Source organism: Dipteris shenzhenensis, chromosome 16, assembly GCF_047967505.1.
Source record: "Dipteris shenzhenensis isolate YYH24624 ecotype China chromosome 16, Dip_SZ_1.0, whole genome shotgun sequence".
NCBI classification, from domain to species: Eukaryota; Viridiplantae; Streptophyta; class Polypodiopsida; order Gleicheniales; family Dipteridaceae; genus Dipteris; species Dipteris shenzhenensis.
Genome location: NC_141611.1, coordinates 5288323 through 5432501, shown reverse-complemented (window position 1 = coordinate 5432501; position 144179 = coordinate 5288323). Strand labels below are relative to the sequence as shown.

The 144179-nt window shown below is 44.1% G+C and overlaps 2 protein-coding genes across 2 annotated transcripts in view; one reads left to right on the top strand and one right to left on the bottom strand.

Moving 5' to 3' along the window:
• Positions 1–1658, bottom strand: part of LOC147892451 (proline-rich receptor-like protein kinase PERK10) — a 3509-nt gene extending 1851 nt beyond the window's left edge. The window contains exons 1-3 of the mRNA XM_087387779.1: positions 894–1658; positions 554–814; positions 1–445 (exon numbers count right to left, since the gene is read on the bottom strand). The exon at positions 1–445 is cut by the window's left edge and continues 452 nt beyond it. Of these exons, the coding sequence (XP_087243905.1) occupies positions 1–445; positions 554–814; positions 894–1347 (1160 nt within the window). The 5' untranslated portion in view covers positions 1348–1658. The remainder of the gene's footprint in view (positions 446–553; positions 815–893) is intronic.
• A 46720-nt stretch (positions 1659–48378) lies between these two features.
• Positions 48379–125379, top strand: LOC147892450 (putative apyrase 5). Its single transcript, XM_087387116.1, has 8 exons — positions 48379–49523; positions 59779–59891; positions 68301–68408; positions 72375–72429; positions 98592–98789; positions 100490–100587; positions 108114–108310; positions 124916–125379. The coding sequence occupies exons 1-8, from the start codon at positions 48839–48841 to the stop codon at positions 125178–125180; spliced, it is 1719 nt and encodes a 572-aa protein (XP_087243242.1). The 5' UTR covers positions 48379–48838; the 3' UTR covers positions 125181–125379.
• The last annotated feature ends 18800 nt before the right edge of the window (positions 125380–144179 follow it).

Here is a 144179-nt window from a genome sequence, read left to right as displayed (position 1 = left end):
GGATCGTCGTGAACAGGAGATTTCGAGATTTTCAACGCGTCATCCACTCGAAACAGCTTTTCCGCGGGAAATTCTCCGCCGAGTTTTGTCTCACTGACCTCAAATGCGCTACTAATCTTCTGCTTATGTCTCCGGAAAAGCACGAAGATCAACAACCCGATGATAATCCCTCCTACTGCGAAAGCCACAACTCCAGATACGACAGCAACTTGAGCAGTCTTAGAGCCCATTTTTAATTGAACGTGAGGATCCGCAGACTCGGCAGCCGTGGACAAAGAAGAATCTGGACTGATCGGTCCATCTGTTGAATTCGAAGGTCGAGTTCCGAGTGGTTCAGGTCTTTGGACGGGGCCAGAACCATCGCAAGAAGGGAGATTTGCAAACCCTTCTCCACAAAGCATCGTATTATTGCCGCATGCGAAGCCCTGCTGTAAACTTCGCAATGCTGTGAAGCCAAGAAACCGACAAACGGGCTTTCATCAATTGGAAAACAACAAATTTTTCTCTTTTACACCGGCATGTCAAGGGGGAAGCTGCGAGATTTGGAACTCACCAGAGGGAGCAGCACCAGACAATTGATTGTTCGTTATGTCGAACACAGCGAGCTTTGGTAGCATCCCCAAGGAAGCAGGAATGGAGCCATTGATCTGATTGAAACTGAGGTCCAAACGCGTGAGAGCTACGAGGTAGCCCAGAGAAGAGGGGATTTCCCCGCTCAACTTATTGTGCTGAAGTGCAAGAACAGTGAGCTGCTTGAGACCCCCCAGCTCCATAGGAATTTGGCCCTCGAGCGCGTTACAGCAAAGTTGCAGAGCTGCGACCAAAACCGAGAGCTTGAGCGAAGAATGCCGACGGCAGAAATCGAAAAGATGGATATCATTCAGAGAGATTACCTTGCAGGTTGGAAAGCAAGCCCAATTCGGCCGGAATGGTGCCTGAGAGGAGATTGACATTGAGGTAGAGATCAGTCAAAGCGGTGAGCTTGTAGAGCACAGCAGGGACGGGACCTTGGAGCTTGTTGTAGTGGAGGTAGAGGCCAGTGAGGTCACGAAGCTCAGCTATGGCGGTGGGGATGAAGCCACGGAGGCCTCTACCCTGCAGGGATATGTTGGCGACTTTGCCAGCGCCATTGCAAGCCACACCTTCAAATCCTCCTCCTCCATCGCCGCAGGGAGCTCCTCCTTCGACCCAGGACCGGAGAATGCGTCCTTGGGGGTCGAGAGCTCCCTTGATTTGCATCAGGAGGTCTACTTCACTATTACTCCCAGAAGAAAAAGACGCTACGAGAGAGGAGGTGGAAAGGAAGAAGAGCAGTGCGGGCAACCATTGTACCAAAAGGTGCCTCATGGTGTTGAAAAGCAAGCAAGCAGCAAGGAAGCTGAGCCAACAAGATGATGGATGGCGCTCTCTCTCTGTCTCTCTCAGAGGTGAAATGCAGCTCTGATCGCCCTTTTACACTTGCACAGTACAGCTCCCCTCCATCTTTGCTCCTCCTCCTTTCTCCCTCCCCTCCTCGCAGCTCAAGACCTCGAGTGCTGTGGGAGATGCCAACTGCAAAGTTCAACTCCTGATGAGCCGCTGCTGCTCCAGAGCGTACACTATCATTTACAGTGCCACAACAGTTGCTTTTTGAAGCTCGCTCTCTCTCTCTCAGATTCCCGCTTTCACCCCCCCAAAAGCCTTTCCGTGCTCTTTGGCTCTCATCAATTTTCAAACAAGGCTTTCACACTCGTCAGACTTCCGTTTTCGTAGCTCCTCCTTGAAACCTCATCTCTCTCCCAACATTTTGAGTGAGCAGCCCTCGCAAGTGCATTTCAACTTGTTGTGGCCATTCAACTCGTATATCGCCGTGTTGAAATTTGCCCTTGTTTTTGGGAAACATGATTAGTGTACTTTTTTTTACAAACTTACCAATGTTGAAGTATCGTACCATAATGATTTCCATATTTGAACTTCCAAGTTTCGATTTTTGAAGATGTACTTGGTTCATTTAAATAGGTCCCCCACATTGAAAAGAATTCAAAAATATATTAACTACTGAAACAAGGTGAATTACATTCAAAGGGCCTCCCTAGATTGTGGTTTTGGGAGTGTTGTGTAGATGAGTGAATGGTAGGACCACTACATGTCGTTAGTATCATGAACATTTTGTGCTCCGACATTTTTTGGAACCCAAATGTGGTCTAGGGTAGAGTTGTTGATTGTTGTGAGGTTGTTTATTAGTTGCTCCATGTCTTGTTTGAGCTTAGCTAGAGATGGAGATTGGTTTTTGTAGCATATGTTGAAGTCGTCAGTTATGTACGCAAGTGCCGAAGCAGAGATGTGCGCGACAGCATTTGCAAGGACTTGTAACATTGTTCTTGTTGTAGCTTGTGGGGCCTTGTATATGTTGACAATAGCTATTGCACCGGTGTTGAGTAGTAGGCACTCCACACCATCCTTGTAAATGGATTCTTCATGTACGAGGTTAATCTCATTCCTATAGTATGTTGTAAGACCATAACCCTTGTGTGTTTGTGAACAATTGAATCCGGGAATAGAGGCTACCTCATATGATGAGATGTGTAGCTCTTGGAGGCAAAGAAATGTTGCGCCTATTATGCTTTGGGAAGCGTGCATGTCTTGTTTGTGTGCATGGAATGACCTTGCGTTTAGGGGTTGCAATGAGAATGTGTTTGAATAAGCTTCATCAAAATCTGCTTGTGTGGTTGTCCATGTTCGAGTGGTTGAGAGGCGTTCAATTTCTTGTAGGACGGCTGTATCCACCTTAATGTGCTTACACTCCAAAGGTGAAATCAAGTACAAAGATGATGGATCCTGGATCCTTAAGAGGGTGGTGTAAACTAGCCCATGTGCTTTCACGTGTGTTGGGTCAAAGGCAACGGAGTCAATGGATAGACCTTGTGCACGATGGATAGTTCTTGCGGTGGCTGCTATGGTAGAATTAGGAACTAGTGCCTGTAGACGATGTTGAGGTGATTCTTACCTATTTGAAATTCTCGTGCTATACGCATGATATGTGTTAGAGTTGCGAATGGGTGGCCCTCGTTCGTTTCCCTACGTTGATGTTGGTGAACTTCAAGCAAATAATTGGGTATGTCCAAGAGTTCACAACCCATCGGGTATGTCCAAGTTTTGTGAACAAATGTCGACAATACTACCTTCCTTCAAGTGCAAAGGTGTATATAACCCGCTTGTTAGTTTTGCGTCCGCAGGTACTCGAATTGTCTTACTGCATGTGCGATGTCGAATGTCTTGTGCTTTCAGGATGTAGGGTGTTGTCGTGAGCTTGTTACAAACTTTGTGATTGTGCTTGTCTTTCGATGCGTTTGTGTAGAAGAGTTGGGGTGTCAACTCTTGGACAAGCGGCTATTGGTGGTAGGTAATGTTCAAGTGCATGATGTCATCATTTGTCAAGGTATCTGCCCGGATCTAGTTAAGAATTTCTAGAAACAAAGAACTTGTCTGATGCATTGGTGTAGACAACTGATAGTACATAACATTGTCTCTCCATACGGATGGTGTAGACAACTCATAGTACATAACATTGTCTCTCTATACGGATGGGGTGAGAGTAAGTGTTGATGATTTGACGGAGAAAACCCATGCGTCTTTCATTGTACTAGCCTAGCAGAGGTCTCCACAGAAGATCACATCAACGCCACTGAAAGGCTGTGTGATTCGCATGTTGCACGCTATGAATGTGTTAAGTCCCATCAATGATATTTCATCGACGATAATTCGTTCGACTTCTTTGTATGCTTGGGATAGGACTTGCAACATCTCCATTAACAGACTTTTGTACGTGCTTGTCAATAAAGGTAGGTGAAGGGTAGAGTGTATTGTTGTGCTACCAATGTTAAATGCCACTTTACTAGTGTATGCCAAGAGAAGTACCTTCGGCAAGGTTACGTCATCTGACTTGTTGTGAGAATAGTGCCTCAATAGCCCTTAGATGAGGAGCAACAACATGAAAGTTTTACCAATACCACCATGAGAGTGCTCTCAACGAAAGCAAGAACAAAAGAGGGAGAGAGAGAGAGACAGAGAGCCACAAGTTTTGGTGGGTGCAGAACCACCCTAATCTTCTTTTTCATTCATTTATATATGTGTTTGAGTATTGTACATAACCGAGGTAAAGGCACAGTGACCTTTAACCCCCACAATCTCCCACTTAAAGGACAATGTGCCTTTAAGAGAGAACAACTAGTGAGCATACTATCCAATGCCCATCAATACACAACAATACTCAAACCGCTGACTAGGTAGACTCTTCGTCAGCATATCTGTAGGGTTATCATCTATATGAACCTTGACAAGCTCTATGCGCTTGTCCTCAATTACCTCCCTGATGAAATGGTACCTGACCTCAATGTGTTTGGTCTTTGCATGAAATACCGGATTTCGTGCTAGCTGAATAGCACTCATGGAATCACTATGCAATGTCGGTACACCTGTATGAATCCCCAAATCTCGCACTAGCCGATCAAGCCATATAGCCTCCTTGCAACCCTCTGTGGCTGCAACATACTCAGCCTCTGTGGTAGACAAAGCAATGCACTTCTCTGCGCAAGATATCCACGACACTGCACCACCTGCAAAGGTGAACACATAACCAGAAGTGGATCTCCTACTATCCACATGCCCTGCATAGTCTGAATCTGTGTACCCAAGTACACACATGTCTCCTTTACCAAAGCAGATGCACATCTCCTTGGTACCCTTCATGTACCTCATGATGCACTTAACTGCCTCCCAATGCCTCTTTCCTGGATTAGCCATATACCGGCTAACAACTCCCACTGCAAATGCAATGTCTGGTCTAGTAGCTATCATAGCATACATAAGACTCCCAACTGCTGATACATAAGGAACCTTGGCCATCATGGCCCAAAGCCTCATTTGATTTGGGACTATCTGTATGACTCAGTTTCACATATGGAGGCAATGGAGTACTCACTGCCTTCCCCCCCTCCATATTGAAATGCTGCAATACTTTTGTAACATACTCTTTTTGTGAAAGCCAAAGGAGTTTCCTACTCCGATCATGTGTGATGCGCATACCAAGAATATGACCTGCAAATCCCAAATCCTTCATATCAAAGGCCTCATGCAACTTGGCCTTTAATGCATCTAGCTCATAAGTATTCTTGCTAGCCAATAGCATATCATCCACATATAGTGCCAAGATTATCAAGCGATTATCCTTAGCCCTTTTAGTGTAGAGGCAGTGATCAATTTCACTCCTTCTAAAACCCTGGGACCGAATGAAAGCATCAAACTTCTGATACCATTCTCTAGGTGCTTGCTTAAGACCATAGAGACTCTTCTTCAGCTTGCAAACTAAATGCTCTTTCCCTTTTCTTCAAAGCCTTCCGGCTGCACCATGTAAATTTCCTCATGCAAATCCCCATGCAAGAAAGCTGTCTTGACATCCATTTGCATAAGCTCCATATCCTCTGATGCCACTAGTCCAAGCATGCATCTAAGTGTGGTCATCTTCACAACCGGAGAGAATATCTCATCAAAGTCCACACCCTTCTCTTGCTTGAATCCTTTAGCAACCAAATGGCCCTTGTACCTAGGCACATCATCACCTGTGACCTTCATTTTGTAGACCCATTTACATGGCAATGCTTTCTTTCCATGTGGCAAAGAAACCAAGTCCCAAGTCTTATTCTTCATTAGTGAACTCATCTCTGATTGCATAACATACTCCCACTTGCGTTGATCCTCACGCATCATAGCCTCTCTGTAGCAAGAAGGCTCCCTGCAATCAGTAAGCATCCAATAGTCTACCCCTGGAACAAACCTATCAGGCGGTCTAGACACTCTAGATGATCTTCTCAAGGGCATTTCAGCTTGCTGTCCCACTTGCATATCAGCCATATTTGGCTCATCATTTCCACCAATAGATGATCCATCATCTACCCTTGATTGTATACCTATGGGAGTACTTGGTGGTACCATTTCTTGCACATTTGGTGCATGGACAGCTTGCTGTCTATCAACATATGCAGGTGGATTCACATCCTGGAAAGTGATTCTCCTCATTTCCACATCCCTCATGGGTTCCTTATGCATCTTCTTCTCATTGAAGACCACATCATGGCTGCGTATGATCTTCTTTGCTTCTGGATCCCAGAGATGATAGCCCATCTCTCCACTTTCACCATAACCCAGAAAGATGCATTTCCTAGACTTAGGATCTAGCTTCTTTCGAAGCTCTTTTGGCACATGTGCATATGCCTCACACCCAAATATACGCAAATCAGAGTAAGAGGGCTTCTTGCCACTCCATGCATCTTCAGGAATACCACCATCCAAACTCTTACTAGGTGATCTATTGATCACATGCACTGCAGTCTTCATTGCCTCAGCCCAAAAACCACCAGAAATACTTGCATTGGAAAGCATGCATTGCAACCTTTCTTGAATGGTACGGTTCATCTTTTCTGCAACTGGATTTTGCTTTGGAGTATGAGGGGATGTGAGCTCCCTCTTAATCCCACGTGTATCACAGAAATGCTGAAAGTCATGAGAGAGATACTCTCCACCATTATCAGTCCGTAGGCATTTAAGCGTTCTACCTGACTGATTCTCAACCAAGGCCAGCCATTTCCGAAATACCTAGAACACATCACTCTTTCGAGCTATAGCATAAGCCCAGACTTTCCTAGTTGCATCATCAATGAATGTCACATAGTATTCAGCCCTGCCTAATGACCGTGTAGGCATGGGACCACATACGTCTGAATGCACCAAATCAAGCTTTTCAAACTTTCTTTCCCCTTCTTTTATGGGCTGATTTAGTCTGCTTCCCATAGAGACAATGCTCACAAAATTCAAAATCAGAGAAACTCAAATGCGGTACATAACCCAAACGGCATAAGAGTTTCATTCCATTCTGACTCATGTGCCCCAATCTGCAATGCCACAAAGAAGTGCTTGGCTGCTTGGTTATTACAACAACATGATCAAATACCCCTGATACATGTAAGGGATACAAAGTCCCACACTTGGCACCCCTGGCCAAAAGCATAGAGCCCTTCTGAATTTTCCAACTCTGAAAGCCAAAAGTGGTGTTAAAACCAGCATCATCTAGCTGACCCACTGAAATAAGACTCTTGGTCAGCTTAGGCACATGCCTCACATGTTTCAAAACAAATGCAGACCCATTTGCAAAAGAAAACTTTATGTCACCTGCTCCCACTATGTCACATGCATAGTCATTTCCAAGATGCACACAACCTGTCTTTCCACTGTCATAAGTGGAGAACCATTCCCTATGGGGAGTAACATGGAATGAAGCACCAGAATTGAAGAAGCTGACTATACCAGGTGTGATCATAGATGGTGGTTCAGGAGTTAATGTGATTCTACAGGTTCACATGCTACTTCCACGATGTCCAAAATCCAATCCTGGGAATATGCATCATCTGAAGTGGTAAGCAACTCTGCAGATAAACTAGACATGAAGAGAACGTCATTGTCACTATCATGTGTGACTGCATTGATCTCCTCGATCTTCACTTTTCCTTTGTCCTCCCTTGGACTCTCTTCCTTTTGATTTGCACCCCAATTTGCATTCTTTTTCTTATCCTTTTGCTCTCTTTTCAGCTTGTAGCAATCCTTTTTCATATGGCCCTTCTTGCCACAGTGGTAACACTCAATGTTCCGTGCCCTAGATTTGCTACGAGACTTCCCTCTTTCTTGGAACTTCCCCTGAACTGTGATCTGCCCCTTTGCACATTTAAGGCTGCATCCTGCTTCTTGCCATCCATAGTTTTCCGTCTAATCTCCTCGGCCAACAAGCTACCCACAACATCATCAAATTTCAGTACTCCACCAAGTGCAGAGTTACTGACAGCTGTACAAAAGGTATCCCATGAGGATGGGAATGAACATAAGAGAAATATTGCCTTAGTCTCCGCATCAAAATTCATATTCTGAGCCTGAAGCTGGCTGAAAATAATATTGAATTCATTTAAGTGAGAAGCAATGGAGATCCCTTCCTTCATCTGCAGCTCAAACAACCTCTTCATGAGGTAAACTTTATTAGAGGCAGCTTCCTTTTCATAAGTGGCACACAGTTTCTTCCACAAATCTTCCATAGTCTGCTCATTTACTACTGTGAAATAAACTGACTCTACAAGATGAAGTCTAATAGTAGACTTTGCTAATGCATCCAACTCATTCCAATCATCCTTAGACATATTTGCAGGCTTAGCTTCAATCCTTGCCAAGGGTTTAATCTGCTTCTTTTGAATAAGCACATCCCTTATTTGTTCTTTCCACAAAGAAAAGTTTGTCCCATCAAACTTTTTAATGTTGAAAAACTCCTTTTCAGACATGGAAGAGGATGCCATGATGCAAATGAAACAAAATCCCAAATGCTAGTGTCTGCAAGAGAGAATCACACCAAATACCAGACACCCAAATGTGTATGCCACAATAGAGTGAAATATCACCAAAACTCAAAGCTCAAAGCATCAAAAGATGCATCTGACTCATGTGCATATACTATGCATCCATATGAGCAAATCTAGCCCAAAAGAAAATGCCAACTGCAATGGCAATCCAAAATGCCAATAAGTGCCAAATGACTCAAGCATAAACACCGTCCACTGGCATATGCATTAATAATATCTCATCCAAGAGAGCATAGCACTATCAGTGCATCACCTGCAATGTGTCAAAGCTATCCCTCAGCATAAAATAGCATCCATGTGCAAAGCGTCCATAAAAATAGCATCTCACAAGGCAATTTGGGCCTATCAGCGCATCCAATAAGGACTGTAATGCATCCAAAAAGCCTATAAATCATCCACTGCAACCCAATGCACACCATGAATGAGCGCACACTACTCAAACTACAACCAGAGTGATCTGCATAAGGTATGCTCAAGAAATCATAGTCCCATGGTAATGACCGCTACTGAAAATAGAACCTGAGATGCCTCAAAACATGGGCGCCATTGCATAATCAGAATCAGCAAAAAAATCTGCAAATATCTCTCTTCTGCCAGAACTCCAAAATCCCAACCGATGAGTAAGAAATGGGAGTCAATACTTATCCACTGCCATGTGGCATAAATCTAAGGTTTCAGAAACTTAGAATGAAAAATCCATAACAGAGAGACGAAATCGAATACACAGAGATCTATAACTCTGAAAATCCTCCACCGAATTGCACAAGAACTGATAGGTAGGGGTTTTTGGGCATCCGGAATGCAATGGGATAGACGGTTTTGGAAACCGTGGTCTCAATCATTGGGTCCAACACACGGACTGAAAAACTTTTTTGGAAATAGAGCTGTTTGTAAACTCCACCGGAGTGCGAATGATGAGCAACATAGAAGTTTTAGGACCTCCTGAGTCCACCGGAACTAACAGATCTGCAAATGGTTGCTCCAAACTTGAGTTCCAACACCCAAGCAAAAAACGCAGAAACTGACACAGTGAGTCAGAAATCCAATGAAATGATCTTAGATTCAAGAATGAAGGTGTTTCCAAGCTCCTGAAGTGAAGTGGACACCAAAAGCAAGCAATAGTTGCCTCTACAAGTCAATACGGAGTCTCTGTCATCGAACGGAACAGGGAAAAGCTCAAAAAACGACTTTTTTCTTTGAAAACTCTTAACAGGCTCTCAAAACCACTTCGCAAAACCAAAGTGACTTTTTCAAAGGTTCCTCCAAGGTCTCTGCACACTCGAATGCAAGTAAAGTCACCCACAAAGCTTCCCACAGAGCTTCTCCTTTCTTCCACAGAGCTGCATTAAGCATTCACGCACGCTCAGCTAGATCACCTGGGCTCTGATACCAGTTGAGAGTGCTCTCAACGGAAGCAAGAACAGAAGAGGGAGAGAGAGAGACAGAGAGCCACAAGTTTTGGTGGGTGCAGAACCACCCTAATCTTCTTTTTCATTCATTTATATATGTGTTTGAGTATTGTACATAACCGGGGTAAAGGCACAGTGACCTTTAACCCCCACATAGCATTGCCTGCCAAAAAAAGACACAAAGGTGCATGATCTCGCAAGTGTTTTCGTAATAGGATGTACTCAAACAACAAGTGTTGCTCTTTGTTTAACTTGCGTAGTTGTTAGTGATACTCTGTGTTTGGCATGAGCCGATACCTGAAGTGGTGAGGATGACTGGATGATGTATTTTTGTTTGAACTGTTCAGCTCTCTTTAAAGGTCGAACTCTGTGGCAACTAAGGAAGCAATGCTACATGCATGGAGTGATGTGGAGTTGTTTGTTGAAGCATGCATGCGTGGCATAGGCAAAAATTATTTTGTGTACTTGGCCTTGTTCTATTCAATTATGAGTCGATTCAATGTGTACAAGTCATGCCATGTGGGATAGCATCTTTTAGAGAGTGCTCATGTTCATTGAAGGGCAAGTAATGAAAACATAGCTCACAAAAGTGGTTCTCGGGATCCTTTGCCTTACTGTAATTGTTGAAGCGTATGGCCTTGGCTAGTTTGCGTTTTCTAGTGTGCTGCCCCGAGAAGGAGCACTGACTTACATAGTTTGCTAGACATAGGGCAGTCAATCATGGGTTTCGCTTCAAATACCTTGCTAGGATGTCATCGAAGAAAACGTCAGTACTAGCAAGGTCCATTCTTTCGAGCTGTGCACACCTTTTTAGTAAGAGTGTTCGTTCCTCGGATGAGCTAGTGTTGATGTAGCAAAACTCTCTTGTTGTGCTCGTTAAAGGCAACAACAAAGACAAGTACACAGCTTCTTGTGCACTAATGTGCCTTTTCTTGTGATTGTAGTAAGTATAATACTGGATCTATTGTGGCTCCAATTCATGTTGAAGGCTACTTCCCCAGCATATGCTAGCATGAGAGCTTTTGACGAATGTAAGTCAATGTTTTGTAGTCTTTGATTTAAAGCCATAGTGATCCCCCCTCGTTTTGTAGTCCCCATCTTGACCCCCCTCGAAGTCTCAGAAATTAGATACAACCATGTAGGCTCCTTCTCAGAAGAGAGCTTTGTTTGTTTAATACCCACGCCATGAGCTAGACACTAGTGAGTTTGAATGTGCATGGACTATACAACTATGCACGACAGTAGCCATACCACTTGATTCTTTGCCTAGAGCTTCAGAGGGCCATAATTTAGGATATTGATGGGTTTTCTTATGACTCAAGAGCATGTGTTTTCAGCACTAGCAACTGACATTTGCCGGCACCGCCATCTTTTTCCAGGGAGAGGGCCAAACATGTGATCTCTTGTAGTAGTTAGGAGGGGGAGTTTGCATCTCAGCTTTTCACATAGTGTTTATTGATGTTTTTGGCCTAGGAGAGCTAATTGCAGGTAGGGTAGCTTGGATGGGAATCACTATTGAGGACTCCAAGATAGGCATCCTGACTGTCTATGCTCTCGTTGTAGATAGCAACATCTCGCCTTCTAGAGTTAGTTGATGGAGTGTCTCCCAAATGTAGATTCTTGGATTGTTGGAGGTGACTTTAAGAATCTAGAGCATGGGGAGGACAAGCAAGGAGGTGCATCCTTCGTAGAGATGCTGACAAAGAGGAGCAATTAGGACTAGTTTATCTTTATCATGTATGGCAAAGATCCCTGGAGGGAGGCAAAGTTCTCTAGGCTTCCATATCACCTCAGTTTTTCTTTCATTTGGCACAAGCATAATGGTCTCCTTAAGAGACTGGATCATTTCTATGTGGGAGGCTGGGCTCTGCATAGGGGTGGAGCCACTGGTATTCCGGTAGGTACCATGATACAAGTTCATTCTCCAATGATTTTGTAGCTTGAGAAGCCCTAGCAAGGGCTTTTCCAAAAATAGGATCAACATTCCTAACTCACTACTACACAAGCAAGAAGTACAAGAGATAGTATCATAGATTTGGAGGTAGCCAACTTATAGTCCAGAGGGAGGATGGGCTACGTGGGCAACTGATGCAATTTTGAGGAGCAGTGAGGAATTGAAATCTTAGGCCTTGCATCAGTGTTAACTCCTCCAGGCATGGGAGAGGACCTTGAGATGACACCTGGCCTCCATTGAGCATCTCAAAGAGCGGGAATTGAGATCACAGTGGTTGGCATATGAATATGAGTGTGCATCTCTCGACCTCTAGGATACAGAGATACGCCCAGCAGAGTTCTCCTACTCCAGATCCTGCTAGGTGTCACAGGGGGACATGATGACTAGGCATTTATTTCAGAGTATAGGCCCTAAATCCACGATGATGATAAAATTGTGATGATTGAGAGGCTTGGATGGCATTATGCTTTTAGATCCTCAAGATGGCCATTGAGTTTTGCCAAAAACTATTTCAGGCAGAGGAGGAGTCCCCCAAGGAGATTGCTACTAGGGAGACTATTTAGAACCACATCCCATCAATGATGTCACAAAGCATTGCAGGTATTAGAGATGTTGTTTATAGATCAAGAGCCTTTGGAGGCTTTGTAGGCACCTCCGTTGCAAAAGTGCCAAGGAGAGGATGGCTTGACGTTGACCTTCTTTAGGTGCTTTTGGGAGAACATTTGTATCCCTCTCTAGCGTCCTTTTTTGGAGACCTTAACCATGCTTTCTTCCCCAATCCTTGAGCAGGGGGTGGATTTGTTTGATTTCATGAAAGGGGGTGACAAAGCAAACTGACATCAATGGAGGCCAATGACCTTGTCGGACAAAACCTACAATTGTTAGTTAAGTCTTGAGTATGCGTCTGCGGCTGCATTTGGTGGACATCATCCATGGCACTTAGACAGGGTTTGTTCAAGAACGCAGTACCTTGGACAACATTTTCAATTTTTGGGAGGCACTCAATTGGACCTAGGAGGATTCGTAGCCTCTTGCTATCCTACCCTTGGATTTTGAGTCTCTGTATGGTAAGGTCGAGTGGCCCTTCCTAGAGGGCACTATGAAGTGGTTGGGCTTCTCTGTATGGTAAGGTCGAGTGGCCCTTCCTAGAGGGCACTATGAAGTGGTTGGGCTTCTCTGATAGGTGGATCAAAGGGGTCTCGGCCCTTTATGTAGGTAACTCCAGTCAGATGCTAATTGGTGGCCACATAAGCGATGCCTTCTCTCTATTTTTTTCTCAATTCAAGAGGGCTACCCCCTCGTCCCCTTCTTGTTTCTTTTTGTGGTAGAGGCCTTGGGTTATTTTTTGTGCTCATAGGCCAAGGGCCTCATAGGCATGAGACTTCCACTTCAATAAGAGGAGGAGCTGATAAACTCAAAGTTTGCATATGACACAACACTTTATGTGGAGGTCTCTATAGAGAGCCCGTAGACACTTAGGAGGGCTCTAGCTATGTCTTGTATGGATTCGAGTGCTAGGATCAACTAGGCCAAATCAATGGCTTCCTTACATCACTCATGAGAAGATTTAGGAAATTCATGATTGAGGGTGGTCCTTGGTTTCAAATGGATCCCACCGAGGTAGACAGCATAGTATCTTGGGTGCCAAGTGGGCATAGATATCTCAATGGAGTAGAAGATAGCCCAATCTTAGAGAGTGTGTGGTGCAAGCTTCTTTATTGAAGCTTGGCCAAACTCTCTCTAGCAGACACGGCTCTAGTGGTGAACCAAGTACTCCTCGCCCCATAGCTTGATACATGGCCTCTTGCTAGTGCTTTCACATGGGTGGTATGACACAGCTAAGCCACCTGACATGCAATTTCTTTTGGGCAGGTTTGGATGGCACCTGAAATACCCAAGCTAGAGTGGGATGGCAAGTAAACTGCTTAGCAAGGTCTCACTCTAGAGACTTGGAAGATCTTGATGCAACGTGGGCTTCTTAATAGGAACACCCCCTGCACCGCGGTGGTCGGTGGTAGTCATCCTTCAGATGGATATTCTTGCCTATGCTTCTTGCAAGGAAAGGCTCCCCCTAATGAGAAGTGCCAAGCTACTCTGGGTTGAGAGAAATGCATGCAAATGCCATCCACTAGTGTTAATCTAGTGACCCTCAGCTTGTTGCAAGGGTGAATCCAAAAGCAGAAGAAGAGGGAGGGGAGAGGGAAGTGAAGAAGGGAGAGAAGGAGAAGAAGAAGGGAAGAGGAGAGAAGAACATGGAATTCATGAAAGGCACTATGAGGGAACAAGAGGCAACTCCAAAGAGGAGGAGGAGAGCTTGTATTCCAATGTCTGCAAGAAAACCTAGCAAGGCCTTGAACTATTGTTGCCTTGTCCTTTGTGGACCTTGCAATTGGTTCTTGTGTTACTACTCCCTTTTTTGGAGCAGGTTTTTGTGTAGCTACTGCAAGTGTATTCTTTGTTGTTAGTGTTGTAGACTCAATCCTATTAGGTCTCTCCTCTTACTTTTGTGGCTCTATAGGGGTGAAGTTGACTGTGATAAAAGCACGAGAAGGTGGGCTACCATGTTGATGATGCTTAGGGATTCACATTCTCTTTGTGAGATCCTCGAGCTTGCAGTAGTTCCTCCCTAATCCCATCTTTTTGGTGCCTTAGTTAATTACATTCTCTAGCTTGTTCAATTTCATTGTCTCACCATAATAAAGTGATATATGTCCTCTAGAGCAAACATGAATAGGGTCAGAGTGTCTCAAAGATCTTCTGATTTTGTTGAGCCCAAGTTGCTTTTGAGAAAGTTGCCAGTGAAAATAATTCATCATTCTCGTTGGAAGGTTCTTGTGGGACTTCACTATGTCTAGCATGGTTGGTGTGACAAGCTCTTGTGTAGCTGCCATAAAGCTTGTTACCAAATTTCTCACTAAGGAAGGATCTTGTGTAGCTTCCAAAGTAGATTCCATTCTTTTGATAGCAAGTCCTTGTGTTACCATGTCCTCTTTGGAGACAGGTTCTTGTGTAACTGTTGTTTGCCTTGAAGATGATGCAATGAATTCAAAGGCATTTTGTTAGACTAGTGATCATGTAGGTTTTTATGTTACTGTCTCTCTTTTTGAGACAAGCTCTTGTGTAACTACCTAATAGGAGGTAGAGGATGATTTTTGTGTATGATCCTCCTTTATTGGTGCTTTCCCCTTTGTTGAGATATGGTGCCATGAGCACATGAATTAGATGCAAAGGTATGTGGTAAGGAATGTATTAAAGTAGCCACCCTAGGATGTGGACTACATGATGTGGAGTTTTGGATCAAGGATATCCCCACAAGGAGAGATGTGGATCAGAGGATCCCACAAGTGAAGGGCACTCTCTATATAAGAGGCCTATCATGTCTTGTTGAGAGACAAGAAATGCACATACACTCAAGATTTTGTTTATGAGTCCAAGCTAATCTATCTTGGAACCTAATTGACTTGAGGTACATGTCATGAGTACTCTCTTCATCATGTTTGCACTTAGGTTGCATCCTCCTTAAATTAGTGTTTCATTAGGATGTTTTCTCATGACTAAGAGAGCTGGATCCTTACTTTCACATGGTATTAGAGCTTAGGTCTAGCTCTCCTTGATTAGTTGTAGGCACACCTTAGGTACTCATGGTTTCTCTTGACTAAATCTTGAAATTCCATTTAGAGATTTGTGTCCATCATGTTTGAGAGAGAGAGAGCGCCGATCTTTTATATTTTGTTGTTTGACCTCCAATCTAGCAAAAACATCAGCCTAATTCTACACCTCACAAGCCTCTAAAATGACCCAGCTTCGTCCAAATCAACGGCCAAAAGCCCCAGCAATCAAACTCCACACATCCTAGCTTTTCCTACATGCAACCTCAACCGAAATGCAAGCAAAGAGCTCTTGCAACTCTCTCCAAAAATAGCGGGCAATAGATGACTACTAGTAGACACAACGCTCCACCCAAGCTAACATTCAACGCCTAAGCAACAATGAGCTCCTCAGCCAAACTCTGCAACTGCAGCTCGGCTGCATACGACCACCAAAGCATATCCCTTCAGGCGGCTGAATCTCCAACAGCACCTCCAACAACGGTTGCACGTAAAAATGCAGCTCCAATGCCTTAAGCCCTTCTCAAAGGCCAGTGAGCCTGGAAGCACTTCACACAGCCCATGACTCTGCAGCACAACCAAGCCATCTACGCCTCTCCAATGACCAAAGCAGCATCTCCCTCGACTGCTACAATGCTCACGGCCCAACACTGGCCTTCAAGGCAACTCATTCGTTGCAATGAATAGCAGCAAGCGGCTGTCCAGCTTTGGCTCCGAGTCCACATAGCCATGCTCCAGTGCCCTTCAGCGGCCGAAACAACTGCCAACTACCAACGACTGCAAATTGGACTTTGCAGCATAGCCACAACCCGGTTAGAATTGAATCATGCAGACTTCCAAGCAGCGATCCTTCAAGGTGCATCTAGCGGCCTCAAATGAGCAGCGTCCATAGCACGTCTCACCAACTGCTATCGCCAACCACCAACAGAGCTCCAAAAATGCCATACGTTGGCTCAAAGACTCCAAAAACAACGATCTCCAACCGTTCCAGTGCTCTCCATCAACTAGGTGCTTAGGTGCTTCGACGCGGACCTCTCCATCGACTCATGAACTGCATCGACTCATGGACTGCACCCAAGCTCTTGTGGAGCAGACGAAAGCGGAAGCAAAGGGGAGAGCTCGAAGAGCTCAGTCGCACGGACGGGGGAGCAGAAGCAGCTGAGATATGACTGTAGATCAGACCACAAGAAGTGTCGCTATCTCCTTCCATAGAGAGCTCTATCTCTCTCTAAAAATCTCTCTCTAAACCTCCTCTGCCACGTGGTAGATAAGGTTGAATGTTTTTGAACCTTGGTTGAGTTAGTTAACTCACTAGTAAAGTTTTCCACAATAAGCCATGGTTAAGTTTATCTACCCTTGAGTTAGCTCTGTTAGCTCTGTCTGGTTAGAAGACTGCCACATGGCATAGTGCCACCTAAGTACAGTCCCTTTGTAAGCACAGGCCTGCAAGCAGCACATGAATCCCTATGCCACATCTTCAAAAGGCCTCTTCTTCACAAAAACTTCGACAAGGCGTAACTTGCAATCTAGGAGGAATTTGCACGTGCTCCAAAAAGAAAAAGTGATTGTCTTTTTGAGCTCTATATGCTTGTTGGATTAGAATCATTGTATGCAATTACACACTGCCAATATTGAAAGAAATCAATTGATAAGACCTTTGCAACAAATGGAAAAGCGACGCATGAATGCAAAAAGCATACCAAAAGCACAAACCAGGGGAGGTATTGGCATGTAAAAGCCACACTTGACCACCTTAAGTAGCAATGCATACACTAGGGGAGGTGATGGAATGTAAACTCACATCTGACCACCTTGTGGTAGCCAATGGATCATGGCACCAAGGGGAGGTGTTGAAATATGGTGCCATGAGCACATGAATTAGAGGCAAAGATATGTGATAAGGAATGTATTAAAGTAGCCACCCTAGGATGTGGACTACATGATGTGGAGTTGTGGATCAAGGATATCCACAAGGAGAGATGTGGATCAGAGGATCCCACAAGTGTTGACTATTCAAAGGTCACTCTATATAAGAGGCCTATCAGACTTGAGATACATGTCATGAGCACTCTCTTCATTATGTTTGCACTTAGGTTGGATTCTCCTTAGATTAGTGTTTCATTAGGATGTTTTCTCATGACTAAAAGAGCTCGATCCCTTACTTTCACACCCTTGTCCTTTGCGAGTAGACTCTTGTCATTCTACATTTTTCAAAGTAGGTTCTTGTGGTTGTGCTCTTTAAACTTTGCCTTGATTTCTCATGATCTATAGGCTTGAATTTGGCAGTTGCCTCTCATTTGTTAACAATGATGATTTTGGAGACTTGGGACTCCATTCTCTCTTTTGCTTTTTATTGAGCACATTGTCATTGCTGCTTAAAGATGATGCAAGTGATATTGTTGCCCTAATAATATTGTACCTTCCTTGTTGGATGGCATCATTTTGTTCTTCAATGTCGAGGTTTGTTCTTTACACGATGGGGTGGAATTTGATTTCAAGGTCTCATTGGAACCCAAATGTATGACACAAAGTACCCTTGTGCCTCTAGTAGATCCTTTTCGAACCCACGCTTGCATGGTTGCTCTTTGTCTTTGTTTTGTTTGTTGGTGAGGTTCTTGCACAGGTTGAGAAGTGGAAGTGGAAGTGGAAGTGGATGTTGATGTTGATGCTTGAATGTTGGTCCCTTTGGTAGCATCTTGGTGGGTTGATTCATCACCAAACAACCCTTTGTAAATGTCTTGAATCCAACTTTTACCAAGAATTGGGGCTTCGATTATGGTACCTGCAAGGAGTGCAAAAAACTCGCAAGGCACTACATGATTGTCCATGGAAACATTCAGCATTAAAGAACCCACAATGTTAATTGAGGTTCCATAGATTGTGTGTGTGTGCATGCATGCATGCATGCATGATTGTTGTTGTGTGCATGCATGCATGCTACCATCTGGATGCATGCACATGTAAATATAGGAGCAAGGTGATGCTTCCTTTGCAATGGTGGTTATGCAATGTGCAAAAAACTCAATATCAATTGATAGAGCCCCCTAGGTAGATTCGAGGAGGAAAGAGAAGGAGATTATTCAGATAGAGGAGTTTGATGACAAGACACATACCATGAGTGAATGTTAGACACCTAATTCAAAGGAATTTTTCTAGTGGAAGTATGTTGGAATGTTATTATTTTGCTTGTTTTGCCTAATTTCTCAAACAAATAAGACATTTTAGGATTTCAACAAGCTTACCAAGTGAGGAGAATGGTATTCAACCAATAAGCATTCAAAAAAGCTTGAGAAACATGCAAGTAATTCTCTTGTTCTATAAAACAACTTGTCCAACTACAAGCAGACTCAATCTACTATCTTATTGCAAACTTTGGTACAAGTTAGACAATATGTGTGAATCACTCTTATGGATATAGGTCTTCATTACAATTGGAGATATCCAAATAGTTGGTCTTACTTTTGGAAGGACATTGAGCTAGAAACACATCTAAAGACAAAAGATTTATTGTGTTTTCTACAAATTCACTCCCAATTCTCAAAGTAGGTTAGTTCTTAGAGGTGAATCTTGAACATGGGTCACCATTAATGCTTTCACATTATTGACAAAGCATCATTCTTTGCTTAAGGATCATCGAAACTATTATGTGATCCAATAATCATCATATCAAGCTTGAATGTTCTAAAGAAGCTTGCTAAAAAGACTCGCAAAAGTGTAGCTTTGTGTTTCTCAAATTCTTGGTCAAGATCTAGATGCTCCACAACTCACAATTGTGTGAGCTTTATCAAATCCATGGATTGAACTTGCAAGTGTTAAATTATTGGCCTCTATGGGTTTGCAAGAATTAGCATATAGAAGACTCATGTGTTTTAGTATATAGAATATTCATGAATGTTAGTATACAAAAGTTTCATCATTATTGAGTTTTGAGCTTGGGATTTGTGAAATTTTGACATCGGCAATACAAACACGCTTATTGTTTTATATGAGTTGATTTTTTAATTTTGATTTCAAAATAGCCAACTTGTGGCCAAAATGGAACTCGTATGTGAAAGCACCCCTTAAAGTATTCCAATTCAAGTTCAATGTTGTGTTAGTAATACCAATATATATGAAGATTAAGGACTACTTACTAATGAGAACACTAGCTTGTACAAAAGGCAATTTGTAGGCATATTCTTTCTTCATAGGAGGAAATAAGGTAATATGAAATATGGGATGTCATACCACAACCATGAGTTGTAATTTGATCATTAGAATTAAAGAAGGGATAATAAATTATAATAGGCTAGCTTGATATTAAAAGGGAATGCAATGCATTGTGTATTGATGGGAGTTATTCAAGGAGAAAAAATAAGAGAGGTGCAGATTGCAAATTATTTGCTATTATATGATAGACATTTTTTTAAAAGGGTCATATGGCATGGGAATGATCTATACCATTAGAAGTGTGAACCATGATTTCAAACATAAAGACCATCAATGCTTACTTTCATATCGACAAAATAAAAAGAATCAAATATCAGACTTTACTATGAAGAAGCATATTTGCTTTGACAAAAAGCAACAAAGACACAACATTTTATGATTATTATTCTAAATAAAAGAGAAAATTTTGTTTGTGTAGATTTGGTTGATATAATCTTGTGCTTTAATATGTGGGTATATCATGCCATAGCACTCAAATGTTACAATGTATAAAAATAGCACCTTGAAAATAATCTCCCAAAGACTACTAAAATAAGGCTCATCCACAAAACACACGATAAAAGGCTATGAGAAATGTAAATAATGTGATTCCTATTTGTTACTACATCCTAAGAGTAACTCCCACTTTTTAGGCATTCTTATTACATTGTTAGTGCTTGTCCTTACTCTTGGTTTGCTGGCACACCCTTCGTGTAATCAAATCCATAAGGCTTACAAAGTCTCGCTTTCAACTCATGGCCAAGTTGTATCTACTATAATAAGCACATGTACGCTATGAGTTTTCTAAATAGCTACTTAAAATCTAGAGATTTAGAATAAAGATTGCACAAAGGTAAAGTTTTTGAGAGCCTTTACCAACATAGTCATGAGTTTTGTATGCACATTTGGTTAGTTTATATCATACATAACAAGAGACCTTTTTGAAATGCATCCACACTATTCCCTATGCTCCTAGAATGAACATTGGGATAAGGACATGGCATTAAAAGAGTACTCTTTTGGGTCTAAGAGGGGAATATGGTGTGCTCTATTGATTAATAATTACACAACTTAGTAGGGTACCACTTTGAAATCCACAATGTTCTTGTTTAATACAACACTCCTACAACCTAATCTCATCTTGACTAGTTGCTCAAGTCTGCACGCTCCAAATAGGCAACACACCCGCATTCCTCAAGTTCGACAAACATGTTGTAATACTCGATGTGACTCCTCGAGTAGCTCCCTCAAGCATTGTTTTCCAAGAAAGCTTACTCTAAAACCTTAAGATCAACCCCCCCTATCCAATTGCCTCTTCCAACCTCTACCACACCCCCTCGTAACACAAATCATTCCCCAAATAGAAGCCTTATTCTTTCCACAACACTTCTACACATAAAACATAGACTAACTCCCACTTTTTAGGCATTCCCACTCCATTATTAGTGATTGTCGTTACTCTTGGTTCTTTTGTGAGACCATTCATGTGACCAAATCCATCCTTACATAGTCTTGCTTTCAACACCATGGCCATTTTGTCCTTTATCTTGATTCTCTACCACGAGCACATGTACTCTATGAGTTTCTTAAGTAGCCAACATAAAATCTAGAGATTTCGTATAACAATTGCAAAAAGGAAAGGGCTTTGAGAGACTATAGTAACATAGTCATGAGTGTTGTATGCACATTTGTTTAGTATATAACATACACAACGAGAGACACTTTTTGACATGCAACCAGACTGTTCCTTATGGCACTAGAAAGCACATTGGGATGAGGACATGGGCATTAAAAGCATACTCTTTTGGGTTTAAGTGGGAAATACACTTGTTATGTATAATTTATCATGGGTTGATTCTGTTACACTAATTCCCATCCTTTATTTTATTTTGTGGTTCATTGAGCTTGTGGCCTATGTGGTTGTGTCCATGGCTCTATAATATATTTTATGTGGATGCTACCACCCTTTTTTTTTAATAATAACATGGCAGCTTGAATTATAGGCTAGTCAACCCCAAAGAAAACCACCAAAACAAATAAAACCCACAGATGGCCAATTAAAAAATGGCATATTGCCCAATGGCCCATAGCCCTTAAAGAGAAATCGATTGACAGATGTTGAGAAGATTCTTGCTCTCAATTGGCTCCACATTTTGAAACAATCATCAAGTTCTTTTTTAACAATGCCACAATCCTCATACAACAATCCTACAATTGAACCTCATCCTCAAAGTACAACCAATTCCACACACTCCAAACAGCCAACACACCCGCACTGCTCAAGTTTGACAAACATGTTGCAATAGTTAGCACAACTTCTCCCACAGATGATGTTCCAAGAAAACTTACATTGAAACCTCAAGATCGACCCCCCCTAATTTACCACCTCCTCCAACCTCTACCTCCATCCCCTTAACACCAAAATATTTCTAATATAAATACCTTGTGCTTCCCATAGCACTCCTACACATCGATCATCGCAAAAAAATATTAACACATTTAACTAGTCTGCTACTAATGGGGAGCAACTGATGGAGTACTTCCCAAACAAGAAAATTTCACCTTCCCAACACCAACTATTTTTTGTATCTGCTCTAACATACTCATCCACCATTTGGCACCCCACCACAAACAACACCTATCATTTAGTCTAGCGACAATAGATCTACTAGCCATAAAAGGCCTATAGAACACCCTATAGTAAATTACCTTAACACACAACCTCCTCCCACCTACCAATCATTTGCACACCACCAAATACTCACCACAAAGTCAGTCTACCATTCCTCTATCAGATGCACCAAAACCTAACCCAAAACCATCAAATCTCGATGATTTAGGTTACATTGAGCCTGCATAGACTCCAAAGACTTCCAATAGCTCTCCTCTCATTCTGCAACTATCCCTAAATTATCATCCTCTTTTTTAGTAACTTCCTATATTTTGATAGATTCAACAACTCCAGGGCCTTATTGTCTCGTAGAACAACTAGACTCCACCAAAAAATTTCCAACAAGCTCCAATCTCCTCGTAATCCCTTTCTACCTTTCCACCTCAACAACACCCCAACCGTCTTCCACACGGTCACCAAACCTACCACCAAGTCCAACTCCTAGATTTTCATAGGAAAACAAGACATTGGCTTATGATACCAACTCAAATTTCTCCAAGACCCCACTCGCACATTGCAAACTTTAATACAAGGTTAGACAATGGATGTGAATCACTTTTGTGAAAGAAGTTTCATTACAATTGTAGATATCTAAACACTTGGTTCTAATTTTTGGAGCTAGATACACATTGCAAGGCAATGATTTATTGTGTTTTCTACAAATTCACTCTCAATTCTTTAAGTAGGTTTGGTAGGCCCAACGAATGCAATTCACCTGGTTTCACTTGGTGTGTGCATAGGCTCGACACTGTTAGAGCAGGTGCTGTGCATTTTTTGTTTCACAAATTTTGCAGATTCTTACATCCCATGGGATCTTTGTTACTTCCTATCTGCCCCTTTGCACCTCTAGATCATGGGAGCTAGTCCACAGAGAGAGAGAGAGAGAGAGAGAGAGAGAGAGAGAGAGAGAGCGAGGGGGGGGGAGGGAGGGAGGGAGGGAGAGGGAGGGAGATGGAGGGAGGGCGGGAGATGGAGCGACGGGGGGAGAGGGGGAGAGAGAGAGAGAGAGAGAGAGAGAGAGAGAGAGAGAGAGAGAGGGACGGAGAGAGAGAGAGAGAGAGAGAGAGAGAGAGAGAGAGAGAGAGAGAGAGACTCTTGCTCCTTTGATGTCATGTGTGCAAGCCTCAAGAAGACTCAAGGCATGGGAGGATGCCACATGGAGGGTCTCAGAGTGCACCTTGTTAGCATGGCAACCTTTTCCTGTGCTTCTCTTTGTCCACTCCAGCTTCCCTCTCCTTTAATGTGGAAACCTTTTCGAAGTATTAAGTTACCTAATAGATCTAAACTCTCTCTCTCTCTCTCTCTCTCTCTCTCTCTCTCTCTCTCTCTCCACCACCCCACATATCAGCAATGTATTCCTACACACATGCATGCGTGCATGCTTGCATGTACGCATGCACGCACACACACACACACACACTTCCCCTTGGGCTCCCTTGTGATTTTTGGAGGTACATTCTCATCACTTATGATGGTTTAATACTTTGATGTAATGAAACATGCTTCCTAGAAAGTATCAAAGTGCTTTTGGCTTATGTTCCCTTTCTCCCTTAGGACACCATGGGAGCCTGTGTGATCCTTATGATCCTTTGGATTAAGTTATGCATAGATTGATTAATCTTTGCCATGAAAGGAGAAATTATATTTCATGGTTGGACACTAGTAGATATTATTCATTCAGGTAATGGTGGAGGTTTCGTGATGGGATTGAACCACCATGTTTTGGACCACTATATGAAAATGGGAGTATGACTTGGAACCACAATCCCCTAGATTGATGGGAGAATTAAAAAGTGGAGAGAGAGGGGACCATAACCTTGTACTTTATTGAATCGTGGGGTTAATGTGAAGGACCAATATTAAAGGATGGATGTGGCACATGTTGGAGGAGGAACATGGTACAAATATGGCCACGTTGCAACTAATAAACTAGGAGAGAAATTCCTTTAGTACTAGAAATGGTACACTCTCCAAGATGGATACTCGATGGGCTTCCACACTACCCCAAAGAAAGTCTGCAAGTTCACATTTCCCCATACATTATAGAGCTCATGTTTTGAACAGCCTTGAGGCCTAACTCACAGATCAAAGCATGGCTTGACCCACTCAAGGGTGCAACAAGAACACTCAATGACCTAGCACTCCAAAAGAAGAGGTGGATCAGTGCACAACATGAGGCGCATGGCTTGGGTGTCTCCAATAAATCACGCGAACAAATTTGCCTCTGCAAGTAGCCATAATGCGCATGGAGCTTGTACAAGTTTAGAGGGCAGCACTGGAATTCTCCCTTTATTAAGAGCGTGTCATCTCGTTTTACTTTATGGTCAAGATTCTATGCTTGGAAGCTTGATTGACATGGAATATGTAGTTAGCACTCACGAGACTCACAGGTGGTTCCCTCTGCATCTGCAAATTGGCTTTGGTCCGCCCAACATCTCCTCCACCCTGTGTTCTCTTACCTCGGAGTCCCTTACACCTCATGCAAACTGGCACTCATCTTCTTGGAAGACAGCTCTTCATATTTTAGCAGCCTTCCTTACTCATAGAAGGAATTGCAAATGAGGAGGCCAGCAAGGTTAATGCCCATCCCCTTTCTCCCTTGATTCTGCGCATAGGATAGACAAGCCTCCATGCTATTGGTAACCTCAAACCATGTGGCCATACCTCATTCCTAGCTCCTTCATGGTTTAACATTGCTCATATAAACGGTAACAATTTATCTCATCTAGGGTAAACAGAGAGATAGAGATGACGATCGTCCTTAGCTACTTCTATGGCTGAAGTTTTCTTGATATGCTATGTTGACGGCATAAACTAGTCACTGGATTGCACCAATAGGGCAGCGGCCTTGGAATTTTTTGCTTGCTAGAGTCACATAATAATTTGTAAGAGATTCAAGGCCTGAGGCTTGTTTCCATGAATGATATGTGCTCGTCTTTACAATGCATATTAAGTGTGCAACATTTGCCTTTGTAATGTTTGATAGATTTTGGTTACTATTCAATTATATGACCTTTTGGAAAGCTCACAACTGCCAAGCATAGATACTAGCGTTGCTTATATCTTCTCTCTTCATGCTAATAATGCATGGCTTCTTGAATCCATGCATCGGCTTGCTAATTCCATGCAAGTAGTAGACATTGCAATAGATGTCTTACTGTTTACCTAGGATCACTTACAAGCTACCTGGGCCATGCAAATATGAGGAAGCTACCTCTATGATAGCATAATATTTTAATATGACGTCTCTTTAACATTAGTTGAATAAAGATTGATTGTGGTCCATGCTCATTATGTCCCATGTTTCGGATTCAAAGATTGATTTGGGAAGACATTTCCACCACACCCAGTATGTAGATGCAGTTTAGAATCCCCAAGTGGAGTGCACTTATGTGATAGAGAGACATTTCCACCACACCCAGTATATGTAGATGCAGTTTAGAATCCCCAAGTGGAGTGCACTTATGTGATAGAGAGAGACAGAGAGAGAGAGAGAGGAGAGAGAGAGAGAGAGAGAGAGAGAGAGAGAGAGAGAGAGACTCTTGCTCCTTTGATGTCATGTGTGCAAGCCTCAAGCAGGCTCAAGGCATGGGAGGAGGAAGCATGCCACGTGGAGGGCCTTAGAGTGCACCTTGTGTAGCATGGCAGCCTTCTCTTGTGCTTCTCTCTGTCCACTCCAGCTTCCCTCTCCTTCACTGTGGAAACCCTTCTGAAGTAGTAAGATACCTTATATATAATCTAAAGTCTCTCTCTCTCTCTCTCTCTCTCCACCTCCCCATGTATTAGCAGCATATTCCTACACACACACACACACACACACACACATTTAAGACCCTTTAGGATCTATGGGACTTGTAATAACAATTCACTAAGAGTGGTTCTTTTTCATATGAAAAAGCACAAAAGAAATCTTTACAAAGCTTGCTATGTTGTGAGTATTTGCCTAGCTAACTAGTGTGCCACCCCGATGACTTGGTTGCAGTGCCCCAAAACTTCCTTTAGTTAGCCCCCTAGTAGTTTGGCTGCTTGTTCAAAGAGATTGTTAGTGCTACTGCTATTTTTGGCCTAGCCTCTAGGGAAGGCCTTAGTAAAGGAACCCCCCTTGGAAAAATTCATTTTCCCCCTAATTTTTCATCGCTTTGTGGTGATTGGTTGGGACCATGTGATCTCCACCATTTCCTCCTTGTTTTTCTCTTCTTTTTATTTTAGACAGGCCCAGTGAATGCGATTCACCTTGTTTCACTTGATGTGTGCAAAGGCGTAACACCATAGGAGCAGGTGCTACGCATTTTCTATTTCATAGATTTTGTTGATTCTTCCATCCCATGGGAACTTTGGTACTTCCCATCTGCCCCTTTGCACCTCTAAGTCATGGGAGCTAGTTCACAGAGAGAAATTGCTTAGCAAAATGGCAGAAGGCCTAGCCTTGGAAGAAGAAGAATTGTGATACACTTACGTCTCATAATTTGGGAGCATCATTTTCCATGCCAACTCGAAGTCTTAAGAGATATAACAAGCATAATCATGTACATCTTATCTCTCTTGGTGGGACCAAACACAAATACAAGTCAGAGGTGGGCCCTACCTTTGCTTTGCTATCAACCTCGAGTCCACTTCGATTATAGTGCGTGTTCACATCCTCAAGTTTCAGTTGTGTTGATTGCTTCTTTTTTTTTTGTCATCTTTGTTGGCTTTGTCCATCTCTTTCTCAGCTTTTCCCATTTCTTTGGACTAATTTGTGTCCCCTTGGTGCAGGTCTTAGTGCATGATTGGGAGCGAAGCACAGGCTCCCCATGGTGAGAGGTACACCTAGGGCGGGAGGTGCAGGGTAGGGCTGCAGGGCGGAGAGGGGAGCTGTTGAGGCAAAAGGGCAACCAGAGGTGGAGAGGCAACCGGGGGAGTTGAAACAGTGGAGGGGGTGGGGGCTGCCACGTGGAGAGAGAGAGAGAGAGAGAGAGAGAGAGAGAGAGAGAGAGAGGATATATATTTTATATATACATTATTTAATATATATTATAATACTACAATATATATATTTATATATATGTATGTATGTATGTATGTATGTATGTAGGTATGTATGTATGTGTGTGTGTATGAGAGAGAGAGAGTTGACATCGTCTATACAAGCCTCAAGCAGGCTCAAGGCATGGGAGGAGAAAGAATGCCACGTGGAGGGTCTCAAAGCGCACCTCATGTAGCATGGCAACCTTCTCCTACCCTTCTCTCTGTTCACTCCAGCTTCCCTCTCCTCTCTCTCTCTCTCTCTCTCTCTCTCTCTCTCTCTCTCTCTCTCCACCTCCATGCATATCAGTAGCGTTGTCCTACACATACACACACACACACACATACAGAAGATAACCATTTCCATAATACAAATTGTTGTTATCCAGAGCACAAAGCCCTCCAATTATTGCTCGTAGGCTATGCTAACAAAATCATAATCATAATCATAGAAAAAAGAAAGTCAACTACAGCTACAGAGTGGGCCATATCAATCAATCTATCTAGGTGTTGGGACAAAACCGAAGCCTCTAGTACAATGATGGCTCTTTGGTGGGCTGCGAAAATGTCTCATATTTGTGTCTATCGGGCTGTCTCATGTTGTAGTAGGGGGCATGGTCTCCTCCTCTCCGGACTCTATGGGCTATTTCTAGAGTGACCCCTTGTCTCAATTGGTCTCCTCTAAGGAAAGTTGTGATAGGTCAAACCTCAATAAAGTGTACTCTAGGTGCTCTCTATCGCACACATGGCCTCTGCGCCCCTCTCTTGATCATACTGTGCCGGCTACTCATCCAGATTACTCTCATTGTGTCTGAGGGCTCTGACTCAAATGTATAGAAGTTTGTGACCTGTTGCTGTGCCCGGCCACCCTCTATGTCCTATAGTGGTCTGACCATCCCCTGCTGCTCTCTAATCTGTCATAGAAGCATCTCCCTGTGTCGCTGCATCTCCATTAAATAAAGCCCGATATAGACCTAGTCATGGAAATGGATCAGTCTCATGACAAAGGACTGAAGCCACTCTCCTCTAGGTAGAGACAGTAGTAGCGCCCCCAAATCTCGTAGTAGGCTGGGCAAACACAAAGAAAATGCTCCTCTATCTCAACCACCCCCAGCGTGCAGACCTGCTACTCTCTAGGTATACCCGTTGCTATCCCTACCTCGGTCCTTAGCTAATGGGACAAAACCCGCATCTGACCAATGGCAATCCTCAATGCATGAGAGACTCCTCTATCCTTGAGATACTGGGGTTTGATAATGAATTCCTCCTTTGATACTCTCGGAAAGTGGTCACGATAAAACTGGGTCTTGGTGGGGAGCTCCTGGTCCTCCCACCAAGTCCGGGGTGTGTGAAGCTGGAGGAGGTCTAACCGTATGATACGGTTGATTGAGCTCATCTCACAGGATCAACTCAAGAGGTGCATCTATGCTGTACTGAAAGGGGGGAAGCCTGCCCATCTGGATATCATGCCTGGCAAGCCATGTAGATATGCGTGCATATCATTTGTCTACCCCTCTCTCTGCGAGTCATTTGGATGACTCTAGGGCCAACCTCGAAAGTCTCCAATGGGGCAAGTCCCAGACTCTGTGCATGAAAGTCACTGTCTAAACGATGGCATCAACCTGGAGAGGTGTCATGGCGAACTTTGCCTGTACTATCTCATGTGGAACTAAGGGCTTACATCAGATCATCTTGGATCCCATCGTCACCTATAGCACCTGTAGCTGCTCAAAGCTCCTCCAGTTTGTCATTGAAAGATCGCATCCCCAGAAAGGTGTTGCATACATGGCAGTCGGCTGCACTAGTGTGTCAAAAAGCCAACCCTTCATTAGTGGATCCTGGAAGTGCACCTAGAAACACTGTCGCTCTAGTCTAGCCAAAGCACTACGGCCTTGTGTGAGACATGCCTAGGCTGCATGCTTCATCGTGAAGATGGGTCCTATGAAGACTACTCCCAAATATGTGAATGACTGCACTATCTCCACTAGCTCACCACGATAGGTGAAACTAAGTCGGTGAGTCACTACTCGTGAGGTGTTGAAGATCATAACCTTAGTTTTTCCAAGGTTGACCGTTAGATCTCTCTCTCTACAAAACACCTCTAATGCCTCCAAATCTCTCTGCAGCCCCTCCGTTGAAGAGGATATAAGGACTGTATCATCAGCATATAAAAATAGATGTATGAGGAGATCCCCTAGTAATGAGCCCTCGCCACCCAGGCGATCTATGAAAGATGTATCTCCGTCTTCCCAACCCTCCAAGCTACCTCACATGTGAGGTCAACTCCCATCTTTGCAAATAGGGCTTGAGCATCTACCATTGGGGTGTCTCCCACTATGAAACCTCTTACTAGAACTTTCATTGCTTTACTAGCCCATCTCTTCTCTTCCTCTAGTGTCTCAGAAATGTGTTCTTTTTTGGGAGCTATTGATACCTTTTTAATAACTTTTGTGCATTCAAGCATCACTTCTTTCCCCTTGTTGAGCTGTTGTGCAAATTCAGCATGCTTACCATTCATGGTAGTCTGTATGGCCTCCATCTCTTTCTTAATAGCAGCATTTTCTGCTTTGAGCTCATCCATAACTTTGCAGCCACCACTTGATGTTGTTTGTTTGCCCTTCATTTGTTGTAGCTCAGTCCTCAATGTGTATAATTGGTCTTGTAGCTTGGTCTTCTCATTTTCCCATTCTGCTCTCTCCTTCTCCCATTCTTCTTCTTGGCTTTCTCCTTTCTCCATTCCTATTGTACCTTCCCACATTTCGAATCTCAGCCAGTGTTTTGTCCACATGCGTTTTTTCAGCCAATAGGGCCACATTAGTGGCCTCCAAGCTGTCTATTTCTTCTATCAACACAAGGTAGATTTTGTTGAGGCATGTGAGTACTTCTATAGTGCCTTTCTGAGTTGTCCCTATAGAGAGGGTTGCCATGGCTATTTTCAAAGCTAATTTGCCCATGTGTCTTCTATCCCCACTCTTATAGGCATAGTCCTCTATCTCAGCTGGCTCACTACTGTGTAAAAATTGACTTGAGTGTCAGTTTTTCTTGCACGGTCAAGACGGCATCATGAGGGCCTTTTTTCTTGAAGCTATCTTTACTCTCTGCTCCACAGGTTTTTTTTTGTTTTTGCAAGCCCGAGATGATGTGTTGGGTGTGTGGTCTCACTCTCTCTCTCTCTTCTCTCTCTATGTATATATATAATATTATAAATATATATAAGAATATAATATTATATTGTATTATATATTTATCTTTCTTTCTCTGTCTGTATATTATATATATATATTATACATATATGTGTGTGTATACTCCTCTCTCTCTCTCTCTCTCTCTCTCTCTCTCTCTCTCTCTCTCTCTCTCCGTGTGTCAGTAGCGTGGTCATTTTGGTACTCTGGCAAGAAAGACCCACGACATCACCACTCACACTTGACATGGGAATTCATTTTGGCGGGCTCGTACACATGTGACAGATCGATAGAATAGCTCGTGTAGCTCAATTATGTTTGTGGCATAATCTCCAGGAGGAGTTTGCTTGATTAACTGGATATGCCACCGTCCTCCATGACTTTCATGGATGATTCATCGTATTTTAATATGTATTTTAATTTATTCATTTTAATTCAATCCCCAATGGACCATTATTATTCCCACATTTGCGGCTCCGCCTCGCATTTACTACTCGGGCCCCACAGGTCAATGACTGCTTAGATTGAGAGCCTCTAACTGTCTGAGTCCTGTGACTACACTGACACAAAATAGACAGTTGGATCAGCGTGTGCAGTCGTTTGTTGCTGGTTGCACACACGTGTTGCCACGTCATAGTTTCATGTGTGCTACCACGTGGCAATTCGAGCCTCCACTTGCCCGCTGCTCTCACAAAATAGTCTTGCAGTCTGACTGTATCTTGCCACATGGCTTTGTCAAAGCATTCAAGGTAGGCACGGGTCCCCTCTTGCCGCATTGTTAACAAAATTTCTATGTCAGTCTGCTACTACGCCTTGCCATATGCCACCACGTCACATTTGTGGCCTCCATGCTTTTCGTGCTATGGGATACATGGTTGTTTGAGGCTCCCCCTCCTCCCCCTGAACCTCCCTCCTTTCTTCCCAAGCCTCCAAATGAGTGCCACATTGGCAAGTTTGGTAAATTTTGCCATGTGTCTCTCACCATCCTTAATATATTTTTTTGCCACGTGTCAACCTCTTGTGCCTCTCACCATCCTTAATATATAGTAAGATAATAGCATTTGGAAAAAAAATCCCAAAGGCCAAGCCAATATAAGAAGGCTCATCCACAAAATGCACAATATAATGGCTATGAAAAGGATGCAAATATTATAATTCCTATTCGTAGTAAATCCTTTGTTACGGAAATTATATTTCTGATATATCTTGCTTTGGACATTATTATTTTTAATCAAGTGAGACTATGACAAAGTACTCCATAGGAGCGCACCGGACATGGTGGGGGTCCTAGTGGATACTTTGTGTGGTTAGTTGGGGATGCCTAACTAGCTTGTGTTTTGCCATGCTAGATGGTCAGTATTGTGGGTGATTCCATGTTAATACTGATGTCGCTAGTGTTATTGGTGTTGTGCTTGATTATTGTGCTTTGAGTGTGGTTATGTTGGGATCAGTTGATTCAGTGATTCGTTTGATCGATTGTTAATAACTAATGTAATTGGCGGCTTGAGTACAGGTGATGGAACTCACAGCGAGGATTGGAGTTAGTGCGAGGGTACCGATCGAGGTGTCACACAGTGCATTATAAATGGTCATGGGCCAATTTTGTAGTTGTTTTTTTATTGCAAGTTTGAGCAATATATTTTGTTGAGGACATAAACCATTTTGGGCCCTAAGATGGCTATGTAAAGCAAATCCCTCATTTTTGGATGAGGGATAATTTTGGCTCCTTGGTGCTTTTATGAAATATCATAAATACTCTAGATGAGGAAGCGTGAGCCACTCATCTAGGGGGGGAAATTGTACCCATTCTGCTATCGCTTTCATGGTGTGATTGTGTTTCTTCTTCTCCAATTGATTATGTGGTGAATTTGTGTGTTGAAAAGATTACCTTTTGGTTTCAATGGTATCAGAGCCTAGGTCACGCTCTTGTGAAGGAATTAAAGAGAAGCTCCCATGTGCTGTCCACGTCAAGGAGAAGTTCTTGTGAAGGACGAAGAAGAGAAAGCTTATGGAAAGAGAAAAAAAAAATCAACCGATCGCCTCCAGTCTTTCATGATCCATGCCAACTAGCGTTCACTGTATCCCATATGGAGCTTGCTCTAACGGTTTTCTTTAATACTTAATAGAAGTCTCTTTTTGCAAAAAAAATATATATATATATAAACATCGTGTGGAGCAACAACAACTCAGCCGGCTTGGGTATTCACCCACCTATGCTAGCGGCTGCCCGCGTTCAAATCCCTAGGGATGCTCTAAGGCTAGTTGTTGGCCATGGGAGTGTGTGAAAAAAAAAAGGGCTTAGTGCTCCTAGTAAGAGTTGAAGCTAAAGCATGATCAAAGCACCGCAAAGTTGTAGCACATTGCACTCATAATCCTGTCATGGGATTCCTCGGAGTGTGTTCTCCCTTACTTGAATTGGGAAATTGAGTGACTGGCAATGACATAGCTCAGTATATGTCTAGAGACTGTAGGTAGCAGAAGCTATTCTCCCAAGGGCAACGCGATGAAGTCCATGGACTTTAGTTGCAGATTTTTGCGTAAGTCCGCGTGTGGACGGAAGCTCCTGTAATGAATTGAGCGCTGCTGCTGACTGTAGGTCTGTAAGAATGGAGTATAGAGGCAGGCAACGGAGATGAGACTCCCGAAGTACTTCAACAAGGGTCTGCGGACGGGCTTGTGCAGAAGAAGACTCCCAAGTCCCAAAGTTGCTAGTGGATGCTCAACGATGAGCCTCAGTATCAGTACTGCATAACCTGTTTGGAGTGTTTTTGTGTTACGGGTTACTATTTATTTATTTTTAATAACAAATTAATTAAATCTAATCTTATGTAATTTAACCCCACCCCACCCCCTTCCCCCCTCCTCCCCCCTCTTTCCCCCCCTCTCCCTTCTATCACCTAAGCCTTGCCTCAACTTACATACTCCAAGCACTTAAAACAACCCAAATTTTCACACTGGCCCCCTTTCTCCCCCCCTTTTTTTTGTCCCACATTTAAGTTTCAATTATCTTATCTAATGGTTAATTTATTGGTTCACTTATCATATCTAATGGCTAATTTATGTTTTGCAACTATTATTTTTGACACAATGTTGTTTTGGTATTATTTTTCATGCAATTTTGGCAATGGATAATATTGCTAAGTGTGGCATGTGAATGTGGCGTGGAGGTATGGAGTAATTGATCTTCTCTTTTCAAGCATTGTGGCATGGTAAGGCCACCCCAATGGCTTACGTCTTGTCTTCACACTTCCATGCATCCTCTCCTCTCTTAACTCCCTTCTCTTTAATGACTCCTTCCTCTCCTCCCTTCTATCCATTACCTTGTACTTCCTCCTTCACCCCCTTCTTGCACAGCAGATCAGACCCGACATTCTCCAACTACAGGGCTCTCAAGGTCTCTCTTCATAGTTGTCTTTGACGCTTCCCCTCTCGGTGGCTCGACTAATTTCCTCTTCCCGACACTAGGCGAGGCGCTCCCTTTGAATTTCTTCTTAAGTGTCTTGGAGGTATTCGACTTCTAATGCCCTCAGCTCCCTGTGTCTCTTGAACTGCGGGGGCTGCTCTTGTCGGCCTTTTTTTTCCATTGCATCGTCTATTACTTCCCTGTGCCTTTCTACGGATAACTCTTGCATGATCACAACGTAAGTAATTTGGCCGGCTCTGCCGGTGACCTTGTCTTTGTACTCTGCTTCCCTTGTGCTGCATTCGGTACAGACCTCCCTGAGCCTTGGCTGAGCCATTGCTCATAGCGAGTGGGTCGTTGAATATCATTGGAATGATATTGCTCACCTTTTAAGTTTGACGATGCCCTACGGTGGCTGGCTAACTGCAATCCGTTCTCTGTAATAGGTATAGTTAGTATATGCGCACCCGTTCTCTGAATTCCTCATACTCAAATCCCTCGTATTGCTAGCCAATATCTGTTCGCGTGGATGCTTAACGATAAGCCTCAGTATCAGTACTGCATAACCTGTTTGGAGTGTTTTCCTGTTACGGGTACTTACTAGAAGCTTATTAGCTTACCATGTTAGCTACGTCTGGCTCTTACTTACGATGATGGGAGGCTCCAAAGGCTCTTTACGTCGGATTGTTATCTCTTGTTGTGCTTTTTTTCGACGATTATCTCGGCCACTTCTTGTTGTAGCCAATGTCGCACCATTCTCAGTTCACTCATGCAAGGTGGCTCCCTACTCTTCATGCTTGCTTATTGCTCGCGGGTCTTTGCTTTGATTGCTTTGGCTTGCATAGCGATTGATGCAAGCTCCACTTGCTTATGGCGACTTCTCAGGTACGAGGCTTGGTTGGCTCTTTGATTTTCCATGTACTTTCTTATGGCCTCTGGGCTTGATGGCAGTTTCCAACACGATCTTACATTGTACATTTCGTTCTCTGTAATAGGTATCGTTAGTATATGCACACCCGTTCTCTGCATTCCTCATACTCAAATCCCTCGTATTGCTAGCCAATATCTGTTCGCAACGTGCCTTCTTTTAAGGCAGCAGCAATTCGAATCCAGAGGGCAAGATCCAAGGAAGTGAGTGTGATGATTGATCGTTGCCGCCTCTATCGAAGCTCTCCATCATAATCTCCGGATCTCGAGCGTCAATTATTGTAGATAGAAGTACTTAGCAGATCCTATCGCATCGCGCCGCCACTTTTGGGAAAGCAGTCTATGCACAGAAAAGCCGCCAGCCTTGCATCGTTTTATTTTTCTCCCTAACCTTGCATCAAAGGTTCAAAGGCCTTATTTATTTAATTTAAATTTTTAAAAAAAAGAAGAAAGAAGAAGGAAGCGTTCTAAAGGCCAATTCAAGAAGACTCTTTTCCATTTGGCTACCTACAACTCAACTGCTAAGCCGCTTCACCGACCAACAAGGGCGTTGAAAAAAGAAAGGAGGCTCCTATAAGCGATCGGAGCTCGTCAAGACGAAGACCATTACAAAATCTGAGAAGCTCGAATCAAGAAGGCGGTTTGGAACCACGCATCACCGAGCAATTAATTGGAGATCAGTCGAGCGTATAAACGACTTTGAGTGACATCATCGGTCACATATCTCCCACTTTAGTTCTTTCCACCTCCGATCAGAGAACGAGATAAGTGTTTTCTTTTGCTTTATATTTCATACACTTAGTAACTTTCGCCATCCATTGTCTTACCATACACTTTAATCACATCTTTATTTCATCTGCTTAATTCTCATACACTTAATATCTTTATTTTTCCTCCATTCTACTTTATTTATATTTATCGCATTATCATGGTGCATCAGCCACAACCACCCATGCTCCAAGAGCAATTAGATACACTTAAGGCACAGTTAGCCGATGAGCGTGAGCACAGGGAGAGATTGGAAAAGAAAATCAATGGTAAGAAGAGGAAGAGACATTCATATGATGATGAGTCATCCGACGATGATACTATTATCAGGACAGTCAAAGCCACACTGAGAGCACAAAATTCGAGGAAGGAGAGTAAGATAAGTAGAAGAGTTTTCTCATTTCAAAATTTCGATGGAAAGAAAGAAGCACGCACTGTCTTGTCTTGGATTAGTCAGCTAGATGATTATTTTTCAGGGGAGAAATTCTCTGAAAAAGACAAGATTAAATGTGCTGCAAATCATTTAGTAGAGAGTGCTGCACTTTGGTGGAACATCACTAAGCACAGTAAAAGGTGACCAAAATCTTGGAAGTCTTTTAAAAAGCTCATCAAGATAGATTTTCTTCCCTCACACTTCGAAGCAAAAGCTAGACAACAGTGGGATACTTTCAGGCAGTTTGATAAGGAAACGATCTCCACATATACTGATAGATTTTGGCAAGCGTTGATCTAATTATAATCTTTAGAGAAAGTTCATGAGCGAGATCAATGCAGAAAGTATGTGGCAGGTCTAAAGTCTAAGTTGAGAGCCGAGATTAACATGTTTCATCCTCACTCACTGAGCTCTGCAATTTCCCTTGCAATGAATTGTGAAAGGAAGAATGGAATCCCAAAAGAAGGAAAAGATTCAAAACAGCATGTACCCTTCCATAAGAAAAAGAGATTTGATAAAAAAACCTTCTTTAAATCTAAAAATGGTTTTGTACCACAGAAGACAGATTCTTCTTTGAAGCTGAACGGGTGGAATTTTCCAAAGAAAGAAATAAGGTGTTTCAAATGCAACAAGCTAGGGAGTGTCCTGAAAAAAAGAAGACCCTGACAGCGAAAGTGCACATGATTAACGACAAAGCAACCAAGCAAGAGGGAGGTAAGTATAATTGTCATGCTCTTCTAAAGATGAAAGGTTTCATCAATGGCAAAGAGGTTGTTATTTTGCATGACGATGGTAGTACACATGATTTCATTTCGGAAAGAACCTTAGCAAAGCTAAACCTAGAGTCTTTCCCATCTAACTATAAGGTCAAAGCTGATTTTACCAAAACAAAATACAATTGCACTAGAGAAGTCAAGAATCTTGAAATCTCAATCAAACCCTACAAGGATACACGAGACTTTCTAGTGGCACCTCTACAGGGAGTGGACATCATCTTAGGAATGCCATGGAGGCATCAATACAATCCTAAGATAGATTACGATTCACATCACATGTGAATTGAGAAGGACAGACAAGAAATATGTCTGAAAAGCTCAATGAAACTTGAGATTCCTTTACTCAACCACACACAAGCCAAAAGAGCAATCAGAAAACGTGAGAAGACATATCTAATTTTGGTGAATATGGTAACGGCCACTCAGCCAAACACTAAGCCTATGCACCAAAAGTTTCTTTCTTAAATTTCTGATTGTTTCTTAGAGGATTTACTGCCTGGACTACCATGTTCTCGACCTGAAGATCATAGGATAGAAATCGTATCAGGCAATACTCCACCTTGCAAAGCTCCTTATAGAGTTAATCAGCTAGAACAAAAGGAAATTCAAAAGCAAGTGGAGGAACTGATAGAGAGAGGATTGATAAGACCCAGCAGTTCTCCTTATGGAGCACCAGTCTTATTAGTCAAGAGTTAGTCAAAAAGAAAAGTGGAACCTACCGAATGTGCATAGACTATCGTGCACTGAACAAAATCATAGTGAAGAACAAATATCCAGTCCCTAGGATTGATGATCTTTTGGACAAATTGAAAGGGGCTAAGTCTTCAGTAAGATAGATCTCAAATCCAGCTATCATCAAGCTCATATGGTAGAAGAGGATATATACAAGACTGCCTTTAGAACTCAAACGGGACATTATGAGTTCCTAGTTATGCCTTTTGGGCTAACTAATGCTCCAGCTACTTTTCGTAGAATGATGAACCGAATCTTTCTTAAACACCAAGATTGTGTGGTAGTAGTTTTTGATGATATTCTGGTGTTTAGCAAAGATGTTGAGGAGCATAAGGAACATCTGAAGCTAGTCTTTTCACTCTTGAAAGAAAATCAATTGTACATAAATCCTGAAAAGAGCAGTTTCTTTCAAGATTAGATAGAGTATTTGGGTCACATTGTATCCGTTGATGGGATTCGAGTAGATCCAAAGAAGATCGAGTGCATAGTCACATGGCCTAAACCCCGAGATATACATGAATTAAGATCATTCTTGGGATTGTGTAGCTTTTATAGAAAGTTTGTCAAGAATTTCGCATACATTGCACATCCATTGACAGACCTTCTAGGAAAGCTAAGCATTTCTTATGGATTGAGCGTCAAGATAAATCTTTTATAGCTTTGAAAGAAGCTCTTACACAAGCTCCTGTGTTGCGACTACCCGATTTCTCTAGACCATTCTTTGTAGTTGTAACCGATGCTAGTGGATATGGAATTGGAGCCATACTTATGCAAGATGGACATCCAATAGCATATGAGAGCCAAAAATTAAAACCAGTAGAATGCAATTATAGTACATATGATAAAGAATTAACCGTTGTTGTGCATGCCTTATGAATGTGGAAACATTATTTGATGGGAGCTGAGTTTCTTATCAAAACCAATCAGCAAAGTATCAAGCATTTGTTGACTCAGCCACTAATATTCGATAGACACATCAAGTGGGCATCATTTATACAGAGTTTTCAGCCCATGATGAACAGTATCAACCTAGAAAGGAAAATGTATTTGCTAATGCTCTTAGCAGAAAGCCAAGTATAAATCACATTACTACTGTAGAGACTCAGCCTTTCGAAGCTATGAAGAATTCTTATCAAGGGGATCCAGAGTTTTCCGATATATGGAACAAATTAGAGAATAACAATTGGAATCCTATGTTGGACTACTCATGCAATGATGGATACCTTTTTTATCAAAAGAAATTATGCATCACTCCACCCTTTAGACAAATTGTAATGGAGAAAATGCACCAACCACCATATATGGGACATAGGGGAGTGATTGTCACTTTACAAGTGATAGCGAGAGAATTTCATTGGCCTACTATAAGAAAAGATGTGGCTAGGTTTGTAGCCGAACGCATCACTTGTCAGAAGATCAAGAGTTACAAAGGAAAGACCCCAGGATTGCTTATGCCTTTGCCTATTCCTATGCAACCTTGGGAACAAATATCTATGGATTTCATAATAGGTTTATTTGCTACAGCGAATCAAAATGATATGATTTGGATGATAATAGATTGCTTTAGTAAGCAAGCTTATTTCATCCCATGCAAGAAGACCTTAACAGCTCAGCAAGTTGCACATTTATTCATCAAGCATATCTTTGTTCATCATGGCTTGCTAAAGATTATAGTGTCTGGAAGTTTTGCAGTAATTTTTGGACTGCATTATTTCATAATCTAGGCACTAAGTTAGACTTCTCATCAGCTTTTCATCTAGAATCGAACGGACAAACTGAGGTTACAAATAGTACTATTCTGGATATGATAAAAGCTTATGTGGGAAGTCAACCAAAGACTTGGGACAGGTACATTCATCTCTTATAGTTTGCTTATAATAATACTCCTCATTCTGCAACTGGAAGAGCACCCTTTGAGATTATCTATGGGAAGGTTTTACCTATTCCTATCACACGATTGACCCATAGAGTGGAAGCAGCAGATGCATTTACCCATGACTATCAAAATATTCTCAAAGACATTTGTGAAGCCATTGCAATAGCTCAAGAGAAGTACACAAAACAAGCTAATAAGAAATGGAAACACATGCTTTTTAAAGAAGGCGATTATGTACTTCTTCAAATTGAGAAAAGAAGATTGAAGAGTGTTGAGAAATGGCCAGTAATCAAGATGTCCCCACATTTTTATGGACCATTCAAGGTGATTCAGAAAATCAATGATCTAGCTTATAGGCTTGAATTACCTGATAATTGGAAAATATGTAATGCTTTCCATATCAGCGTCTTAAAGCCCTTCAAAGGACTTTACCTATTCATCCTATCTATGAAGAGGCCCCATTGATTGTTGAAAAATAAGAAATTCTAGAATGCGAATGCATTGTTAATCATCAACAGACCTCGACCCGAAAAGGAAATGTCTATACTAAATACTTGCTCAAATTTAAGAACCATCCAAGAGACGATGCTCAGTGGTGGATGCCTGAGCTGTTCTTTTGAACTTTTCCAGACCTCCTTAGTTCCTATAATCAAACATGCAATTGAGATCAGTTGCACTCCAAGCAAGAGGGATGTTATGAAAATTATATTTCAGATATATCTTGCTTTGGACATTATTATTTTTAGTCGAGTGAGACTATGACAAAGTACTCCATAGGAGTGCACCGAATGCGGCGGGGGTCCTAGTGGATACTTTGTGTGGTTAGTTGGGGATGCCTGACTAGCTTGTGTTTTGCCATGCTAGATGGTCAGTATTGTGGGTGATTCCATGTTAATACTGATGTCGATAGTGTTATTGGTGTTGTGCTTGATTATTGTGCTTTAAGCGCGGTTATGTTGGGATCGGTTGATTCAGTGATTCGTTCGATCGATTGTTAATAATTAATGTAATTGGTGGCTTGAGTACAGGCGATGGAACTCATAGCGAGGATTGGAGTTAGTGCGAGGGTACTGATCGAGGTGTCGCACAGCGCATTATAAATGGCCATGGGCCAATTTTGTATTTGTTTTGTTATTGCAAGTTTGAGCAATATATTTTGTTGAGGACATAATCCATTTTGGGCCCTAAGATGGCTATGTAAGCAAATCCCTCATTTTTGGATGAGAGGGATAATTTTGGCTCCTTGGTGCTTTTATGAAATATCATAAATACTCTAGACGAGGAAGCGTGAGCCACTCATCTAGGGGGGGAGATTGTACCCATTCTGTTGTCGCTTTCATGGTGTGATTGTGTTTCTTCTTCTCCAATCGATTATGTGGTGAATTTGTGTGTTGAAAAGATTACCTTTTGGTTTCATCCTCCCAAGAGTAACTCCCACTTTTTAGGCATTCCCAGTACATTGTTAGTGCTTGCTCTCACCCTTGGTTCCCATGTATTAAACTCACATTGTGAGCATGTAAATCCATTCTTACAATGTCTCACTTTCAACTCATGGCCAAGTCGTCCCTTATCTCTGCCATAAGCACATGTACTCTATGAGTTTCTTAAATAGCTACATAAAATCTAGAGATTTAGTATAACAATTTCAAAAAGGCAAGGGATTTGTGAGACTTTAGCAACATAGTCACAAGTGTTGTATGCACATTTGGTTAGTTCACATCATACACAACAAGAGAGACTTTTTGAAATGCAACGATACTACTCCCTATACCACTAGAATGCACATTGAGATGAGGACATGGGCATCAAAAGCATCCTCTTTTGGGTTTCAGAGGGGAATATGATTCGACTCTATTGATTAATAATGACACAACTTAGTAGGCTCTCTTGATGCCTATCAAGTTACTTATTACGTATGAGTTATCATGTGTTGACTCTTTTAAGTTATTTTCCATCATTCATTTTATTGTGTGGTTCATTGAGCATGTGGGGCTACTTGATTGAGACCACATAAAACATTTGGGACAATCAACTACTCTATAATAGATTTGATGTGGATGCTACCACCCTAAAAATTAAAAACATGATATTATGCCGGCTTATATTATGGACTCGTTAGACCCCAAAGAAAACCAGAAGAACAAAACAAAAAGCTTAGATGGCCAAATGACAAAATGGCACATTGTCGATGGTCCACGCTTGTCAATATCCCATAGTCCTAGAGAAATTGTTTGACTTATCTGAATAAGAGTCTTGATCTAGCCTAGTTTCACATTCTCTAACACCCCATTGAAATTGATCAAGTTCCTTTTTAACAATGCACCAACCCACTCCTACAACCGAACCTCATCCAAAAAGGCTATCCAATTACACACACTCCAAACATCCAACACACTCACACCACTCAAGCCTAAAAATTATGCTGCAAGAGTCGATGCTGTAATGTCGATATGACTCCTTAAGGATCTCGCACAAACATTGTTTTCTAAGAAAACTTACACTAAAACCTCAACATCAAACCCCCCTACCGAATGACCTTCTCCAACCTCAACCACACCCGCCTTAAGAGCAATCGTTCCCCAAATAAGAGCCTTATTCTTTCCACAATATTCCTACTAACTAAATGTAGACTAACTCCTAATTTTTAGGCATTCCCACTACATCATTAATGCTTGTTCTTACTCTTGCTTCCCTTGTACTAAACTCACATTATGGCATGCTCTTGATCCTTCATGTGACCAAATCTATTCTTACAAAGTCTGACTTCCAACTCTTGGCCATTTTGTCCTTTATCTTTGCCATAAGTACATGTGCTCTATGAGTTTCTTAAATAGCTAGCATAAAATATAGAGATTTAGTGTAACAATTATAGAACAGAAAGGGTTATGAGAAACTTCTATAGCATAGTCATGAGTGTTGCATGCACATTTGGTTACTATATATCATACGCAGCAAGTGACACTTTTTGAAATGCAACTAGACTATTCCCCATGCCACTAGAATGCACATTAGGATGAGGACATGGGCTTGAAGAGCATACTCTTTTGGATTGAAGAGGGAAATATGGTGCAACTCTTTTGATTTATAGTGACACAACTTAACAGACTATATTGCACACCTATCAAGCTACTTCTTATGTCGAGTTGACTCTTTTATGTTATTTCTAACCCTCTATTTTATTGTGGGGTTTATTGAGCATTTAGGGCTATTTGCTTGTGTTCATGGCTCTATGATAGATTTAATGTGGAAGCTCCACCCTTTTTTTGTATTATTTTTATTTTTAATTTGATAACATGCTATATTATATTATGAGTTAGCCAAATCCCAAAGAAAACTAGCTAAACAAGAAAGAAAGCCACAAATGGACAAACAACAAAATGGCATATTGCCCATGGCCCATGCTACCCAACATACCATGGACCTTAAAGAGAATTTGATTGATAGATGTCTAGAAGAGTATTGCTTTCAACTCGCTTTATATTTTGCAACACCACATAGAATTCCAGCAAATTCCCTTTTTAACAATGCCACAACCATATACAATGCTCCTACAATTGAAGCTCATCCTCAAAGGTTCCTTTTTAACAATGCCACAACCCTATACAACACTCCTACAATTGAAGCTCATCCTCAAAGGTTGACCAATTTTGCACACTCCAAATAGCCAACACACCTGCACACCTTAATTCTATTGTAAAAGTCGACACAACTCCTTGAGCATCTCACAAAACACTACTTTCGAATAAAACTTATACTGAAATGACGACATCAATCCCCTCTACCATATTGCCTCCTCCAACCTCTACTACACAACCTTAACTCCAATATAAATGCCTTATGCTTCCCACAACATTCCTACACACCAAACACAAGGGATAAATATTAACCCATTTAGCTAGTCTGCTACAAACTAGTAGCAACTGATGTAGTACTTTCAAAAGAATACATTTCACTTTCCCAACACCAATTAACTTTCATATCTCCTCTAGCATGCCCGTCTACCATTTAACACCCATCCACCAACATTTACTGTAGTGATGAGAGACCTACCCACGACATTAAAGATTTGCATACCACCCTATAGTAATTGTCCTCAATAGACATCCTCCTCCCACATGCCAATGATTTACACACCACATAAATAGTCAACCATTCCTCATTCACATAGCTCAAAACCTATGCCAAAGCCATTAAGTCCCATGATTCATACTAAACGGAGCATGCAAATGCTCCAAAGACTTCCAATCATCTCTCCTCTCACCCCACAACTACCCCCAAGTTGCTACCTACTTTTTTTTGTAACATCCTAGCTTTCAGTTTGTCTAACAATGCTAGGTGCTTACCATCCCATAACACACTTAGATTCCACCAAATGCTTTCGAACAAGCTCCATCTCCTCTTAGTCTCTTTCTATGTTTCCACATCAACAACATCCCAACCACCTTCCACACAACCACTAAATCTGCCACCAAGTCAGACCCTCAGATCTTCATAGGAAAACAAGACATTGATCTATCATACCAACTCAAAATCCCCCAAGCCCCCACCCACACACGTTTCCCCTCATCCTCAAATCAATTCACCATTTCCACCCAAGGGATAACACACTCAAACAACCTTGGCAACCACTTACAATTTAGAGAGGTACTTTGTACACCTCTATTTGGTAGTCCCAACCCACCCTTACTTTTAGTAGCCTTAAGAGCCTCCCACAGAATGTAATAAAGTTTTCTCCTCTCACACCTCCTCTATTCAAATAAACTTTCTAAGCATCCTTGGAACCTCCAACCAAGGACACTTCCTAAAGCCACACACCAAAGCCAAATATGTATGTGTATGTAGCTGCTGCTAGGCAACACATCTTGAATCAAGAGAAGCCAAGCATTCCACCCCAAACAAATACCATGCCAGTTGCAAAATTTCTCCCTTTGCTTGTCCCAAAACCCATGGGACAAATGTTTGAGTGATAGAACTAAACCTAAAGGAGCACCCAAGTACCTTACAATCCCTCTTTTAGGTGCACCAAAGGAGCTTACAATCTCCCTTTTCTAATCCCTTGCATTGACAACTTTTCAATCCACTCATCCTTCCTACAATCTAGAGAGCAAAAGTCTTATGGCAACTACAATCACACCCTTACATTTCAAAATACAATTCAAGGATGTCAAATAGATTATTCACTTTCTCATGCATAGCCACAATCAAAGCAACTAGAAACGGTTCATATAGTTACCGAGTCTTACTTGAAAATCTAAGTTAAATCTAAACAAAATGCATTTCTACCTGATGCACAACCATAGTTCAAGGAAGCCCATACATTCAAAATATTACCAAAGATGTTCCTACCCTTTACAAACCCTTTCTACTCCCATATACGTACAAACCTCCTTAAATTCTCATCATGAAAGCCTTAGCACAAATCTTGTATGAAGTACTCAACATTGTAATAGGATGCTGATCAACCACCCTCAACCTAATTTGATGCTTTGAAAAGTGTTTTACTGGATGAGCATTCACACCCCTTGAGAGAGCCCCTCTTTAGACAACTTCATTTGCTAGAGACCCTGCTTCCCAACCTTAACAACACCATCTTAATCTTCCTTTCCCACACATAAAAAATAATGATTGGGTCCCGCACAATTTCACTTAGTTTTTGATGAACACCTCAACAATATGCCAAAACTCAGTTTTCAACACTCCATTCTTATCTTGCACCCGATACACACCTCCCTTGAATGCTTTCATTCAACTGCTTGGAAAAACAAGTGGGACGAACAATGCCCCATGCACCAACCATGTAAATCTTCTCTTCACCCTCACCACCTCTAGCTTTTCAAACTCCCATAGCCTCAATGCCCCCTCTAGTTCCACAATAAGCACCCACATTGGATCCTTTGGGTGGCCTCATGAAGCTTCCCCCTAAGGACACAACCTAACGGTAAAGCTTTCCCCTATACCTATCGAATCCCCCACTGCCGCCCTACTGTACTTTTGAACTCCCTATCCCATTGCACTACAAATTTCAAAACCCCCCAATTTCCCGATCCCACCTTGCACACAAATCTCCTTCCAAAGTCCTACACTCAAATCACGAATTCACAACGGAGCTTTTAGTCATCAAACACCGCTTATCTAACTTGAATGGGATAAACTACAACCTACCAAACACCACAAGCAAAGAGAACCACCACTTTATCAGTTAGGTATAAGATAAATCGGGTTGAAACATGTAACACCTCCCCATAGGAGCCCCCATCCACCACCCTTCCCTTGAAGCATTATCCCTATCAATCCTCCTATACCTAAACTCCAAACCACTTCTCTTGTTATTCGAAGAAAAGCCACCCAACCCATGCGGGTCAGTCTTAGCACAATCTACGAGGTCCCAAACCATTACGAATACATCCCACTCCTCTGACTCCAATGTAGACACACTCCTTCTAGCATGTGATCTATCAAGACACATTTCGTCATGAGCTTGTCTTCAACACCCTTAGACAACCCAACCTCCACGGCTCAACAACATTAGAACCAATATCCAACACCACAGTTCAGCAACAATAGAACCAATACCCAACACCACACTGAAATCCACCACCCTAGCTTCATATCATGACTCTTAGGAGAAGCCTCTCCGTTTGAGGTACTTACCTCCTCCTATATCACATTTTTATTCTTTTGCATCGTCTTCCAACTATATGCACTAGACTCCTTACATCAACCCTTAGGAGAAGCCTCCCCCTTCGATGTATTGACATCCTCCTGCACCCTTTTCCCCTTCTTTCCATCGTCTTCCAACTATTTGCACATTAGGCTCCTTAGGATTACCCACGTTCCACCCTTTCCACACCCCCATCCCCAACCTCTTCTTCCTCTCCCCATCACCCTACACTTGACATTGACCCTCCAACAACGATTTTACTCCCATTCGACCCTTCCTGGTCAACATGCATGACATTATTAGAGCCCCAGCTCCTCAAGCACCTTGGTTAGACAATTTCATGCAAAATGACCCTGCCCTTGCAAATACATGTATTTGGGAAGGACCTAAGCTACACTTGCGATACACCAAAACATTTGAACATGTTGGGAAGGACCCAACCTACACCTGCGATGATACACCATACCATTTGAACCACACATGTTGCAAGTACACCTAACCATCTGCCATTTTGATATTAAGATGATCCGAAAGCTCTTGCACAAGATCCTCGTAGCCTTGTAGATGGTAGGATGAGAAGGTGCTCCCCCATAGCACATTTAAGATATTCCAATGTATCCCCCCACCACAATGGGAGAGTAGGTTTAAAAACCCACATAGGACATTCATGAAACAAAAACCCATCCGCACTAAATGACAGATGCCAGTGAATAACTAGAACTGCAACAACTACAAACATGAATGAATTGCAATAGCTGCAAACATGAATGAACACATCCCAAATAGCCTCCAAACACACTATAAAAGGAGGAAACTATTTCCCATTAATTTATCGAGCTTGATAACAACTGCCTCATAGCTCACACTCATACTCTTCAAAAGACGACACCTTCCCTATAAAGAACATGTAAACCCCCCCTTCGCTGCCTTCCTCAACTCATATGTCAACCTTTCCAAAGGAACCTCACAACACATTTCTCCCCTCATCCTTCACACCCTTCCTCTCAACCTACATGCTAGATCTACATGCAAAAGGGCATGTACCTCTCTTCATCTAGAAGCTAAGAAAATTGTTTGCTGCACAACCCTATCACCTTTCAGTGAACAAAGGTGTCTCCTCACCACCCTCCTTCTTGTCAATTCCTCACCCCGCCCCCCCTCTTCCTCATCAATAGACATCAATTTGCCCTCCTCAGACACCTCACACTCTTCACTCCACCATCTCTTACTCTAAAAAATGCAGCGGGGTTCGAGCACTTACCCCTCTCAACAAACTCATACGTGCTAAGCACTCCTCACCACCCTCAACCCGGCACTCCCTCAACAGTACCACCCTTGAAAACCGTATAGTTCGCCATTTATTCATTTTGCATTTGTGGAAGCTTCATTGTTGCTTTGATAATTGTAAGACATGAACATTTGACTGTTTTTAGACCACACGACTATATTGTAAATAAAAAGTGTTTCCATGAGCTTTCTTGAGTTTTGCATGGTTGATCGAAGTGTATTCCATTTGTGTGCAACCTATGTTGGAGATATGAAGGGCATGCATCTTTACATGTGCCTCTATAAGAGACGTGGTTGTCCTGTAGCTTTTAGATGTCAAATAGTCTTCATCGTGGACAATGATTCATTCATAAATGCGTGGGACTCATGTTGCTATTTGTCCACATGTTGCATCCTAATTTTGAGAGGTGTTTTAGGTTTATGTTTTTTCCAATCTTGTGTGTGTTGGCTTGTTCATGCAACCACATTATTTGAACATAACTTCTTTCAAGAAGCTCTCTTTAACCCTTACAATGGTCAAGGTAACCCCAGATGGTGTAGGCAACACACACACTTTTACACTTGTGTTCCCATAGGACTTGAATTGCAATGGTGGGCACAAAGTGACACACGACTTTAGCATGGCTCTTTATCAAACATTGGGATCAAAGACATGTCTAACTCGCCAAACTTTAAAAGGTTGCTTTCTCTTTTATTTGGACTAATATAGCTTAAAGATGCACTCGGAATCAGAGGTATGAATTAAAGTCCAAAGTAATCCAAGACTTTCCCTCATTGCCGTATTCCTTACTATAATTTATTGGACTGATGATGCAGATCCTTCATAGGGCCTTGCCCTTTGCTGTATGGTTTTGTTTAGAGAATGCATAAGATGCAAGCACTAGCCCCATAGATAGGCTAATAGCTGACAAATAAAATCTTCTCATGAATAGGTCATGCCCCGTAATCTAATGCATTTCACTCTTGTGAAATAGTAGTTATTAGTTGAGAATTTGAAGGCATTTTAGTTATATTTTTGCTTAAAACCAAAACATGAAAATTTTTAGACTTGACGGTGAAAAGTTGCTCCCAGACTCTTATGAAAAATGTTTCCCAGACTTGCAGCTACGATCTGGAATTTCTCTTGAAAACAAGACAGTGCCGTCCGAAAGAGATGTACATGAAGCGATCGGGGCGTGTGTAGGAGATCGAGGCGCACGTTCAATTCGATGGTTGCGTTGCTGGCGATCGCCCCCCGATTGCTTATGTACTTGCAATGGCACGACGGATGGCGACATAGAAGAAAGCTTTGAATTTGGAAGAAATCGCAGGTGGAGAGGCACTCTCAGATGTGAACAGAATCGAGAAGAGAAGCTGGAGGAGCAAAAACGCGTTGGATCGTTGAAGCTTGGCAGAATTCGAGGAGCAAATCGACACATCAAGATCCTTACTCGAAAGGCTCGATCAGACAGCTCGCATTTTGCACAAATCATTTGACAATGGATTTTGCAGAATGCCGATGAGATCCATCTGCCAATAGATAGTCCCATGCGTCGCCTGGTCTCTGCTTCTGCTCCCACATCTGCTCCGACCTCATCCCCGAAGGCCGACTTCATGGATTTCAGTAAACCATCCAAATTTTCTCCTCGCTTCAGTTCGCATAGCAGTCTTTCTTACCCCTTTTTGCCCCACCCCACTCAGCTCCCTCCTCGCTCGTCCAATCCCAAGCCCTGCGGCTCCTCTGGTGGCCGCTTCGGATGCTTTTGCACAGCTTTCCTTCTCGTGCTTTGCTTTTCCTTCTATTCATTCTCGTTTTCCAGGGGTTTTCGATTCTCTACCCGATTTCAGAGCGCCAAGAACAGCGGATACGTAATTATCATTGACGCGGGAAGCTCTGGTTCTAGGCTCCATGTATTCCAATATGTCAATGAAGGCTCGATCCCGCGAGTGAGTTTATTGGGAAGAGAAGGTTGGTCTTTGAAGACAAAGCCAGGATTATCAGCCTATGTCGAGGAACCCGGGAATGCGGGTCGCTCTTTAGCGGAGCTTCTCAAGTTTGCTGCTGGGAAGGTGCCGAAAGATGAGAAGGGAGCTACGAGGATTTATTTGATGGCTACTGCCGGTCTGAGGAGGGTGGACTTGCATATTCAGAACGCAGTTTTGGAATCCTGCCGAGTTGTCCTTAGAGCGTCGGGTTTCAACTTTCGAGATAATTGGGCATCTGTCATTACAGGTTAGTCTGGTTCATTGTAGCTAGTCCCTGCTATACGTGATGGAGTGTATGGTTTTCAACCTTGCGTGTGACTATCATGAGATTGAACTGCACTATGTGTTGTGTTTTCGAGGATGAGTTTGGGAATGTACCTGGATTCATCTAGATATATATAGTGTCTTTCCTCCGAGCAACCAGATCGCTTTTCACAGAGTATGTGCATTTCACTACTGGGTCATCTCAACGGCATGCTGTTTTCCTTGCCTCACAAGAAAGAATGAAATGGTGTAACACAAACTAACAATGGTTCCAAGCTTCATGTAGTCTTAGTAACTATTGTAGCGGAGTTTCTTGATTGTTTTGAGGGATGCGACACGAGAATTCCAGATTTAGTCCTTTTAGGACAGTAAGTACTGCTAGGGCTAGGACACTTAGACACTTAGTCCTAAGATAGGATTCGTAGTTGTACTTTGTACTTCCAGTCTTCATTCTTGCAGTACAACTTTAGTTGCTCTTTTAGCTCCCTTCATTCCCACTCAACAGTAGTATCAGAGCCAGCTTTGTTGCTTCATCGACATTTGTGGTCGATTCTGTTCAGCCACAGGCCGCACCATTGCCGAAGTTGGTAGTGGAACTATTGCTGGAGCTGTGCCATTGCCCATCATCTTCATACTCGCTGCCCTCATATCTACTACAAGCTGTTGCTACCATTTCTGCCCTAGTTTTTTGCTTGCACTGCCTCAGAAGAGTGCTGGTTGACATCTCTGTTGTATTGCGCTGCCATTTGTGCGCGCTGAGAATACTAGCTGCCTACCAAGACAGGATAACGAATAGGTCGACATTCAACAGGAAACAGACCATGGCCTGTCGATTATGTGCTTGTCCTGTCATTTACAGCTGCGTTGTCATTTGCTGTTTGAGGTTGGCCTGTTCTGCCATGCTGTCGCCTACCAGAACAGCAACAGAGATCACTACTGCTTGTCACCTTTGCTCAGGAGGTGCCATCACCTATGGAAAATAATCTGTTAGTACAGTCTGTCCGTACAGCTTGTACAATCCTTACAGTCCGCACAGACCGTAGGGCAATATGCTACTGGTTCAAGAGTACCAGTCTGCTACATCTCATTCTGATAGTTCCAGTCTGTTCACCATTTTTGGTTCTACTGTGGATTTGCAGATTGCATTTGCAGGACAGTCAACTCTGTTCACTTTGTGATTGCCAGAACTGTCAAAATTTGGGGCTTTTGCTTTTGTTGACTGCGCATTGCAGTGGGCATTTGCTTGGTAAGGATTTTGACCCTGCTTTCTATTGCTCCTATTGCTTTGCATAGGCCCTCGTGCCTTTGGGGATTCTCATTTCAGGTACAAGCAGTCACCTTTAGTGGGCAGAAGTGCCTTTGGAGCAGTAGCTTATGCAGACATAGCCTTGAGGCTGTCACACTTGCATTGGGCAGATACATTTTGATATTTCGGGATTTCTTGCTTTGTTGCTTGATAGCAATGGCCAGCAATGATCTTGTTGGGATGCTTGAGCTGAGGATAAGCTCGATGCCACCAACTATCCTATGTGGTCGTATATGATGGTTGCAAAAAATATATTGCTGCAGGTATTGATGTGAGACCTGTGTCCCAGGCACCTGCTGCCACTGGGCCTGTTGCCACATGTGGTGACTGTCGTTAACTCGTTGTCATCTACCATTACTGCCGTAGTGCCTCCTACATAGGATCAGATTAGATGGGATGGAAGAGATGCAAAGGCACATGCTTTGATTGCCTCGTCATTGAAGAGATTTACTGTCCCTCATATCCGGTCTTGCAGGATTTCAAATCAATTTGGTTCTCTATATCTGATAAGGAATGAGGTCAGAGTTGCCTTTTTGCGTAAGCAGTTGGATGTTGTCAAGAAGATGGAAGAAGGGGAAAGCATGGATGGCTATTTAACCAAGGTCAATGACTAGAGAGAGCGGATGATTAATATTGATGAGATTGTGCCGGACCCTCAGGTTGTGTCTGGTATGCTTACTATCAAATCGCATTGATTGTATTTTCTTCAATATAAGCTGAATAATCTGTAGATTGATTATGAATATATCTTACTCACTATGTTGTGTTTTTAGCGGATGAGTTTGGGCATGTTCTTGGACTCATCTAGGTATATGTACATTGAGGTTGGTGGCCATGGGCAATTACAACCACTATATCTTTGATCAGCTTGTCGCATCGCTGTTGCAGGAGGATCAGAGCCGTGCTAATCGGACTGCCTTCATGAATGCTGATCAAGCATTTGTCACTGACCATGAAGGTAAAGGCAAGGGAGGCAAGAATTCATGCTGGTACTTAATCTCCTTCTAGCTAGAGTTTTGGCAAGAAGAAAAAGAAATGCAATTATTGCAGGAAGCCAGCAGAAAGCGCATTGCTCTAGAGAAGAAGAAAAAGCAGTCAGGACTTGCTGTTTCAGATGCTCCTACTGCAGCTGCATAGAGTAGTGAGGCAGCAAATATTGCTCATGATGATTGGACATTTGTCATCACATGTCATTATGATCATTCAAAGCATGATGCACTTTTAATTATGGCTGATGTCCACATGGTACTTTGATAATGGTGCTTCAAAGCACATCACATCCTACAAGAAATTGTTTATGTCCTTGGATAATGCACCGAAGGGGGACATAGTGACATGTGCTAACAATGCTTCTCATGTAGTTAGAGGCATTGGTAAAGTGGAAATCACGTCAGTCTCCAGTTGATGCACTCGCTCTATTGGATGTATTACATGTCCCAGGTATGAGGAAAAGTCTGATTTCTATTTTAGCCATTGCTACAGTTGGTTATAGAGTGATCTTTGATGGTTATCGTTGTGCGATGTACAGCTTTAGGCATGATAACAGGAATTTACTCGCCGGAACACTTATCAAAGGGTTGTATAACCTTGATTCTTATGAGAGAGGGGCTGTTGTAGAGGCACATGCAGTGAAAGATTCAGTTGTTGCAGATACTCATCATGAGAGGTTTGGGCATCTGAATTATGGTAGCTTGGTTAAGATGCATCACAGGATATGATGATAGATCTTTCAAAAAATGCATGCATTGTCAGGCCCTTGTGCCCTTCCACATGGCTTGTGTACAGCCCTGTATTGGGCAGCACAAGAGTGCCTTGTAGAGTGCATCATATATAAACCTAAGAAGGATAATCATATGCTGTCCATGTGGCAGCCTGTTGCTGCCCACATGGCCGTCTTTCTCCCCTCCATATTCCCCTTACTGTGCTCCACATGTACTTCCCCATTCTATCCTCATTCGGGGGTTTACAAACCGGGAGTTGACCCCTGTCAACCAGCCATGTGAGTTACATCCCACTCTTCGAAGTATGCACTCCATTTGCTCCTTGGGAAGAGCAACGAGGAACACATTGAAGGTGTCTTCTATGTCTAGTTCAAACACCTGTAGATCGAACATCAACATTGGCTCTCTAGTGGAGAGTCCATGCCATCTGGAAACTGCTCTGCATCATCCACACTCCACACCTGAGTCGTACTTGGTAACTCGTCCATGATGTTGTTAGAATTTAGAGCATCTCATGTGTGGCGAGTGAGGGCTTCTATGTGGGTGTGCCCACCCTAGAAAGGAGTAGTTTTCTCAGTTAGTTTGGGGGCTTTTTACCAGGGCATTTAGCCAGGTTAGGGGCAGGTTAGAAGGCTGGTACACGGCCTGTTACAGGCTGGTTTTGTGCCAGCTGGCTGGGGCTAACTGGGCCAGGTCAGCCGACCTGACCTTGGTCGAGTCAAGCAGACCTGGGTCGGCTATCTGCAGCCCCTACCTCCACACTGTAAATAGGGACTCCTTGCCACATATGGGTTGTTCCATTCCATCCTCACACACACCTCTGGTTGGCATTGTTTTCCATGCTATAAACAAAGTTATCTTGCCTCATTCTCTCTCTCTCTCTCTCTCTCTCTACATGAATGCACGAATTGGAAATGCCCAAATTCAGTCATTGACAGGACATGAATACAATAAAGAGGAAGAGATTGAATAGACACTAGTTGGCATCGATGCTCTCAAGATAAGGAGACTAATGCACATGGGGAAGCACTTATGAGTTTGATCAATGGCCTTCAAATGATTGTGTTAAATGGAACATCCTTATTTCCACGTACAAAGGTCCCGACCTGTTTCCCAGCTAGTGGAGGACAAAGTGTGGTGGACTATGTTCTAGTTTCCACAGATACAATACATCTAGTAGCATGTTACAAGATAGGCTCAAAAATGCCTGAATCGGATCATACCCCTCTCTACATCGAGATCCACATACCCCATTTGGCAGAAGTTAAAACAGCCACAGCAGAAAACTGGTCCCTCCGCATGGACACAGACAAAAGGGAATATTATGAAGAGGCTGTAGATACATTGCTCAAGAACACATGCATGCTAGATTGGAATAGAATGAGGGAAGCATTATTCTCTACTGCACAAACAGTTTTGGGGCAGAGAAAAAATAAGAGAACATGTACAAAAGGGATACCATGTAATCGGTGGTTCGATAAAGAATGTAAGAGCACCAGACTGAAGATAAAACATATGCCAAATGGGAGTGAACGTAGAGAAGCTGAAAGGTTCTTTCATGCCCTTAACCGGAGGAAGAGAAGGAAATACTTGGTGGATAAAGAATGGGAAGATGCCATAGAGTTTGCAAAGAACCCGAAAGGCACTTGGAGGAAAACAACGGGAAGAAAAAAGGATGTTCTGGGAGATTTTACAGCAGAGGAAATGCTTCAATATGTGAAGCAATTATACATGCACCCAAATGCCCCACCTATGGTTGTTGAGAGGTTCTTCTACAATGGTCCAGACATTTTCACTATAGATGCTGTAAATGAAGGTCCTAAAAAAATGGGAAAGCACCAGACACTACATTTTCATACTGAGATGATCAAGTGGACAAAGGATTATATAAGAGGGTGCTTAGCCCACTTGCTTAATGATGCAATTAAACATGGTTTCCCACCAGACTGGCAAGATAATTGGATAAAACCCATCTTTAAAGGGGGAGATCGCAGTCAGCTCACCAATTACAGGACTATCATGGTAGGATCCATTATGGCAAAGCTCTTCAGCACAATTATCGAAAATGAGCTGAGTCTATGGGCCGAGCTGAATAGAAAAAGAGCCATTGGACAGGCAGGCTTCAGGAAGAACCACAGTACAGCTGATCATTTGATTACTTTGAGGGTACTAATGGAAGAAAGCAGGCTAAGAGGACAGCCCCTTTTTTGCTGCTTTAGCGATTTTACAAAAGCATTTGACACTGTCCCCAGGAACCGTTTGTGGGAAAGATTGGTGCATTTAGAAGTGCGTGATCATCTGAGAATGGCAATCTTCACAATGTATGAGAAAGTAGCATGCCAACTAAAAGGGAATAATGGGCTGTCAGCCACATTTTATAGTAACATGGGAGTCAAACAAGGCTGCCCATTATCCCCAACGTTGTTTGGTCTATGCATAGACAAGCTGGAAGAGTTAATTCATATGATGCGACAGGGAGAGCAGCCAACGAGTCCCCAAATATGTGGATATACCATTCTACTATTGCTTTATGCAGATGATGTGGTCTTCTTCTCTTACACAACAGAGAATATGCAGCGGATGATGCATACCCTCCATAAATTTTGCAAGGAGAGTGGTCTAACAGTTAATGTCAATAAGACCAAAATGATGGTAATAAAGACAATACAGCCAGCCAACATCCCAAGCATTATGTATGATAAGAAGGAAATCGAGAGGGTGCAAACTTTCAAATACTTGGGGATAGATGTACCATCTAACCATAGATGGGGAGATTGTGTTTAGAGGAGGATTGATGCAGGATGGGGTAAGTACTACCGCTTTGAAAATGACTGCAGAAACAATGACACCACGAGATGGGATATTAGGCGTGTGCTATTTGATGCGTATGTCATTCAAATAGTGCTTTACGGTGTGGAGGTATGGGGAGGCAGCATTTCAGCATCAAAATGGAATGACATTGAGAAATTGCAGAAGTCATTTCTCAAAAGGCATTTAGGAATTAAGTCCACCACACCATACTCAATCATGCTTCTTGAAACTGGTTGCAGACCCATTGAGCTGAGAGCACTGGAAAGAGTCTTCAAATATATAAAGAGGATTCAAGATATGCAAGCACATAGGCTACCAAAGAGAGCATGGGAGGCAAGCAAGAGACCTCAAAAAACAAACAAGAGCAAGATGCTATCATCTGGATGGGGGTATGACATTAAAGGCTGGTTCCAAAGATGGGAAGTTGCTTCTTACCTAGTTGCAATGCCAAGGGAAGAGGAGAAAGGACATTTTCTACAGCCCTTTTAGAAGCACTACACAGTAAATGGCAATCAGCGAAGAAAAGAACCAAATATGAATATTATTGTGAGAATATCAACCCCAACTATTGGACCACATACTCTCAGAAAGAGAACAAAGCACACAAATATATATGCACACCTATCTCTCTCAGGGCAAGAAGAAGCATCGCAATCATCCGAACTCGATCACACTCCCTAGAAGTGGAGAAAAAAGCATGGGAAGGAGTATCAAGGAAACAAAGACTCTGCCAGCTATGCAACTTAGATGAAGTGGAAAATGAGGCACATGTTCTTTTGACATGTCCGCGATATGAGCATCTAAGAGAAGATTTCAGCAATGTCACGCAGCATCACAACAGTTTGGAGAGCTTGCTTTCCCATCCTCACCTCGCAGCCTTGGGCAATTACATTACCAAGGTCCTTGCATACTGTGACCAATGTATTACACAGGTAGCAACATGCTAGCTGTCCACTCCACCCTTCTTCAAAGAAGGAGACTTTTTGTAACATTCCATTGGGTCCCATGGGTCGATTTCAGGGCCCCAGAGGACGATAACAATAGTTTCTTTCTTTCTTTCTTTCTCTCAAGTTTAGGCTGCAATGTTGACATGGTATCAGAGCTGCATGTTGCCTAGAAGCAAGTTGGGCTTGGACCTTGATTGGCAGCAGTTGTGAACAGTTCTGAGGGTGCTGCTTGATGAGTCCTGGGTATGGTTGCCGCCCATATCCCACCCACCCTTAACTGCATCGTGCATTGATGAATCCATCGCCGTGTCTTGATTGTGCGGAGATTGCACAATATAGTGTATTGTGGGCAGATTGGGAAAAAAGCTGACCCATAGTCGAAGTCAATCTGAGGACGTGGCTACTATGGGTCACACACGACTGTCTGGAGAAGGCCATTGCGGGCATGGACAGCGAGGGATTTACAATTTTTTGAAGAACACGACGTAGCAGCCTCTTGTCGCTTCCTACATTCCCATCTAGCCTCCCTTCTTTTCTTTCCCCAGCCACCCTCTATATCTCTTCTCCTTTCCCACTCACCTTCCCTTTAATCAGGGCTGTTCATCGGACTTTCAGCACAAATGCTTGGAGTGGATCCATGGCACCCCTATGTATGGGCACGGAAGATAAATTTGACAGATCCAAGTATGCTCATTGGAAGATGAACATGAAGGTATGGTTCATCCACAAAAGGCCTCTGGGAAATTGTTAAGGGGTACGAAGGGTAGCCCCAATGTCCAAAGAACTCAATGCAATGGGACGCGGATCGGGAGCTTTTCTTGAGGAATTGTGAGATTGGGAGGACCGGGATTCTAAGGTACACTCGGTGTTGGTGCGGGCTATTATGAAGGTCTCCCCGGTGGTGCAAACCTTGACTTGTGCTTCTGAAATGTTGTCCAAGTTGGAGGATCTCTATGTCGGGTATTCCATCATGCGGGCTGCCTCTTTGCAGGGTCAGCTATCTAGTTTTGAGTTTCCTGCAGGTAGCTTGATGCAGTCGTTGTCAGTTGGCTACACTTATATAACCTAACGAAATTAGTTGGATTTCGATCCGAGGAGGTATTTGTTCGACTGTTCGAAGGTAAGCTGAATGTGTCTCATGGTGGTGATCAGGCATCTTTGACAATGTAGAAGAAAGGACGGAGCCGGTGTTATGCATGTGGGAAGAGATGTCACTTGGCAAAAGATTGCTGGTCTAAGGACAAGGGCAAATCTAAAGACAAGGACATGACTTCATCAACACAAGCACATGATGATAGGTTAGATGATTCGAGGGCAGCTCTTGCTCAGGAAAATCAGATTGTACTTGCTTTGTAGCAGTAAGGTATGAGTCCCCCCCTCTTATGTGCCACAGCTAGAGAGGGCTTGTGGGTGGGAGAGCGGGCTGATAACAGCTCCTATAAAACTGAAATCTAGCAAGTTAGGTAAGCTTTGGAGCTGGAAACGTAAGCTTTGGACTTGGAGCTATGAACTAGATGCGAGGCAGTCGGGAGATGCAGATGCACAAGTGATAGCATACGGGAGGCATCTACTCAAGTTGGGGGCTATCCACGACTTGATCATATATATCGGTCTCCGGAGATGGCCATCATTTGGTGGGATGTTTCCCACATGGTAGAGGGAGAAGCACAGCACACTACCTGTTGGGCCCACTAGCTTTCGTCTCACGGATACACGATTTTACTGTGCTTCCTCCTCCTCTCGGTGCCGACCACTCATACCTTGCTTTCTGTATCTCGGCCGCCATGCCAGTCATGAGGAGGGCCCCTCCACCACCCACTCGCGTTTAGATCCATTTTGATCATGCTCTTGACCCGGTGTACGCGAGCCACTTGGCTTCAGAGCTTCTAGTCTTGCTTTGATATGGACCTCGCTAATGCGTGAGTGATACAAGATGTTGCCGCCAGATCCTTTCCCACGACTCGATTTTCACGTGTCCGAGACTGGAAGATGCCCCAAAACCCCTGATTTGATGACTAGTGCAGAGAGATGGGAGCCCACCTCACACGTAAGCGAGCATTGGGACATTTGACTTCACCAGAGGCACATTGGATCTCATGCCGAGTGACAGAGTAAGAAGTGGGCTTTCCTCATATACAGGATGGATGAGGTGATCGGATCCTTTCACGGAGGAGATCCTACTATAGACTGGGGGATCCTATCGGAGGGGAAGCTGCCCATCCCCATCACAGATCCAGTAGTCTAGCATACATATGCATGCTCCCTCTATGATGTCTTGGGGCAGGCACCGCTTGACATGTCCTCTATGCCCAGACCCATCACGCGTCACTTGTTTGCTGCACAGAATATACGGGCTGCCCTCCTCCGGCTTCATAACCGGAGATCACTAGATCATGAGGGACTGCGCACCGAGCACTTTGCACATGGATAAGAGGTCTTGACCCTGGTTCTCGCACAGTTGTTCAACCATGCGGTATGCCATGGCTTCCCACCTACCTAGAGCACTTCCACCATAGTATCAATACACAAGGTAGGTGATCCCACGTACACTGGGAACTACTGCACTGTGATTGGCCACACTCTGGCTAAGATATATGGGTTGGTACTAGAGAGGGAGATCAGTAGCCACACAAAGGGTCACAGGCAGTGGGCTCTTGGGCAGGCAGGTTTTCGGAGACAGCACTCCACCTTGGACCACATCTTCACGCTTTTCTTTGCAAAAAAAAAAGAGAGAGAAAAGTTCTATTTGAACAAAGTGCAACGCAAGTGGATGCCATATGCACCTGCATAGTTTCAAGGGTAGGGCAGGTTGGCATCACGTTGACATGTAGGATGGCCTAAGTAGGATCAAATCCAGGACTTGTTACATTGGTAAATTCTATCCGCCTGCTTCAAAAGATGTCTTGTTTTGTCAGACTGGAGAGACTTGTAGGAAGTCCCTTTTTTGTGGTGGGGGTGAGGCTGGGTGTGCACCCACCAAAATTCTCAGCTGTGGGCTCTTTATGTATTTTACTTTGTAGAGATCAGACATTTAATGCTTCAAGTGTGAAGTGTTTTGGTTTCACAATGCTACATTTTTTTCCACGTTAGTGGTGTTGCAAAGCCTCTGAGAACAGAATTTAGCCATGTTGAGCATCATATGTTATGGTTAATAAGCCCTTGCCCATGTTCAAAGCAGTTTTAGATCATAATGCATCTGATGAGAAAGTGTTTGTGTTTTGAGTTGTATAGTTATTATGAGGCAAAAGTTAGTCCCATTGTGAAGCCCAGACATAACTGTTTCAAAAGGCTCTTATGAATTTGTTGCTATATAATATAAAGGTGCCATTTCAATAATTTTCCCTGCTGCCTGTCACTCTGAAGTCTTTGTATTCTCCTGTGCCATTCATGATTCGGTTCTTACCAGTTTTTGTTCACAGCAAACCCAAGATTCTTTTTGGTGGTTTTGAGCAGGTACAGATGAAGGCGTTTTTGCTTGGGTAGCTGCTAATTATGCCCTTGGTAGTCTTGGAAGAAGTCCAAAAGATACCACTGGAATAATTGAACTGGGTGGGGCTTCTGCCCAGGTTTTCTCTCATACTTCCCTCCCAACTTACCCATTCTTTTATATCTGCTGGAGGATTGTCTGGTTATGGTTAATCCATCTGCTCATTTACAAGCTCGGCCTTCCTTTGCGGTTTATTAGTATTGCCTTGCTGGAGGAATGTTTTAGCTGGACTTACCTATTATGTTATACATTTGCTGGAGGATTTTCCTCTCATGGTTGAATCTGTTAAACACTGGGCCTTCCTTGGCAGTAAACTTCATGTTAATCAGTACTGCCTTGCTAGATGAATGCTTTGGTTGGGACTTGGAAGTAAATTTTGTTAAAGTAATTACACACACACACACACACTTTTTTTTTGTGAAACCAGTAGCTATATTATTAACATGAAATCAATGTACATGGCATTAGACTCCAAAAGGAGCCTAATGGAAAAACTCAAAAACAGTCAGAAAACACTTCAAGACTAGTAGCATCCAAGTCCTTTGCAGCATAACTATCATATAAAGATTGCTTGAGGGACATTCTGAAGAAGGCATATGCCTGAGGAAACTGTTGTCCCATCCTAGAATGCAATCGCTTCACACACACACACACACACACACACTTTTTTGTGGGAAGAAATCTTTTATTGCTGTAGAATATTTACATTCATAGTTACTTCAATCGAACGAGTTTGAAAGCAATCATAGAATGATTGTTGCAGAGATCGTTTGAAAAAAAGAAAAGATGAAAAAAGTGGATCACCAAAGACTCTATGATTTCTGTCCATCCATAAAGTCCATAGGGTCCAATAACGCACCCATACAAAAAATAAATCAAAACCTTGTCTCTGTGGATGAAAGCCAAACAACCAGAAAAATCTGCCAAAAGTAACAGTAGGAAATCGCTGTCGAAGCCTCTGTCTGATGAGAGCAATGAGATCAGAAGTATTTGGACAGGACCAAAAGATATGAAACACTGATTCAGTAGAGTGCTGGCATCTGTGACAAACAGCTGAAACAATATGTCTGTGTGCAAGTAACTGTCCAGATGGAAAAATGCCAAGGAGAACTCGCCATAGGAAAAGCTGTTGTCGAAGAGGGACTTTGTAATGCCAAAGGAGGCGCAGCCTTTTTCGCCACCACTTCATGGGGCGATCCATATGCCAAACAATATTTGCTCTGTGGGAAATCCAAGGTGGAGGTAATAACACTTTATACAGTGATGACACTGTGATATGTGAGAGCTTCAAAGGGCGGACGTATAAGGAAGGAGAGCATAAAATCCAATCCTCAAGCCGATTCTGAAGCTCCAAATGAGGTACCGGCAAGTACGGTTGGAGCATTGCTGAAATTTTATGCCATAAAGGACAATAGTGAGCTGCCAAACCATACTTGCGAGCAACCATAGAAAAAGATAAAATTGTGCCATCATCCTGAAGTACATCCGCCACAGATGAAATGCCTTTGAAAGAGAGAAAATAAGAACGTATGGGTTCTTGTATGGCCAACAGAGGGTGGAATACTTTAGACCAAAAAATATTCTCTATCCTCAAAGAGTTCCCCGACAGAGAGTCCCTGCCATGCCATTCCAAGTGGGATAAGATGTGTTTCCAATCAAGAAGCAGACGAGAGACAAAAGGGCAGCCTCTGATCTTGCCTTGGATAGAGCCAAATAAAAAATCCCACTGAGTAGGGTGCCAATTCCCAAAGGCAGATGTTTGAAGATGTAATAAGAGAGAACGTATTTATGAAAGCCCAGGGCTGATCTCCTTGCATAAACTGTATCATCATTTTCCCTCTGTGAGCAAGTAAATGCATTTGAATATTGAGAATGTTCAGACCCCCATGCATCTTTGGAGAACAAAGACGATGCATAGAGAGTAATCCGAGACTTTTCTTGCCATGTTTTGAACGCCAGAAAATTTCCATGATAGCTGACATAAATGAAACCAGATCTACCTTAGTGAACATAGTGAGAGGCAGATAAAATTGTATGTATGCTATCAAAATGGATTGTGTGATTCGCAGACAAACATGTAATGGCCAAGTTGCAAGCACCCAATCAGTTTGTTGTGAACGGGTAAGTCCCCAGCCTAAAGGATAACCAAGATGTCGAATGAATTGAGAAGCGGGGACAATTTCTCCAGGCCACAGAAGGTTGTGCCATTCTTGTGCATGTAACGGCAGCAATTTTGATTTCTGAAAATTTACCCGAAGGCCAGCAGCTAAACCATATGTGGAAAGAGCATGCATAATCATGGACAGATCAGCCCGAGTATTTTTTGGAGTAAAGAATGAGTCATCAGCATATGCCTGAGCAATCATGCTGTGACTGCCAAGAATCTCCAAACCGTGCAACTGGTCAGTATCCAAGAGGTGATCCAGATATTGAAGCAGTGGATGAGTGGCTATGGCAAAAAGTAAAGCACTCAGGGGACATCCTTGCCTGACAGAGCAAGCAAGAGTCCAGGATGGAGAAATATCGCCTGAGAGTATGCAGGCAGCTTCACTATCTTGATATAACCAAGTAATGAGTTGCTGCATTTTTGTGCCAAAACCCAATGCTTGCATAGTCGATGAAATAAAATCCCACCGAACAGTATCAAAGGCTTTGGCAATATCAACTTGCAATAACAAAACACCCTGCTGTGTGTATTTGGCATATTCAATTCCAATGTAGGCATTAGCAATGTTATCGGTGATATGCCTGTGTGGGACAAAGCCATATTGAGCAGGATGCAACCCATCATGTAAAATCCCCTTTAGCCAATCGACAATCATTTTGGTGGTGACTTTGTAAATTACTGGCATAAGAGTGATAGGTCTCCAATCTGCCAAAGACTCACAAATTTGTTTTTTGGGAAGGAGTTTAACAAGACCTCTCTTCCATGTGTCCGGCATTTTCTGATTTTGCCACGCAGCATTCACCATATATAGCAATGAATGCTTCAAAATAGGCCAGTATGCTAGAAAAAATTCGACTGTTAAACCATCCCATCCAAGGGATGTCCATCTGCCACATGATTTGATCGCATTTGACAGTTCCCTCTGAGTAAAGGGTTCCTCCAATTCCAAAGCTTGAGTGGGGGAAATGATAGGAGAAACATGTTGTAACAGTAAATTTCGTGCAAGCAAAATCTGTTGCGAGGGAGGAATTGCAGAGCCAAATTGCTAAGAGAAATGATGCACACAAATAGAAGCAAGCTGTGACCGTGAAGTAGTCCATGATCCATCTGGCATAAGCACTCTGCAAATTTCTGTTTTGATTCTCCTCTGATGTAAACTTTTGAAAAATTCTTTGGAAGAGCAGCCTTTATCTGTAAAGGCTCTTTGTCTTGCTCTAGTCTCCCATTTTGCCAGTTTCCTGTGATCATTTAGTTTAAGACAATGTCTGGCCCGGCATAGTGTTGTGTGCTCATGCATGGACAATGACCGACTGAGTTCAGTGAGGTCTTGACAAGTAGATTTGGCCTGAGCAATGGTTTCCCTCAGGGTCTTCATGTAAGACTTGCCATAAGCTCTGATCACCGCTTGCATTTTAGAAATAAAAGAATCCCAGGCACCATCAACATGAAGATGGCTGCTAGAGGAGAGACAATGAGCTGCTTCAGTAACCATTGCCTTGAAGTCAGCATGTTGCAAATAACTATTGTTTATAATTAGATGTCTCCTGTGTGGCAATCTATCATCTGGCATATTATGAAAAGCTAACCGCAACCATAGTGGTGCATGGTCTGAATGGACAAAGGCATAGTCAATCCACATTTTGCATGTGAAATCCCCATTTTGTTGGGGAGCGACACTATACCAACGATCCAGACGTGCCTGATAGGCAGAAAGAGCATTATGTTGAAAAGTGTAGCCTAGTGACAAAGGCTGTAATTCCTTCCAAAGGTCAACCAGATCCAGATGCAGAAGTAGTTGAGACCATGCATGCCTTTTAGGAGATAACATATGGTCATGTCTGGAGGTGTTGTCTTCCTGTTGTGGAGCATTATTGAAATCCCCACATATGTAGGCATGATATCTCCATGGATATTGTTGCATGGCTTCCCAAATTGCAGTTCTTTCTCTAGAGGACTGAGGTGCATAAACTGAAGCAAATTCAAACACCTCTCCTCTAATAATGCATTGGAGAACAAGTCATCTGTCTTTGTTGTCATTTAATGCAATGACTGGTTGAAGCTCATGTTTGATCAGAAGGACAACCCCTGAGAAAGAGTGCTCCCCAGCATAGAAAATATCATATCCACAGTAGTGTCCTGTCTTGCCTGCATAAATATGTTGGTTGTGTTCTTGTAATGCCACTATGTCAGGCTGAAATCTGTTGATGTACAGCCACACAGATTTCCATTTCCCACTGTCACAGATGCCCTGAACATTGAGTGTAAAACATTTGATGTGAGCAGTCATATGTACAGGTATTTATAGTAATGTAACAACTATTTACAGTAGCAAAATTTATGAGGTCAGCCTTGCATTTCTATCTCAGGGTCGAGGCCTCGCCCCTGAGAAGAAGTAGCCGCCTGAGAAGTAGACAGCAAAGCAGCAACCTCTTCTTCAGGGAAGAGTGTTCTGCTGGCTGTTACTGCAGCCCATGTAATCCCAATTCCTGTATTTATCTCTGGGGTATTTGCGCTAGAAGATGTACCATTCCAAGTGCGGGGGGGTGGAATTCTTCGAGCAGAAATAACTTTTCTTGGACTTTGCCAGCCATCAATTGAAGGTTGCTGTCCTTTGGTCGAGGATTGAATAACAGGAGGTGAATGTGAAGTGAGATTCCCATTGGGAGCCAGTGGAGCTTTGCCTTTATCCTGACTCCCAGCAGGCTGTCTACTGCTTTTATTTTTGTTGGCCACTGGAGTGGGAACAGCTTTAGTAGGCATGGAAACTGGCAAAGTGGCATGAGGCATTTTATGTTGATTCATTGGACACTGTGAAGCCATGTGTCCAAACTTTTTGCATTCAAAACAGGCCCCTGCAAATAAACCCCATTGAGTTTATAAAAAGCACTTTCCATGTTCACATTATTCACCGTGACTGAATAAGAGTCCGGTGTGGGATTGTCAGTATCCCAGAGAATGCAAAATCTGTTTGAGTTGCCATTTGGCCGTGGTGGGCAAACCACTTTACCTAAAGATGCTGCAATTTTAGGCAAAAGCGAGGCCATACATTGGGGGAAATCAACAACTTCAACCCAAACCGGGCATCTGTGTCGGATTAAAGCTTGAAAATCCCTTGTGGGAGACCATGGCAAGACATGCATCATTTGCTGCCCAAAAAAAAGAGGTGAATGTTCCAAAAGCATTTGTCTATGGATCTCATCCACCATGATGACCTCAAAAAAGCCCCTGGCTGCATAGTGTACTTTACGAACAAAAGAGCCAGCCAATGTGCGTGTCAGCCAGTTGCCTATCTCTGCAGCAGGGGGCATCCGGCCTGGAAAAAATAATATGACTGCATTCTTGGCATATTCCCTGACTGGATCGACAATTTCATCGACCTCAACCATGAGGCCAACTGAAGGAACCGAGTCTTTCCACTCTTTTCTCGTATCTGCAAATTCTTCATGCATTACATCATATACCAGTTGAGCCTCAAGAGTCTCATGCATTGGGTCATTCTGACCCTCAACCTGCTTTTGCTTCTTGTAGGGAGCCGAACGCTCCTTTTGAAACGTTTTTTCATATGAATACTCTGCCATGACTTTGAAAGAAAGGAAGCTTGAGAATGAAGTACCTGTAAAAGAGTAGTGAAAGCCAAAAAAACCAGTCCCAAAGAAATATTCACTGGAAGTCCACCAGAGAGGATAAAGAAGAGTATAGTTGGGGAGGAGATAGCAGAGGGAATTGTAAAAGTTAGGCTGGAACACTAGACTGGTAGAGAAGACAGCGGGGCCCAAAAGGCTTTAAGGATTTGTATGGCAGGAAGTACAGGAACTGTACGGAGGGGACCAGCGTACGGAAAAAAACTGTAAGAAAAAGGAACCGGGCTGTGTACGTGAAATTGCAGAGGGGAACCAGGAGTGACGCAAAAGTACGGGAAACGTACAAGCGTACGGACGCTGTACGGCTACCGTACAGCTGTACGGATGGGGCTGCACAGGGTAATCGAGGAGAAAGAAAGAGACAAGCGGCGTAGACCTCACTTGGATCAGACGAAACACCTAGGGAAACGTGAAAAAGTTACGGGCCTGTAGGAAAGCGCTGCGAGCAGAGTAAAAGTCTGTACGGAAACGGCCGTACGGTCTGTACGGGTAGCCGTACAGGTGGTATGGGATGCCGCAGAAGGCACGACGGGCACCGGATCCTGGTAAGTTCCTCAGCTCTCCTCGACGCTCCTCAACACCTCACGCCACACACTCTTTTTTTTTGGTAAAATCCATTGTATTTATAAGCTCATGAATTTACAATATGGGAAGTCTCCCACACACTAGCATAGAACTCCGAAAGAGAGCCCGATAGAAGAACTCAAAAACAAGTAGAGAACACTTCAAGGCAAGTAGCATCCAAATCCCTTGCAGCAAGACTGTCATGTAAAGACTGCTTAAGGGACATTCTGAAGAAAATATATGCCTGAGGAAACTGTTGACCCATCCTAGAATGCAGTCTCTGTGTCCAGATGGTCCATAATACCCAAAAGCGAGTCCAATGAAAGAAAAGGAGTAATGGAGACATCTGAGATGAGCAGCATCCAAACATCCAGAAAAGTTTCCCAAATCTGATAGAAGGGAACCGAAGCCGCAGTAAATGAGAAACATGAGTGATCAATGTGCGAGAGTGCGGGCAAAACCATAATAAGTGAGGAACTGTCTCGCGGGGATGAGAGCAACGGGGGCAGAAAGGAGAAGCAATGCGGCGAGCTGCCAATTTCACCCCAATGGAAAAGGCTCCCACTATACATCTCCAAAAGAAAAGCCTCTGTTTCAATGGCAATTTGGTTTTCCAGATTTTCATGAGACGGGATTGCCACCAAGATAAAGGCCTATCCAAATTCCAAAGAGTGTTGGCATGCTTGTCAATCCATGGCTGTGGAAGAAGAAATCTGTAAACCTTCGAGGAAGTCAGATTGTGTATCGAGAGTGTATGTGTAGCAGGAGGTATGGAAGTCAAATTCCAGTCCATTAATCTGTCCTGTGCAAACAGTGGAGGAACCGGAACAAATGGCTGCAACATAGTTGAAAGTGTTCTCCAAATGGATCTATGATGCAGGCCCAAGGAGAATGTCCTGCAAGCTTGTGGAAATGAAAGTGTATAGCCTTGTTGATCCACAACATCACCAACAAATCTTATGCCCAATTTCATGAGATTATATGCTTTGATAGGTGCCTGTAAAGCGAGAGGCGATGCAAACACCTTGCTCCAATGGATGCTTTCCAATCGAAAAGAATTGCCATGATGAGAGGAAGCACCTGTCCATTTTGCATATGAAAGAATTCTCTTCCAATCATGAAGAAAAGCAGTAGAAACAGGGCAACCAGGAATTTTTCCCTGAAAGGTAGATAAAACTGCTTCCCAGTGATCTGTAATCCAATGCCCATATGCATGGGAAGCCATGTTTCCACACATTCTCACGCCACACACTCACCATATACACACTCACACACACACACACACACACACACACACACACACACACACACACACCCCACACACACACACACACACACACGCGCGCGCGCATGCACGCATGCACGCACGCATTTGTTTTTGTTTTTGTTTTTTTTTGGGGTGAAAACTTTGAATGCTTTATATTACAAGGTAGTCATCCCAAAACTAGGAAGCTGAAAAAGTACATCAAGAGAATTTCTCTGCGTAGGACAAATATACATCGTACTCTATGTAGTGAGTTTGCAGACAATCAAAGAGTGATTGCTGCAAAGAACGATGAAAGAAAACAAAAGGCGAAAACATAGGATCGCCAAAGACTCTGTGGTTTCTATCTTTCCAGAGAGTCCAGAGTGCCCAATAGTGAACCTAGGTAAAGAACAACTCAAAATCCGGCTGTCGAGGATATATCCCAAAAAGCCAGAAAAGCTTCCTGAAAGAAGTCTGAGGAAATCTCAGTTGCAATCTCTAAAACTTCTTGATGAACTACATATTGTAGACAAGTCGATCGCATATGTACATCTAAATGTACATAAAGCTAGCATGCTGGCCTCTTGGTTTGCCTATGGGAGTGAAGGCCAACAGTGGAGGGTCTTATCACCTGAAAATTCTGTTTTGGGCTTTGGGGGTGTGCATGCAAAAAGTGGATGAGAATTCTGAATTTTTTTAAAGAAAGGAAAGTTTATCAACAGAAATAGGTTCATACTTTGCTTGAACAAAAGAGAACAGAAAGGCTTTTTTTGCTGTAGATTGTATATTGTTTAGGATGAAGTGTTACATGTTATAACGATTGTAATTTTGATTCATTGTTGTCTCACTTCATCTGAAATTATTTTGTAGATTACATTCGTACCTGAGGTGGCGCCGCCTCCAGATTTTTTAGAGACTATAGAGCTAGGAGGAGTAACATACACTCTTTATACACATAGCTTTCTCCACTTGGGCCAGGTTTGTTCCTTCACATTTGACTAATTGCGATGTGTAGGAGGATGTTGAGCTTAGATTCTTCGCCTTGCTTGTGCAACCGTTTGTCATACAAGTGTATTCACGTTGCTGAAATTCTACTTGTAAGTGGTAAGTGCTGTATTATTTTCTTTGTCAATCTAAGTTCAGTGTCAAGGGGAGTTGAAATTTTCTAAAAGTATGTATTTCCCTATCTTGAAGTTTGCAAAAAGGACAATTAGTTAGTACCGACAGTAGGTAATTAGAATGATTGCTAATACCAGCTGGAAGCATTAGATAGATGATTTACATTTATGGACCCCCAGATCCACAATCTCTCCATTAGATGACCTCACGTATGACTCCCATAGTTTACTCCCTAGAGTCACTTATGTTCAGGGAGGGCACAAGGCAGCTCCCAAGGAGTGCATAAAGCGACTCTGAGTTATTATAGAGTACCTACATTGTAGTTAAAAAATAAAGACAGTAAACAGTCTTTTGGTTTTGGTTTAAACTCCTTCATGAGGGCCACGGCCTCACGATATACCAATCCATTTTCGCTCCTTCCTAGCGGCCTCGACCTTGGCTAATGCAATTGCTTATTGGTTCAGTTGAGATAAAGAAAGAAAGATGTATTAACACCTTCAGGAGCCCTCGTGGGCCTATGAGACAAGGTACAATCAGAAAAATTAACTCATAGAAGCCACTATGGGCTGAGGCAAGGGCTCGTTAGGGCCCTTGTGGAGTGCTATACTAAGGAACTCAAAAACCCAAAACTAGTACTGAAAACAAAAACTCAGAAATCTTGAGATGACAAGAGATGTGATCGAGTGTCATCTATGATCCTGGTACCATGGCAGCGCTCTGGTGGGATGTGAAGACACATTGTTTATCTTCCTCTGTCATGTCGTCTCTCATTGCGGTTGGCGACGGGGTCTCTGTGATCTCTGTATCTGGTGAGCCATATCTAGATGTTGTTTATGTCCCTCTGTCATGCCGTCTCTCGTTGCAGTTGGGGACGGGGTCTCCGTGACTCTGTATTTGGTGAGCCATCCAAGAGTGACACCTCGACTATGGCGGTCCCCTATGAGTAGAGCTGCGATGGAATGGACATCCGTCATGGGTGCTCTGGTCACCCTTTGCATCGTGCGTGGTCTCGTCTCTGGCTCTGTAGCTCCGCGTGGTCTCTACCCGCTGATCCACTTTGGCCTCATATCAGCTAGCTCCTCCTCCACTCCACTATGTCATGGGGCTGAGTCAAATGCGTAGAAATCTATGACATGTCGTCGTGCTCCATCCATCTTTGTCTCTTGCGGCATCGTCAGCCCGTCCTGTCTAATTTGTCTCAGTTGGTCTCTCGATGTCGCCGCATCTCGATCAAATAGAGACCAAGGTATGATACTGTTGATCTCATCCCATGGGATCAAGGGGTATGGGGCATCCAAGCTGCACTGGAAGGGGGGAGTTGGTCTATGTAAATATCATGATTGGTAAACCTTCTAGATATCCGTGCATACCAGGCAGTGCTAACCCCTCTCTCTGAGTTGGGGCATCTTGTCTAAACCCTTACAATTAGGCTTTACCATAGGAAGTGCTTATGGGTGAGGTGGTAACTAGGATAAGGTTGTAGGATTTTGGACAGACTTTCCCATTGGTGCGTGTGGCTCAAGAATATTTAAATTATGGGAGGTGATTGTTGGAGTCCATGTACTTTCTTCTTTTTTATCTCCGAAGAGATCCTAGACAGCTTTTAGACCATACAAGTCATCTTGAAGGCACAAGTTTGGTTGTGGTTGATACCTCATTCTTATTTTAGTCTATAAAGCTTATTTTGAGTTTGCTTTGCGTAGAGATCTTTTGTTTTTGTTTGCTGGTGTAATAATGGCATGTGTGTATAGCTGGACTAGGAGACTTAATGTGATTTTCAGCATTTCCCTGTCTATTCATGTCCAGTCCAGTTGGATAAAAAGGGATTCTGGTTTTTTTGGCATAATCATTATATCTGTGGTGATACTCATACTAATTGCACCTTGGCTTCTAGATTTTGTGCATACTCTCACTGTTTCCACGTTGTAGCCTAGATTTAGATGCTTGTTGGGGAGAGACTAAAATGAAAACATTTAGATTTCACAAGCAGTTGTAGCTTGAATGAAGAGCTTTTGGACTACCTTTTGATTAGCCTTCTCCTTTAGTGTCAGCCTTCGTCATGGCTGAGTCTGCCCTTCACCTCCGGAGTGTCGACAGAAACTCAGTACAAAGACTTTGTATAAATGGATGTTGAAGTATGTGTGGGTGTGTGGATTTGTATGTGTGAGAGCATATTTTTATACTATGGTCTACACCCACTGTTGGGCGTTGATGACGTCAGTGGGGATGTCATAGTAGCTAGTCCTTGCTATGCATGATGGAGTTTATGGTTTTTAACCTTGTGAGTAACTATCATGAGATTGAAACTGCACTATGTTGTGTTTTTAGAGGATGAGTTTGGGAATGTTTCTGGATTCATAGGTATATGCTTTTGCCGTATTAGCGGACATGCAAATTTCACCTTGTGAAGTTTTTGTCCAAGTTGCGGCCTGCTAGTATTGTGATAATTCTTTCTATCTTAAATGGTGCATTGCCCTATCAGCTAGATTTATATTTTGATGCTTGTTGGGGAGAGACTAAAATGAAAACGTTTAGACTTCACAAGCAGTTGTAGCTTGAATGAAGAGGTTTTGGACTACCTTTTGATTAGCCTTCTCCTTTAGTGCTAGCCTTCGTCATGGCTGAGTCTGCCCTTCACCTCCGGAGTGCCGACAGAAACTCAGTACGAAGACTTTGTATAAATGGATGGTCAAGTATGTGTGGGTGTGTGGATTTGTATGTGTGAGAGCATATTTTTATACTATGGTCTACACCCACTGTTGGGCGTTAATGACGTCAATGGGGATGTCATAGTAGCTAGTCCCTGCTATGCATGATGGAGTTTATGGTTTTCAACCTTGTGAGTGACTATCATGAGATTGAAACTGTACTATGTTGTGTTTTTAGAGGATGAGTTTGGGAATGTTCCTGGATTCATCTAGGTATATGCTTTAGCCGTATTAGCGGACATGCAAATTTCACCTTGTGAAGTTTTCGTCCAAGTTGTGGCCTGCTGGTATTGTGATAATTCTTTCTATCTTAAATGGTGCGTTGCCCTATCAGCTAGATTTAGATTTAGATGCTCGTTGGGGAGAGACTAAAATGAAAATGTTTAGACTTCATAAGCAGTTGTAGCTTGAATGAAGAGATTTTGGACTACCTTTTGATTAGCCTTCTCCTTTAGTGCTAGCCTTTGTCATGGTTGAGTTTGCCCTTCACCTCCGGAGTGCCGACAGAAACTCAGTACGAAGACTTTGTATCAAGGAGATCTTCCTCAGTCATGCCTGGAAATAGTTTTTCTTTGCTTTTGATTTCCTGTTGAGGCTCTCTGCTTTTTTGAGACCCTCATGTAAATTTTGCTGATAATATGATCATGGATTTACCAAAAAAAAAAAAAAAAAGTGTGTGGATTTCTATGTGTGAGAGCATATTTTTATACTATGGTCTACACCCGCTGTTGGGCGCTGATGACGTCAGTGGGGATGTCATAGTAACTAGTCCCTGCTATGCATGATGGAGTTTATGGTTTTTAACTTTGTGAGTGACTATCATGAGATTGAAACTGCACTATGTTGTGTTTTTAGAGGATGAGTTTGGGAATGTTCCTGGATTCATCTATAGCCTGGTGGATGTGGAAGTCGGGTTGTTCCATCTCTCTTTTGTATGTGGCTGCTCTTCTGTCTACCTCTCTTGTGGCTAAAATGAATTGATAGCGCTGGATTAAGCTGACAAAAATCAGATGGAAAATTTGATAAATTGCTCAGGTTTTATAGAGTCATTGTAAATAATATTCCCTGATTCTTTCAAATTTGGTTTGACCCTGAAATAGTTTTTGTTGTCTTGCAGGAAGCGGCATGGGATGGCCTTGTACAACTCTTCTTATCGGGAGCAATTCGACCATGTATTCCAACTAGGCCATAAACTCCTTGGTTTTGTTCATAGATGTAATGGCATTGCTGTATTTGCTTGTTCAAACCCCTTAGTACTCATCAGTTAAATGATGCTATAATCTAGCCCATAAAGGCTTATTAGTTCTAGGTGCTAGTTACCTTTTTTGTTACAACTATATCAAACCATTTTAAGGGTTTTTTTAAAATCAAAGCATAAGAAGTGTATATCATGAGTCTATTTGCCTAAGAAGATTGCTTGATGTAAGGGGTGGAGTAGGCTGAAATCATCCTTAAAATCTTTGGTGTGACTCCTCTTCAAAGCCTACTAAGCCCAATCAATGCTTGTGAAGATAATGGATTCATTGTGCTTTACCTTGGCCCTAAGCAGCGTTGTGGAGTAAGAACCATCTTGAACTTGTGGACCCTTTGACGTTGAGCTTGAGTAGTAGGAGGCAACACTATCAAGGACAATCTTCAATGGACCATGTGTGGCTAATGGCTTTGAGCTAGAAGAAAAACTTTGACAATTGTGACCTGTGAGTTGGACACTCGTTGCCCTAGGAAAGCCAATGTAACCTTGCTAACTTCCAGGGAGTAGAAACTTGGTGGAACCACACTCATTGCAAGCATTGAATTCACATAGATGACTGTACTATCTATGAGAGCACCGGCATGCAGTTAAGAAATACCCCCTTCTTCGCCTGCTTCAGAGGCCGTACCGGTGTTGGCAAACTCCCGTCGAATGCCTTCGTCACACAAAACTCCTCAAATGGATGAGAACAAAATTCACCACCTTTGTCCGACCGAAGAGCTTTGACATGAAAGTTAGATTCATTCTCAACTAAGGCACACCATTCCTGGAAGTGAGAATATGCTAAAGATTTGAGAGCCAAGAAGTATATCCACATAAACTGGTTGAAATCATCGAGCAGTAACATGAAATAGAGAGCCCCACCAAGACTGGCAACAGACATGGGTCCATAGAGATCAACATGGATCAACTCTAATGGGAAGGAAGCCAGCTGTGAAGCTGCTTCCGGAACACATCTTGGTGTTGCTTGCCTTGAATACATGACTGGCACTGTCCGTGCTTGTTACCCACATCTGGGAGTTCGAGGACCATTTGTGTAGGCCATCTTCTCCCGGTTATATTGATGCCCTCTGGGCCCTGGTATTTGCCATGTAGCTTTAGTTATTGGTATTTAGGTCACCTAGTACTTTTAGTGTCTTATGACACCTAGTACTAGTGGTACCACTAGGACACTAGGTCCTAGGATTCTCTTTTATACTTTCATTTTCATTCTTCTAGTTGATGTGACGGCTTCCACTTCTTGCTCCACTCTTGTGCATGTGCATCCTTTCGCTTCCGTGAGCCTACAGTGGTATCAGAGCACTTCCTTCTCGGACCTGCTTCCTACTCCTAGCTTCCTGCTTCCAACTTCAGCTCCCGCACTTCAGCTCCATCGTCAAGCTCAGCTACCGGACGTCCAGCACATCTCCGACGCGACCCCGCGACTTGCTGTCCATACGATTCCATACAGTCGTACGGATTCCTGCTCAGCGTGCCAAATTTTTTCTTCTGTCCATACAGTTCCGTACGGCCGTCCGTACAACACGTCAGAATCTGTCCGTACAGTTGTACGGATTTTCGTAATGTCCGTACAGTTTCGATTTTCGACATCTGCACTTTTTCGCGCTACTCCGTCCATACATTGTAGGATTTCGTACGGTTTTGTACTGCAGGATTTGTTTGCAGGCTGAAGGTGTTCGGTGTCCTTCATTTGCAGGCTAAGTTGTGCACCAGCCATTGTTTGGCTTCGATTTTGGGAGTAGACATTACATTGCAGTAGATCTGCAAATTTTTGGCGACATTTGGGGCTTTTACATTCGGGCTACAATTTTGTAGGTAGATTGCAGATTTGCAGACAATTTGGGGGTCTCCTGAATTTGCCCCATTTTTGGCTCAATTTTGCTCTACAAATTGGGGCTTTTGGGTCTATTGCAGTAGATTGCACAATACTTTTAGATTTGCACTGAATTTGGCAATAAATTGCAGGCCATTTGATCACATTTGCAAATTACAGTTTATTTTGGGGCTTTTTCAGATTTGGACAGCAAGTACTATTTTTTGCAGTTGCAAGTCTTGAGGCTATCTTTTGGGTCACTTTGTGAGTGCTTTTTGACTTGTCCCATTTGCAATGGCTGGCAACAATCATGATTTATTTGGCATTCTTCGTGAAGATGATAAGTTGGATGGCACCAACTATCCGATGTGGTCTTATCTCATGAAACATATTCTTGTTGCAAGGCGTTTTTGGAACATTGTTTCCGGGGTTGATCTGAGGCCAGCCAATGCTAGAGTGGCTGCCCCTACTGCTGGTCCCTCTACAGAGGATACTCCTCCTGATGCTTTATCCTCTAGCACCCCTGTTGCTGCTCCTCCAACTCAGGAAAGAACAAGATGGGATGCAAGAGATGCAAATGCACAGTCTTGTATTGCTTTATAATGCAAGAGAATCATTATTCCACACATCCGGCTATGCAGGACAGCAAAGGATGCTTGGGAAAAATTGGCTTCTCTTTATCAGATTCGCAATGGCCATGGGTAATCAGACCACTACTCCTTTGATCAGTTAGTCACTTTTCTTTTGCAGGAAGAGCAAAGTCGTGCTAATAGGCAAGCTACTATTCTTGATCATGCATTTGCTTCACAGCAGACAGGAAAAGGCAAGGCTTCCAAGCCTATGGGCAAGCCTAAATATGTGCCTAACAGTGGCAATTCCTCCAATGCATCTCAAAATACAGTAGATAAGTCAAAGAAGAAAAGATGCAACTATTGTCGCAAACTAGGGCATGAAATTTCAGAATGCAGGAAGCGCATTGCTTCGGAGACAAAGAAAGCAAGATTGACAGCCAATGCCTCACATGCAATTGAATCCCATGAGCCAGTAGATGCCTCACATGCACATGCTCTCCAGGATGATTGGGCATGGGCTGTCCATTGCTCTTTTGATCCCTCCAAAGTTGATGCATTCTTTACTGCTAATGATGCTCAGTCTTGGTATTTTGATAGTGGTGCTTCCAAGCACGTCACCTCTTGCAGACAGTTGTTCCACTCCTTAGCTAATGCACCTCAAGGGGGGAGTGTCACATGTGCTAATAATGCTTCCTATGCTGTAAAAGGAATTCGAGATGTGCAGCTCACATCCATTTCAAGCCATCCTGTCACTTTGACAAATGTTCTTTTTGTGCCTGGAATTGAAGTCAACTTGATTTCATATTCAGTAATTGCCACTTCAGGTTTCAGAGTGATATTTGATGGATACAGAGGCTTAGTATATGATCTTCGTGATGACATTGCCATAGTTCTCACTGGCACTTTGCAAAAAGGGTTTTATCACCTTGATCATCACTCAGCTGCACTTTCTATTGAAGCATTTGCTATTTCAGATTCACAGCTTGCTGAAACTCATCTTTGGCATGAGAGAATGGGTCATCTCAATTATAGAGCTCTTGCCAAGTTACATTCACAGGGCATGGCAAATGATGTACCTCAAACTCACATAGTTTCCAAACATGTGTGTGAGGGTTGTCTTTTGGGTAAGATGCATCGGTTTCCTTTTCAAAAGAATTGTCCTTCTTGATCGTTTTCAGTTTGAGGATTGCAAGCCAATCTCTACCCCAGTGGACCCTGGCTTCAAATTTTCAGCTCATGATGGGAGCCCACCATGTGATATAACTCTTTACCAACAGGCTGTTGGATGTCTCATTTACTTATGCCACACCAGACTCGACTTACAGTATGCAGTATCCCAGCTGAGCAGGTTCATGCACATGCCCAGTTCACAGCATTGGTAGGAAGTGAAGAGAGTCTTCAGATATCTCAGAGGCACTCAGGATTTAGCCCTCTTCTATATGGTGATCAGGGTTTACTTACCATGCATGCTTACACGGACAGTGACTGGGCAGGTTGTTCCGACACTAGAGTGTCACATACCGGCAACTGTTTTTTGCTTGGTAGTTCATGTATCTCTTGGCTCAACAAGAAGCAACCAACAGTTGCCACATCCAGCTGTGAGGCTAAGTATAGGGCAACCGTCACCGCTACAATAGAGAGTGTCTGGCTTCGACAGTGACTTACAGAACTTGGTATTCGCTAGACATCCTCCACTATGGTCTACGCTGACAGCCAGAGTGCTTTGGCCATTGCGCATAATCCAGTGTCTCATGCGCGTATCAAGCACATTGAAGTTCACTATCATTATGTTTGAGAGCGGTTGTTAGGAGGAGACATAGAGTCGTCCTACCTACCCACAGAGGACAACATAGCAGATATGTTTACAAAGGCACTTCCTCGTCCCAAGTTCGAAGTCTTTCGACATGCTTTACACTTGGTTCCCTTTGTTACATGCTCTGGCATACCTTGTACATTCATAGGTGGCTATATCCTTTTGGATGAACATGTGCCACCATGACCAGAAAATACCAGGTATTCTGAGACGTTTCCAGAATACTTCAGCCCATACCATGGAGGGGGGTTTGTAGACCATCTTCTCCCCGTCGTATTGATGCCCTCTGAACCTCGGTATGTGCCATGTAGCTTTAGTTATTGGCACTTAGGTCACCTAGTACTTTTAGTGTCTTATGACACCTAGTACTAGTGGTACCACTAGGACACTAGGTCCTAGGGTTCTCTTTTATAGTACTTTGTACTTTTATTTGCATTCTTCGAGTTGATGTGACGGTTTCCACTTCTTGCTCCATTCTTGTGCATCCTTTTGCTTCCGTGAGCCTACAATTTGTTCTTGAGCAGCATGCCGGAGGGCATCAACATTCAAGTGACCAAACCGAAAATGCGAGAGATCTCCTTGTCGAGATGATGTGATAGTGGAGAGTGTAGACAAGGTGTGAATGCCATGACTAGCTGTACCAGTTTGTATTACTTGACTGGTAGCTTTATCTCGAACTTCCACGAAATTTTCATCAAACAATACTGTGGTGCTAAGGCCCAAGTCTCATAGACAGACAACAAGTTGAACCCAAGAGAGGGAACAAACAGAACTCGAGAGGAGTGCATCCCTCCTTTTCCATTGGGAATGATATCGAGGTTGCCTTCACCACGAACTTTGATGGTTGAGCTATCACCAATACAGTTTATCACTGCCGGAGATCACAAAATCCTTTAAGCCAGCTGCATAAGGACTCATATTCTAGGATGCCCCGCTATCAATGATCCAGGACCGCCGGGCGTTTGTGACTTTGTGGGATAGAACCCCCTCTCCAACAAAGTATGCAAGAGAATCAAGCATTTCAATATGCACAAAAGAGGGAGTGATAGCAGCAGAGGAAGAACCTAACCCTTTGGAGGAGCCATAACCTTTGTTGTTAGTCTGGTGCGGGCACTACCTCCAGTAATGTCCTTTCTTGCCGCAATGATTACACGACTTGTCCGCCTTCAATGCCTCTTTTTCAACTAGAGTCCTCGTATCAGGGAACGACGTCCTTGAGACTTCCCGACTGCGGGGCTGCCAGAGCATTGGAGCCATCATCGGGGGTTGAACTTTTAAACCGGTACTCTTGATCTAGCACCATAGGCACCAGTTCTTCCCTGGTGAGAGAACTCATCCTACCACTCGTAATCAAGGAATAATAAAAAGAAGAGTACTGGGAGGTGATATAGGGCAACAAAGTAATGGCCATATCTTCAGATGAGATCTCCTTTCCTGTCTAAAGGATCTCCTATTGGAATTCCTGAAGTTTATTGATATGTTCCCTCATAGAAGATGACTTAGCAGGTCTAGTACCATAGGCACTAGTTCTTCCTAGGTGAGAGAACTCATCCTGCCACTCGTAATCAGGGAAGAATAAAAAGAAGAGTACTGGGAGGTGATATAGGGCAACAAAGTAATGGCCATATCTTCAGATGAGATCTCCTTTCCTGCCTAAAGGATTCTCTTGTTGGAATTCCTGAAGTTTATTGATATGTTCCCTCATAGAAGATGACTTAGCAGGATCTAATATCCGCATCTGAACCTCAAGGGAGACCCTTTTCATAGGAGTTGTCCGGTTATAGAGGGAAGCCATGGTGAATGACATGAGGAGTACAATTCACGAAAATGAACGATCGGACCCTTGTTGACATGCTCCCAAATCTGGGATCCAGAATGCCCAAACTTTCATCAAGGGGATGTGGCCTTGTGACACCTACCAGGATGAAGTTTGCCAAGTCATAAGACTGCAATATTGACTTCATCATAAGCGCCACACGCCATAATTGTTCCCGTCCAGTTGTCGATCAACAAGGAATGTGGGTAACACAGGAATCTTCACCTTGTTTTTTGCCAATTCTTGTAGAGAAGCCATGAGGAGATTGGGAAATGGGGTAGAGGAAGAGCAATGAAGGAAGAAAGAAGAAGGAAGGAGAAGGATGAAGAGGTATGGGAAAAAAACTTCCTTCAACCTCTGAGCAACTAGCCTTCACACAAACTAGCACTTATTTGAAAACACCCTTCAAAGTAGCTATCTTTCTTTGTATATCAACAACAGCCCGTACCTTCCACTACGAATGGCTTGCCAAGCGTCCTTTCCACAGTGCGAGTCTTTTGGCTAGCCATAGGCTCTGATACCATGTGAGAATTGCAGCGATGTGGAGCAATGACGGAAATAAAACAGCAATCGCTCACAAAAGGAAACTAGAGAACAAGAGAAAGAAAGGAAGAAAGTTTATTAAAGTCTTAGGAAGACTGATGGGTCTATGAGACTGTGAAAATCCTGATACAACAAGCTGTGGTAGTGGAGCTACTAAACGAGCATCCATACCAATGCAAAATGCAAAAATGCAGAATGGCAGTACTAAGTCCTAAGTACAACATAGTCATGTCGATGGTCGATTATATATCAATCTCAGCATCGTCATCAATATCATTAGCATCATCGGAAGCAGCAAGATATCAGGATGGATGAGGCATGAAGTCGGCAATAGAGTGCTGTCGGCCACTCAGAGCTGCGGTCCTGGCATGTCTCTTGGTCGTAGCTCTGCGTTTGACTAGGGCTAATGTGACCCCCATAGGCCAGGCTTCGACTCTAAACAAGGAGGGGATGTCCCCAAGTGTGATCTGTGTGTCGACCCTCTGTCTGAGCTGTCAGGTTCATAGGCTTCGGGTCACGGTCATGTTGAGTCCTCGTCTCGTGGGGGTCCATGTGATCTAGCTGAAAGAACTCCGTGATAGAACTCTGAGAAGGATCAGCCGAGGAAGAAGTCTGCTCCTATCTTCGTGCTCGGAGTATCCTCTCGCGGTGTCTAAGGGCCTCATGAATAAAACCTGTCAAACACCGCTGGTCTAGGTAGGAGAGGAAACGGGCCAAAATCCCATAACTATCCTTGAAGAGACAGTGGAAACACCCTCGGATCTCATAGTACAGAGGACACCTGAAGATGAAATGCTCCTCTGTCTCAACCTCCTGCATGTCACACAGTGTGCATATGCGCCTCTCCCTAGGTAGTCGCTCTGCTCTGCCGCTCTCGATGCGAAGTCTGTGTGAGGAGACCCGGGACTGCCCAAGAGAGATCCTCAGCGAGTGGGGTAGGTGAATCTGCGTCTATCTTGGTGGGTCAATGAAACCCTCCGCTGTGATATGTAAGAAGTGATCTCTATAGAAGCTAAGCTTCACTGGGAGTTCACTCGGTCCCAACCAGGTCTGAAATGTGTGTAGCTGTAGTAGATTCTCACGGATAACCTGGTTGACCTCGTGTGATAGGAGGGGAGAAAACGGAGCATCCATGCTGTACTAGAAGGGAGGTAGTCTATCCATGTGGAGCCCCAGTCGCTCAAACCATCTCTCTGTACGTGCATACCAGCACCTCTGGTCTCCTTCTGCTGCAAGTGCATAGAAGAGGATAGAGCTATCCATGGTAGCCTGTTACGCCCCGAGGTATAATCCCCATATTCCCTAACTCAGACAGATACGTGATGACCTAAAATGCAGCATCTAGTTGTAAAGGGGGTGACCCAAACTCAGCCTGAATGATCTGGTGAGGAACGGATGACTTACCACGAATCATCCGTGATAACATGAGAACCTGTAGCGGCTCCACACGGGCCCACTTTGTATCTGACAAGTTTGGCTCCCAACAAGGGCTGTCGTACATCCCCGTTGGGCGAACCAAGGAGTTAAAAAGCAACCCCTTGGTGCGTGGATCCAGAAAGTGCGAGCAGAAGCACTGCCTCTCTAGTCTGGCCAATGAAGCATACCCTCTACTCAAGCATGCTTGCATCGCGGGTCTCAGTGTGAAGTTGGGTCTGGAGAAGATAACCTTAAGATAAGTGTATGATGAAACTATCTCAAAAGGTGACTCCTCAAATGTGAACTGCTCGTGACGCATGATGGCTCGAGATGTATTGAAGATCATGACCTTGGTTTTACCTAGGTTGACCTTCAAATCATGAGACTCACAAAAGGATTGTAGTGCGTCTAGGTGTCTTTGAAGCCCCTCTGCTGAGGAAGACAAGAGAGCCACGTCATCTGCGTAGAGCAATATCTGGATCAGCGTGCCCGCAAGAGATCAACCTACACCCCCCTGTGTCTGCATCACTGTCTCAAGCTCGTCAATGTAGAGGCCAAACAAGGTAGGCGACAAAGGACACCCTTGTTTGACCCCGATGGTGCTCATGATCTCGTCTGTCCACCCTGATCCTGCTCGAACTTTGCACAGGATCTTGGGGAAAACGTCCTCAATTGCTGGGGAGCTCATGGATGCACAACTGTGCTCTGTGAGATGGGAAACAAGGGAGGGAGGGGGCCCTATTTATAGGGTCACCCTGTGCCCCAACCAACCGACAAGGAAGGGAGTAGGTAGCCGACTAAGGGGGTCGACCCCAGCCTGTGCACTCGGACCATCATGACATTCATATACTATATGATGTTGAATGTGCTCAATCTTAGGCACACATATATATTTCCAATTCTGTATAATGATCCATTTTGAACAAAATATTCTTGAGCTATCTTACTCTCAAGTTTGATAGTTTGGATTGATTGAATAACTAGCTTGGACTTCTTGCTAAAAACGTATGAAGAAAAGAATGGTTTGGTAGTATTCTTTGAGATTAAAAAAAAAAAACAAAATTTTAAACATAAAGGGAATCACATTCACTTGTGAAACCTTGCTCAAGTGCTTCTTTTGGCAGAAAATTTTGATTGTTTGGCTTTCATCCTATGCAGCAAGGATTTGATCTCTTGTTTTATTGGGTTCGTTATTTGGCACTATGGACTCTATGGAATGATGCAATCATAAAGTCTTTGGTCCTTCTCTTGCCAAGTATTATTTCTTCAGAGCATCTCTGAGACAATTGTTTTATGATTGTCTACATGCGTGGGATCTTGATTATACCGCCTTCTTGTCATTTAATGACATCTTTTGATTCTTGTAGACGGGACTGTTTCTTGTAATATAAGGACAACTAGATTTCACGAAAAAAAGAGTGTACAAGCCATTGGTGGGATGGAGGAATCGATGATTGTACCTTGATCTGAAAGACCCTGGCGAAACCATCTTAATTGAATAGGAATGACCCCCCACTTGAGTCAAAACCAAAATCCCCTGCTAGATACTCTGTGATGCATGGCAGCTCCATGGAAAATGCGGTATCATCTCAAGGTCTCTCTCTACACAATAGTCGCACCTCCCGCCTACTCGTGTCTATTTCAACCACGTGCTAGTGGGCAGTCCCTCGTGGCCACTATCCATAAGAATACATAATCTTCCATGGACGCAAGCTAGTCCACAAGCGCGACCAGAATCCGGTAATGATTTCTTGTGGCACCTACTACCCTACTGCTCTCTCAAACGAGTCTAGGCGGCCACATCTAGTTGTAGACGCTAGTCGATGCTCGTAGTCTATGAGAAAAATGGCACCTTTGAAATCCTCTCAAGTGCCATGCGCTAGAAGGCCAAAGCCACTCACTCGAGTCTTGCTGTACTTCTCATAGGGGACGGCCCTCCCACAACCAAAGCTACTACTGAGATTGGTCTTGCCCAAGTGACTGGTATTGGGGTAATGGTCCATCCCCTGCCAAGACGACCCACAATGCTGATCAATTGCCAATCGAGCATATCCAGGGCCTTGTTTAACCCCGAGTCTTCCTTTGCCTTTGGCTGAAGATTGTCCCCTAGCCCCACTCTATAGTGCATGGAGGGAGAAGCGCCAAGGGCTCGATGCATGAAAAAGATCGTCAAAGGCACCCATGTCCTGGAGAACTACCCATACCAACTCGGAGGCTCTGAGGCTCTATGCAAACGATCCCTCTAGGAGTTGGAGATGGCGGAGTCTATCTCCAACATCCTCATATTCACACTTTTCAGGTGCGAGAGGGTGTTTTCATTTGTAGAGGAAGTTAGTTCCATGCTTCAAAGGAGCTAGCTTAGCCACTGTCCCAGTGTGCCCACTCGATGTATGTACGCTGCCCCGGCATACATCCCTCTTTATAATCGATTCCGGGTGCGACTCTTGGATGATTATTTGGTTTGCCCCTTTTGGATTGAACAAGTCCAGCCATGACGGGGCGACTTGGGGGAGCAATAAATGGCCTCCCAAAAGCACGTGACGTGAGACAGAGTCAGGCTGTCCTTGCCACGGTGCTTTTGTGGTAGGAGGGACTTGAGGGCCTCCAAGAGCTCTTCATCTTTGAAAGGGCATTAGACTACCTATTGGTGCATAGGGTGACGAGTGAGGTGCCTAAGCTGCCTCTTGGGTTGCAAGAACTTGAGGGGACTCCTCCGTCTGAAAAAGTTGGTGGTAGAAAGAGTTGGTATAAAATTGATTTCTGCTCTACAAGGGAGAAACCACACGTGTTTGCAGTCAATATTCCTCCTAGCCTTGCTCTATAGCAAAACTTATGTAAAAATCCACGTTCATTTCAGTCCATGAGTTTTTTCTTTGCAAAACCTCCAATTTCCATAGATGGGTCTAGAATCTCATCTGTCCATTAAGGCTCCACTTAGATGTCCCTTGTTTTCCCCCTTCATGGGATTCTTTAAAACCATTTCCCCTAAGCACAAATTGTAAATAGGAACACTTAGGCTTTTGGCATTTAGACTCACCTAGTCATGCAAATGACCCTCACCAGTCCTCCAAAGGGGAAAATGCCTACGATTGATCATTCTGAGGTCATATTATCTTAGCTTGAACATAACATTCCTTCCCTCTTTAGCATCAACGTCCTCGATGATGAAATGTGGGGATGGTCTTGGCATTCGGAACACGGATTCCCAAGTCGCCTCAGATAGAGGTAAACCATGTCATGCAACCAACACCATGGGTATCTTCTGATTGTGTACTTGCATTGTTCCTTGCTCCAAGATTCTTGTTGGTTTACACCTTGCATTATTGTTTATCTCATGAAACAAAACAACACCCTCGATTAGTGAGTCACCTGCGTGCAAAAACTATTCTAAACGAGAAACATGAAACACTGGGTTGTATGGTGCACCTTACAACCTTGTGGTAATTCCAATCTATAGCCTACCTTGCCTATTCTTTTAGAGTTAACCACGGCTCACAATATTGGCGTGATAATTGAGCACACGCTCCCCTACAGTCAAAGATTTAAAGTGTCAAGGAATCTTGAGAAAATCTTTTTCTCCTTAAATTCTATGAAAGTTGTACTTTCATCTGCATACGTCTTAGCTCTATCCATAGCTTGGTGGATGTTTGCTCTCGAAAGTGCTAGCATCTTTCGCATTTGAACCACGTAGTTTGCGCACTAATCATGTTTTGAGGTATTCTAACTGTAGTTTGATTTGCTGGTCTATTACCATAGTTTAACTCAAGAGACTCATAGAAGAATGTTTTCTAACATTGTAGGTAAAACTCCAACAATAGCAAACACTTGCTCAATGAATGTTGCCTCAATGACACATATGCTCTCAACATATCCTCTAAAGTCTTGTTGACTCTCTGTGTGACCATCCATTTCAGGATGATTCCCACTACTCATTTTCCAACTTAGTCCTTAGTGCCTCAAACACTGCAGCCTACAATCTAAAAAATGACTAGTAAATTAGTATCCTTGTCCGACACTATGGATCTGGATAATCCATGTAGACGAAATATATGATTAATAATCCACCACTTGCGAGGCACTTACAGACTCCCTAGTTGAAATGAAGCGAGCCATCTTGGTAAGACGGTCAACCACAACAAGAATGGAATAATATCCACCTTGTGTCCTAGGTAGATCAACCATAAAGTCCATAAAAAATGCTCTCCCATCTACCTAATGGTATCTCCAAGGGCTGCAAAAGACAGGTGGCTTCACTCACTTTGCCTTCTTGACATGAACAACATTGTGTCAGATTCGTGAATATGCTTTTCATCTTTCGCCAAAAGAAATATCGTTTCTCGAGATCATACATTTTTTCAACACTTGGATGTCCGGGTAGCATGGCACTGTCAAATGACCCTCTGCGTGAGATCATTCTGACGAGGTACAACGACTTTGCTGTTACGGTTTAGCATACCATCCACTATGGTATATCTTGCATAAGTTTGCTCTTTTCTAGATGTCAGGTCATCTATTTCCTCGGATTTAATCACATTAGCCTTAGGCCAAAGGCTCGGGACAAACTTGCCCACTTTCTGAGCTCACCTAATCTCGGTCATTAGAGCACTCTCTAATACCGTGAAACTCCTATTATGCATAATGTGTAACAACGTATCAACAATTTGATTCTTTCTCCTTCCCTCTTCGGTACGGAATCTTCATATTAAACTCCTTCATGAGCTCTGCCCACCTAGCTTGGTAGCCACTCAAGTCGGGCTGTTTACAAAAGCACTTTTGAGTTTCGTGGTCCACATTACGATACAAGTAAAGGCTTCCATGCTTTTAAAGCATGAAAAACAACATACAACTCTTGCTCATGAGTTGGCCAATTAGGCCGAGAGGGAGATTGGCTTCTCGCTTTCCAAGGTTATTGGTCTTCCCTCTTGGAGAAGAACAACCCCTACTGCAATGCAACTTGCATCCGTTTCTAGGAAGAATTGTTTCTAGGGATCAACAATTTTTAACACCAGACCCGAGGTCACTGCCTTCTTTATAGCGTTAAAACCACAGTTGTGCTGAAACGCGTTGAAACCAGCCTTAAGGCTAACAAGGGGGTGGTAAAACACTAACCAAACAAAAGCCTTCACAAAAGAATACTCAGCAAACACTCCACAGACAGATAGGAGGGGCTAGAGCGCTCGTGCTCAAAATACAAAGACACAGACTGCCCCAAAGCCTTGGCGCCCCTTTCGGTATTTCTTTATTAATTTGAAGAATGCTACAAAGAGATTACACAGTGAGTACCAACTCACACACATTCAATGCTCTTCCCTCACTCAGAGGCATCAGTATCACAACACATTAGCCCCGTGGGGCCTTGCTATCACCCATGTGACCATAAGCATCTATACTCGGTGCAAACACCTGCATTTAACATGGGAGCCATTATTTACAGCCCAAGCAAGGTCACACGCTCCCCAATCAATCACAAGTGTTCACTGATCCACTGGGATACCCAAACAATGGGTGAAAGCATAACTGGGCTGCCCCCGGTGCTCAGAAGCACAAACAATATCTGCAAGCATACATTGTGATCACCCTGCCAAGGAAGTCTCTTAAAAAACACAGCCCACTGCTCATTGGCCAGCATGGTCCCCCAAGCATAACCTCTGTGTGCATTCTTCTTACCAAGCATATATTGTGCTGGTCATTGCTTTGCTCACTCCTTGGCAGATGGCATTTATCGCCGCCCAACCATGAGTACACAGCCCGAGGCGACAATCAGCCTATTGACCTCGAACCTACAAGCTGCCCGAAGTGCCAACCTGGCTGCTCATTCTCATCTGTTCATAGCGTGCTCTCTCTCCATTCACTAGCCCGTGAACAGTCTGTACAAAGGCCTGCAGGTGCACCATACCACAACCTGTACTCAATGTGGGAAGAACTGTCACAGTCGCCACACAGCCGTATCCCTGTTAGTAGCCTTTAATGATCCGTACACAGCCCATACCAACAGCATGTGCAGCATTCAATGCTTCGTACAAATCCATACCAGCAGCACTGAGAACCTTGTTCACAGCCGTACCAGCAGTAGTTAATGCTCCGTATAAATCTGCATCAGCAGTGCTGAGAGCTCCGCACACAGCCATACCAGCAGCAGTTAATGCTCCGTACCTATCCACACCTCGTCATTATGCCCTCCGTACCATCGTACAGCCACCCACATGCTCTTTGTGTAGGCACCAACTCCCGTGAGGCCTCTTCCTTCACGCGATTCTCCCCCGCGCCATTCTTCCCTGTCCAATTTCTGCCCAAGGCCTTTCTTTCCAAAAGGAGGTTGCATGGGCTTGCCACATGGCAGCCCATGCCTTGGGTTGCCCCCAAGGGCCTTCATTTGCCCCTAGGCCCCCCTCTAGTGGGGCCTTTCTTTAAAGCCCACCAATGACCAACTTAAGAGCCCTAAGGTTCTCTTGGCCCCTCTTGGCCCTAAACCTTTCAATTGCCCCGAAGGCACAAAATTTACTAGGGGGAAACTTGCAAACTCTCATCCCATGACCTCGCCACTTGATTCCCGGGGTCGAGGCCACATGCGAGTATCAAGACTCATGCCCTTGTGACAGTGTTTTAGAGCCCAGCTTGCCCTGAAACGCGGTTTCAGGGAAGGCCCCAACTTGGAACGCCGTTTCAGGGCTGAAACGTTTCAGACCTCTAAACCAGCTGGCTGAAACATTTCAGCCCAGCTGAAACACGTTTCAAAGGGCTGAAACGGCCCGTTTCAAGTAATACCCCCCCTCCCCTATTTCGTAATTTGTGCTTGCAGGTTCTTCTCTAGTTTGCGATGTCGTTTTGGCCTCCACTTGCAATCTTTCACTCCCTCCACCCCTTCAGCCTCACACTCTTGAACTTTTGAGGGCTTTCAAAGCCCTCCTTAAGCCCCATTCACTCTTTGGGAGTCCTTCCTCTCTTGTAGGCTGCTTCAGCTCCCCTCCATCATTCACTTCCCTTCAAACCTCCTTCAGAGCTGAGCCTCCACTCCCTCAGCCCTCTCTTTCAGCCACTCTTTCAACCCTCCTTCAGCTCGAAGTCCTCTTTCAGCCCCCTTTGTTCAAGTTTCATCCCTCTCTTTCAGCCCTTTGGCCCTCTTTCGAGTTTCGGCCCTCTTTCAAGCTTCCATGGCTTCAAGAAGCCATATCCTTGAGTCTCATCCCGAGGCGGACTTCACCCAAGCAGATTTTGGTGGAGTCAAGTTGATCTGCTGGGTTCTTAGAGACACCAAGAAAGGAGGCGCTCGCAAATTCATCTTCAGGTGATGTGGATTGAAAAGAGGTGGGATCCTTGATAGGGTGAAGGCCCATCTTCTTGGCATTGTGAGGGAATTACGCTATGCAGCGTAATCTCCGAGGCAGAGAAGGCAAGGTTGGGCACGAGAGGTCGAGGCATTTTCTCCCGTGAAGAGACCAAAGACTATTGCATCCACTGGGGGAGGAGCTACTTCAAGCTCTCATGTGGGTATTGCAAAAAGGACTCCTCTTCCCTCTGGTGCTGCCACTACAGTTTCTTCTTCTAGGAGTGCACATGTCCTTGGAGCTACAGGTTCTACTCCTAGTCTATCTCCTTCACCTCTTAGAGTGTGGAGTATAACAAAAAACAACAAATGTTTTGATGTAGATGTGGGCAGAGATGCAGTGGAATATGTGGGGCCATCCAATGTTGTGCAACTTGTTTCAGATGGTGAAAACACCAACAAGGCTGTATGTGCATTATTGGAGCAAAAGTATCCTCACATTCAATGGAGTTTTTGTATTGCCCATTCTTTAAATAATTTCCTGAAAGACATTGGCAAATTGCCTTGGGTAAAAAATGTTATTGACAATGGAAGAGAGAGAGTTGCATTTATTACATGGCATCATTTTTCTCTCGTGTTGTACCCAAGTTTGCAAGCAAGGAGCTCTTGAAGTATGTGGAGAAAAGCTTTGCATACAATTATTTGATGCTTTGAAGACTCATAGAAATGAGACCTCCACTTAAGCAGGTTGTGGCAAGCCCAGAGTCGGATGCAAGGCCCACTTCTAGGCAGGCCCTTGGGATGTTGGTCTATGACTTGTGTATAGGCAGCGATGACGGTTGGGCTGATGCATCACACATGTATGTTTTGTGTAAGCAGATTGTGTTGCTGCTGAATAAGGTTGATGGAGATAAGCCTTATATTGGCAAAGTATATGAGGGGATGTATTGCATGATAGAAAATATCAGAGTGTTAGAGAAAGATCCCCAAAGGTTGAGAGAGTTGGAGAGCTTGGCCATGAGTAGGTGGAACCAATACTACTCTTCCATTCATGTGGCTGCGTTTGTGTTGGACCCAAAGTTTCAACACAAGGGAATTACCCAACAAAGTGATAAAGAGGTGGTCCATAGCTTCGTGTCAAGACGGAATCAGCAAGAGCGTTTCACCATAGTTAGGCTAAACGAAAAACGGGAAACAGAAACGTTTCGGGATTTCTGGAAGGACTGAAATGGGGAAACACCACATCATCAAGGGGGGTTTTAGAAAGGGGGTTCTGAGCTGAGCGCGCACAGATTTAGAAAGCCATAGTGCATAACACATACAACCTACCTGTAACTTAAAACATAGTGCATAACACATACCACAATGTACAAAACTACAACTTTGAAGATAGATCATAGAACAGAACTAGACCTTAGAAGTTAGAGTAGTGAGGAATAAATGACAAATCTGAAATCAATGAGAAAGGCTAAATAGTAAAGATCGACAAGTCACAAAATTCCAATGGCTTGAAATTTCAACTTCATATATGTCAAAGTACATAACGCAAAAAGCCTAGGCTGTAAGCCTTAAGGCCATCCGCTACATCAATGATGATATGATCAAAATCTAGAATCTAGAATCCAGATAGTTCAAGCCTCAACCTCCTCCCCCTCCTCCTCCTCCTCATCATTTTTTTTTTGCGCAAAAAGTAGTGCTAGTTATATTGCTTGAAACTGAGAGTACAAGAGGGCCTAAAGGCCAGCGGGCTGCAATCACAAAATGGATACAGCCCGTGGTAACAAAATACTAATTACAAGCCTCTCTGGGCATAATCATCGGAGTGTGGACAAACAGCCACGGTGGGGGGGAGTAATGCCACTGAAGACTCTGAGCAGAGTGCTGGAAGAATAGCTCTCGATGGTCCCAGTCGCGAAGGAAGCGCCGTCTCTTCTCCTTCCCTGCCAGGGACTCCCCTTGAATCTGATCCCACTGACCCTTGAGCGTGTGAATGATCGTGCTCCAAATGTTCGCTAGGGTCTGGGTAGCAGAAGAAGCCTGATCTCCTAAGGTCTGCGTGCATCTGGGAGTCCAGATATGCCAGCCTACAATACTCCCTATGATCTCCCAAACTAGGTGCCGAGTCATCGCTCCTGCATCTGTCTCTGTCAGATGCCAAGGGAAGCTGTCCATGTATGCCCAGGTGGCCTGCGTGATGAAAACTGGATCATGCCTAGAGAACTCATAAGCCAAGTGATGTCCCATCTCGGTGCTGCACCAGCAAACGGCTCCCCAAGTGACCGGTCCTAGCTCGGGTGCAGCCCTCGCTAAGATCCCCATGACTCCCTTCCACATTTTCTGAGCATGCGAGCAACTTCAAAGGCAGTGCTTCAGGGACGACTCCTCCTCCTGAAAACACATCTGGCAGTGCCCCTCCTGCCCCATCTGCCTCAGCCAGCTGCCAACTGGTAGCCCCTTGTGGGCCACCATCCAAAGAAAGTAAGAGATCTTCCTCGGCCGCCAACTTGCCCAAAGGGTCTTCCAGAATGTGCGAAGAAAGACCAGAGATATCCCTTGGGCATACCAACTATGTGTCTGTGTGGGTAGCCTGCGCTGGAGAGCCCCAAGAGCACGCCTACCACTACGTGCACTGTATGAGAAGAAGGGGGTACGGTTCTTTGAGGTCTCCAGTGGTGGCCAGCGCCACTCCCCTGGGTCCCACTCCACCTCTGTCAAGGAGCGGCCCTCCCAAATCCAAAGTCTCCAGTCCTGGTCCTGCATAATCAGGGGATCTATATGCCACGTTTTCCCTTGCAGCCCTATGATGCGAAGGTGTTGCCAGGGAAGCTGGGGGTCGATCACGGCCTCTCTGCTCTGGAGACGGCTATCCTCGGCGACAGAGAAGAAGTGAATCGAGGAGTCCGAGAAAAGGCGTGCAACCACCAAAGGAATGCCACGGGGTGTGAACTGCCCTAGCCACCTCTCATCTCCCGGGAGGAGCTGTCTGGTATCATGGGAATCCTCCAACCTACAGGAATGGCAGCATCGATCTCCGCTCGCCGAGCCTGGATCCCACGTGCCGTACCTACTACTGCTGCCAGCTCGCCTGGGCTCAACTGGCTATAGACGTCCCTCCAAACCCGGAGCGAGCGCGCAGGCCCATGCGCCCAGAGCGCCCAAGGGATATGGGATCTCTCTCCAAGCTGGCGACTTGTATCATCTGTCACCTGGCTGCTCCAGATCAGGGGTTGTCTGTCTATCTCCTCTCGGCAGCTGGGGGGAACCTGAGAGAGACTGTGCCGCAACTTCCTCCAGACCGAGATGAGGCTACGGAGGAAGGGGGAGCGGGATTGAGTCAGTGGGACAGAAGTGAAAATCCACCGGATAGGCGGCTGCCAATCACCCCCTCTCTGGGGGGTACATGCGCTGAGACCATGCTGAAGCAAGAGCTTCCACGTCTGCCCTCCTGGGGTCAAACCGCGGATGACTAACTTGCCAAGTAATGCCCGACTCTGCAGTTCTGGATCTATGATGCCAAGACCGCCCTCTGTCTGGGGGGAGAATGACCGTCTGCTAGGCAACCCGAGCTCTGGTAGTGCCGGAACCATTTGAGCCAGACCAAAGAAAGTTCCGCACCCACGATCTCGAGAAACACCAGCAAGATGCCACGTACCAAGCGGTGGCAAGAAGGACCTGGTTGACCACAAGGGCCCTGCCTGCCAAAGATAGCCGAGCCGTGCTCTAGAAAGCTAGCTTCCGTCGTATGGAGACTAGGACCGGTAAGAACTGCTCAGCCGGCGTGATATCCAGACCTACCTGGAATCCCAAGTAACGTGTCGTTTGTCCTCTAGGGATCCAGTGAAACCCCAGGAAAATACCCCACTGTGAGCTGGCTTCCGGATCCGTAAGAAAACCAACTGACTTATGCCAGTTGATTTTCGCCCCAGCGGCTAGGCAAAAAACCTCTAAAGACAGTCTCACTCGCTCCAGTGACTCGATATCATCCTGCACATACAGAGCCGTGTCGTTTGCATACTCGGAGTCCAGAAGTTCTGCATCGTCCCGAATAGGGAGGCGCATCCCTCGAAGACCAGTGGTATGGGCTCGTAGGAAGTGAGTCATGGCCTCCACAAAAAATAGGAAGAGGTAGGGCGCAAGCGGGCAGCCCTGACACGCCGAGCGCTCGAGGGTGAATCTCTTTCCCACCCTGCCGCTGATGATAACCCGGCTGGAGGCCGACCTGCAGAGACTAGCAATACCTCTGATCCACTTGTCCGAAAAACCGAACCGAGAGAGTGTACCTCCAAGAAGGACTAGTCTACCCTGTCGTACGCCTTCTCAAAGTCAAGAAGGAATATGGCAAGGTGCTGGCCACTATGCTGGGCCCAGTCCGTCGCCTCTGAGAATGTGAAAATGTTGTCCAAAATACTATGATCTTGCTTAAAACCAGTCTGGGTGTCATGGATCAAGTCATGTAGCAGGGGGCGGATGCGGCTACTTATCATCTTGGCGAGGATTTTGTAGGCAGTGGGGAGGAGGGTGATAGGGTGCCACTGCCTGATCTCCTGACGATCCTCCCCTTTGGGGATGAGCGGATCAAGCCTGTCACAAGGCTCTCTGGCATCTGTCCCAGTAGGTGTGGGAGCGTCCTGTGAGGACCTTCCCACACTTACTGGTCTGAGAAGCCGAAAGCTTGTGTTCCTGCACTAGGAGCACATCTACCCCTCCCACCAAGGCTGGCTGGAGCTCCTGTCTGAGCACCATCTTCTTGGGGCCGTGGGTTCCTGATGAGTGGAACCCGTTGACGTTCCAAGAGATAATGCGTATACTCATGAAGAGGGGAGATTAGTGTGCAGACGAAGGCGCTTCTGTGAGGGTTTCGAAGGAGAGGCCGGATCATCGGTCCCATCCTCTAAAACCTTCAACAGAGGGGAGAGGCCCTTCGTCCCATGGTGGTAAGTCTCTAACCAACTCAAAGCCTCCGCCAGGGAAATACTGTAGAAGCCCGCTACCTCTGAGGTCCTCCACGGGCGGAGCCCTTCCGCGTAGATCCACTCCAGAGGCAGTCGAATGTAGGCGGAATCGTTTGGCGTTGTGGCGCCATCTCAGACGAACGTCACCCTCCTTCCACTGCTACTGAAGAAGCTCCGCTGCTCTGCTACCGATCCAGTCCTGCACCTGCTCCTGGGACTAATCTCGAATCGTCTCCCAAACATTTTCATTCGTCCATTGCTCATTCCCGTCACTGGTGATAGTGAAGGAATAGCTAGGACCATCATGGGGGGCAAGGACGGACACCTTACCCTCCGCCCCCTTTCGGAGGAAGAAGATGATGATGTCTAGGCATGCAGGGAAGGAGCCAATACCCGCTGCATCCAAATAATCCCAAGGTCTTGCTCGGTAAAACTCCAAAGGTAGAGCTCTAGGAGCTGCCCTTGGGTGTGGGGACGAGGATGAGGAGTCTGAACCAGAAAGAGGTGTGCTGGCTGTCGAACAAGTTGGAGTGGTGCTGGCCATGTGCGGGAAAGCGCCTCTCCCCTCCACCGGGCCAGGAGGGATAGGCGCGGAGGAGGTCTGTGCTGGCTTCGGGGCCACAGGCGGAAGGGGGGGTTCCCTCGGGATCATGCTCGAGGGAGAGAGGGGGGTTGAAACCAAAGGTGCTGGGGGGGATCCTGGAGGGGGGGGGGGTAGGGGGACCGAGGAGGAGGGAGGAGGGGGGGGGGGGCGGGGTGAAGGATGAGGGGGAGGCTGGCTGATCTTCTCCTTCACTTTCTCCTTCCCCTTACCTTGCTGCTGCTGATTGGTGATCATGAGGGTCTCTTGCTATAGATGGGAAGGCTTTTTTGGTCCTGTTTTGTTTCCTTTCCGTTTTCTTTTGACCTCAGTCCAGCCTTCCCCTTCGGGAGGGGGTGTCGATGCCTGGCGGGGGGGATCTTGAGTTGCTTGGGGGGGGGCCATCTGAGGTTCTGTCCTCGTGAAGCGAGGGCAGGAGCGCGCCTGGTGCCCGAAGCTGTGGCATCTCAGACACTGATCTGGGCGACCAGTGATCATAATGTGCTGCGTCACCACACCTGTGTCCGTCTCAATCTCGAACTACGAGGGGATACTCTGCGGATCTAGGACTGCCACTTTGACACGTGGCACCCCTTGGGCTGCCGCCGCATAAACGAAGGTGTCTTGCATGAGCTAGCCAAAGTGCACCCCCAGGTCCTTGATGATTGGGCGAAGCTCGGTTGCGAGGCTTGGGAAAATGCGGGTAACTGGATGGGGAGGAATGCGGAAGCGGGCATCGAAGTCCACTACACTGAAACTCCTATACCATGGGACCATAAGGATGATCTTCCCACCCACAGAAGTAGGGGACCGTCTGACCATATCGCTTGCAGCCTGTGCTGAGGAGAGCTTGAGCCAGAAGATACCACGTCCCATGAGTGCAACCTCCTCAATGTGGCTGTCCTCAAGGTAGAGGGTGGACTGCAACCAGTCCCTGATGTGTGCTCGTGAAGGGGCGTAGCCAATGACACTCCCATAAACGGATGTCTGGGAGAAGTCCGTGGCGGCCTGCTTCACCAAGGAGACCTGATGCTCTATCAGTATTATGCGGTAGGCTGATGGAGGGGGGGGTCCGTCTGGGCCACTGGTTCCGGGCTCTCGGCCGCCATACCGCACCGACAAACTGCGAACGCTCCAAAAGGCGGGGGAAGGAAATGGCAAAGACGAGGGAGGGGGGAGTGGGACGGAGGCGGGGGAGGAAGGAGGGAGGGATGGAGAAGTACGGGGAACTGGGGGGAGGAGAGGTGGTGGAGAGGGAGCGAATGGCAGAGGGGGAAGGAAAGGAGGAGGGAGGGGGGGGGGCAGCGCAGCGCAGGGCGGGGAAGAGGAGGAAGGAAAGGGGGGGTGTGGCAGCGCAGCACGAGAGGGGGCGGGGAAGAAAGGCGAGGAGGGAGGGGAAGGGGGGGCGCAGCGTTGCGCAGCAGCGAGGAGGGGGGGGAAGGGGCGGGGGGGGTGGTTGCGCAACGCGAGGGGGGGAGGCGGGGAGAGGACGGAGGGGCGGAGAGGAAAGGAGAGGGGGGGGGATGGCGGGCAGAGAAGGAAGAGAGGGGGACGTGGGGGCGCGGCAGGAGGCGGCGGAGAGAGAGGAGGGGGAGGGGAGAGGAAGCCGCGCAGCGCGAGGGGGGGGGTAGACGGGAGCGGGGGAGGGGAGGGGGCATTCGCAGGAGCAAGATGCGTATAACGGGTTTCCTCCTCATCATCATCCGTTGCCTCCTCCTCTTCCTCCTCCTCCTCATCATCATCAGTAAGGGTCTCATCAAGCTTATGAAAACCAATAAACTTGTCATGCATGTACTCGTCTAATATTGTTAAGCAAACACAAGTTTGCATTGACAAAGACAAGAGCATTCCTCCTTCATGCTTTGAGACAGTTTCTCTTCTTTGTATGGATGTAGGCAAAGTTGCTCTACATATGCTCAGAAGAGAAGCTACAACCCTAGCTAAGAACCTGAATGGCAAGTCATTGCAGCTCATGGGAATCAGCTCTCCCTAATCCTCCCACCATGTAACAGACCAACTCAATACCTGAAATTGCAACTCTCATAAAATTCAGATGTATGGCAAAGCTCATTAAATCTGAAAGTTATGAGTTACGACTCACTAGTGGCTAAAGAGTATAATCTGAAAATTGAAACTAGGTATGATTACCTATCATGCTGGGCATATGGCCATCCAAATATGGCCCTCCTTACTGCGATAACTGGCGAGCTGGTCCTTCACTTTCCACCGAGCATCCGGAGTTGGCACCATCTTTTGAAGAGTCAAGTTCCAACCACTTTATTTGTGACCAGCTCAGTCAAAGGCGATACTATCTCGGAATATCCTTTGACATGGCTTCGATAAAACTGAACAAATCCTAGAATAATCGCAACGCACTCACACTCTGAGGAGTTGGCCACACTAATATTGCAATCACATTCTTCGGATCCATTTCAACCCCTTAGGATAATAATGAAGCCCAAATGCTCATGTTTAACCATGCATGCATAGCACGGTTTTCTTTCTATTCACAAAGGGACTAGCTTTCCTTAAAGTATCAAACACTTAAGCGTTCACGATGCTCAACGACACTTTTGCTGTAAATAGGAATATTGTAAATAATGTGTACTACAAACTTTCCGATACACAGGCATAGTCAATCATTCATAAGCATGATAAAGGTAGCCGGAGTCCTTGGGGTAAGTTCAAGCTTACGTTGATCATTCCCCGCTCTTGAGGTAACCCATAAGGCAACTCATCCCTAGAACAGTCAGAGAACTCCTTTGCACTTTGATTAGCCAACTTAGCCATATCCCCATCTTGGTAGTGTCAGTGCCAGTCAACGGATCACACCAATTGACTATATCGAGGCCGTACAAAGAAATAAAAAATCTTTCAGAGTTTTGTGAACTTTCATCGTGGAGACTAACGTTCCTTGAGGTAAATCCTTTTAACCTTGCAAGATGATTGCACATCGTTCATCTTGAACTAATAATGTGCTTCTTCCAATCAATGGCTGGATTCTTCCATGGCTTTTCTAGGGCTATATCTGCATGAGCAAGCTTGGTCATTTCAAAGTCCAGCGTCTCCGCATAGTCTTGAATCTGAGGCTCTAACTAGGTAGTCCTTTCATCCCATACTTTAGTAGAACTTTCATTTGCCATTTTGATTGTGTACGCGTAGCTAGATGGGCTTGTTTTTCAGATTCAGCCTTCTCACGAGCTTGGAGTTAATTACGTTGTGTGTTGACATCATGATTGGCTACTTGCCCTTTCGTTTTAATCAACTTCATATCACTAAAGGCTGCATACCATGTTGCGACGAGCTTATGTTTTTAGGTGCACTATTCACTAAGTTAGCAATAGATACAAACAATAACGCAAGTACTGACCTCTGAGAAGATTGTGCTAGTTGAATCTGCATGTGGTCGGCTTTAGGGCTTTCTTGCATTTCCACACCGCATTTTGAGGCCACCATTTCAGCCATCCGATGTTCCTTTTGCTTGGACAATCTTTTCACTGATGAGGCTGAAGGCATCCAAAGCATAAACCTTTTGTCTTCGTCGGAGTGAGCTCCTAGATATATCTTTGCCTTTCATCTCGTGATAATCTTTACCCTTATGGCCTTGTCTTTAAAAAAGACTTGTGCCTCGGTTTCCTTTTGACTGACATTCCATTAATCCCATTCAACTTGCGGTTATTTCAGATAAGGATGCCTTGGTTTTTAATGTTCATTCTTGAGGTGGGTTATCTAGGTTGAGGGATGAGGATCCTTGTGGGCATTGTTTTTAAGTCTGTTAGGGTTTTGGGTCATGTGGATCAGTGTTTCCTGACTTCAGGTTGGTACCTATGCTCAAACCCATATCATATGTCCCTAGGTTCATGAAGGATTTGGCTTATGGAGGTGTGGCCATTAAATATTTGTTATGGGACTCTAAGGAGTGGGAATGGATTGATGCTAAGAATCACGAGAAGACTGTCCCCTTCTTTCGCTACATCGTTAGCAATGCGAAGAGGTTTCAACTTTGTCTTATGGGCTGGACCTCGCTTGAGCTTCTCATTGGGAGAATTTTCATATTTCTACAGCCTTGTAGAAATCTTTTGTTAGAAAAAACTTAGGAGTAGACAAATCACTTTTTTCTTTGGCTTTCTATTCATGGATGGATTGCATTGAACCTATGGAGATCTAGGTTTGGGTCAGCCCCTACTTGCCATTTGCCTTTGTATTGAGGAGTCCATTCAGCATTGTTTATGGGATGATAGGGAAACAAAGTTTATCTGGAAGGGAATCGCTAGACTTTTGATTACTTTTGTTCCCTCCACCTTCTTCACGACTTGGGGCTTGGTGGCTTGGCTTCCTCTTTCAAGGCCTCATATTTTTTATGAGAGACAATTACTCTTGGGATTTGTCATTTCGACGACATTTAGTTGAGCCATGCTCGCTGGATTATGTTTCCCATTCCCCTTACAGACATGCATGCCTCAGTGTTTGGATACTCTTTGGGAGATTTTAGGGAGATCTAGGTGCATAGTGGCTCTTGATGGCTCCCTTCTCACACATTGGCTAGTATTTGGAGAGACACTTAACACACTTTGATGGTCATTTGGGGGAAAGCATGTAAGGGTCTTCCCAAGCGGCGTGTGCTAGGAGGACTATGTTCCTCAAGGAGTGGAGTGGCTCCCCTTTTTTCTCAAAATCCACCACAGGTTTGAGGTGGCATTTTCAGTCTCAACCTTGGTGCTTGATATCTCTTCTTGATGAGTGGATGCTTGCCCACTCAGGGTATTTTGTTTTTCATGATGTATTTTTGCCATGGGTGTCGCTCTTGGTTTTTTTAATCCATACTTCATAGGACACTTTTCATTGAAAACAAAAACAAAAATTTCTGGGACATCAAATTTTTTTGGATAGCTTTAAGAAAACTCAATTTGGAACTCATGACTTTATAAGCTTCTCTTTAATGTACTAAATTTGCAATTTCTTGGAAAACTATAAGCTCTCATTTTATACCCTCTTCAATAAAAATTTTCACTTGTCTCTACTGTCTGTCGTACTTTACCAATAGATTGTACTTTGGCAAAGACCAGTTGTGTCAAAGAGTATTGAATCTTTTTAAACTCAGAACGAGGTTATTCAGTGTGTAATTCATATGTGATTGCTATGTTGATTAAGCTCTCATTTATTGAATGACACTTGTGCTTTAATAGTCTTGTATGTGTGCAGTCATATTTCCTGCTGCTGGCATGAATATGTTCTAGATCAGAAAGACGTAGAGCTTTGGGGCGTATTGTTCAAAGCATTTTTTAAATATGGTTTGACTTGGTATTGATGCAGCTTTGAAACCCTTTACAGACGAAGATATTGTTGTTAATCCATGTACTCCAAGAGGCTTTGTCATGAGCTCGGAAGATCTGGCAAGGAGGTCAGCAACGTTGGTTGATGCAGATCACATAAATGTGTCATCTGTTCTTTCAGCTGGCAATTTTTCTGAATGTCGGAAGGTTGCTGTGAAATTGCTTCAGGAGGGCCATGGTAAGTTGGCAATATATTCACATAGTGCACTTGAATAGTGTTGATGGCAAGAGGCAAGGACTTTCTTGTTACTCGAGGATGGTGCAGGTTAAGTAGCTGCTTGGAATGAGAGAATGGAATGAATCAGACACTTTTGGTGGTTGGTGGTCATGTTAATGGTAGAGACCAGCACTTTGCGCTTCATTTAGAGTTATTGCGTGAGTTGCATTCTGAGTGCTTTCTTTGCGTGGATTTGCTGTTTATCAGTCTCTTCTGGCAGTGACTTCATGGCCGCTCATTTTGGTCTCTTTATAGTCAATATAAGCATATGCTTTGCGATATACTATTGTGATATACTAGCAATGCCATTTTCATTATTACAGACGTAGATGCATACTGAACACAATTGGCACTTGCCTGCTCTTTGCATCACTTCCCCTCTGCATGTGCACACATGCATGCACAAACCTCCCCTTCACCACAATCTTGTTAGATAGTAGCTAATGAAAGTTGCCCATACAGTGCCTCATGATTTTATCGTCACTTCCTTGCTCTCTCCTCCTCTCTTTATCTCCCCCGGCTTTTTTATACCAAGGCTGGAACAGTAGAAAGCGTGAAAGATCTTTGGATTGGCATGCCCTGTTTACAAAGGTGGTTGGTTGCTGTTTACAGTAGATGGGGGCAGGATGGAGACAATGTCACACTTCTAAAACAAATGTTGAGAGGTGGGCATACGAGTTGGTGATGAAATGTTGCCTATTCTTAGGTGGTAGAAATTTAAGGACGTATTTGTTGACAGACACGAGAGTTGTCACATGTTGTGTGAAAGGAGGAGGATTTATCTTATTCTCGTTGTGGAGAAAGGGATGGTAATGCCGGAACTTGTAGGCTATTTAGAATGCTGATTTACCTATGTAAAGTCCACAGAATGGCTTAACATAAATTGCCAAAGTTTGCTTGGAATGCACGCTTCAAATTGCAAATGGGCACTATACACACCAGTTTATATATTTTTGTTGGCAGATGGAGGACAGAGAAGCTTTAGACAAGCCCTTGTAAGATGCGGATATTTTAGAAGGTTACTTTTGAAGTAGACTAGTACAGAATTGAAATTCAATCCATTCTCAACTACATACAGCATAGCTAGAAAATTCTAGTCTCCACAGAGGAGAGGTTGGCAGAACTACATCTCTGCCATTTTGAGTTTTGCACTGGGTTTGAAAGTTCATTAAGTGTCGTGTAGATGAATAGATGAGTATGAAGGGAGATAACCTTCTGGTGGAGATTGCATTCCTTTACATTTTTACTAGTTTGTTGCATGTTCGATCCCCTCTAACTGCATGACCTTGGTAGATGTCACATAAGTTGCATATGTTCTAAACGAAGGGTCCCATGTGAAGGAGGGGCAATGCAATGCTGAGCAGAGTAAATTGGTACACCTGTCATCAATTGTCATATTTCAATGAAAAGGGATAATTATTCAATTGTTTTCATTTTTGCTGCCTTCTAGCATGTGGTGCTGCTGCCTCCTTAACACAATGTACGTGCATGTGCAATTCTTTCTCTGGAGGGTTCACTGATGCATTTTGTTACTATTATTTACATCCTTGCATCAAATTGTGTGAGTATGCTTGGCATTTTGTGTATCTATAGACATGTATCACGATGGTAGCCTTTTGCTGTGGCTTCTAAAAAGCTGGGATGTGATGGGTGCAATACAGATAATTGCTTGTACCAGAGGTGTGCTATTGGATCAACATTTGTGCCTGAGTTGCGTGGAAATTTTTTTGCAACAGAGAATTTCTTCTACACATCACAGGTGCCTTCTAAGTCTTGTGTTAAGGCCAGAAAATGTTTTTGGGAAGGGATAAATAATTTTAAAAGTTATCATTTTTCCTCATTACAGAGGCAGTTTTTCTATTGCAAGGATGGTGTATAATGGAGCTTTTCTAAAAACTATAGGAAGAGCTATTCATGAGAGTATCTCTCAAGCTCTAGTGCAAAATGCCTGTGGACAATGGTGATGGAGTCTACAATTGTAGAACATGACCTGTTGCTGTTGATGGGGTGATTCCTTAACTATCTCAAAGAGAATCTTACGATTTTCTTTTGTGCCTCATACATTTATGCAATTAGAGTATGAGAACTCTTACAATCTTCTTCTGTGCCTCATGCGTTTATGCAATGGGAGTTGGAGAAATTGCAAACTTCTTCAGCCCATGCTAAGATCCTTTCCTGTGCTGTTTATATGATTCAGTCTAGGCCACTCTTCTCTCCTGGAACCGTCACCACAAGCCTGATGCCTCCTTCCTCTGATTGTTCCTGCCAATCCACTCTTCTGCTACTCCAAAAGCGCTTTCAGCCACATTCCCTGCCATGGCTTATTCTCTAACAGAAGTCTCTGCAACAAAGTTTTCGAGTCTGCAATGACCCTGTGACTCTGCTAAACTGAACCTCTACAACAAGTACATTCCTGCAAGCTCAGTTCATGGGGGAAGCTCTCCAGCAGATTTCTTCTAGCTATACCCCTCATACTTTCTTCCTGCCTTCTGATCTCATCTTCTACTCCCATGTCCACGAACTAGTTGTGGTGAAATTTGAATAGCTGCTGGCCAATGAAGCATTCAAAACAGCTTACAGTTGCTCTACTTCGTCCACCTTGAAGTAGCTGACAGTTGTAGTGTCCAAATTAGTTTTGAACCAAATGAAGTACTGCCAGTCTAAGTCTACTTTCCCTAGGCCCTAGTTGGGTAAGGGTGCTTAGTTAGATGCAAATCTCTTCTCTCAATCTAGGCCTTTGATAGGCAAGATTGACAGTTCCGAATTTTAATACAAAAGAACAGTGTATAACATAAGTCTATCTTAAGTTCTTCTGAAAACTAAGTCTCTTTGAGCCCAGTCAAAAGTTTTGTGCACTCACTTTGTCAGACTGTGTGTTATCTTATGTTCAGGTCAACCCTGAAGGTTATTTTGTTGGGTGAAATTGGCTTACAGTCCCCAGTCCCCAGTCCCCACCTTGGCCCCTCGATCCGTGTCTTTTCTTTTGTGTGGCAAACTAAAGAAGTGGCACCCCACCTACATCAGCAGCACCAAGCACTCTTACAAGTAAACACTATATAATAAAATGCGTACACCTAGATGAATCCAGGAACATTCCCAAACTCATCCTCTAAAAACACAACATAGTGTAGTTTCAATCTCATGATAGTCACTCACAAGGTTGAAAACCATAAACTCCATCATGCATAGCAGGGACTAGCTACTATGACATCCCCATTGACGTCATCAGCGCCCAACAGTGGGTGTAGACCATAGTATAAAAATATGCTCTCACACATACAAATCCACACACCCACATACTTGAGCATCCATTTATACAAAGTCTTCGTACTGAGTTTCTGTCGGCACTCCGGAGGTGAAGGGCAGTACGCTATATAATAAAATGCGTACCTCTTAAATCAAAACAATAAAAGAAAAATGATGGTCAACTTTCATGTATCATCTATGGCTGTATGGCCCTAGATTGGAGAGTTAAATGACCAAAGTCAGGACATGTGAGTCACTCTGTGTCGTCATCCTTAGAGGAGGATGCATAATGTCCATTAATCAGCTTCCTCCTCTTGCTCTTTTGGCTCTCGTGCTGCTTGCTGCTTTATTGGGGAGCTATCTTATGTGATGTGATAGGAGTTGGGCCACTAGTCACTGGGAGAAGTCAATACGTGAGTATAGACTAGGGCGTGTCAAGCGTTGATGTTTAAGTAATAAGGCCAGCCAATATTGCTGTCGCCCAGGCAGCAGAGATTCTAGCCATCAAAAGTAGTGTTCTTTTTAACTTTCACTAGTTGTTTTGTCCCATTCTCCCTTATTTGGGATCCAATTTTGAAGCATTTTGTGGCATCTGCATACCCTGTATGAAGGCTAACCTTTGGCACAATTTTCTTTACAAATTGGTAGCCAAATTGGTCAACTTTGAAAGGTCGAATTCTTGTCACTTTTCAAGCACCATTTTCACAGTTTGAAAGCAGGTTCCAAGGAATTTTGCAAAGCAATCGCCTCTCATATGTTGCAATTGACATGCAGGATGGAATGGTTATTGTGATTACAAAAATCAAGTTTTTACTCATTTTTCAAATATATTAAGCAATACTTGGAGATATTTCAAAGCATCAGCATTTTGCAATCAAGTTTCATACCCACCCAACTTCAAGCTCACCAATTATGTAGGATGTTTGGATAATATACTGCCTTCTTCCATGGCCAACTTTGAGCATTCTTTGGTGATAAAATGTTGGAGCCATTGGTAGGTGGTGTTAGTTCCTATTCTAACTAAGTATTGTTGCTTCACTCATGTAATATCAAATTTTAATTTCTAATATAAAATGATAAAGCTTCAAAAAGCTTCATTTCTACTTGTAGTTGGTGCTCACTCGACAGACCCACCCCTGGCTACTCATATGTCCATTACAGCCAGCGCATGGTATAGTTGAACAGACAATTCCTTTGTAATAGCAACTGGATGAGTAGGATATTTTTGCTTGGATTGGTGCCCACCTACAGCTGAGAATTAAGATTGGATTGATTATTATAAAGTAAGATGTTATGAGATAATTTAAAATTTTAAAGTTTTGATAAACCTGAGACAAATTGTTAAGTAATGATGACAATTTTCCTTGCATAGCATCCTTGAAATTGTTGAACCTTTTAACCAGCCTATTATTGGCCTAAAAACATAGCAAGTTCTAAGATTGTGGTGTGCTGAACTTGTTCAATTAACGAGCTTTAAGGCCCACTTTCTGTGGAGTCTTTGCATTTGTTTGATTTTTACCTGTGAATCTGCTCATAGGTCATGTATTGCTTTGATGCACCCTGCGCCTCCCTTAGCTTATTGCTCCACTTGTTCCCTCAACTTAGCCCTCCGCATAGGCCTCCCTTTGCTTGATCCACCACTCAACTAATCCTACCTTGAGCTGGGTTGAACATCTTTCCCAGCTCAAGGATCAGCCTCAACAATGTCGAGGCCCGAGAAAGGAAAGACATTTCCAGCAACACGGAGACGTGTCCAAAGGTGAAGGCTCTGCTGAAGCCCTTGTAAGCAAGCAATTTGATAGTCCGAGTTTCAGTTGGAGATCTGATTTTTTTGTGGCTTCAGCTCCTACACCTACTTCTTTCGACATAACGACAAAATACAAAGCTCTTGGGATCCACAGGAGCATATCCCCCAATCACAATAAGAAATCATGGATACTGGAGTTAAGACCTCAAGATATGGAGTGTAGAGGCAAACAATAGGGAGAGATGAGTTGACCTTCAACTCAGCTACCAAGCTAGCTCTGGAACAATCATGAAAGGTGAACTCTAGGCCAATTAAGGCACTCAAGCCATTGAGCTATTGAGTAGACAAGCGACAAACTAGATACATTTGTTGAGGAAGATTTGCCCCTATGCAATGCTAGAACCATGCAAAGCAATCACGTGACTTGAGAATAAGGGAGGGCAAAGGAGAAAAAGCGGGGGGGGGGGGGCTAGTAAAATCCCCCACCTCCCCTTGCACGCCCACCTCGGGCACAAAGATCTTGAGCATTGGTGATGATCCTAGATCTTGTGAAAAGACACTTTGTGATTTTTAGTTTACAAAAGTCGACAATGGAAACTAAAATTTCAGAATAAAGAGTTTTCAAACTAGGTCATTTCACGATATGATTTATGGCTTATTGCATAGGTTGTGGGAGATCACATTGCCAATTTGGGAAGAGGTCTAATGTCCAAGAGCTAGCCATGTAAATGGCCGCTAGTCTCCCTAGTGAGTCAAAGGACACTAGTTTGATTTGTGGATCTTGGAAGTGTGGCTAGAATTTGTGATGCACATTAGTCTTGCAAGCCGGGCCTATCTATTGTGGAATGCATCTTGGTCTATTATTTTTGTCCAAAAGCAAGGGCATGGAAAGGTGATTACCGAGTACACAGATGATAAAACTAGCTTGATCAGCTTTGTGATGTATATGAAGGGCTCTTTATACTAATATGACTTAGCTCAAAGTGTTGAAGATTATGACTCGATGCTCATTGCTATTTAAGGCTAACAATAGAGGAAGACATGAGGACAATGTCATCAAGGTACTCTTAAGATATTTATCCCTATCTTGTATCAAGTAACAACTAATTGACGTGTATGGGCCAGACAAAGTTGGCAATGTATGGCAACCTTGTTTCATGTCTGTCCTATGGTGATCTCTATCCATTTCTTGTCGTAAGGACTTGGATACTTTGTTGGAGTGCCTCTACAGTGCATATAATCCTCCTTTTTATCTGTAGCTTGTCTCCTTCAACGAAGCATGTAGCACTCCTAAATGTTTTGGTCAAATCTAGGAAGCAATACTGTACTCTCTAATGGTTATGATCTATTCTCCTCAATGATTGTTGTAGAAAAATAAACTTGCTGATTGTATTGCTGTTATGGGGAAAACCTACCTGCATAGAGGCTTTTCGTCTTGCTTTGTTTGTTGTGTGTCTGAAGTACTGTGAGGTAAATATTCGCCATTGTTGATGGTTTGGAGAACTTAGAGCTTATGAGTGAAGTCATCAGTACTCATATGGGAGCCAAAGTTTTCCAATCATGTGCAAGGTACTCTAGTGGGGGCCTTTCATGGTCTTTGATCCTCCCATCGTAAGGTGTTAGATTACATCTCACACATTCATGGCATCAAATGGAGAGTCTGAATAAAATGTACGAATCATGAAGTACGGTTACTCATGGATATCGAGTTTTTTTTTAAGAATGCTTGCTCCACTTGTTTTAAGGTTTTAGTTGGCTTGGGTGATTTATTTTTCTTGGAAGTTTCACCTGTAAGTCCTTAGGAGTGGTTGTTTGATAGAAGTTGAATCAAATTCTCTTCATTCTTAGAAATGGATTAAACGTCTTTAATCCATCTCAATTTCTTGGTAGAGGGGAGCTTGCAAGCCTTGTCTTCTTTTGTCCTAAGGTTTGTCCATGCTCATCGTGATTTTGAGAACAAGCCTATGGGAGATTCTTTGGTGAATTTTCCCAAGGACTCTTGTGTGGTACTATGTATGGTTTATGTAATATCGGGACTTTGGGGAGGTCAAAATTGTTTCATAGGAGAGTAGCATAGATTGGCATTGTTAAGGTCATCTAGGTCATGGTTGAAGTAAATCTATGTTGGGTAGATTGGGATGCAAGGAGGTGTCTTGATGAGAGAATCTGCTACAGGGGACCCTCGCATGCAGCATGTAGAAGTGTCAAGTTGACAATGGTCATTTCCTTGTCTCTTTCTTAAGAAGTCATTTGTGATCACATAGCCAAAGTGATGAATTGTATAGTTTTGACAAGCAATAGTAGCTTGAACGAAGAGTGTTGGACTACTTTTTGATTAGCCTTCTCCTTTAGTGCTAGCCTTTGTCATAGCTAAGTCTTCCCTTCACCTTTGAAGTGTTGATAGAAACTTAGTACGGCAACCTTTGTAGGAATGGAATGCTCAACTGTGTGTTGGTGTGTGGATACGTATGTGTGAGAGCATATGTTTTTACTATGGTCTACACCCATGGTTGGGGGCTGATGATGTCAGTGGGATGTCATAGTAGATAGTCCCGGCTATGCCTGATGGAGTTTATGGTTTTCAACCTTGTGACTGGCATCATGGGATTGAAACGCTCTTGTTTGTTGTGTTTTAAGAGGATGCGTGTGGTCATGTTTTCGTGTTCATCTAGATATATACTATTTGGTCGAGTGTCCACAATGTAGCATAATAGAGTCCTTATAAAAATCTAGGATATGAGTATGCCTTTGTATAGTGTAAGTGTAAAGGGATTCTAAATAAATGACATTGGGGGAAAACAGTATTATGTCAAATTAAAAAACAAGAATATGGTTGGGGACCCTTCTCTCAAACTAGAATTGCGTTTTATTGTGACTTATTTGGTTGAAACTAGCAAACTCAACTATATGTATTGGGCACTTCGATTATTTTGTGTAGTGTGAGCAAATAGGACAGTTGTACCCGATAAGCCTTTGACACCTCCTTTGAATACATAGGCGAAGAGATTTGCTCCTCAGTTTAGTACGCCTTGCTTTGTTCGCCATTTGAGAGCCGCCTGCAGTTGCTCTATTCGTCCTTGTGGCCCATGTGCAACCTATGAAACGGTGCGTCGATGCCTTCACATACGGTCCTCCCTTCGTCTACACTTGCTACCTGTGTGCCACTCTTTCATAGTCATCGTCTTTGTGCCGCTTGTTAGCATAGCAGACCCGTCTGTACGCTTTATAGAATTTGCATTTGTACAAGATCTACAAATCTTATCAGCAATTAACTTTGGTATGGCCTTGTAGTCTACTTAGGATTCAGTCAACCCGGGTTGACTTCATTGGTCAACTATTGTGGTTGACTTTGGGGCCTATATTGGCCACCTCTTATACTTTCTCATTATCCATTTGCAAGTACTCTTAGCTCCTTCAGTTGTTGTTTGCTCCCTTGCTTCAACTTGCATTCCATTGCTCGCCGCATCCAACAATGGTATTAGAGTACTTTGTATCTTGCTCTTGGAGCATGTTTGATCTCCAGCTTCCTTCTTACTGCCTTGAGTTTCCATTTTCTCCAGCCATATCTTCTGTGCTGCTCCTGTAGAAGTTCGTTCAAACATCCGTATAGCTGCGTTGCATATCGTCGAGCGTGAATACTAGCGTACTTGCTTTGTGCGGAAGAAACTGCATTCAATTCTTCTCCATACTTTTCATACTAGGCTAGGTCCTCATGCTTGCCAGCTATACAAAAGAACAAGTTGTACCAAGTTAGTGAAGAAGAAATTTCTCATTTTCCAACTCATAAGATTATTGCTTCTTTTATTTTGCGTCTTAAATAGTGGCTTTTGCCCTCCTGGGACTCTTCTCACTATAGAAGCATTCCATTTTTTATTGTCTTTTAGGATATTATCAATTTCTGCTGAGAAATAACATTGTTTTGATTCAATTTGCAGCTCTACGGGTGACTCACAACTGTCTAAGTGTTTGTGCCAACCCTCCTTCTCGATTTCATAACCTCGTTTAAGTATGACCCTATCTCTGTTCAAGGAGACCATATGAACCATAGATGATGTACTCATGTTCTATTCTTTAGTTTGAAGCATATAATTCTGTTTTGAGGGTAGTCTAGAATATACTTGTTATATTTAAGCTCTTGTGATCATGTATTGAGCTTGGGAAGCGCTAATCATTAGAATATCTGTAAAGGAGTATTTAGTTGTTTTCTTGTTGTGCTGAGCATTGAAGATGATTTAACTGCAGTATGCATCATGTTTTTTTATTCTGGCTTTTTTGGTCTTCCTGGGAATTAGTTCTTTGGACTTTTGCCAAAGGCTTCCCTTGCAGATATACAGGATGCTGGACAGCACTTTTGCGAAGAAGATTGGAGGAAGCTGCAAGAGAAACATAAAGGCATTGTAGCAGAAGATCTCCTTAAGTATTGCTTTTCCTCAGCATACATTGTAGCTTTGCTACATGACAGCCTTGGCATGGCAATGACTGATGACCGGTAATTCCTCTACCAATGTAGATTGGGCCGCCTACTACCTATTGTGAGGCCTTATAGAAATTGCCTTGTTTTAGTTATATAAATGGGAGATGGTGTTCATGATGGTACTACTTTGCTTATGGGTGGTCAATGGCTGTATTTTGGATATTGATGATTAAGACATTCTTATATTCCACTGCTTATACAATGTTGTACTATTTGTAGGATTCCACTGACGGCTGGAATTTCAAGGCAGGGGGTAATTGGAAATAAGAACTGCTGAATTGATAAATGAGTCGTTAAATGTGTGCGTGTGTTTTTTTGTGTGGGTGGGTGTGTATGTTTGAGAGAGAGAGAGAGAGAGAGAGAGAGATAAAAAGTTTATTAAAGTCTTAGGAAGACCGATGGGTCTATGAGACTATGAAAATCTTGATACAAGCGAGCTATGAGAGGTGGAGCTACTAAATGAGCATCCACACCAACGCAGAATGCAAAAAAATGCAGAATGGTAAGTACTAAGTACTGAGTACAACATCTGCCGTGCCATTGAGTCCACTCCATAAAAAATTTCTGATTGGTCTAATGAGCTGAGTGATGCAGTCTCTAGACCGGCACCAGCATGAACACACAAACCAGGCGGTGGCCAATAGAACCTGGTTCACTACCACAACTCTAGATGCAAGGTCAAGTTTGGCTGAGCTCCAAAAGAGAAGCTTTTTCCTTATACTCTCCAGTACTAGGGTAAACTGATGTGCTAGAGAGATGCCCAACCCTACTTGGCATCCCAAATATCTAACAGGAACACCCCTCTGAATCCAAGAGAAGCCAATGTCAACTCCTCAGCCTGGAGTGTCCTCATCGCTGATCCAAAAGCCAAAGGATTTATGCCAGTTAATGTGTGCTCCTGCAGCTAAGCAAAAGATATCCAAGGCTGTTCGGAAAGCATCAAGTGACTGCAAGGAGGCCTTAATAAAAATGGCAGTGTCATCAGCCAACTCACAGTTCAAAAGCTCTTGCTCCTGTCTCAAGGGCAATTTCAGCCCATATAAACCAGCCTGAGATCTAAGAAAGATACTCATAGCTTCAGCCACAAAAACAAAAAGGAAGGGGGCTAAAGGGCATCCCTGACAGACTGATCTGGAAATCTGAAACCTGTCATCCCTTACCCCTCCAATCAAAACTTGGCTGTGGACTGATTTGTAAAAGGAGGCCACCCCTCTAATCCATGCATCTGAAAATCCGAATCGTAGAAGAGTGCCCTCAAGAAAACCCCAATCTACTCTGTCATAGGCTTTCTCAAAGTCCAAGAGTAGAATTGCCAGCCTTTGCCTGCTCTGCATAGCCCACTCTGAGGCTTTCCAAAAGAAAAAGATCAAATATGCTCCTTTCATGCACAAAGCCTGTCTAAGTATCATGGATGAGGTCTGGAAAAGGGGCTGCAATCTGATGCTGATCGCCTTGGCAAGAATTTTGCATAGAGTGCCCAAAAGAGTGATGGGTCTCCAATGGGATACAAAATTCCTGTTGCCACCTTTCAGGATAAGGTGTATAAGTCCCTCGGTGAATGAGTCAGGCATCTCACTCGAGTCCCAAATGCCCTGCAGGGCTGAAGTAATATGATCACCTATCATATACCAAAAGGCTATAAAAAAAGATGGAGTAAGACCATCTGAACCAGGGCACTTGCCCTTATAAGAGCGGAGAGAACAGTCCTGAATTTTGTGTTGGTAAATTGTGCATCAAGTGAGCATATCATCTCTGGTGTGACCAACACAGGTAAACGTTGCCAACCGGCATCTCTAGCCACATCTCTGGTCTGTGTGTCAGGGTCTGCAAAAAGAAGGGAGGCATAAAAATCTGTCGCTAAGTGCATGACGGTATCCGGATGAGATTGCAAAACCCCATCAGAGTCAATAAGCTGCTTAACACTCTCTCTACTATGTCTGGGACCAAGTGTAGAGAAAAAATGTTTATTGACTCTCCCTCCCATCTGTATTCAAAAAGGCTCTCGTGCATGGAAGGCATACTCTGCTTTTTGATCTAGCAATGTCTGCAAGTGAGCCCTTGCTGCAGCAAGGCGCTCCTAGATCCAAGCATCTAAGGGTTGTTTCTGCTCCTCCCTTTGCAGGGCTGTCAACTGCCGGTAGATATCGATCTCCCGCCTAGTACCTTACCTCACCTAGTACTAGCGACAGAATTATAAAAGTCACTGATACTGGCAAGTGCTGTGGCCACATGTGAAGGTACGGCCACTCCCCCTTACATGTGAGAAACCCAGATCTCCAAGAGTGCCTTTGTGAGAGTATCATCTGTGTATAAGGCATCGGGGATCCTGATACTGGAAGACCGTCCTCTCAGATGGGGCTCTGAGATGGACAAAACTACTGGAAAATGGTCGGAGGTGGAAACACCAGGTGCAATGCAAACTGTTCCCCCTCTATCAAGAGCCCAGTCACCCACATAGAATCTGTCAATCCGAGCATGGATAGGCATTTCACCCTACGGTTTGACCACGAAAACAAGAGTGACTGAGACTGAATATGAAATGCATCATCTAACCAAACATCTCTTCCACTGAATCTGAACAAGAAGGGATCCCAAGCTGCTCTCTCAAGGGAGCGAATACCACCTTCTCTTCCCCCTTTCTTATCGGATGGTGCCTCAACCATGTTGAAGTCACCTCCAATAATCCAAGAATCTGCAATGTCAGCCCATGAGAGCAACTCTCTCCAAAAAAGAACACGGTCCCCTCTGTTGTTCGGAGCGTAGAGGTTGAGGAAACCAACCTTACGTCAGTCAACCATAAGCAAAATCCACTGGGCCTTGGAGGGGGTGATGGTACCGTGTCCAATGATAAGAGGGAGGATAGAGTCTGAAACTGATATGTAAGTACCTCCTCTGGCTCCCAAGGCAGGAATCCAAAACGTTCGGCTTGAAAGCAACTTACTTGACTTGGAGCAATCTTTGGCATCCAGTTTGTGTTCCTATAGAAAAAGAATGTCTAAGGAACCACCTGACACACCTGGATGAAGATGATTCCTTATCAGCTGTCTGCGACGACGATGAGGGATGCCGCCCAACCCCTGTATATTCCAATTGGCTATCCTCATCGGCAGGAGGAAGCGGGTTGGAATACCTTACCCGACCTAGTGGCGGAAAAAGAACCCTCTACCGGAGTTGACCTCCTGCCATACACACGAGGTCCAAGGGGAGGAAAGTCCACTAGTGAGAGAGAGAAGGATCTCTCAAAGGGGATGCCAATAATTGGCTCTCCGAAAGTGGAGGGCACAAAATGATCATCTCGGAGGTTAGAGAGCTTCTCAAGAGCGGAAAAGGAATTCTGATGAGCCAGTCCTGGGGAAGGGGTCTGAAGGATTTCTACCGAAGCAGGGAAAGAATGTAAGACCGCTTTTCTTCTGTCAACAAAAGGAGGCACCTGTGCTGCGTCCTGATCAAGAAGTGCTGTGGACGAGGTGCCAACAACCTGGACTGCTGAGGGAGGCACAGCCTGATCCTATGGTGGAGCGGAAGAAGCCTCCTGCACAATAGGTTCCACGGCGGTAGCCTCCCGAGGCTTCTGAGGGGTAGTCTCCGGAGCGGCAGAAGTATGATCTGAAGTAGAGGGCCTAACCGCGACCGAAACCCATTGGTGGCCAGAGATAGTGCGGTGTGCAAGAGGGACTTGGGCAGTCCTAGGAGGAGGGGGAGCCCGTGTTTAAGGCGGTGCCTATGGAGCGCTAGGTCTTGCTCTTGATCTCTGTCATAACCTAGTACGAGCTGGTTGCTTTTTTGGCCTCTTCTTCTTTGGGCATTCTTTGGCGAAGTGTCCGGAGGATCTGCAAGTCCTGCACTAGTCCTAACAACCTGCAACCTCAAATCTCTGGCGAAAGAGTTTCCAATCGAGCTGCTCTTGGGAGCCCTCCCCCTCCCTCCCGCAACCTCTACCCCCCCTAGCTCCCCCCCGCCTCAACCGCCCTCACCCCCCTGCCTCTCCGCCCTCACCCCCTCGCCCTCCGCCTCACCCCCGTCGCTGCCGCCTGCACCCCCTCGCCCCCTCCGCTCTCACTCCCTCGCCCCCTCCGCTCTCACCCCTCGCCTCTGTGCCTCACCCCCTCGCCTCTCTGCTCTCACCCCCTCACCCCTCCGCCTCACCCCGTTGCGCCCTCCCCCGCCCTCTCCCCTCGCCTCTCCGCCCTCATCCCCCTCGCCCCTCCGTCCACTCCGCCCCCCCCTCGCTACGCCTCACCCCCCCCCTAGCCTCTCTGCCTCACCCCCCCGCCCCCTCGCTTCGCCCGTCCCCCGCCTCCCCCCACTCCGCTCCCCCCGCCCCCTCGCTACGCCGCCCCCCGCCCCTCCCGCCCTTCCACCCCGCCCTTCCGCCCCGCCCCCTCCCGCCCTCCCGCCCCGCCCTGCCCCACCCCCACTCCCGCCTCTTCACCTCACCCGCCCTCCATCCTCAGCCCCCACCCCCCGCCACCTCCGCCTCCCGGCCTCCCGCCCTCGTTTCCACCGCCCTCCGCCCTCCATCCTTCCCGCTCTCCGCCTCCGCTCTCGCTTGCGCCTCCGCTTCCCCCACTCGACTCACGTCGCCCCGGTTCCAGATCTGTAAAAGTCGCGAGGAAGCTCTCTTCTGAAGCTGAGGCCCACCAGAGTTTGCAACTGAGGGGCTAGCGGACAGGGAAGCCTGCTCCAGTGGTGGTGTAGACTCATGGTGTCCTGCCTGTGGAGGGGAAGGGGGAGGTGGTTGGGGGGTAGGCAACTCAGACTCCACGGAGGCGACTAGCGGGGGGGGTGGAGGAGGGGGAGTGGAGGCTGCCCTCGGCTGAGGAACCATCGGTACAGCTGACACTGCAGGAGAGCTGAGAGAGGCGGGGGGGAGGGGGGGGGGAGGGGGCTGCACCTGGGACTGGGGCTGAGAAGGAGGAGGAGGAGACTGAAGAGGAAGAGGCGGGGGCTGAAGCTGCGGGTCGGGAAGAGGGGGGTGCGACTGGGGAAGGGGCTGGGACTGAGTGGAAAGGGGCTGGGGAGCGGAAGAGAGGGGGACCTGAGGCTGTGGAGGGCGGGCTACCGTCGAAGAAGAAGCTCTCCCAGGACCCTGGGCTGGCTGCCTGTCAGGTCTCTGAGGTGCTGCTGCAGGTTGGGTAACCTTTGCCTCCTTGCCTTTATCGGAAATCTTCTTGTTCTTTCCTCTTTTCCTTCTAACCTCAGTCCAACCGCCAGCTAACTCTGAACCCGGCTCCAGCTGCCTCTGCTCCTCCTGAAGTGGCTGCCCGGAGGGGGGGGGGAGGGGGGGGAGGGGGAGGGGGCGGGGGAGGCCGAGAGGAATTGGCGAATCGTGGACAAATAGCAGCCAAGTGCCCAAAGCCGTGACACCTCAGGCACTGGCCTGGCTGTCCGGTGACTACCATGCTCTGGGTGATGCTGCCGGCATCTGTCACGATCTCGATCACTGCAGGGAGAGTCGATGGGTCCGCCACAGCCACACGGACTCGGGGGGCTCCTGCCGTAGTCACCGCGTCGGCGAAATTATCGTGCATAACCCAGCCAAAGTGGGAGCCCAGGTCCCTGACAATCGGCCGCAGCTCAGCAGCAAGACCTAGAAAAACTAGCGTCGCTGGATGGCGAGGTATGCGGAACCGAGCATCAAAATCCGCTGCACTGAATCCACGGTACCAAGGGACTATCATAATGATCTTTCCATCCACAGACGTGGGGGAACCAGCAATCAGGTTGCTCGCAGCTTTCGCATTGGAGAGTTTGAGCCAGAAGATGCCCCTTCCCATAAGGGCCACCTCCTCAATATGACCGTCCTCTAGCATGAGAGTGGACTGGAGCCAGTCCCTGATGGCTGATCTGGAGGGGGAATGTCCAACGACTCTGCCATAGACATAGGTAAGGGCAAAGTCATTGGCAACCTCCTGAACCCGAGACGATTGTTGCTCTGTCAAGATGATGCGGTAGGCATCTGGAGAGGGAGGGTCCGACTGGGACTCCGGTTCCGGGCAGGGAGCCGCCATACCGCCAAGACAAACTGCGAGACCTCCGATGAAGAAGAGGCTGCCACCCAAAAAAGGGGGAGATAGATGCGGGAGGGTGGAGCCTGGGTGTGAAGAAGACGGGTGAGGTGGCCGACCTTGGGACCTTCCCTGCTTGTCTCGACATCAGTATCTTCCTGCTCCGCAAAGGGGCAAATGGGAAGATCGCAGCCTTGGCCCCGAGGGATGGCCCTAGCTTTGCTTTCACGTTCCTCAGCGACGGCACCGAGACTTGGACAGACGACTCGGTCTGGGAGGCTCTCAGAGAGCAGACGCACGCTCAGGTTTGCTCCCGGATAGGCCCGTCCGGTGGGCAGCTTCTCGAGACTCAGTGGTCCGAGGGTGACGTGCGCCTGCGGTGGCGTTGCGCCGCCAAACGCTTCAGATTGATTGTGATCCTCAGGCCCCCTCTGTCATGGCCCCTCCCCCAGGATGTCAGAGCCTGGATCCCTCAGAAACTCCGAGCCTTCTACGGGATGACTACTTCAGAGATCTCGAGCTGGCTCGAGAAAGCATTTGCTCATGGCACCAAAGGCCTCTCGCCTTTGCTAAAGGTGTTGAAGAACGGGCAGGACGACCCCGCCTCCCCCTCCAAACCTTCTCATAAGCGTCAGCGCCTCCACTCCGAAATGTCAGCTTCTTCATCGACATCTGCCGCGAGCAGACAATTGTTCGCAGCCTCCCACTCCTCACCATGAGCCTACACCTTGTCTCCTGGAATGTGAACGGGTTTCATTCTTCTGGCACCCGTGGTCCTAGGAAGCTCAATTTGAGACAGGAACTTCAGCCAGCAGTAATTGGTCGTTTGGATATACTTCTGCTCCAGGAGCACAAGCTTTCTGTGGCTCATTCCCGTAGCTGCGGGAAGATTCTCCCTGGACGTTCTCACACTTATTGGGAGCCCTCGATCGGCGCACAGGGGAGGAGTGGAGGTGTCTGTACTTTCGTGTGCGAGCAGTTAGCCCAGGGAGTTTTTGGTCATGGCACGTTGATCCCAGGCCGTGCCCTTTGGGTAGGCCTGGAGTTGGAGGGTTCCAGAATAGGAATCCTCAACATTTATGCTCCCACAGACCTCCGGTGCAGAGCCACCTTCTGGAGGACACTCACAGGGATTCTCCCAGACATGGATTCCTAGATTGTTGGAGGTGACTTCAACAATCTAGAGACCTTGGAGGACCAGCAGTGCAGAGGACCATAGTTTACAGGCATGTCTCAGGTAGAGCAGTCCGCTTGGGACTCATTTATCTTCGTGACAGGAGGTAGGGATAGCTGGAGAGACCTGTCCTTCCGTCGTTGGCACGGGAGCTTGGACTTCTCGTGGGGCTTCCGCAGGGAAGGAGGCAGACTCCTGGAGAGGCTGGATAGATTTTATGTCAGTGATTGGGCCATCAGCAGAGGCGGTCAGGCGGGTATAGTTCCAAGGACGACACTTTTCGACCATGCGCCTGTGCTCTTATCATTAGACTCGGCAGTTCAGGCCCTTCCCCCCCGTTCGTGCCGGATTCCCGACTCCATCTTCTCGAGGGAGGATGTGCGCAGCAGTATCGGCAGTCTATGGGACAGAGATTGGGGTGAGTGCGTGGATCTGGTTGATTCGGTGGCGCAGGCTTTGCAGGAGTCCAGCCAGATTTGCCAGCTCGCAGCCCTACAGGTTCGACAGGAGTGGTGGGGCAGAGAGAGAGCTCTTCGGAGGGACCTCGCTTCCATTCAGCGACTCCAGCAGGCAGCCCCGGGCTCGGAGGAGCTTCGGATCCAGGCCCTTCGAGCCAGAGCCCTTCTTGAGGAGACTCTCCAGCACCGTTCAGAGTTTTGCTATCACGCCTCTCTCTCTTTTTGGGCTCGGAAGGGCGACCGGATGTGTAGGGAGTTCTTCAGGACGCATGGCCAGAAAGCAGCAGGTGATCAGCTACGGAGTCTTAGGACAGCGGAAGGGCACATCGTTACTGATCCGAGTGAGGTCTTGGGGTTGGCTACCGACTTCTACAGGACTCTTTTCTAGCAGGAGCAGCTTGCCCCTCGCACTCGACGCTCCCGTGAGGAGGTGTGGAGGCACATTCCATCCCTGGTCCAGCCCAGCATGCAGGCGACGTTGTTGGCACCGTTCACTATGGACGAGATGTTGGAGGCCTTGATGGCCATCGACGGGTAGACATGCCCTGGCGAGGATGGGCTATCCTGAGCTTTCTTCACCTCCTTCTGGGATCAGATCCATCAGCCCCTCCTAGCAGCTCTTCAGAGGATTTTCAGCAGCGGATATATGCCAGAGAGCCTCTCCTCGGGACTGATTTGCCTCATCCCGAAGGGAGGAGATCGACAGGAGATCCGTCAGTGGCGCCCGATCACCCTCCTCACCACTGCCTACAAAATCCTTGCCAAGATGATCAGCGCCAGAGTTCGGTCTCTACTTCTAGACCTCATTCATGACACTTAGACAGGCTTTGTCCAGGATCGCAGTATCCTGGATAATGTCTTCACCTTCTCAGAGGTGGCGGAGTGGGCTCAGCACAGTGGGTCACATTTAGCCATCCTACTTCTCGACTTTGAGAAGGCCTACGATCGAGTGGACTGGTCCTTCCTGGAGGGGACTCTGGAGCGACTAGGTTTCCCAGCAGGATGGATTCAGGGTATTTCAGCGTTATACAGGACAGCTTCTAGCAGGGTCATCATTGGCGGCAGGATGGGAGAGCGTTTTCGTTTGGAGAGATCAGTGAGTCAGGGCTGCCCCCTTGCTCCTTACCTGTTTCTCTTCTTCGCCGAGGCTATGACATACTACCTTCGGGCGAGGTCTACCGAGATCCGGGGTGTTAGCCTTCCCCTCAGGGAGGACACGAAGCTCCTGGACTCGGAGTATGCGGATGACACAGCACTATATGTCCAGGATGATGAGATGATGTTGGAGAGGGTGAGGATGGCCCTAGAGGTCTTCTGTTCAGCAGCCGGTGCGAAAATCAACTGGAACAAATCAGTTGGTTTTCTCACAAACCCCGGGGCGTGCTCTCAGTGGGGGAGGTTTTTGGGTTTCAGGTGGATCCCGCGGGGACATATAGCTAGATATCTCGGCTTTCAGGTCGGCCTGGATATCACGCCAGCTCAGTAGTTTCTCCCGGTGCTAGATTCCATTCGACGGAAGCTGGCTTTCTGAAGCACTGCTAAGCTCTCCCTTGCAGGTCGTGCCCTGGTAGTCAACCAGGTCCTCCTAGCCACGGCTTGGTATGTGGCTTCCTGTTGGTGTTTCTCGAGATCCAGCGTGGCACAGCTTAGGAGGTTGGTTCGGAACTTCCTGTGGTCCGGGGGGGATGGTCTCAGAGATACCAGAGCTAGGGTTGCGTGGCAGACAGTCATTCTTCCGCAGGCTGAGGGTGGCCTGGGGGTCATCGATCCAGAGCTTCAGAGTCAGGCCCTGCTGGTGGGCAAGCTAGTTATCCGCGGTTTGACCTCGGGGGAGCAAACGTGGAAGATGTTACTTCAGCAGGGGGTCGGTTCTTGTGTCCTGTGCCGAGGTGGAGAGTGGCTACCGTCCCTCAGGTGGATCTTTACTTCCGCCGCGCTCACTCAGCCCCGCTCCCCACTCGTTCGTAGCCTCCTCATGGTTTGGAGGCGGCTCCGCCTCAGTCTCTTATAGTCCCCTACTAGCTATCAGGAAGAGATCGATCGCCAGCCGCTTATCTGGAACGATCAGGTCAGAGATGCCGAGGGCCTTCAGCTGGGGGAGAGATCACACATCAGGTGGGACGGCTGGATGCGAGGGCGAGCCCGGTCCCTTCGTGTTTGGAGGGACACGTACAGACATTTGGAGACCGTTGATCTTGCAGATGCAGCTGGAGGTGCCCGTGGAGCTCAGGCGAGACGTATGGAGATAGACGGAGCGATTCCAGCTGATGGGTTGGTTCCACCCGAGTTTCAGATCCTCATGCCTGGTGATGACCGTTGGCTGGGACAGTTCACCCCCCGTGGCATCCCACTGGTGGTTGCAGGTCGGATGGACGACTCCTCTGTTTCCTTCTCATCGGTTATGGGGGACGGCCGACTTAGGAGAGAGGATGTGCTCATCGACCCCCTACTCCCATGGCAGAGGGTTCGGGTCGTAGGCCTCGTGGGGAAGGTTTGGTGGACCGATCCTAGCATAGAGCAGGATCAGCTGCAGCTTTGGCAACTCTGGCTCTGGGAGGGGCGGGCCTTGTCAGAGCTTGATTGGGACCCAGGAGAGTGGAGATGGCCAGAGATTGTGACAGGTCAGGGGCCGACCTCTTTCTTTGCCTATAGCACGACATTGGGTAGGCGAGTTCTCGGGAGGATGCAGAGCCGCCCTCCCATCCAGCGGCCCAGTTGGTATGCACAGGATATTTCCAGGTTATTTTTGCAGGCCTTCTGGAAGGCCTTGTGGGAGAGCTGGCGGCCGCGGAAGATCTCCTACTTCCTGTGGCTTCTTGCCCACAAAGGTCTTCCAGTGGGGAGCTGGTTGCGGCAGATAGGTCAGGACGGACGTTGTCAGATCTGTCATGAGGACGAGGAGTCACCAAAACACTGCATATGGAGCTGCACTCATGCCTAGGAAGTATGGAGGTGGACCTTCGGGATCCTTACTCGCGCAGCACCGGAGCTAGGATTAATCACTTGGGGCGCGTTCTGCTGGTGCAGCACCGCACCTGGTTTTCATCACTTATTCGAGGCATGTCAGCAGGACCCCACATTCCTTATCACACAGGGGACGTGGGGGCCGCTCGAGAGCATTCCGCCGCACCTGGCAGAGGCTGGCACAGGAGCTCAGTAGAGGCAGCCAGTCTGGGAGATTATTAGCAGCATCGCAGGATGGCACATTTGGACCTCGCGCGCAGATCCTCGGTGGCACCTCCTTATCGACTGCCCAGATCATGACTGACATCTGGAGTGAGATTATACACACCCTCCGAGGCCAGTGGGACCAGATACATGGAGACTCCCGGGCCGGCCGGGAGAAGCGGAGACGTTTCCTCCGGGTTTGGGACACACAGGGCCTCTTCTTCGAGCATACTTCGCAGGGCCTTCAGTGGTGCTACTCACCACCTCTCTGGCTGTTCATTCACACTCGCCTGATCCCTCCGTGAGAGAGAGCTTTACTTTTTGTTACCTTTTGGGCTGCGTCCGATTTGTGAACGCAGCCCGTCAGCTGCAATGCTGACCTCTTGTATCTTGTTTTCGAAGTAATATAATTAGCACTGTTTTTTCAACAACAAAAAAAAATCTTTGGCGAAAGAATGACCCATCGGCGGGTCGCTGTAGCATGATGTGGTCATCTAAAATGTTAGGGTCCTTGACAATGACCCTAACCCTGGGTACCCCATCCATCCTGACCGCCTCAGCAGCCGACGAAGGCTGGCCAGGAAGAGGGGGGATCTCTGCTACCACACCAAACCTCTTGCTAATAACTGAAAGAAGCCGGTGATAAAATGAAGGTAGACCAGGGAACCTGATGAAGACGGAAACTCCGTGCTTGTCCTCTTCAACTGGGTCTAAGCCCAGTTGAAAGGAAAACAAAAAAAATCCTCCTGTAGCCTAGAAAGAGAAACCCAGTCTGTAGCAAGTCTCTCGTGACGTCCGGGGCATCTAGGCACACCTGAAAGAAACCTCGTCCCAACAAACGTATATCTTTAAGGTGGGGAGCGAGCTCTTGAGGAAGCGCCGCAAGCATCCAATCTCTAGCCTGTGATCTGGAGGGTGGGAGCCAAAGATGTGTGCGAAGAGGGTCGTGGAACAGTCATGCTCCAAATCCTTTTTCAATTGCTCCAGCTCGTCTTTTGAGAAAGTGACGGTTCTCGCGGCCGGTGTGTGCGGTAACAGATTGACTGAATGGGTACCCATTCGTCAATTGAGGTGGGAAAGGCCAACTCAAACACAAAGAAACTCCGTCCGCTTTCCTGAAGCCCAGGAGACCCCCAAAAAATAGGGGGTACACTTGATGAAGGGAGAGGGTGAAAGGAGGGAGGGAGAGAGAAGATTGAGCAAGGAGGGAGAATGAATGAGGGGGAGGAGTCAGAAAGGAGAAAGGGAGGACAGCAAGAGGGAGAGGGGAAGGGAAGGGGGCAGGAGGAGGAGAGGAGGAGGGGAGGGTAGAGGAGAGGAGGAGTGGAGGAGAGGGGGGGGGGGAGCGAAGAAACAGCGCGGGGGGGGCTGTGCAGGCAGCAGCGTGGGGGGGGGGAATGCAGGCGGGCAGCAGCGCGGGGGGGCTTCGCGGGGGGGAGGGGCTGCAGCAGCGCGTGGGGGAGGGAAGGGGAGAGAGAGAGGGGAGGCGGGGGGGAGCAGCAGGTAGGGGGGAGGGGAGGGAGGAGGCAGCAAGGGCTGCTCTGGAACAATTTGAAGGCCCCAAAATCAGCCAGGTTGTCACTTCACTCCTACTTTACGTAGATGATGTGGTCCTTTTGTATTTTCTTGATTATGCTCAGAAATTGACGCAAAAATTGGAAGCCTTTTGTGAAAATAGTGGCTTGACAATAGATATAAAGAAAACCAAGCTCTTGCTGGTCAAAAAAAACAAGGGAGCAATTCGACCTGCAGTCATATATAAAGATGACATAGTGAACACTTTCAAATACCTGGACATTGAAGTGCCTTCTAACTGAAAATTGGAGTCTAGTGTTGCACAGACAGCGACGAGGAAATAAGTGCATTATGCATTTGACAACACCGACAACCATACAAAGATATCAAGGCGTGGCCCATCGCGAAATACTTGTTTGATACTCTACTTATACCAATGGTGGCAGCCCTTTGAGTGAGGCTTGGAGGGAGATCGATGGCCTCCAGAAGACATTTCTCACCACTTCCTCTTTGTTAAGCTTCTTATTCCATGCATATGACAACGTGGTCATAGTAAGAGCTGTAGCAAAATTGACAAGGGTATTGCTGTTTTGTAGCCTTCAAGGAAGCATTTTGTTGGCACACTTAGCAATACATGGAGTTCTTCAAGGCCTAAGGGAAGCTACATTTGGGTTACATCACAGAGGATTGGATGAACTAGCAAGACCAATGGTAGACGGATTAGAACTGAAATGGAAAGGCCACTATACTGAAGAGACCTAGTAGCTAGCTAGGAACGGAATGGAAATATGGAAAGCATAATGAAAGGCAAAATGGAAAGGAAAATGAAAGAACAAGTGCTAGGCAATGATAACCAAAATACTCACATGATATAAAGCTTGATGTTGATTGATGTGATAGACAATAGACAAGTACAACACTATATAGTGTGACACTAGACTCTAGACAGCCATAGTGTATATGGGATAACTCCCAATATGACACGTGGCATGTCTAAGCCTCACTAGACTATAAAACACACCTAGACTACCTAGAACAATCATTTGACTCACTTTGGCTTCATATTCCAACACCCCTCCATGATGGCAAGGTGAGTGACTCTTGGAATGGAACCAAGAACAGAACATGGCAATGACAGTCATCAAACTGTGCACCCTATGCAACTTAGAGGCTAAAGTCTGAGTGTGTTCAGAGGTTGATCCAAGTACTCTCATGGCTTGAGACTCAACATGCTCAGAGACTAACGTTATAGCATGGCTACATGACCAGCTCATAGGTCTAGGAATACACCAACATCCTAGAACTCGGCCAGGCTTGATAACAAGACCTATCAAAGCCAATACATATGGCTCCCACAGTACATCCCCCCTTGGCTTCATAACAGGACATGTTAGGAAGCCACACACCAAAATAGGAAAACCAATTCGTCTTTTTAGGAGGACTATCCAAGGCAGAGGACCTTTAGACTCAATGAAAACCAACCACTCAATACATATCATTTTAGGGGAACTACTCAGGGCAGAGGACCCCAAAATAACATCAAGCATGTAGTAATAAAAAAATAGATCTCTTATGATAAGAGATGTCCTCCAAGTAGCCATTGCACATGTGCACATCCCTACGAGACGATGAAGCGCTAGGTAGGAATGCCCCAAAAGATGTGACGGTGAAGTCCATGGGGTAGCTAAATGGAGTACTCACATAGTGACTCTCAAAATGGCTAAGGGAGAGCCACCGATGTTGAAGTAGAGGCCGGAGGTGTCACGAGCACTTTGAGGAGCCAATCAATGTGTACCACGGGCACCACGAGTACTCGGAGAGGTGATCAAAGAAGTCAAGGAGTAACCGGGACTCACATCAAGCTCGAAGCAATGGACCAATCGGAGAAGTCACTATAGTGTAGTGTGTCAAAGTAGTGTAAGAGTGCTTACATCATGCTGGAAGCATCTTCACTTCTAATGCAATAGTAGAAAGTGGCGATTCACCTCGGGTACGGGCAAGTCGAATTGAGGAAGAGATGCCCCTAGCTGAGAGCTCAACAAATGGGACTGTTAGAGCTAGAGCTGCGTGGGCAGCTGAAGTGAGTGGAAGCAGCAGATATGTGGGCAGCAGGAGTTACGTTTGGAGCAGTGTGGGCAGCAGCAGCAGCAGAGAATGGCACACTTTTGGAGAGAAGAATGGCAGGCAGAAGAGAAGCAGGGTGGCAGGCAGAGAGGTGGGCAAAATGGCGAAAGAAATGGCAGCTCAGTTGGCTGAGAAATGGCGGGTGCTGCAGCTCCACGCGGTCCTTCCTTGCTGAGGCTCAAGGTAGAAGAGGGAGTACTCAAGGAAGGAGAGGAGAAGAGAGCTAAGGTGGAGAGAAACTCATGAGGAGAGGGAGTGGAGGAGCTAGCCTCTCCATAGGTCTGAGATGGGCTTCAAGACCCCCTCATTCCTCGAGGAAAGCTGGCTCTGATACCATATGAAGAGACCTAGTAGCTAGCTAGGAACGGAATGGGAAATATGGAAAGCATAATGAAAGGCAAAGTGGAAAGGAAAATGAAAGAACAAGTGCTAGGCAATGATAACCAAAATACTCACATGATATAAAGCTTGATGTTGACTGATGTGATAGACAATAGACAAGTACAACACTATATAGTGTGACACTAGACTCTAGAAAGCCATAGTGTATATGGGATAACTCCCAATATGACACGTGGCATGTCTAGGACTCACTAGACTATAAAACACACCTAGACCACCTAGAACAATCATTTTAGACTCACTTTGGCTTCATATTCCAACATATACTACATAATGATGTTGGTGTCAAACAAGGATGTCCAGTCTCGGACTTTATATGCTTGTTTATTGGTGAGCTAGATGAGTGACTGAGTACACAGAATGTGGCAACGAATTAGATCACAAGATACATATTTCTGTCACCACTGCTGATGATCTAAATGATTGTGCATACCTTGACCAAGGTAATGTGTATACTGATCAGGGACCTGAAAGTTAAGAAAGGAAGGGTTTTCTTTAGTGACTTAGCCACAGTAGTGAAGAGCCGTCTTAAGGCTTTCTCTCTTTCAACAAGATCTTTTGACTAAGTAAAAATAAAGCTAAAGCTTCCAATTGACCATATCCAGCTCAAAGAAAATGACAGGAGTCCCTGGATAGAATACCTAAAGCACAACAAAATGGGAACAAATTTCTAGAGCAAGGGATCCCTAACTAGCAAAGAGCCAGATAGGGGAGAAGTAATGCCGCTATAAACCACGGTCCACATGTGCCAGGAGAGAGTATTGTCAGGCTGGTTCCAAGTTCTTGAAAATATTGTATGACCGTCGTGGGCTACTTGATAATTTACTGAAGTCAGTCTGGCATTGTAGAGCCCATGTTATGTACGAACCAAACTGGGAGGGGCAGCTCTGTATGTTCAACAGGTGTACAAGCACACGGCAGTTTATATCCCTTACCTGCTGAAGAGCTAGGCAAGCTGCAAGCATATGTGCCTTAGACTCCCCCATGCCAAATGAGGTGCGCAGTCATGCTCATAGGCAAAATGATTCCTTCTTAGTCTCACCTCCTAATCTAGTCCAAATATACCTCCTAGAAATTCGTTTTATGGGCTGAAAGTGTATGGTTATTTTTTCTTGCTCAGTGGGATGTTTAGAAATGCTGGCCAAAAGCTCTTTCTGAATGAGAGGATTAGCATGTGCCTTTGCTACATGATCTTGCTGTGTGTTTTGGTTGAGCATAACAGATTTGTCATCACTTGTCCCTCTCTGTTTGCTTTTTATTTGAATAGTCTATACCGTTTGTCACTCCCTCCTCAGAATCTGTCCCTCTCATACAATGTTTCAAGTAGAGCATTTCATTTGACAGCTTTGATGACTTGGTAAAGGATTTTTGAACGACTCTTCCAAACAGGGGGAAGCCCTCCTGTTTTGGAGGTACATATCTGCTGTTATGTTTGAACATGCATCATGGTGCTGGCAGATTTGTTTTCACCATTTTTATGTTTATTCTAGGGCTTCTTGTTTTTTGAAAAAAGAAAGTGGAGAAAGAGAAAAAGGAAAACTGCAGTGAGAGGCCTTTGTGGCAGTACACTTCTTCAGGGTTTTGATTCATCCACATTGAATCACAATCTCAACTGGGTTCTTTCCAATTCACTGAGTTTCTCACACAAATAATTTTCAGTACAAGCAGATCTTTATTTCGTTGCTTCTTTGTACTGGATGCAAACAAATTTTCTGAGCTGATTTCTTTTGAGGTCAATGATCTATGGCTGATAAGGCTGATTTATCTACAGGGCCATGTTCACAAATCAGGTCGGGAAAGTTTCATTGGATTGGGCTTTAGGTGCATTGATTGTTAAGATGAAGGAAGATTATCTTCATGAAAGTTCGGCAGACATGTTTGAAGACTACCGAACCATTTTTTCATTCTTATCTCTTTCTTTGGTTGTTGGATTCGCTGTTCTTATTTTTTACTGGTGGCGAAGACCACACATGAAAACAATTTATGATTTAGAGAAAGGCAGGTACATCACAACTATTGCTCGTAGTCTGAAATAAATTCTCTTATATTATATAACAACTAAATATCATCATGGTACAGAATTCGTATTCATTTATATGGCCAAGTTAGCTTTTTTGTAGGTCAACATTGCATGTCATTGCTGTCTTCAGTCCATGATAGCTTGCATACTATCTTGTTCAATAGCCAGAAGTTTTCACAGAATTGAGCATAACTGTATTCAACAATACTGTAGTAATGGACACCCGAGCACTGTTTAATACTGCGTTTAGCATATAACGAAGTTGAGACTACTGTCTGCAAATCCATATTATCTGCGTACACACGTCTTCCATAAGGTGTTACTATGAAATTTTAAAGGATAAGCTTAATTGTGCTGATTTGCTGCTCTAAAAATTATTTCAGTTTGACTGACCTATAATCAATCTCACCCAAAACAAGTTTAATGATCAGTGTTCCTGTATTGCCAAGACAGCCTTCCAAGGGTTCTCTTTAGGACCCTTTTGCATATTGGAAAGGCTTCTTGCATCAGCATGATGAGTTATTTAATTCCAAAGGAAGGAGATCATTGTTATAGCCGTTTGTAGTAGTTGCACTTACTACATCATCCAAGGGATCGGGGGGATTTTGTTTTTTTCTGCATCCCTCTTTACCATTGAGACCACCTCTCTTGGACCCCTTGCCATCCTACGGAGTTGCACTTCCTCTTAGCAAAATTATATGAGCAAGGTTTTATGAGCGATTCAAGATTAGCAATACACTCAAGGAGTGTTTAGTGGAGAAACTATCTTGGAAATTCATTCTATGTCTTATATGTCTTCATTTTCATTCTGGAGTGTTTAGTAATACACAATTTGTCGGCTATTTGTAGAGTGTTTAGGAGAACGAATTTTACAAATTTGTCTATACTAGAATTATTAAGTACAATTACAAAGCCAATGACTCAATAATTAAATACCATGCTTCCATCAAACCATAGCTTATTATACCTCCTCTACATAGAGTTTTCTTATCGCTCTTTGTGACTTCCATTAGACGCTTTTGGAGTCAATGATTATTTCACTAAAAGGTGAAAAATCTACTAAGACTAAATATATATTATGATTATTTTTTACTCTTAAAAATTCAATTTCAGAATTTCATACTCTAAATGATATAATTTGTAATGTATAACCTTCTAAATGTGCTCAAATGCCATTTTTCGTTCGATTTGAGTGGCTAAATGACTATATTTAGACATTGGATGTTAAAGTTATGACATTTAAAAAAATGTTGTTGTGAAACTACCTTGAAAGGCTTCTTACAAATGGCTTTCTTTCGAAACCCTCCCCATGAAGAGGGGTGATGAGTGTTTCTTCAAAGTCCTAGGTACTTTCATGATGAAACTAGTTCCTTAAATGAGCTTCTTTGGAGAACGTTCCCATGAAAAGGAGTTATGAGAGGTTTTCTTCAAGTATAGTCCCCTGTCAAATAGGAGTTATGAGGGGATTTTTTTAAAGAAACCCAATCTACACGTGGGTTTTTTCAAATTCCTTTCCATCCTAGTATCCACCATGCCTAATATCATTGTCATTGTTCGATGAAGTTCTCTATCTTTGTGCTAAGATCTATGGACACAATAGACATTCTCATTTGAAGTGGAGATGTTCTGTTTTTGTAATTAACTATAAACATATAGTTTCTCTAAGAAACATGGTTTTAGTAACATATCCTAATATGCCTTTTTTTCAAGTAAAAATGTGAAATGTTTATCCTTCGCTCAGACAAGGGTCACCTACCCATCCTACTAATCATGACATCATCGCCATCTCTTTTGGTGCATTATGAACATTTTATTAAGGTATTCAGTCATTCATAGTAACATATCATTCTCACTCTCTTGTGAAGTCATGATTTTTTATACAATATTGGGAGTATTAGAGTCAAGATGTATGAGAAATGAGAGCAATTTCAAATTTTACTTTAGGTTCTATAGCTAACATAGGATTAATACATGGTCATGGTCAAGCAAAATCTCATGGCCACGAAATTCTTGATTCAAAGTGGGCTAAATATCAATGATGTTATATATTCCCGCTCCTATTTGGTATGTGTCCTCTTGTTCTATTTTGACCCATTCAACATCAAATGGAACTAATTTTCTTTAGTAGTGATAGGGGTGGTTCCTATGTCACCCAAGACAAAGTGGCATGGAGCACATTGACTCCTTGTAGACCTACTGGAGGCTTTGAGGTTTTAAATCCAAATCTACACAGCAAGACCTAAATGGTTGAACTTAAAGTTTTTTCAACATTGGTGGCATTTTTTCCCTCCTGGTTCAAAATCTCTTTTAACCAAAGGAGGAGCTCACATTGGGAAGTTCTTGGTTTTCCTCCTCTATGCTTAAGACTTATGCTTGCTCTATGTGTTTAGTATATCTATTCTTAGTGTATGGGAGATGAGAACTGTTTTGAGCCGCATTGAGAGACAGAGAGAGAGAGAGAGAGAGAGAGAGAGAGAGAGAGTCCTTTTTACTCCGTATAGAAGTGATGCCAAGGAGCCAATCCGATCTAAAAGCAACTGTCATGTCAGGAGTCGAACACCCATGATGGACACAAACCAAAGCCTCAACCATCAAGACTTACGCATGGTTTACAAAACTTGGTGGGGAAGGATGACTTCGTGAGCAGCGATACCAATGATCCTAGCTAGACTCATTCGAAGTGATTCCTATGCTAGGATTGAACACACATGCGATGACACAAACTGGAGCATCAACCACCAAGACCCACTTGGGTTTTACACAAATTGGTGGGAAGGATGGCTTATACAACACGAGATAGAGTTCTTTATCCTTCATAGAAGTGATGCCAATGATGCAATTCTAACTCGTCCAAAGCGATTCCTAGGCCAGGATTCCAACACACACACGACACAAACCAGAGCCTCAACCACTAAGACCATCACAGAATTTATAAAACAGGATGGGGAAGGATGGCTTATATAGTACAAGATAGAGTTCTTTTTCCTTCCTAGCAACAATGCCATGGAGCCAAATTTTGACTCATTCGAAGTGATTCCTACACACATGATGACATCGGAGCCTCAATGCGAGAGAGAGAGAGAGAGAGAGAGAGAGAGAGAGAGAGAGAGAGAGAGAAAGAAAGAAATTTTATTAGAGTCTTTGGAAGACCGATGGGTCTATGAGACTGAAAGAAAACCTGAGACAAATCCCAATAAGGGTAGAGCTACTAAAACGAGCATCATCACCTTTCCTTCCAACAACCTTTTTATAGCTTCAAAAGGAGATTATTTGCCATTTCTTGACCCCCTTTTGGGTGCCCTTAAACTTGCCCATCCCTTGAAGTGCTCCTCTGACTTGATCTCCTGATGATCGTATAGGATGCAGATGCAAACCTCTCTGGGTATCCCCTTTGCCCCACCACTCTCATTAAGGAGTGAGTGTGATGAGATGCGAAGCTGTCCGATCAATATCCTCAAGGAATGGGGGAGGTAGATCTATCAATATCCTGGCAAGTTGATGAAGCCCTCTGCTGAAATCCATAGGCAATGGTCTTTGTAAAAATTGAGCTTCATAGGGGAGCTCATGAGGTGCCAACCGAGACCTGAATGTGTGTAGGAGATACTCTCCGGTGACTTGCTTCACCTCGTGATATGTGAACGACATGGAGGGAACCTTAACATCGTACTGGAAGGGAGGTAGCATGCCTATGTGGAGCCCTAGATTCTCAAACCATCTACATATACATGCATACCTACACCTCTGGTCACCCTCTACTGCCAATGCCATGGATGAGGGAAAGGCCAACCAAGGGAGCTTGCATCACCTTGTGGTGCAGGAACCATATTGTCTAATGTGGTGGAGATATGTGATAACCTGAAACATTGCATTGGTTGGGATGCTCCAAACTCAACTAGGACTATCTGATGTGGGACCTAAGGCTTATTGCAAATCATCCATGAAAGTATGAGAACCTAAAGCTTCTCAACTCGAGCCCAATTTATCTCTGCTGGGTCTAGCCCCCAACAAGGGCTATCATACATACTTGCTAGTTGGACCAAAGAGTTAAAGAGTAGAGTCTTGGTTTAGGGGTCTTGGAAGTGAGAATGAAAGCACTACCGCTTGATTCTAACCAGTGCGGGGTGCCCCCTGTTGTGGCATTCAAGCTTGTGCTATTGGTTGCATTGTGAAGATTGGGCCCCAAATATTTGTGATAACCCATTTGAAGGTGACACGCTCTTTGTGCATGGCTGCCCGAGACGTGTTGAACATCTTGACCTTGGTTTTACCAAGGTCAACATTCAGGTCATGTGTCTCATAAAAGATATGAAGCGCATCTAAGCATCGCTGGAGACCCTCTACTAAGGAGGAGAGTAAGACCACATTATTTGTGTATAGGAGAATTTGAAGTAAGGAAGCAACCAATCCCTTGTAGGGTCCCTACAAAGAGAGAGAGAGAGAGAGAGAGAGAGAGAGAGAGAGAGAGAGTCAAAACATTTTATTGGAATTCTCTTATCTTGATTGGCAATGATCTATGGGCTTTATTTTAGAAGAAATAGGTTGGTCTGAGTTTGGTATGGATCTTTGAGAGATCTTTTTGCAAATTGGGGCTTGATCATGGTGCCTGCAACGCTGCTAGCTCCATGTTTAGTACATGTTTTTTAAAGCATATAGGAGAAGATGAGATTAGATTGAGCCAGGTTGCTCCCTCTTGCATCTCTATCCCAGAACGAGTATCCCATCGGACCTTTACATCATGCACTTCATTTAGAGCATTATCCTCCTTATCCCCATATTTCTCATTACCAGCCTCTTTGATGTCCTCTGTTACTAGATGATACTCCTTTCCTCTACAACAATACTTCTTCTCCAACACACCTTCCCTTTCTTCCAACGATCCTCCTCTACAACACTCCTTTCCTTCCAACAACCTTTTTATAGCTTTAAAAGAAGATTATTTGCCATTTCTTGACCCCCTTTTGGGTGCCCTTAAATTTGCCTATCCCTTGAACTCAAATTACTTTGTTGCTTGACATTTCTTGCAACTCCAACTCTTGCTTTCCATCCTAAACTCTGACTGTCTCCTTACTCTCTTGCTTTCCATCCTAAACTCCGATTGTCTCATTATTCTCTTGAAGAGGACATGCCTTCACAAGATGCATGTTAGTTTTATATAAAATTGTGCTTTTATCTTGAAATAAAGCACAAACCTAGCTTTATACAATTGTTCATTGTCATTAAGGTATAAATTTGGTTATTTTCAATGAGATTTTGTGCTTTATCATGAGCACAAAAGATTAGTTCTATGATGTTCTCATATTTAAACTTCATGATCGTTTTGTATGTTTATGTGATCTAGATTTTATTGAAGATCTAATTATTATAGTTAAAGAAAAATAATGTTAAGTACATAAAGTTCATGTATTCAATACTTTTTATTGTGTGTTTCATTTTATTGTGAATTAATGTGCCCATATTAAGTTTGAGGACAGTGAGCTATACAAAAGCAAAATTCATTTTACAAGACAAAATACATTGTTCATAACTTAAATAGAAGATTTTATATGCAATAGACTATTATAATCTATTCACATAACCTCCCCCTAAGATTATACCAATACACTACAAAATAATTTTATTGCACATATGATAAACATATCAGATGTTACAACATCAAATACTTAAACATTGAATATTTCATTCCTAAAGAAACCAAAGTAGCAATACATTGAAGGTAAGATTATGTTAAGAGTTCATGCCACATTCTACAAATTCAGATTTATCAATGATAAGAATGAACCCCTAAATCTTTGAGTAGACGAGAAAGCAATCTCATCTAAGTATGAAAAGTAAAGGTCTGATTCAAGCCTTTGCCTCATGCTTTGGCTAAGAGACATAGTCTATACTTAGTCCACAGGGATTGTACCAAGAAGGTCTAACATCATAGGAGGACCCACCAGCTTCTTCATGTTTTCTACCATTATTCCTTTCTCCACTCTCCCATAAATCATACCCTCTAGAGACAAGCATTTGTAGATACTTTGGAGCCATCAAGGACCCTTGGCTTTTCTTTTTGTGCTCATCAAGCAATATTGGCATCCTTTGCTTGATAAAGTCACTGCACAAAATCCATTAGCACAAATCTTCCTTTCTTTAGTGTGCATGTTATGGTGGTCTTAGTTTTGACAAAAAGTTTGATCACCCAATTCTCATTTAAATTCTAAAAACTCAATGCCGAATAATTTGGGTTTTGGTAAGGATTGACCAACTCTTAGTGACACTCTTTGCTTTGCCATTGCAAGAATCATTTGTTGTAAAGGAGTGTGATTGATGTTCTTTCTTCCATCAATAGCCAATAGAGATGTGCTCCATTGTGCATGTGAAATTACATCCAATCATTTGCTGAACATTTGGCCTTATCTTGAAACAAAAGCCACAAAGCAAGAGACATTGCAAACAATTAGAATGGCAAGGTTTTGTATCAAGTGATAACTTTCCAATATAGATGTTGTCAACCAAATATGTCGTCCACTCTCAACTCTTTATTCATACGGTGATTTAGACCTGAAAAATAGAAGACTTGACTACAATTTCAAAAGGACAACACCCTAGTATAACCTCTATCAAAAGTGGATATTAATCCTTAAGGGGCTATAATGTGATTTAATCTTGTATAAAATTTATAAGCTCATAAGGTTGAGGGTATTGTGATGTATTTCTTTGCACATGGAAAGTCAACCGTATCTAATTGTTTAAGTATATTTGCTTCACTTTAGGAGATTAATATTTTTTGTGGTGTTATGGTTTCATGTGCTTTAGTTTATGGATTTCATGTTTTTGTTGTCATGGTTATATGTGCTTTCACTCTATGAGGTGACAAGTGCTTCCATGATTTTGTGGTGTTGTTTGCATGGAATATGACTTGATCTCCTTGAACTTTTTTTCCATCTTTCTTTATATAACCCAACCAAGGATTGTAGTAGCCTTGTAGCTATCAAATTTGCATATATTCCCATCGCCACTTAGGCATCCTCCAAAACATTTTCATACACAACATATTCCACTTCTCTCTTGTCATATTAGAATCAAAAACATCTTATTACACATTAACGACAATGCCACATCATGAATTTGCACAAAGAAGGCCTCAACTCAACCGTTTGCATGAAAGACTTGTACATCCCAAAAAGGGAACCCAATCTTAATGTTTATTACAAGATTATCAATGGGGATTACAATTCCACTTATACAAGGCTATCTTAGTATCTTAGTCACCACTTGCTGCCTTCTAGAATGGACTATGATAAAGCCTTTTTTTGTTGAGTTTGGAGCGAATGAGCTTGTAAGGACATCCCAAATCTTCCACAATTCTCATAGCATCCATTCCGCATGATGCTCAAGGTTTTGTAGTCCTAGATGATCCTCTTAGGAAACATCATGCAATCTGTATCACTTAGAGTTTGAGGTCTATCTCACCAACTTGTCACCACTTTCCATCCAATCCTTCTCCTTGATTGCCTTTCTCTCAAACCAAACTCATCATGACTCAACATTAGCTACTCCTCTGTTAACACCACTTCATGTAATGAAATCATGTGAAAGAAAGTAGAATCAAATGAAATAGCTAGTTTGCCACTTCATATGGTAAAATTCAACGTAAAAGATATGATGATTCCAAACAATGGATATTAAATATTAGTAGTAGATGCATGGAAAGCACTTGAAAACAAATTCCATGCAAACAATGTGTGTGTGCATGTGTGTGAATGCATGCATGTGTGTGCATGTGTGTGCACATGAGAGAGAGAGAGAGAGAGAGAGAGAGAGAGAGAGAGAGTGTGCATGTGTTTCCTCTCTAGACTCTATCCTTACTACTACCTTTTCTTTTGTGTTTTCTCCAATCCATCAAGATTAACATATCCAACCATAACTTTAACCTTGTTTCTAAGTTCATTGGCCCTCAAAGTATTATAAACCAAGATACTTCCTTACCTTGTAAGGTGACTTTTTAAATACACCCAAAGATAAATAAAAAGTCCGCTATATCCATTTACTAGTTTTCATTAAAAAGTCACCCAAAGATAAATTAAAAGTCCTCTATTTCCATTTACTAGTTTTCATTCCTCAATGATGGACATTTCCATGATAACTTTTGTTTCATTTGTCTTATTAAGCTCGAAAATGCTCAACATATATGACATTTCCACTTCATATTACTCATAGTCTACATTTCGGCTCCAAAGACTTGACATTTATTTAAAAAGTCACACATATATCCAAAAGTATTGACCTAAATAACTCCCAAAATTCCAGACAAGGTCCATTCCATCTCTCCACATGGATATGCTACCAGTAAGAGGCACCCAAGAAACTTGTGAAGACTCTCATGGCAATAATCAATGAACCAACCGAGAGACTTGAGAAGAACTAGGTCTCACCATGCAACGAGAAAATTGATCTTTCATGATCTTTCTATCCACATATTTCATTGCATGGCTTCTTGCAATGTGGCAAAATCACTGTCTTCTCATACCTTGGCAAAAGTTTATTCAACCCCTCTACAAGGTTCACACACAACAACTAAGAAATGCCAACATTCCCCCCTACACTTGCCTACAAAGTAGCTTCAATGTACTAAAATTTGAGAAGCACGTTGACTCACCTGCCACCATCCTACCAATTAGCAATGTTAGTACAATGCATGTTGAATGTTAGCACAATGCATGTAAGCAAGCTGCCTACTCAGCATACAATTGGCATCTATGTCAACTTGATAAAGATGCTGACCTCAATGTTAGTACAATGCATGTAAGCTTACTGCCTACTCAGCATACAATTGGCATCTATGTTAACTTGACAAACATGCAGACCTCAAAGCTATTAACAAGATATTCTTTATTTCATTTCTATAGCCCCTCTTTATTTAGAATTTCCTCTCTCCTTGTCATGCATCTTTCAAAAAAATAGTAAATATTCCTTATATTCTAACTTGCTATCTAATAAACTGACATAGTACACTCTTTATCAAGTAAAAACCTTTTCTTGTGTAAGTCAATTATCCATGCTTCATTCTTTGTTCCAAGTATTTCTCGTTGCATCCTTGTTCTTTTAACTTGTTGTACATTAAGTACTTCAATAATTGTGGTTATCTTTTCCTTTTTCTCAAGTTTTCATATACAATATTTGAATGTAGCATGCATTCATCTAGTTCCAATTAGAGTGTTATGCCTAGAGAACCCATGGTGAAGAACCTGCCACACTTTCTTAATAGGAACATAACATTGTTCCCCAATTCTCATTTGGGAAAGTAATTAAATGTATCCTCTAGCCAGACCATATGCTCACAATACTTTAGCACCAAGCTTTCTCTTTTTTTTCTTTGTATTCAACATTTTTACTTAGCCTAACAAAATTGAAATTGTAAAACCCAATGAATCAATAAGTGTGAAGCAAAACTCATTTTTAAGTTTGATCATATGAATTGTTAAAAGTAGGGAGTTGCCAAATCACACTCATACTGACAACTACCATCCAAGCTTAAGTAAGGAACTATAGCTAAAGAAATTGCCAAATTCATATCTTCAATGTCATTTAATAGAAAGAAAATGACCTTGTGATACTAACCTACCATATTTAAGAAGATTGAAGTAAAATAACCTACCCACAATTAATTTAACTAAGGCATGGTCCCTAAATTAGCACGATTCAAATTTTCACTAGGGTTGATTATTTTATCCCTCCCTCCAGACTTGGGGAATGGGCGATGGTCAGACATTTTGGGTCGGAGAGTGGCTCACATCCTCTAGCCAACCGCTAAATTCTAGGAAGTTTCCTTCCCAGAAAGTCCTCCCCTAGCCCATTCTCTTATACAACCCTCTACATTCACAATCCCACCTTGAATGCTCTACTAAGTTTTCAAGGGTAGGGCCCTTGTCTTTTTCTAACAGATTATCTGTACTAAATTTTCAAGGATAGGGCCCTTGTCTTTTTCTATAAATTATCTATGTCTCCCTCACCCTTCCTTGTTCTTCTTTAGCAAGTCATTATTCAAGACCATTATACCTTATGGGGGGTGATTTATTTTAGTTTTCCACTTTCTTCATGATAATACATTCTTTTCATGATTCTCGATGGGGTTTTTCAACATACTTTTCTTCCATGATTTTTGCTTTTACTTCCTATTGGTGCAAACAAAAAAATCCCTCTACTGGAGTGGGCATTTGGGGCAATCCTTCCCATAGCCTCCTCACTCCTTATTACAGGGGGTACCATCATGATCTCCACAAGAAGATTTCTTTTTTAATTTTCTTGCTTCAACATTATTCCAAATTTGAATTAGAAAGCGATTTTCCAATTAATCCCCAACTTGTTCTCATCCTTCCTTCCTTCCCTCTCCCTTCCATAATTCCGTAGTATGGGTCTAGTGTCACATACTTCTATTATGGATGTTGAGAGTGCTCTCAACGAAAGCAAGAACGGAAGAAGGAGAGAGAGAGACAGAGAGCCACACAAGTTTTGGTGGGTGCAGAACCACCCTAATCTTCTTTTTCATTCATTTATATATGTGTTTGAGTATTGTACATAACCGGGGTAAAGGCACAATGACCTTTAACCCCCACAACCTCCCACTTAAAGAACAATGTGCCTTTAAGGGAGAACAACCAGTGAGCATACTATCCAATACCTATCAATACACGACAATACTCAAACCGCTGACTAGGTAGACTCTTCGTCAGCATATCTGCAGGGTTATCATCTGTATGAACCTTGACAAGCTCTATGCGCTTGTCCTCAAGTACCTCCTTGATGAAATGGTACCTGACCTCAATGTGTTTGGTCTTTGCATGAAAGACCGAATTCCGTGCTAGCTGAATAGCACTCATGGAATCACTATGCAATGTCGGTACACCTGTATGAATCCCCAAATCTCCCACTAGCCGATCAAGCCATATAGCCTCCTTGCAACCCTCTGTGGCTGCAACATACTCAGCCTCTGTGGTAGACAAAGCAATGCACTTCTGTGCGCGAGACATCCACGACACTGCACCACCTGCAAAGGTGAACACATAACTAGAAGTGGATCTCCTACTATCCACATGCCCTGCATAGTCTGAATCTGTGTACCCAAGTACACGCATGTCTCCTTTACCAAAGCAGATGCACATCTCCTTGGTACCCTTCATGTACCTCATGATGCACTTAACTGCCTCCCAATGCCTCTTTCCTGGATTAGCCATATACCGGCTAACAACTCCCACTGCAAATGCAATGTCTGGTCTAGTAGCTATCATAGCATACATAAGACTCCCAACTGCTGATGCATAAGGAACCTTGGCCATCATGGCCCTTTCCTCATCTGATTTGGGACTATCTGTATGACTCAGTTTCACATATGGAGGCAATGGAGTACTCACTGCCTTCCCCCCGTCCATATTAAAACGCTGTAATACTTTTGTAACATACTCTTTTTGTGAAAGCCAAAGGAGTTTCCTACTCCGATCACGCGCGATGCGCATACCAAGAACATGACCTGCAAGTCCCAAATCCTTCATATCAAAGGCCTCATGCAACTTGGCCTTTAATGCATCTAGCTCATAAGTATTCTTGCTAGCCAATAGCATATCATCCACATATAGTGCCAGGATTATCAGGCTATTATCCTTAGCCCTTTTAGTGTAGAGGCAGTGATCAATATCACTCCTTCTAAAACGCTGGGACCGAATGAAAGCATCAAACTTCTGATACCATTCTCTAGGTGCTTGCTTAAGACCATAGAGACTCTTCTTCAGCTTGCAAACTAAATTCTCTTTGCCCTTTTCTTCAAAGCCTTCTGGCTGCACCATGTAAATTTCCTCATGCAAGTCCCCATGCAAGAAAGTTGTCTTGACATCCATCTGCATAAGCTCCATATCCTCTGCTGCCACTAGTCCAAGCATGCATCTAAGTGTGGTCATCTTCACAACTGGAGAGAATATCTCATCAAAGTCCACACCCTTCTCTTGCTTGAACCCTTTAGCAACCAAATGGGCCTTGTACCTAGGCACATCATTACCTGTGACCTTCATTTTGTAGACCCATTTACATGGCAAGGCGTTCTTTCCATGTGGCAAAGAAACCAAGTCCCAAGTCTTATTCTTCATAAGTGAACTCATCTTTGATTGCATAGCATACTTCCACTTGCGTTGATCCTCATGCATCATAGCCTCTTTGTAGCAAGAAGGCTCCCCGCAATCAGTAAGCATCACATAGTCTACCCCTGGAACAAACCTATCAGGCGGTCTAGACACTCTAGATGATCTTCTCGATGGCATTTCAGCTTGCTATCCCACCTGCATATCAGCCACATTTGGCTCATCATTTCCACCAATAGATGATCCATCATCTACCCTTGATTGTATACCTGTGGGAGTACTTGGTGGTACCATTTCTTGCACATTTAGTGCATGGACAGCTTGCTGTCTATCAACATATGCAGGTGGATTCACATCCTGGAAAGTGATTCTCCTCATTTCCACATCCCTCATGGGTGCCTCATGCATCTTCTTCTCATTGAAGACCACATCATGGCTGCGTATGATCTTCTTTGCTTCTGGATCCCAGAGACGATAGCCCATCTCTCCACTTTCACCATAACCCAGAAAGATGCATTTCCTAGACTTAGGATCTAGCTTCTTTCGAAGCTCTTTTGGCACATGTGCATATGCCTCACACCCAAATATACGCAAATGAGAGTAAGAGGGCTTCTTGCCACTCCATGCCTCTTCAGGAATACCACCATCCAAACTCTTACTAGGTGATCTATTGATCACATGCACTGTAGTCTTCATTGCCTCAGCCCAAAACCACCAGAAAGACTTGCATTAGAAAGCATGCATTGCAACCTTTCTTGAATGGTACGGTTCATCTTTTCTGCAACTGGATTTTGCTCTGGAGTACGAGGGGATGTGAGCTCCCTCTTAATCCCACGTGTATCACAGAAATGCTGAAAGTCATGAGAGAGATACTCTCCACCATTGTCAGTCCGTAGGCATTTAAGCGTTCTACCTGACTGATTCTCAACCAAGGCCAGCCATTTCTGAAATACCTGGAACACATCACTCTTCCGGGCATCATCAATGTATGTCACATAATATTCAGCCCCGCCTAATGACCATGTAGGCATGGGACCACATACGTCTGAATGCACCAAATCAAGCATTTCAAACTCTTTCTTTCCTTTTCTTTTATGGGCTGATTTAGTCTGCTTCCCATAGAGACAGTGCTCACAAAATTCAAAATCAGAGAAACTCAAATGCGGTACATAACCCAAACGGCATAAGAGTTTCATTCCATTCTGGCTCATGTGCCCCAACCTGCAATGCCACAAAGAAGTGCTTGGCTGCTCGGTTATTGCAACAACATGATCAAATACCCCTGATACATGTAAGGGATACAAAGTCCCACACTTGGCACCCCTAGCCAAAAGCATAGAGCCCTTCTGAATTTTCCAACTCTGAAAGCCAAAAGTGGTGTGAAAACCAGCATCATCTAGCTGACCCACTGAAATAAGACTCTTGGTCAACTTAGGCACATGTCTCACATGTTTCAAAACAAATGCAGACCCATTTGCAAAAGAAAACTTTATGTCAGCTGCTCCCACTATGTCACATGCATAGTCATTTCCAAGATGCACACAACCTGTCTTTCCACTATCATAAGTGGAGAACCATTCCCTATGGGGAGTAACATGGAATGAAGCACCAGAATCCAAAATCCAATCCTGGGAATATGCATCATCTGAAGTGGTAAGCAACTCTGCAGATAAAGTAGACATGAAGAGAACATCATTGTCACTATCATGTGTGACTGCATTGATCTCCTCGATCTTCACTTTTTCTTTGTCCTCCCTTGGACTCTCTTCCTTTTGATTTGCACCCCAATTTGCATTCTTTTTCTTATCCTTTTGCTCTCTTTTCAGCTTGTAGCAATCCTTTTTCATATGGCCCTTCTTGCCACAGTGGTAACACTCAATGTTTCGTGCCCTGGATTTGCTACGAGACTTCCCTCTTTCTTGGGACTTCCCCCTGAACTGTGATCTGCCCCTTTGCACATTTAAGGCTGCATCCTGCTTGTTGCCATCCATAGACTTCCGTCTAATCTCCTCGGCCAACAAGCTACCCACAACATCATCAAATTTCAGTACTCCACCAGGTGCAGAGTTACTGACAGCTGTACGGAAGGTATCCCATGAGGATGGCAATGAACATAAGAGAAATATTGCCTTAGTCTCCGCATCAAAATTCATTTTCTAAGCCTGAAGCTGGCTGAAAATAATATTGAATTCATTCAAGTGAGAAGCAATGGAGACCCCTTCCTTCATCTGCAGCTCAAACAACCTCTTCATGAGGTAAACTTTATTAGAGGCAGTTTCCTTCTCATAAGTGGCACACAGTTTCTTCCACAAATCTTCCGTAGTCTGCTCAGATGAAATAACCTGACTCTGCAAGATGAAGTCTAATAGTAGACTTTGCTAATGCATCCAACTCATTCCAATCATCCTCAGACATATTTGCAGGCTTAGCTTCAATCCCTGCCAAGGGTTTAATCTGCTTCTTTTGAATAAGCACATCCCTTATTTGTTCTTTCCACAAAGAAAAGTTTGTCCCATCAAACTTTTTAATGCTGAAAAACTCCTTTTCAGACATGGAAGAGGATGCCATGATGCAAATAAAGCAAAATCCCAAATGCTAGTGCCTCAAGAGAGAATCACACCAAATACTAGGTGCACCCAAATGTGTATGCCACAATAGAGTGAAATATCACCAAAATTCAAAGCTCAAAGCATCAAAAGATGCATCTGACTCATGTGCATATACTATGCATCCATATGAGCAAATCTGGCCCAAAAGAAAATGCCAATAAGTGCCAAATGACTCAAGCATAAACACCGTCCACTGGTATATGCATCAATAATATCTCATCCAAGAGAGCATAGCACTATCAGTGCATCACCTGCAAAGTGTCAAAGCTGTCCCTCAGCTTAAAATAGCATCCATGTGCAAAGCGTCCATAAAAATAGCATCCCACAAGGCAATTTGGGCCTATCAGCGCATCCAATAAGGACCGCAATGCATCCAAATGGCCTATAAATCATCCACTGCAACCCAATGCACACCACGAATGAGCGCACACAACTCAAACTGCAACCAGAGTGATCTGCATAAGGTATGCTCAAGAAATCATAGTCCCACGGTAATGAGCGCTACTTAAAATAGAACCTGAGATGCCTCAAAACATGGGCGCCATCGCATAATTGGACTCGGCAAAAAAATCTGCAAATATCTCTCTTCTGTCAGAACTCCAAAATCCCAACCGATGAGTGAGAAATGGGAGTCAATACTTATCCACTGCCATGTGGCATAAATCTAAGGTTTCAAAACCTTAGAATGAAAAATGCATAACAGAGAGACGAAATCGAATACACAGAGATCTATAACTCTGAAAATCCTCCACCGAATCGCGCAAGAATTGACAGGTTGGGGTTTTTGGGCGTCCGGAACGCAATGGGATAGACGGTTTTGGAAACCGTGGTCTCAATCACTGGGTCCAACACACGGGCTGAAAAACGTTTTTTGAAACAGAGCTGTTTGTAAACTCCACCGGAGTGCGAATGATGAGCAACATAGAAGTTTTAGGACCTCCTGAGTCCACCGGAACTGACAAATCTGCAAATGGTTGCTCCAAACTTGAGTTCTAACACCCGGGCAAAAAACGCAGGAATTGACACAGTGAGTCAAAAATCCAATGAAATGATCCCAGATTCAAGAATGAAGGTGTTTCCAAGCTCCTGAAATAATGTGGACACCAAAAGCAAGCAATAGTTGCCTCTACAAGTCAATATGGAGTCTCTGTCATCGAACGGAACAGGGAAAAGCTCAAAAAACGACTTTTTCTTTGAAAGCTCTTAACAGGCTCTCAAAACCACTTCACAAAGCCAAAGTGACTTTTCCAAATGTTCCTCCAAGGTCTCTGCACACTCGGATGCAAGTAAAGTCGCCCACAAAGCTTCCCACAAAGCTTCTCCTTCCTCCCACAGAGCTACTGAGCTTCAAGCATTCACGCACGCTTAGCTAGATCACTTGGGCTCTGATACCAGTTGAGAGTGCTCTCAACGGAAGCAAGAACGGAAGAAGGAGAGAGAGAGACAGAGAGCCACACAAGTTTTGGTGGGTGCAGAACCACCCTAATCTTCTTTTTTATTCATTTATATATGTGTTTGAGTATTGTACATAACTGGGGTAAAGGCACAATGACCTTTAACCCCCACAGATGTTAGTTTATAGTTTCACAACCCTTCCTCATCCCTCCCTTGTTGATACACGGGAATATTTTGTGTGTGTGTGTGTGCGTGCATTCGTACGTGCATGTGTGTGTGTGTGTGTGTATTTGTGTGTGTGTGCAGATGCATGTGCATGCGTGCACACATGCGCACACGTGAGGGTGTGCACATGTGTATACATATACACACACGCACATCTACATGTGTGTGTTTCCCACCAACCTCTTTCTTGTAGTTGTTGGGAAGGTCCAACCTCAAGTTGAGCATGGGCAAGCGTATGTACATCACTTTGGAAAGGTCAAACTGTTGCCCTTCTACATGGTACAAAGAATATAAGTGTATTTGTAAAAGGAATGATTTAGAACCCATCATTTACCTATCCAATGCTAGATCTTTTTCCCATCCAAACCATTGCCTATGAAGCTTGGCATCATTGTTATGCTCCTCTTTTGGTGGAAGGTATTGTGTTCAAATTTCTTGGTCAACCTTTTGATTTGTAAATTGTGTTCAAATTTTCTGGTCAAGCTATTGTGTTCAAATTTCCCGGTCAACCTTTTGATTTGTAAAAAGCATCGAAGTCCTCCTTTTGTATATATAGTATGGGCATTACTTGTGACATAATCACTTTTTCTATCAATCATCTTGATCTATTAATATCCACCCAATAAACTCGCATACTTGATAATTCAAGCTACTATAAAAGGTTTCTTTTAGAATAGTCTGAGGCTTTCAACTTCTTGCAAACATGTATGACAATTGGTGTTTGGACTAAGGAGTGTTCTTAGGCCTTCATATCATTCATGCACTATAGAATGTGTGATTCACGTTTGGTGAAGAGAGAAAGATGCATCACAAGACAAGATGAACATTTATAAAGAGGCCAAAGTTGTTGGCATAATATCAAAGATCAAGAAGCTGCAATGTATCTAGAGCTAGTAAGAGATGAGCAATGAAACCAAGAAGAAGATCTAGGGAGCCACTTGCGATGAGGAGCTCCAAAGAGACAAAGACCTGGCTGCATGCAGAGGGAGTAGTTTTGGGATATCACTGATTTTAAGACAAGGAGAGTATTAACCTTTGGTTAATAGGAAACTTGGGTTTTCTAGACTTAGAGTTGAGGAGCTTGACACAAGAGAGCTCACATGGAGACCAAGTTGCCTATTAACCTTTGGTTAATAGGCGACTTGGGTTTTGTGGACTCAACATTGGAAGAGCTCGACACAGGAGAGCTCACATGGAGACCATGTAGGAAGGTGTGGAACGTCTTGATTGGTGCCAACTTGCAATTGGTGCACCCCACAAACCAAGGAGAAATGTAAGGAATAGATAGTAGTGTCCAATGGTGGAGCATGGTCCACCTATTTAGGAAGAAATAGGAATAGAAGGTAGTGAGGTCACCTTGGTTGAGGCGGTGACCTTACCTACTTAGAATAGAAATTGTAACTAGGGAGAAGAGCAGTCTTGGGTGTGCTAGATAGAGAGTAGCATAGAGCTAGGCCCTAGAGAGTCAAGTAAGGTTGTTGGCTCATAGAGCTAGGCTCTAGAGAGTAGTATAGAGCTAGGCCCTAGAGAGTCAAGTAATGCTATTGGCTCATAGAGCTTCACGTTGAGTTAAGGAAGGTGAGTCTGAGCCTGAGTGGAACTATCATGAGTTTGTGCAGCTATGAGCTATTGTAACAGATGTGTCTCCTTCATAATACAAAGAGTGATTGCATCTTTTCATTTTGCTTAATGTACCTATCCTCATACAATTCACTTATGCAACACTCCACCCCATGTTCATTCCACATTGACGTTTAATTTCACTCACCCTATGTTGAGTAGTGAACCTTGCACAGTAACCTACAGATTGCAAGAGAGGGCATCTTCCCTCACAAATGCATGCATACTCACACCAAACTCGATCACTGGGTAGCTAGGTAGTCAACTTGGAAGATAGTGGAAAAGACCGTTAATAGCCTCGCAACAGTGTTTGCATGGCATGAACTTTCTTGGAAGGGCATGTTTTGTAAGTCAGGCTTATGCAAATAACTTTTTTTTTCCTTCTATGAAATTGTGAATAATATGTTCATCTAATTCTCTCACTTGATCTGCAACATTTATAGCATATGGCACGTGATCCCAAGTGTATTATCCCACATACATGTGGGAGGAAGCCATGCAATTGCTAATGTTGAACTTTGAAGGAGTTCTCACCCAATACCTTTCGCTAGCAAGGGATATTTTAGAAGTAGCTTGGGCAATCTATGATGGTTACCCATAGCATATTCTTCCAAAGAAAAACCACCACCAGGTCGAGTCTCATCAAAGTGAGTTTATGGTATTAGAGTAGTGATGGCATGGCATGGAGGAGTGCATAGTAGTGGTATGCTACTACATGCTGGTGCATAGATCAATATGACACACAAAGGTGACATAACATACTGATGGACCTAATAGGGAAATGACTAGTAGACCTACGAAAGAGCATACTAATTTGTAGACTTGAGCAACATTATGAATCCATAGTTGATGATATGTTCTATGGAGTTTTAGAATTGTGAGGTAATGGCTTGGGGTCAACATGAATCTTAAGGTACATTAGGGGAGATATCTTGTGAGTAAAAAACAATGATGCAAGGGAGACCCCCTTTTTTTTAAATTCACCCACCCACTGATTTGACCTTATTGAGGGGCACCTGCCCTGGGTGTATGTTGCACTTTGCTCTGCCCAGGCAT

Coding starts and splice junctions, on each gene's coding strand:
- LOC147892450 (XM_087387116.1), top strand. CDS start 48,839: ATGCGTCGCCTGGTCTCTGCTTCTGCTCCCACATCTGCTCCGACCTCA. Junction 68,409..72,374: donor GCTTTCTCCACTTGGGCCAG/GTTTGTTCCTTC, acceptor GTTGTCTTGCAG/GAAGCGGCATGGGATGGCCT. Junction 72,430..98,591: donor ATCGGGAGCAATTCGACCAT/GTATTCCAACTA, acceptor GTATTGATGCAG/CTTTGAAACCCTTTACAGAC.